The 144,179-nt window shown below is 36.7% G+C and overlaps 5 protein-coding genes and 2 long non-coding RNA genes across 7 annotated transcripts; 5 read left to right on the top strand and 2 right to left on the bottom strand.

Moving 5' to 3' along the window:
• The first annotated feature begins 28,588 nt into the window (after positions 1 to 28,588).
• Positions 28,589 to 31,116, top strand: LOC111898395 (probable L-type lectin-domain containing receptor kinase S.7). Its single transcript, XM_023894318.1, has 3 exons — positions 28,589 to 29,003; positions 29,385 to 30,116; positions 30,266 to 31,116. The coding sequence occupies exons 1-3, from the start codon at positions 28,589 to 28,591 to the stop codon at positions 31,114 to 31,116; spliced, it is 1,998 nt and encodes a 665-aa protein (XP_023750086.1).
• A 2,691-nt stretch (positions 31,117 to 33,807) lies between these two features.
• On the top strand, positions 33,808 to 35,066 carry LOC111898396 (ras-related protein RABH1e). Its single transcript, XM_023894319.1, has 6 exons — positions 33,808 to 33,831; positions 34,113 to 34,183; positions 34,316 to 34,404; positions 34,528 to 34,639; positions 34,719 to 34,809; positions 34,926 to 35,066. The coding sequence occupies exons 1-6, from the start codon at positions 33,808 to 33,810 to the stop codon at positions 35,064 to 35,066; spliced, it is 528 nt and encodes a 175-aa protein (XP_023750087.1).
• Positions 35,067 to 54,232: 19,166 nt separating this feature from the next.
• On the top strand, positions 54,233 to 56,012 carry LOC128126206 (uncharacterized). The gene is made up of 3 exons (XR_008223975.1): positions 54,233 to 54,940; positions 55,145 to 55,212; positions 55,851 to 56,012. It is a non-coding gene; the product is annotated as an uncharacterized LOC128126206 (long non-coding RNA).
• Positions 56,013 to 61,777: 5,765 nt separating this feature from the next.
• On the top strand, positions 61,778 to 63,272 carry LOC128126205 (uncharacterized). Its single transcript, XR_008223974.1, has 3 exons — positions 61,778 to 62,200; positions 62,405 to 62,472; positions 63,111 to 63,272. It is a non-coding gene; the product is annotated as an uncharacterized LOC128126205 (long non-coding RNA).
• An 8,026-nt stretch (positions 63,273 to 71,298) lies between these two features.
• LOC111898380 (tetrahydroberberine oxidase) lies at positions 71,299 to 73,056 on the top strand. The gene has a single exon (XM_023894301.3). It carries the CDS (start codon positions 71,301 to 71,303, stop codon positions 72,969 to 72,971), a length of 1,671 nt encoding a protein of 556 aa, XP_023750069.2. The 5' UTR covers positions 71,299 to 71,300; the 3' UTR covers positions 72,972 to 73,056.
• A 17,431-nt stretch (positions 73,057 to 90,487) lies between these two features.
• On the bottom strand, positions 90,488 to 91,453 carry LOC111898397 (uncharacterized). Its single transcript, XM_023894320.1, has one exon. The coding sequence runs from the start codon at positions 91,451 to 91,453 to the stop codon at positions 90,488 to 90,490; it is 966 nt and encodes a 321-aa protein (XP_023750088.1).
• Positions 91,454 to 97,432: 5,979 nt separating this feature from the next.
• On the bottom strand, positions 97,433 to 99,050 carry LOC111898408 (ankyrin repeat-containing protein At5g02620). The gene is made up of 2 exons (XM_023894326.3): positions 98,361 to 99,050; positions 97,433 to 98,241 (listed from the first exon to the last, which is right to left on the bottom strand). The coding sequence occupies exons 1-2, from the start codon at positions 98,967 to 98,969 to the stop codon at positions 97,492 to 97,494; spliced, it is 1,359 nt and encodes a 452-aa protein (XP_023750094.2). The 5' UTR covers positions 98,970 to 99,050; the 3' UTR covers positions 97,433 to 97,491.
• Positions 99,051 to 144,179: the final 45,129 nt, after the last annotated feature.

The raw sequence follows: 144,179 nt of genomic DNA, 5'->3' as shown, positions 1-144,179 counted from the left end.
TGAAACATGCTAGTTATTATATCAATCACATGTGATTAATGACTAACATGCAAATGGATTTACTATACGTTACTCGTTTTACCAAATGGATTTCTTCAAATGATTTTCATAAACGTTTTATATGTTTAAAACTCTTTATTAAACTATTTATTATACACTGTATGTTTCGTTTCAAACTCTTTTACAATTGTGTTTCAAACAAAGGTTTCTTTATACTTAAACTGTTTTATCAAACAAATACTTTCAAACCGTTTGATAAACTGACATCAAGTCGATCTTTTATTAGATATTAATCTTTTTCAAAGGTTTTACAAAACTTCTTTTATGCTTTTATATTATCAAATGCATGCCTGTATATGTATAGTTATATAAGTAATGTTTAAAGGACTTAGGAAGGCTAACCCGCTCTATTTCCTTTTCCCCGTTGGGATGTGGTCTGGTGGGTATCGGGTATCCGTCCAAAGGTCGTTTAAACATCAGTTATATATCATGTATACATATAGAGACATAAAAGTTTTCCCCAGTCAGTTCAGTACCTTTGGATAGCAAAGGCATACTTCAGGTTATACACGTACATTATTAGTAACTATTATAGGTATAGTTAGGAGATACTACTTACCATTGCAAGTACAAGGAATCACACCAGAGTTAGTTCATTCATGAGTCTATACTACTACATTACATGTTATATGAGTACATTTACATAGATACGCTTACATGAATACATTTACATGAGTACATTTACATAGATACGCTTACATGAATACATTTACATGAGTACATTTACAGAGATAAGCTTACATGAATACATTTACATGAGTACATTTACATAGATACACTTACATGAATAAATTTACATGAGTACATTTACAGAGATACGCTTACATGAATACATTTACATGAGTACATTTATAGAGATACACTTACATGGATACACTTACATGAGTACATTTACATAGATATATGTACAGGAACATGTTCACTTTAATACGTCTAATAGATTCTATGACCTAAAATCTGTTACCGATGTTTCGGGACTTACCATTCCACACCCAAAACTATTAGCTACAGTAGGGAAAAGGAGCATCGACGGGTGTCCGTGGTTGTACTGTTCGGCGAGTTTCCACGCCGTGATTATCCTAGTACAAAAGGATACGTTTTAGTTATTATATTATTTTCTTCCTTTACTTTGTGATATATTCACATAAATGATGAGGTAGGATATATTTGATATAGATAAGCTATTTCCTTATTACCTTTATATTATGACTCTTACACATAAGCGATGAGGTATACTATAGTTTTATACTGATAGTTAAACAGGGAAAAACCGTCACATATACAATGATGCGTACTTACAAAACAGTCGGGTCTTGGTAGAAGACTACTTTTATATTAATAGGAATCATAGGGATTTCTAGGGTTTTCCCAAACATTTACAATGGTTTTACAAATACGTTCTTACTTAGACAAACGTTTCTTCAAATATTTACAAGTCTCTACTTTACACTTTTACAAATCAAAGACACATTAATACTTATGAATTCACTAGCTTTATGCTGATACTAACTTTCAAAATAACTTGTATTCTCAGGTTACAGATAGATAGGTATGATGACCAGATTATATGAAGCCGGAGCAGTCAAGACTCATCTTATGTTTCGATTATTGATTATGCTATTGTATACTATGAAAGAACACACTTGTAAATAAAATTATACTATTAATGCAATGGATGATGTTGTTGCTTGTTTACTACTTTGCATTGTTGTGATACATTTCATGACGTCCTCCGCCCCAGAACGTTTCCGCCGTTCTTGGTTTTGGGGTGTGACAGATTGGTATCAGAGCATTGATTATAGTGAATTAAGTATATCAACCCATAAAAGATATACTAACTATAAATACAACGGGATTAAAAATACTCTGACCAAGAGTTTATACTTTTAAATAATAACATATTTGACTAAGTATACGTGCCTGTATTCATACTAAAATCAGTTTCACAACGACAAGAACAAAAGTATTACGATTGTTGAATATCATAGGTAAGCTCGGGGATGTATGGTCAGTCTTGGGACTTGCATATCCTGATTAACTATGCTGGTCCGAGGAGTGATTAGAATATGCCCAAGAATGGTTGTGATATGGCAAAAAGTCTAAAAACTTACCAACACTACCACAATGAGAACTCCAGAACATAACATAAGCCTAAAATACTATATGAGTATTTTGTGTTACTATAATTTCTTACTTGAGAACTAAAAAGATCTTCATTACTAGGTCAATAGTTGCTAAGTGGATACCTTAAGTTTATATGTAACTAGGATGATATAGACTGAGAATCTGTGAAATTTTGGTTTACCCCTGTTCCTTGTGAATTTGGAGTTAAGGTCACTTATTCAAAGGTCTATCCTGTTTTCATTACATATGATTAGTATGCACTTTACAAATAGTGAAGTAACGAATGAAGATTATCTTATAATTATCTAGATAGTTCGTCTAATAATTAATTCTTTACCCCAAACTCTCGCGTAGATAACATGGCTGGACTCCAACCCCACGACAACCCGTACCTTCCGAACGAAGTCATTGCTGGATGGTTTGGAGAAGAACCAGAGAATGATCATCCGATCCCTTTGAATGATCACCATGGTGAAGACCTTTCAGATGATGCTAACTCCGAGCCCGAAGTTGAGAACCTACCCTCGGTAGCTCCCATTCCAAATCCTAACCCTTGTCCGGCTTTTCATGGCCCGACGCCCCCTTGGGTAGAATGTTTGGAGACATCGAGCGACGATCAAGAGAAACCTATGTCGTTTAATGGAGACCGAAGCTTCTACAACGTAAGTGAAGGGAGCTCAACAGACAGAGTTCTACCAATCCTGGTCCGTAGAGTTGCCCAAAACGAAATTCAAGGCAGGATAGCTCTACGACGTATCACAGAAGTTGATACAAATGGAGGAATGCATACCCTTCGCACCAATCGCCTTGAGCATGCTCGTGAGAGATCTGAGAGAGACCATGAGACCTTGCTGCAAGCATTAGCTGAAACTCGAGCCGAAGTCATAGATCTCTGAGTACGCCAGAGAGTGTACGAGAGATACCTGCTCGATATGGAACGACAACTGGATGAACTGAGAGTTCACCAGAGGGATGATCGACACCAGTAGGAGATGCCTTACTTTCCTCCTGTGTTTTAAAGAATCGTTTTCCTTTCTGTGTCCTATGTGGCAATTTTCTATGTAACTTACTTATACTTTAAGTACTTTTAGTTAGGCCTTTATGCGGCCAAAACTTTTATACTCCGGATATGATGTAAGACCTTCTACAAGGTCAATTTTCCCAAAATTATTACGTCATGAATATCAATGATATTGACAGTCGGCTAATTTCTGTGTCACTCTTTGTTCAAGTACTTTCGTTATACCCTCATAAGAGTCTATCCGAAACCTACTCTAGTCAAGTTATTGGACTAGGGTAATTTAACTCATGAATCATTCCCATTTCTCTTTCAAAGGTTGGATCATGTTATTCACCAACCAATGATACCCCCGGTTTAGACGTCAAACGACTTGAGACCATTCTACGAACATACTTCCATCCCGTACTAGGACTGCATCATAGGGATGTAGGTCAAACCTTTGTAAAAATACTTCCATCCCATACTAGGACTGAATCATAAGGATGTAGGTCAAACCTTCGTAAACATACTTCCATCCCGTACTAGGACAGCATCATAAGGATGTAGGTCAAACCTTCGTAAACATACTTCCATTCCGTACTAGGACTGCATCATAGGGATGTAGGTCAAACCCTCGAGAACATATTCTTACTCTTTAATTGAACGGTCGTTATACATCTAGGTTCAACCATACTCGCTCACGAATTCATTCTCTTTCCGTGTAATAGAATCATGTCGTCACCCGGAAATAATCAGTCGAACAACAAAACCCCTATCCTTTATATCGACGCCACTACATTACAAGCAGCGGTAGCAGCTGCTATGATAGCTTTCCTTACACACATCAACTCTGTCAACGCAATCAAGCCCGAAAAAGGAGTCGACAATTCCGATTGTAGTACCAAACCGGGAAACCAACAAATGACAACAATCACGGACCTACAAAGCCAAAAAACTGAGAGGAATAAACGAAACAGTCGAGCCCAAAAGGAGCGCAAGAGATCCCAAAGACTTACCGTAGAACAACAACAAGTGGCAGCCCCTGCATTCTCAGTACCGACCAGACCATACGAAGGAAAACTTCCGAAATGTAACAAATGCAGCTCTCACCATAATGGAGCTTGCCATGAAATGCAATGTTGCAATTGCCTAGAAATAGGGCACCATGCTCGTAGCTGTGGAGCACCAGCACGACCCGTCGCCCAAGTCCCTGTCATCGGGACTAACCCTACACCCAAAGGTGGTGGTAAAGTCGGACCCTATAAAAGGAAAGTTTCAAAATGTATGAATGAGGAGGGCACTCGGGTGCACATAACTCTGGCTCACACCAAAGCTAGTACTAGCCAGGCTTGTCACCAATGCGGTGAGATAGGGCACTACAAGAAGGATTGTCCTATAACAAAGAACTCCGACGCAGACGGCAGAATACTAAGGATCACTGCCGCAGGAGAGACTACTCCGGACCCACGTTAATGAAATTAAGGCGTTTCGTTGTAACAGACTTATAAACTGTTTACAACTAGTACAATTGAAGTCTTATCTTTTGTGAGATCCCGTCAATATAGGGACCCTCGTGCTGCGTATACTTGCCTTTCGTAGTATACCTTGTTCGCAGCAATATTCTTTTGGTAAATCTGAAGTACTATAACTCGGTTAACAGTTGCACTGCTGTATTTTGTCTGTAACGCCTTATGTTCAAATCTAATGTCTTTAGTTTCCATATGATTCCGACATTATCATACAACTTGAGTCAATTCAATCCGCGCAATACTAGTTCGTGCGTACATCCCGTTCACCGAAATCGTCTTTCTACCGAAGCCGTCATTCTAGAACGCTGAGATACTCATGCATTGAGTACCTTGTGATTCGTAACCTTTCTGAAGAAAACTCAACTAACCTCCCTAGAGTACCACTCGTACAGTACATCAAGTTCAATCCAAGGACCCGTACGGTTGATCTATCGCTGAAGAATGTATACACAAGGGTGGTATATAATCAAGGTTCCACAGGTTTAGAATTGATGATTCCCCTTTAACTCTTTTCCTCGTTGGGATGTGAGGGTAAAGAAGAATCATTTATTCGACTACCTTTTCAATTTTAATTATATACGACTCGTATACACGAGACTATGATTGATGAACCATGTACGACCTCTAATATGAACTTCAGAACGGAGACTACCCAAGACTACGAGTAAGCGCATCATCATGCGAACAACTTAGAAGCCAATACTACCTCCTGTAAACAGATCACCCTACAGTGTAATACCCTTAGAGATACAAGAACCGTCTGGACAACTTAACAAACTACTCAACAATGAAATAGGGAAGACCAAGTTTCTCCCCATGGAGAACTCTAGTCTTAATCTTCAAGGAGATAGACGGAATGTTTCGTAGGAACATCGACTATCGGAGACCTTGACAATATTTCCATTAGAAATCATTACTCTCTGCCTCGCATAGATGAGTTGGTCGACCAACCGCAAGTAACTATTTACCTTTCAGAAATAGACCTGAGATCCAAATATCACCATATACGAGTGTTAGCGAAGGATGTCCCGAGGACAATCTTCCAAAATCGATATGGACACTACGAGTCCGTAGTGATACTCCCCGGATACGACCAATACACCCGTAGTATTCATGGACTTAATGAATTGGGTATACCCTTCTTACATGGATCAGTTCGTCATTTGTCTGTGTAAATAACTTACTTATCTACTCTCGTAGTAAGAAGGAAATCATAAAGAACATCTACCACGAACCATGGAAACAATACGATCAGATAACCATGACGTGAAGTTCTCTAAGATACGAGTTTTGGATTTAAGGAGTCAAATTCCTAACACACTATTAGTGATGTGGAAATTCTTGAGGACCCTTCTAGTAATCAAAACCGTTGAGAATTTGTCAACACCGAAGACACCGACGAAAATTCGCCAAATTCTAGGTCTCACCGACCTACTGTCGTAGTACATTTAGAACTCCTCGCGAATTACGGAACCTCTTAAGGCTTTGACCCGGAAGGGAGTGACCCTTGAATGGGAAGAGAAGCTAGAGTAAGAAACCTTGGTAATTCCAAGTGAGAAACCAAATTTCCTTCGGAAGTCTCACTCTGAAAAGGCTTGATACGCTTCAGAAAGCATGGAAAGCTAAATCCAGGATACTTAGGATCTCCGGGATTCTTGCCAGAATCGGCCCTGTAACTTACGAATTCAACCTACTCGCGATCTCCATAATGTACATTTCTCTCTTCACGTCTCGAACTTGAAAATGTATATTTCTGTCAGGACTCCCGTAATCCCATTCGACGAGATCGAGACCAACGAGAGCCTCGCCTTCGTGAAAGAACCGTAGTGATCATAGACTGGGAGATCAGACGAATGACACAATGCCGCTTCCCATTAGTGAAGGTTCGCTGGAATGCCAACCGAGGACCTGAATTCACTTGGGAGTGCGAGAATCAATCGAATAGGAAGTATCCCCACCTTATTGCTTGAGTATTCATATCTACTTCCTTACCTAAACTCTAATTTCGGGACAAAATTCCTTCTAACGGGGGGATGATGTGACAACCCGAAATTTTCTATCCTGATCAGTCAAACACTTCATAGAAAGTCAAACTCATTTCTGCTAACTTTTAGCACGTTTGGTGTCCATTTGAATATTCAGAGCTTAGTACTTCAAGCGATAACAGGAGAGAGGATGCCCTAGGGTTTATTGTGCAACAATAAGCTCTCAAAACTCCAAGAGTTTGGAGTTTACGGCCGTAAACCCCAAGAGTATATATATGGCACTTAGCCATTTTTCTTCATTTCTTTCGCTTTCAACTTGAGAAAACCCGATTTCTCTCTCAAGGGTCTTCAAGATTTTGTCCCAAATTGTAAGTACTTCTATCCTAGAGTGTTTTAAAGCTTAATACATGTCTAGATATCATTGAAATCTCTCAAGAATCACAAGGAGAAGGAGTTCACGGCCCAAGATCTCCTTGGTACGTAAACCCTAATTTAGGTGCCAAAGTGCCCCTAACTCATTCCTTATGCTTAGAAACTAGTATGGAACCTTTACCTAGATGAGTTTAGCACTTGAAAAACACCAAAATCCCACATGAATATGGGTTTACGGTTTGGGAATCTCCCAAAACCGTAAACTCCCCCAAGGTGTGTTTTGATGCCCTAAACACATGGTTAAGCCTTGGATAATAGCCTAGAACCTTACACCATTGATCTAAGGACCTTAATTCACAAAATGGTACTTCCTACCATGAGTTTACATCCCTAAACTCATGGGGAAGTTGTCCTTAGGCCGCAAACTCCATTTAAGGTCATTCTTGGACCTTAAACCCACTTAACGTCTTGTTTAAGACTTGGAACACTTAACCACTTAAGCCTTTATAATTTTAAGCCTCTTTTGGTGACCAAATGAGATTTTACGGCCAGGAGTTTACTCCCCTGGGCCATAAACTCTAAGAAACATGGTCGTTGGACCATAAACTCCCATATAAGGCCTTGCACTTCTTTGTTGCAGCCTGATAGCCTCCTAGCACTTGAACAAAGTATTTTCCTCACATTAGGATGTTTATACATGTTTAATTAGTGTTATGATCACTAATTTTTTATATACATATGTATTCATATGTAATTAGGAACATTGAGTGTGTACAAGTCTTCACTTGACACCAAGCACTTATCCGTCACTTCCTTCCGATCCGCTCACTGCAGGTGAGTTCATACCCCTTGAATTAACCTTTTAAATGTTTTTAAATGCTTTATGGGGGGGGGGGGGATACAATTTGAAACATGCTAGTTATTATATCAATCACATGTGATTAATGACTAACATGCAAATGGATTTACTATACGTTACCCATTTTACCAAATGGATTTCTTCAAATGATTTTCATAAACGTTTTATATGTTTAAAACTCTTTATTAAACTGTTTATTATACACTGTATGTTTCGTTTCAAACTCTTTTACAATTGTGTTTCAAACAAAGGTTTCTTTATACTTAAACTGTTTTATCAAACAAATACTTTCAAACCGTTTGATAAACTGACATCCAGTCGATCTTTTCTTAGATATTAATCTTTTTCAAAGGTTTTACAAAACTTCTTTTATGATTTTATATTATCAAATGCATACCTGTATATGTATAGTTATATAAGTAATGTTTAAAGGACTTATGAAGGCTAACCCGCTCTATTTCCTTTTCCCCGTTGGGATGTGGTCTGGTGGGTATCGGGTATCCGTCCAAAGGTCGTTTAACCATCAGTTATATATCATGTATACATATAGAGACATAAAAGTTTTCCCCAGTCAGTTCAGTACCTTTGGATAGCAAAGGCATACTTTAGGTTATACACGTACATTATTAGTAACTATTATAGGTATAGTTAGGAGATACTACTTACCATTGCAAGTACAAAGAATCACACCAGAGTTAGTTCATTCACGAGTCTATACTACTACATTACATGTTATATGAGTACATTTACATAGATACGCTTACATGAATACATTTACATGAGTACATTTACATAGATACGCTTACATGAATACATTTACATGAGTACATTTACAGAGATAAGCTTACATGAATACATTTACATGAGTACATTTACATAGATACGCTTACATGAATACATTTACATGAGTACATTTACAGAGATACGCTTACATGAATACATTTACATGAGTACATTTATAGAGATACGCTTACATGGATACACTTACATGAGTACATTTACATAGATATATGTACAGGAACATGTTCACTTTAATACGTCTAATAGATTCTATGACCTAAAATCTGTTACCGATGTTTCGGGACTTACCATTCCACACCCAAAACTATTAGCTACAGTAAGGAAAAGGAGCATCGACGGGTGTCCGAGGTTGTACTGTTCCGCGAGTTTCCACGCCGTGATTATCCTAGTACAAAAGGATACGTTTTAGTTATTATATTATTTTCTTCCTTTACTTTGTGATATATTCACATAAATGATGAGGTAGAATATATTTGATATAGATAAGCTATTTCCTTATTACCTTTATATTATGACTCTTACGCATAAGCGATGAGGTATACTATAGTTTTATACTGATAGTTAAATAGGGAAAACCCGTCACATTTACAGTGATGCGTACTTACAAAACAGTCGGGTCTTGGTAGAAGACTACTTTTATATTAATAGGAATCATAGGGATTTCTAGGGTTTTCCCAAACATTTACAATGGTTTTACAAATACGTTCTTACTTAGACAAACTTTTCTTCAAATATTTACAAGTCTCTACTTTACACTTTTACAAATCAAAGAGACATTAATACTTATGAATTCACTCGCTTTATGTTGATACTCGTTTTCAAAATAACTTTTGTCAAGTTCATGAACTGAGTGACCAATTGCCAAGAGCTGATCACAAATAACTTGAAATTTGTAGCTATATTCAGAGATCGTAGAAGAGCCCTTGCGGAGTTGACGAAGGTAATCTCTCAAGCTTTGCATGCATTCCTGTTAGTCTTAGCAATATGCACATTCCAGATTGCGCCATACATCACAAGTCATTAAAATACATAGGGTTTCCGCCGTAACTTTTAAGACTGAATGATAAGGAAGGCGCGTTGATCGGCTTCAGGCCATGTTAAATAATATAGATTTGAAGAAGAAACACCTTTAGTTACTTTCATTTGAGGAGGAGCTTCAAGAGAGCCATCAACATGAACATATAACTTCTAGTAAACGAGTAAAGGTAGGATCTGATTTTGCTAGATGAAATAATTTGTAGGAGAGAGCTTCATAATAATCATGTGAAGAATAGTTACCAGAAATAGGGAAGAATTGGATGAAGAAGATGAGTTGTTGGCGGTCATGATGAGAAGAGGTGGAAGAATTATCGTGGCCTAGCTGATACCATTTAAGGAATATGAAAATAACCTTGTATATTCACGTACTAATCAAGAGTATTTATAGTACATAGATAACTACAATAACTACAATATATGGATTTATAAATATCTATAATAATACAAGATATAATAAAGTTTTATCTCTAATAGTTTATCAATTTCTAAATTACGTTATTTTATGCATTTGGAGATGATTCATGTATCCCTCTATATTCCGATTTACAAATCTTTGATTCATTTTTCTATGATTGTTCTAGATTTACCGAAACAAAACCCTAAGCCACCGTCACTATCTGGATTTTTGATGCACTTTTCTTGCTTTAGATAATGATTTATAGATTTTTGAAATTCTAATGTACTATTCTAGGTTTGTTGGGATTTTCCTTTGGATTGGGGTGCTGATTTATAATCAAGTTTTTGCTTTCAGATATTGATTTCTAGATATGGATTTTTGGAACCGTTTTTAATTTCTGGTTTCATTTGGATTGTCGGTGTTGACATAGATGGTGTCTCTCAGAGTTGTCAAAGAGGAAAGGGAAGATAGAAAGAAATAGCAGTGATGTAATGGTCCACTCTCTTTTCTAAAATTCTAAATTAAAAAAAAAGAATAAATAAAATATAAATAATGAAAAAAAAAGAAATAGAAAAGGGCTTATGTAGAAGTAAAATTGTAAAAGTCGAATATTGTGTTTGTATAGTTTCGCATCTTTATGTTATTTTACTAAGTCATATTTGTGCGAAGTGTAATGTTTAGACTTAGTATATTTTTTGTATACTCATGTTCCCTATAAATAGGGACTGAGGATAGAAGTAGAGGATAACTTTTTGCAACTCAAATATCCTTCTGCTTATTCTGTGTAATCAGTCTTTATCAATATAAGATCTGATTAATATTTACTCTTCGTGTTCTAACTCTTCAATCACTCAAATCATATTTTGATTTCGTAAATCTTGATAACAATTCTCTTCAATTGGTATTAGAGCAGGATTCAAACTACATCGATCTGATTTTCGTGTTAGAATCATTTGCTTTTTGAGTTGCAACTTTACTCAAAATTTTCCGCGCATTTTGGTTTTGAAAATCAAATTTGATCTTCAGATTTGAATTGATTATGTCTTTGAATTGTTTAGTCGAGTAATGGATCAGTGATTTGTGATCAATTCAATTGATCAATTCTCAATTTCATCAAGTTTTTCAAGCTTTCTGAAAATTTCTGTGTTCATCAATGGCGAACTTCAACATGAATACAATGACTTCCTTCTCTCACTTGCTTGGTTCCTCAACCAAAATTCCGATGTTAATTCCAGAATACTATGATCAGTGGGCTGATAGAATGGAAGATTACTTAAATAGAATTGATGAAGAACTTTGGAATTGTATCGATGGAACAGTGCAAGTTCCTGCTAATGTTCAACCAATTGGTCCATCTGCTGCATCTGCTGAAGTTGCTGATCAAGAAAAACAGTTGAAGAATAATGAAAAGAGGTGCATGAGGGAACTAAGAGGTGCTCTTCCTCCTGTGGTTGATAATCACATTCGTAGTTGTAGAACAACAAAGGACATCTAGAAAACTCTAAAAGAGAAGTATCAAGGTAGCGAAAAGACGAAGATCAACTCTGTGAATTAATATCTAGTTGAACTGAAGGAATTCAGACAAAAGGATGCTGAAAATCTTGAAAATTACTATGATCGTCTGAATGAGCTTATGTTTCGTTGCAATAGGTATGGAATCACTAGGTCTCTCATGGAGTTCAATTTAACTTTCATTATGGGCCTTAGCAAGGAATGGCGAAGTGTGAGCATGATGATTAAGAATCAACAGAGTTTTGATACAACTCATTTGAATGATCTCTACAATCAGCTGAAAACACATGAAATTGAAGTTTCAGAAATGTATGAAGAATCAAAACAGAGTATTGGAGGTCCTTTGGCTCTAGTTTCAAGGTATCTGAAGTTGATGTGAATGAAAAAGATGATTCAGATAATGAAGGATTTTTGATGAATTCAGATGATGAAGCTGTGGCATTCTACTCAAACAATAGAGTTAAGAAATTTTTCAAGAAGCCATTTAATCCAAATGGAAAGGCTACTGATGCGAAGAGTGGAGTCACAAAAACTGGAGGAGAGGAGAGGAAGAAAATGGAGAAAGTTGAGGAAAAACAAAAAGATGCGAAAGAAGTGAAGAAGCTGAAAGGTGACTCAGGAATTTACTGTCACTACTGTAATGGTGCAAATCACTTCGCAGCCGATTGCATGTAGCGAAAGAAAGAAGAGAAGAAGGAGAAAGTTAAAGATGAAGCATACTATTCTGAAAAGATTGAAGAGATACGTGCTAAGACCAAAGGAGTGTCTCTGGTTGCGAAAGGTGAAACTGATGATGAAGAGAGTGGTACGTATCAGATCTGGTCTTCAGGATCCGATGACGAGGAAATGAGGCATCGTACACATGGATCCATGTTCGCAAGTTTTGAAGATTGCGAAGAGGAAATTTCAGGGAGGTGCTTCGTATCCAAATCCACGGACAAATCACCCATGACCACCAAGGTACGTCTTATACTTGAATCTTTTAATATTCCTTTATCTGCTTATGATGCTGAACTCACTTCATTTGATGATACTGTGGCTTATTTTGATTATGTAATTGTGTCTGCTAGTACTAAAGCTCAAAAATTAAATATGCAACTAGGAGAGACACGAAGAGAATTAGAAATAAAAAGAAGCAGAGTAGACAAACTGGAATTACAGCTCAAAAATGTAAATTGTGATAGGGATAATCTTACAAATGATGTTAGGTTATTACTTGCACAAAGGAACATATATTGTAATTCTACCAAACGATTGTATGCAAAATTAACTGCTTTACATCATTCTTCTGACATTAGCAAAGAACAACATAGGAAACTTTTACCTTTTCTTGAGTATGAACGTGAAAAAGTTGATGTTGTTTCTTATGATTGCGAAAGTATAATTGCTCAATTTGACAAAATACCTGATGATAGATATCCATATGGTATTGTCAGAATTGATGAATTTCTGAATGCTGATGAGTTGGTTAACATTGTCAATGAAAGTTTGACAAAGAGTGAACAAGCGAAAATCTTAAAGAAAACAGAAACTTCATCTCTTGCATCTCAATTCAATTATGCTGATATTGATGACAATTCAGATAATGTGAGTGAAATCAGTGAGATAGAAGAGGAAGAAGAGGTTGATTGTTCTCAATTGTCAATCATTAATATCACATCTAAGATCAATGGTAAAGAAATTATTGTTGATTCGATAGTAGAGGATGAAATTGATAAACCTTCAACTTCGCAACATTGTAAGTTTGATAATGTGGGAGTTGAAAGCTGGAAATCTGATGATAATGAAGAAAACAAAGAAGAAGTGAAAGATTCACATGAAATACCTCCACGAGTTGTGGTTGATCAAGTGTTTGAGAATACAAAAGAATTTGACAAAATTTTAAATGACAAAGGCGCACATTATTTGGAAACCAACACTGTGGTATATCCAAATTTTTTATGCACTGATAAAACCATTTTTCCAAATCAAGTTTTTGTCACTATTGGAAATGCTGAGAAAATTCATCCTGAATTCAACAAAATGATTGAAAAAGATAATCTAAGGTCAACCACTGAAGGTTTTTTCGCAAATCAAAACACAGAAGCAAACAATTTAACTAAAAATTCTTATGTGTTTCAAAAACAAAAATCATTACAAAAATGGGTGGTTAAAGGTGAAAAACCAAACAAAGTTTTTGAAAAAGTTGAAAAATCAAAGGCTAAAGTGAAATTAAATTCTCATGAATTCAAATTGATGGTTGGAAATTAATCAACAGAGAATAATGTTTCAAAAAGAAAAGCGAGAAAAGCAATTTTCTGGCAAGTTGTGTCAAATGACAAACCAAGAGCTGAAAAAGAACAAATTTCAAAAACAACATCATTAAAATTTCAAAGCAAAAATAAACAAATAGATTCAAGTCTTCATAAACCAATAAATTCTATTGACAAAATTCCATATGTTCGCAAATATAACAACAATCGAAAATTTGAGAATTTGCAAAAATTTGTAAATAATCAAAAGTTTCAAAATGTTGGCAAATTCACGAATACTTCATCAAGTTTGAAAGATTCAACTCAAGCAAAAGTAAAATTTTCACCAAAACAACCAAATTTTCCAAATCCTTTAGTCTCAAAACCGACCAAAGTTTCATATACAAAAGGAAAATCTGATGTAAGTACAATCAATCGTTGGTTTGAAGGGAAAGGAAGAAAATATCAAAGTGGGAAGTTTTCAGAGCAACAAATCAAGAATGCATTTGACAAGTTCGCAAATAACTCTTCCACTGCTAGTTCATCAACTCATAATTCGCAAGTTCTAGTTCAAAAATGGAAACCAGCTATCAAAAATGTGAATGTTGTGAAGGATAAGATTACAATCAATGGAAATCCAAAACTATTGAACGACTATATTTCAATATCTAGATCTGATGATGTTGATATAATGGATTCTGTCACAAACAAAATAAAAACATGGTTTTTAATTTCAAATAATTTGTTTCATTCTACTAATGATGGACCCAACAAGTCTTGGGTTCCTAAATTTTTCCAATAAATGCAGGTGATGTGTGACGAGCAATATGATACAAAATGGTATATTGATGGTGGTTGCTCTCGTCATATGACTGGAAGAAAGGAAAAGTTGCGAGATTATAGAAGCTTGGAAAATGCAGGAGTAGTCAAATTTGGGAATAATCACAAGTGTCAAGTGAAAGGCTATGGGAAAGTCACAAATGGACAATTCACTGTGAACAGAGTTGCTTATGTTGAAGGACTTCAACATAATTTGATATGTGTGTCATAACTTGTTGTTGGTACTGGAAAACAAGTTGTATTTAATGAAGAAGGAAGTATCATTTGAAATGCGAAGTCAAATGAAGTACTTCTCAAATTCAAAAGATATGGTGATATGTTTACACTGGACATCAAACCAATTGTGGGAAAACATGCTGTGTGTTTACTATCAAAAGCATCTAATGATGTCAGCTGGCTTTGGGATAGAAGATTGTCACACTTGAACTTTCGCAATATTAACAAACTTGTCACTAAAGATTTAGTTCGAGGGTTACCTGTACTAAAATTTGACAATGATTCTCTGTATGCAGCTTGCGAACAAGGAAAACAACATAGAAAAGGTCATCCAATTGTGACAGATTCAAAAATTGTGGAACCATTGGAACTTCTTCACATTGACTTATGTGGACCGTCGACTGTTGCTACAATCAATAAAAAGTGGTACATTTTAGTTATTGTAGATGATTTTTCTCGATTCACATGGATATTTTTTTCTCAGGTTAAAATCTGAAGTTGCTCAGACGATGATTGATTTTATCAAAAAGATTGAGCTTAGTCTGAAAAAGAATGTTCACAAAATTAAAAGTGATAATGGTTCTGAGTTTAAAAATCAAACTCTTGATTCTTTTCTAACAAGCAAAGGCATTTCGCATAATTTCTCATCACCATATACTCCATAACAAAATTGAGTTGTTGAAAGAAGAAATCGATCTCTATGCGAAGCAGCCAGAACCATGTTAACATATGTGAATGTACCTCAATATCTTTGGGCTGAAGCAGTATCCACTGCATGTTTTACTCAGAATCGATCATTCATTCATCGAAGATTCAATGTAACTCCATATGAAATAATCAATAATAGGAAACCTAATGTCAAATTCTTTCATGTTTTTGGTTGCAGGTGTTTTATCATGAATCTCAAAGATAATTTGTCCAAATTCCAAGCTAAAGCTGATGAAGGCATATTCTTAGGATATTCGCAGAATTCAGTTGCATATAGAGTGCTTAATAAAAGAACTAGAAAAGTTGAAGAAACTTTCAATTTAACGTTTGATGATTACTATCTTAAACAAACGGATAGTAAATTTGAAAATAAATCAATACTTATTGATTCAAATACTCAAATTGATAATTCTGAAATAAATGATTTTGATTATGACTTAATTTTCGGAATTCCTGACAGGGCAATTGAAGCGGAAAATAATGCTCCTGATAATCAAACATCAGAATCCTCAAAACATACTAATGATTTGACAATTACTACAAGGTCAATAACTTGTGAAAGTATGCCTGATGCTAGTATGGCGGGGGAGCATACGAGTATCCATGAAGATTGTCAGCAAACTTTCGAGGGGGAGAATGAAATTATGAATCATCAAGTTGAGGGGGAGCATTCGCAAAATCAACAGGAACATCATTTTGAGGGGGAGCATCAAGATGAATATCATGTTGAGGAGGAGAATGATGAAACACAAACAATTAATCTTGATGAAAATGATGAGTTTCATGAACTAAATGATAATTTTTCTGTTGCAGGATCTGAAAATGAAGATATGTATGAAGATGCACCATTGGAATTTGATCCTAATTTTCCACCACTTGAGAAATGGACAAGAAATCATCCAAAAGATCAGGTAATTGGTAATCCACAAGATGGTGTGTTGACAAGAGCTCAAATTCGTGCGAAAAATGAGGTACTGAATGCGAACCAAGAACTATGTATGTTTAATGTCTTTATTTCGAAAATAGAGCCAAAGACAGTAAAGGATGCTATGGAACACTCAGATTGGGTTGTTGCTATTCAATCTGAACTGGCTGAATTTGAACGAAACAAGGTTTGGAGATTAATTTCTAAACCTTCTGATGTTTCAATTGTCGGATTAAAATGGATTTTTAAAAATAAAACCAACAAAGATGGCAATATTATTCGTAATAAAGCTAGACTAGTGGTTAAAGGTTATTCGCAACAAGAAGGAATAGACTATGAAGAAACATTTGCTCATGTTGCAAGACTTGAAGTAGTTCGCATATTTTTAGCTTATGCAGCTCACAAAGACTTTGATGTTTATCAAATGGATGTTAAGTGTGCATTCTTAAATGGATAACTAGAAGAAACTGTGTATGTTGAACAACCACCAGGGTTTATAAATGATGAACATCCTGATCATGTTTACATCCTACATAAGGTTGTATATGGATTAAAACAAGCACCAAGAGTCTGGTACGCAACACTTACAAATTTCTTGAAACAATCTAAATTTAAACAAGGATCAGTAGACCCCACATTATTTCGCAAGAAAGTTGGGAATCATCTAATGCTTGTTCAAAATTATGTTGATGATATTATTTTTGGTTCGACTGACCCGACATTGTCAATTGAATTTGAAAATTTAATGAAAAGTCTGTTTGAAATGAACATGATGGGAAAAATAAAATAATTTTCTTGGTTTGAATATAAGACAGAACAGGGATGGAATCTTAATCAATCAAGAAAAATATACGAAGAACTTGCTTGAAAAGTTTGGAATGACTGATAGCACGAAACTAAGAGTACCAATGGCAGTAGGAACAAGACTAACTCCTTCGCTAGATGCTCCTGCTATTGATTTAACACTTTATCGAAGCATGATAGGGTCTTTATTGTACTTAACTGCAAGTAGACCTGATATAATGTTTTTGGTTTGCAATTGTGCTAGATATCAAGCTAATCCCAGAGAACCTCATTTGACTGCAGTGAAAAATATTTTTCGCTATCTTAAGGGAACAGTTTCGTTAGAACTTTGGTATCCTTCGAAAACGGGGTTTTTCATTCAAGCTTTTTCAGATTCTGATCTAGGAGGATGTACTTTGGATAGGAAAAGTACGAGTGGTGGATGTCAACTATTGGATGCGAAGTTGGTGAGTTGGCAATCGAAGAAACAAACTTGTGTGGCTATATCAACTGCTGAGGCTGAATACATTGCTGCTGCTGCTGCTTGCACATCGCAAATTATTTGGATTCAGAGTCAACTTCGTGACTATGCAACAAACATGAAAAAGATTCCCTTGTATTGTGATTCGCAAAGTGCAATTCGCATTTATCATAATCCAGTACAACATTCAAAGACAAAACACATTGCTCTTCGATATCATTTTATCAAAGATCATGTGGAAGATGGGAATATTGAAATTCATTTTGTTAAAACAACTGAACAACTTGCTGATATTTTTACAAAACCTCTTGATGAAAAATCATTTGTTAGAATTTTAGCAGGTTTGGGGATGATTGATGCGAATTCAATTCCAAAAACTCAAGCATGAAAGTCTCATTCAACAGTTATGAGTCAAACTTGTTCAGATGTTACTGTTCATCCAGAGGCTTCGCATGGCTTCGCATCCACATCTTTTCGCATTTGCGATCATAACATCTAAGGTTAGGTTTACGATTCATTTTGTAGTTTTTAATTTTTGAAAAATAAAAAATCCAAAAGGATTTTATGTTTATTCATTTTTGTTTTTGAAAAATTAAAAATCCAAAAAGATTTTATTTTGTTATGTTTTTAATTTTGAAAAATTCAAAAATCACAAAAATATTTTTGTTTTATTTGTTCTTTAAATATTGTGTGCTGAGAATTTAGTACATGGCTTAATGCGAAGAGGTCATGCTTATGTGTTTCTACGGGAAGGTATCAAATTTTTTTAAAAACTAGTTAGGATGTCCCTAAAAGCATGCTGCTGTATGTAGACCAAAAGCCTCAACAAGACTCTATGTGTGAGAAAAGAAAGCCTTAATGAAATTATCACATGAAAATTTCTTCCAAAAAGGCTTATATTCGCATAAGTCAAAAGAGCTACCTTACTCTTCTCAAATGAGTTAAAAGTTTTCTGTTTTGTCCATTATAACAGAGGTACACTTCGTTTCTTAACCAATCTTTTTTATACCAAACAATTCTTTTAATCCAAATTTTCGAAGAGATTTGTCCTTGAGGTCTTTGATCAAACCAATAAAAACCTAGACAAATCACAAGTCTATGTTTATGATCTAACATCATGAGACCGTGATGGAAGTGAAACCCAAACATCATAAACCTTAAGGAATTGACGGGGAACATCGTTCTATATTTTAACGAAACCTTTGTTTCAGTATCAAAATTTCGGAACTCCAAATCATATTCAATTCGCATGTGTGGTCTTGATCAAACATTTGCAACCCACGATGTTTGTTACCCAACAAGATCCAGTTCAAATTTTTTTTGAATATGATTTCTGTGTGAGTTTTATTCGCAAATCCTAGTCATGATAAATATTTTCAAAAACCAACTTGTCACTGACTACACTGGTCAAACAAGTAATTTCATTTACAATTTCTCACCTTATGTTAAGGTTAATATGTAATGAAATTTAAAACCAATCCAAAATATCTTTTAAAAAAAGCCCTTCGATACTTATCTAAAAGTATTCGATTGTAAATCACGGGAAACTACACAAGCTGTTGATTATCTCTCTTGATGATTAACGAAGCAACATTTGCCTGAGGTTTAACTGCATTCATGTCAAATTGAATTTTTGACATCACAGAATTCCAATTTTTTTTTGTTTTGTTTCTCATCTTATTCTGTTGACACAATGCACACACAAAATCCTTGAGGTTCTGAGTAAAACCAACTCAGGCTGATGATTTCGCAAATCTGGCATATGACTTCACTTTACATCCTAAAAGTGAAAGAGCCTTGACTCCATGCGAAGGGTTTTAATAGTTCAGATTCTATAACGAGAAACTTGACAGGCTGTGTACTCAAGATGGTTGGTATTCTATCCGGTTTTCAAGGAGATGTGACAGTTACTTTTTGAAGCATAGTTATCTTTTGCAGTCATGATTCGATTTTCAAGGTGCCACATCGGATAACATTAAATGCATCCCGCTTTAATTTTAAATCAATTTGGGTAAACTATAAAAGGGGGATCAAGAACACTATATACGGTTACGCGAACAGAACTCTCACAAACCTCCAAACATTCAAACTTGTTCAACTTCATCTCTTTCAAACCCTAACAATGGCTGCCACTCAATCCAACGCTGATGAAGTTCTTTCTCAATCCCTGATGAAAATCCAAAGCACAAATTATCAAGTTGATCCAAATGTCTCTTCTTATCCCGAAGAATTGAAGATGCTCATCGTTGCTCTGAAACGATCACCTCTGTCCACTGCCATGTTTAGTTCATTCTCCGTTCCGATGACATAGTTATCCTTGGCAGCTTCAACAGCATCATACAACCATACTACTGATGTGATAACCTTCAACTTGATAAACAACAAACAAGTAAAACTTTCCAAGAAGATGTTTGTTGAATTCTTGTAGATTCTGAACAATCCTCCATTTTTCAAACCTGTTAACTCTCAAATCATTCATATGTTCAATGAGATGGGCCATCAACCAGAGCTTGAGAAGATAAGTGACTTTCGAAAGTCTGGGTTGCCGTGCATATGGAATTTCTTATTTGGAATTTTTCTCCGATGCCTAACAGGAAGAACAGTTGGACTCGATAGAGGGAGAATGGAAGTATATGCCATGGTTATGGGCTTGTACTACGATATCAGTGTAGATTATGCAACCCAGTTGTGGAAGGAATTTGTCAAGAGTCTAGAAAACACAAACTCTGAAAAAGGAATTTCATGTACGAGGTATTGGAGTTTGATTCTAGAGAAGTTGTATGAAAGAGAAGGGATTGCTGTCCCTGAGGATGTTGAAGTTGCTGAATTCTCTTTATATCAATTTCCGAAGGTAGTGGAAGATGATGAGGCAATTTTTACTCATGTTGCTCGCATTCAAGATGCGATGCTTTGCAAGGTCTCTCAAACTCACAAGGTCTTGGTGAGATATTTGAAAAGAATTGATCAATCGGTGCCAACTGGAGTGTTATTAGATGTTGCTACACCATCAAAGAAGAAGAAGCCAACAAAGAAGGATGCGGAAGGTCCATCTTCGCAAAAGGTTCAGGATGAAGATGTTCATATTGAAGAGACTTCATCTAAATCAAAGAAAGAAATAATACCTTCCAAGTCTGGGGTATTGAAAAAGATTCGTATGACTGAGGTGAGCAGTAAAGGTGTTACCATTCGCAGTATTCCAGCTCTGGTCTCTCCAGGAAAGAAAAGGCAAAGAGCTGAAGATGTTGCGAAAAACATGCAACGTACTCTAACAAAAAGACGGAAGCTGGTGGTTCGCAATGAATCATCTGATGAAGAGATAGTTCCAGAAACTCCACCGGTGATGTCTACGGTAAATGTTTCCTTACCAATAATTTCCATTACCCCTACTTCGCAAATATCTACCACAACACCACTCACAGAACCACTCGAAATAGTCACTACCAAATCAGTTTCTGAGGAGGTACCTATTTCTGATACGGTTGTCAACATATCTGATACGGGGGCACCTATCACGAGTGTTGAAACCACATTACCAATCACCTTACCAATTTCTTTACCACTTATTTCATTTCCATCTACAACTCTATCCACAACCTCATCAATTTTTGATCATCCACTTCAAAACCCATTTACAACCCTTTTTCCCTCACAATCACCAGAAACTCCTCAACCTTCACAACCTTTATCTGATAATGAAACTGAAGGAGGAGCCTTTGGAGGAGTACTTGAAGACATTCATTTTGATTCAGAGGAGGAGGATATTCCTGATCATATGCTTATGACAGGAAAGCAATTTAAAATCCTGAATCATAAATTGAATGCCATTATTAAGTCGCAAGCTGATTCTGGCAGGATGCCTTCTATCTCAGCAATGAAGGTTGATATAATGCTCAAGGGTGCTGAGAAGCGTATAATGGAGAAGGTTGATCAGTCTGATAAAAATAATGAGCTTCACATTAAAGCTCAAGGGAGTAATTTTTCTTTAGTGGTCCAGGACTTGAAAACAGTTGCAAAAGAACGTCATGTTCTTTTTGTACAGGATGTAAAGAAAGTTCGGTAGGATGTCAACTTTAAGCTTCAAGAGTTGAAAACCGAACTTGCGAAGGAGCTCAAGGATATTAATTCTCAAAATGTCGAAGTTCAAAAGAAGATTGATGAGGTTTCTTCAAAAGTGCAAAAGGTTGTTGATGTTCCTATCCTTGAAACTCATAACAAAGAAACCCAAGAGAAGTTTGATCAGCTGATCAAGTTGGTGACTGAGCTCAAAACGGTGGTTTCACAATCTTCATCTACACAAATTCTCACTCCTGAGTTCTTGTCTCTAAAGGTTAATACTTTAGAACAAGCAATTCAGAAAGCTCTTGCACCAATCACCAATTTTACCTCTTTACTACCGAAGAGTGCCCCACCTGCTTTCACAGGGGTGCAAGGGGGAGAGAAGAATTTAAGTAAAGAGGAGGATGCGAAGACAATGCGAAAAGTTATATCTACCCAGATGACATCTACTCTTCCAATACTTACGAAGCCAATTTCCTCAACTACAATAACCACAAGACCGATTGCTAAAGGAATTTCTATTGAGGAAAAAGAAGGAGGTTCGAGATGTAGTGGGAAAAGGAAAAGGGATATTGTACGAAAAATCGAAGGAGGGGAAGAAAGCTGAGGCTGAGGCTGAGTTGGAAAGGATGAGACAAGTACAAAGCATCATGAGGCAAAGGGCAAGTGATCCTCCCATGATGAATAAAGGAGATCCCGCGAAGCTGTACTCCTACGAAACCATAGAGTCAAAAGTTGTGGGGAGGGAAATGTATGAATTCGAGAAGAAGCCAAAGAGAAGTTATGATATTGCGAATTCAGACAATTGTCAGCTAGATTTTCCAATCAATGAAATGCTCTTCATTACTGCTCAGTACAAGATAAGCGAGAAATTTGATAATCCTGATGATTATATACACATGAAAATCAGATTTCATGCTGTATTGGGGAAGAATCCGGATGAAGTTTGGTCTTTAATGAAGATAAAAAAGGTGCTAACAATCAAGAAAGATGCGATGTTTGAAGACATGCTTCAAAATTTTCGTTACTTTGTTACTCGAGCAGACAACAAGCAATATGACTTCATTGTAGCTGATTTTCCTCTGATGAACTGTAACGATTTGATTCAAGTGGCTCTGATTTTGAAGCATATGGAAGAGAATAAGCTCAAAGGCTCTGAGACTGAAGTGTTCAAGATAGGCTTCGCACATGTTAAGACATACATCGACAATTACTTCGACTGTTTGGCTCTTACTGATGAAGAATTGGTGACTGTAGTGGGAAGAGAAGTGAATGTTCCTTGGGATGAAACTTTATCTCAATCAGCATTATCAAAATATGTTGTTGGGGAAATATGCTTGAAACCTTTCGGCATGGTGTTTTCAGGAAGAGATACGAAGGGGAAGCCCAAGAAATTCTTGTTTAAAGTGTCAGAGGTGGAAAGATATACTTCTTCGCAATATACGCACTTTATTGTTCGTATGAACAATTGCAAGAAGAACAATGAAGGAGACAAGAAGGAGCTCAAGAAGGTGATTTCCTGGTATGGAGAAGTGCGAAAGACAATTCACTCTGCTGTTCAAAAGCTTATGGACTGAATAGCTTCGACTGTTTACAAAGGGGGAGATTGTAGAAGTAAAATTGTAAAAGTCGAATATTGTGTTTGTATAGTTTCGCATCTTTATGTTAGTTTACTAAGTCATATTTGTGCGAAGTGTAATGTTTAGACTTAGTATATTTTTTGTACACTCATGTTCCCTGTAAATAGAGACTGAGGATAGAAGTAGAGGATAACTTTTTGCAACTCAAATATCCTTCTGCTTATTCCGTGTAATCAGTCTTTATCAATATAAGATCTGATTAATATTTTACTCTTCGTGTTCTAACTCTTCAATCACTCAAATCATATTTTGATTTCGTAAATCTCGATAACAATTCTCTTCAGCCTACGTTCGATAGAGATGATAGGTGTAAGTTTTAAAGAAGCGAGGAACAATCCGAATTAATTTTTGATAATAGAGATTAAACGTTCAATTTGACATTTAGACGAGAGACGAATCATATAATTTACTCTTAAAAAAAGCAATAAGAACAAATCGGTCTTATTATATTGATTAGGGACTAAACATGAAACATAACTAAATAAGAGGAATGACCAAATTAAAAAAATAAGTTAAGACCAAATATGCATATTTCACCAAACCGTAGGGACTATTAGTGTAATTTACACTAAGGATACACTCTCCGGCGGATATACCAAATTTTGGAGAAACGTTGCAAGAATGTAAGACAATAATATATTCCTAGGCTTGAGCAACGCATCTCTGATGTTATTGGAAAATGTTAATCATTCGGTCTCCATCTTAATTATACCTTTTTTTTTAACAAATTCCATTAGATGCGTTTGTCAAGAACCTGGAACTTATCTCCAACAATCTTAAGAATCTCATTTTTGTCATGAAATAAACTGCAAAAAACACTGAGAAGTATTTGAATAAATATGCGGTATATATATGAACTTGTCATTAACTAAAACAACAGCAAAACTGATACAAAAAATAAAATAAATAGAAGTACATATAAAAGACAATCTTACTATATAGTACATACGATCCAGTCCTTTCCTTAGTTATTATTTATCGTCCGGTGCTCTTGAATCACGATCATGTTACTCCTTGTGCTCATTCTACTTGTTCTCCCGAACCCTGGATCTTGTGATATCAATTTCTCCTTCGCTTCTTTTGATTCAAATAGTTGTGATCCTGATGGTGATTTTATCTGTATGGGTTCAGTTAGTTCAATAAACGGGAGTTTGGTTATTACTCAACCCAAAGACAATCAACATGCGAATGTAAACAAATCATCAGCTAATTTGATCGGACGTGTTTTGTACAAGACTCCTGTGATTGCGTGGCCTGCAAGCTTCTCCACTACTTTCACCATCAAGATTGTTGTTGATCCCGATTCTGCTTTGTCTGGTGACGGAATGGCTTTTGTAATTGCTCAAGACAACCAACCTTCTCCTTCACAAAGCTACGGATCTTATCTCGGGATCCTTGCTCCTTCAACAAAACGTGAGTGTAATTCCAAAGTTTTTGTTAATGTGTCCCACATTAGCTAGACAATGTCCAACCTTTTAAGTGTTATTTTAGAGAGAAAATCTAGATTTAATCTCACCGAGGCTACGTCTCAAACTGTCACATGTCGGGTAGACAAGGAGTTTAACTTATAGATAGAAAATCTAGGACTCAACATCGATAAGTAACACTTCCTTTTTTAATGAATACAAACCATAACATGTACGTTACATATTTTCTATATGACATGTTCAAATTAAAATCATGAACGTATTCTTTCAAATAATTTCCATTACCCCTACTTCGCAAATATCTACCACAACACCACTCACAGAACCACTCGAAATAGTCACTACCAAATCAGTTTCTGAGGAGGTACCTATTTCTGATACGGTTGTCAACATATCTGATACGGGGGCACCTATCACGAGTGTTGAAACCACATTACCAATCACCTTACCAATTTCTTTACCACTTATTTCATTTCCATCTACAACTCTATCCACAACCTCATCAATTTTTGATCATCCACTTCAAAACCCATTTACAACCCTTTTTCCCTCACAATCACCAGAAACTCCTCAACCTTCACAACCTTTATCTGATAATGAAACTGAAGGAGGAGCCTTTGGAGGAGTACTTGAAGACATTCATTTTGATTCAGAGGAGGAGGATATTCCTGATCATATGCTTATGACAGGAAAGCAATTTAAAATCCTGAATCATAAATTGAATGCCATTATTAAGTCGCAAGCTGATTCTGGCAGGATGCCTTCTATCTCAGCAATGAAGGTTGATATAATGCTCAAGGGTGCTGAGAAGCGTATAATGGAGAAGGTTGATCAGTCTGATAAAAATAATGAGCTTCACATTAAAGCTCAAGGGAGTAATTTTTCTTTAGTGGTCCAGGACTTGAAAACAGTTGCAAAAGAACGTCATGTTCTTTTTGTACAGGATGTAAAGAAAGTTCGGTAGGATGTCAACTTTAAGCTTCAAGAGTTGAAAACCGAACTTGCGAAGGAGCTCAAGGATATTAATTCTCAAAATGTCGAAGTTCAAAAGAAGATTGATGAGGTTTCTTCAAAAGTGCAAAAGGTTGTTGATGTTCCTATCCTTGAAACTCATAACAAAGAAACCCAAGAGAAGTTTGATCAGCTGATCAAGTTGGTGACTGAGCTCAAAACGGTGGTTTCACAATCTTCATCTACACAAATTCTCACTCCTGAGTTCTTGTCTCTAAAGGTTAATACTTTAGAACAAGCAATTCAGAAAGCTCTTGCACCAATCACCAATTTTACCTCTTTACTACCGAAGAGTGCCCCACCTGCTTTCACAGGGGTGCAAGGGGGAGAGAAGAATTTAAGTAAAGAGGAGGATGCGAAGACAATGCGAAAAGTTATATCTACCCAGATGACATCTACTCTTCCAATACTTACGAAGCCAATTTCCTCAACTACAATAACCACAAGACCGATTGCTAAAGGAATTTCTATTGAGGAAAAAGAAGGAGGTTCGAGATGTAGTGGGAAAAGGAAAAGGGATATTGTACGAAAAATCGAAGGAGGGGAAGAAAGCTGAGGCTGAGGCTGAGTTGGAAAGGATGAGACAAGTACAAAGCATCATGAGGCAAAGGGCAAGTGATCCTCCCATGATGAATAAAGGAGATCCCGCGAAGCTGTACTCCTACGAAACCATAGAGTCAAAAGTTGTGGGGAGGGAAATGTATGAATTCGAGAAGAAGCCAAAGAGAAGTTATGATATTGCGAATTCAGACAATTGTCAGCTAGATTTTCCAATCAATGAAATGCTCTTCATTACTGCTCAGTACAAGATAAGCGAGAAATTTGATAATCCTGATGATTATATACACATGAAAATCAGATTTCATGCTGTATTGGGGAAGAATCCGGATGAAGTTTGGTCTTTAATGAAGATAAAAAAGGTGCTAACAATCAAGAAAGATGCGATGTTTGAAGACATGCTTCAAAATTTTCGTTACTTTGTTACTCGAGCAGACAACAAGCAATATGACTTCATTGTAGCTGATTTTCCTCTGATGAACTGTAACGATTTGATTCAAGTGGCTCTGATTTTGAAGCATATGGAAGAGAATAAGCTCAAAGGCTCTGAGACTGAAGTGTTCAAGATAGGCTTCGCACATGTTAAGACATACATCGACAATTACTTCGACTGTTTGGCTCTTACTGATGAAGAATTGGTGACTGTAGTGGGAAGAGAAGTGAATGTTCCTTGGGATGAAACTTTATCTCAATCAGCATTATCAAAATATGTTGTTGGGGAAATATGCTTGAAACCTTTCGGCATGGTGTTTTCAGGAAGAGATACGAAGGGGAAGCCCAAGAAATTCTTGTTTAAAGTGTCAGAGGTGGAAAGATATACTTCTTCGCAATATACGCACTTTATTGTTCGTATGAACAATTGCAAGAAGAACAATGAAGGAGACAAGAAGGAGCTCAAGAAGGTGATTTCCTGGTATGGAGAAGTGCGAAAGACAATTCACTCTGCTGTTCAAAAGCTTATGGACTGAATAGCTTCGACTGTTTACAAAGGGGGAGATTGTAGAAGTAAAATTGTAAAAGTCGAATATTGTGTTTGTATAGTTTCGCATCTTTATGTTAGTTTACTAAGTCATATTTGTGCGAAGTGTAATGTTTAGACTTAGTATATTTTTTGTACACTCATGTTCCCTGTAAATAGAGACTGAGGATAGAAGTAGAGGATAACTTTTTGCAACTCAAATATCCTTCTGCTTATTCCGTGTAATCAGTCTTTATCAATATAAGATCTGATTAATATTTTACTCTTCGTGTTCTAACTCTTCAATCACTCAAATCATATTTTGATTTCGTAAATCTCGATAACAATTCTCTTCAGCCTACGTTCGATAGAGATGATAGGTGTAAGTTTTAAAGAAGCGAGGAACAATCCGAATTAATTTTTGATAATAGAGATTAAACGTTCAATTTGACATTTAGACGAGAGACGAATCATATAATTTACTCTTAAAAAAAGCAATAAGAACAAATCGGTCTTATTATATTGATTAGGGACTAAACATGAAACATAACTAAATAAGAGGAATGACCAAATTAAAAAAATAAGTTAAGACCAAATATGCATATTTCACCAAACCGTAGGGACTATTAGTGTAATTTACACTAAGGATACACTCTCCGGCGGATATACCAAATTTTGGAGAAACGTTGCAAGAATGTAAGACAATAATATATTCCTAGGCTTGAGCAACGCATCTCTGATGTTATTGGAAAATGTTAATCATTCGGTCTCCATCTTAATTATACCTTTTTTTTTAACAAATTCCATTAGATGCGTTTGTCAAGAACCTGGAACTTATCTCCAACAATCTTAAGAATCTCATTTTTGTCATGAAATAAACTGCAAAAAACACTGAGAAGTATTTGAATAAATATGCGGTATATATATGAACTTGTCATTAACTAAAACAACAGCAAAACTGATACAAAAAATAAAATAAATAGAAGTACATATAAAAGACAATCTTACTATATAGTACATACGATCCAGTCCTTTCCTTAGTTATTATTTATCGTCCGGTGCTCTTGAATCACGATCATGTTACTCCTTGTGCTCATTCTACTTGTTCTCCCGAACCCTGGATCTTGTGATATCAATTTCTCCTTCGCTTCTTTTGATTCAAATAGTTGTGATCCTGATGGTGATTTTATCTGTATGGGTTCAGTTAGTTCAATAAACGGGAGTTTGGTTATTACTCAACCCAAAGACAATCAACATGCGAATGTAAACAAATCATCAGCTAATTTGATCGGACGTGTTTTGTACAAGACTCCTGTGATTGCGTGGCCTGCAAGCTTCTCCACTACTTTCACCATCAAGATTGTTGTTGATCCCGATTCTGCTTTGTCTGGTGACGGAATGGCTTTTGTAATTGCTCAAGACAACCAACCTTCTCCTTCACAAAGCTACGGATCTTATCTCGGGATCCTTGCTCCTTCAACAAAACGTGAGTGTAATTCCAAAGTTTTTGTTAATGTGTCCCACATTAGCTAGACAATGTCCAACCTTTTAAGTGTTATTTTAGAGAGAAAATCTAGATTTAATCTCACCGAGGCTACGTCTCAAACTGTCACATGTCGGGTAGACAAGGAGTTTAACTTATAGATAGAAAATCTAGGACTCAACATCGATAAGTAACACTTCCTTTTTTAATGAATACAAACCATAACATGTACGTTACATATTTTCTATATGACATGTTCAAATTAAAATCATGAACGTATTCTTTCAAATTATGGAACATATTATTGGTGACGTATGGTATAAATCTTTTCTAATTTTTATCAATGTATCAAACATACGATTAGTGATAACCGAGAGAACAACATTTCAGGTGGAGCACTTCGCCAACTTGCGGTAGAGTTAGACACGTATCAAAACGAATATGTCAGCGACCCAGATGGGAATCACATAGCTATTGACACTGTTAGCATACAGGACCCAGTTGTCGTAAAAAGTCTTGAAAAAACCGGAATTGATCTAAAGAGTGGAAGAGACATCATGGTTCAAATTAAATACGATGGTTGGGAGAAAATATTACAAATTCAAGTAGCATACACCGGAGAGCCCTTTGTTGATTTTATCACCCAACGCATCATTATGAAAAGAACTGTTCCAAAGCAAGTGTATATCGGATTCACAGGTGCAACCGGTGGTGCACAAGAATCACATCGTGTCGTTAACTGGAATTTCACATCATCCGAACTGCCTGAAAAATCACTAAAAACAGCTATGGGACTATGTAAAAGGGAGATCCTGTTGGTGATTGTTCTTCCTGTTCTATTTGGGCTTTTGATTTTGACAGCGGGTATGATTCCGTTTGCTGTCAGAGCTTTTAGGAAGAACAAAGAGAGGAAACAAAGACACATGGAAATTGAAAATCTGTCGCAAAATGCAGCAAATGCTCCCAATGTGTTCAAATATAGAACACTTTCAAAGGCAACAAAAAACTTCAGTAAAAGCAACTTATTAGGGATAGGTGGTTTTGGAAGCGTGTACAAAGGTCAATTATCCGATCCTACTAAAACAATAGCCGTTAAGAAAGTTTCCGCGACATCAACTCAAGGTTAATTTGTTTTGGCAACATAATATTATTTAAATCATTACCATGTTGTCCCAATAGATTATACTTTAAAAAAACTAGGTAAATTAATTACTACTAAACATTACTTATGTAGTTTAATTGATTAAATAACCAAATACATGAATTATTAGGTGAGAAGGAGTATTTGGCCGAGATATGCACAATTGGGCGACTAAAGCATAAGAACTTGCTATCACTAGAAGGATGGTGTCACGATCATGGTCAACTCCTCCTTGTTTACACTTATATGCCCAATGGTAGCCTTGATAAGTACATTGGGAAAACATTCTTGGATTGGGAACAACGATACAAGATTTTGATGGGTCTTGCATCAGTACTAGTCTACCTTCATGAAGAATGTGGAAACCCTGTGGTTCATCGTGATGTAAAACCGAACAATGTGATGTTAGATTCCGAATTTAATGCTTATTTAGGGGATTTTGGGCTTGCTAGATTGGTTCGTAGCGACACATCGGTTATGACAATGGTTGCAGGGACAATTGGGTACCTTGCACCGGAGGTAACATACACTGGTAGGGCTACACCGGAGTCTGATGTCTATAGCTTTGGGATGGTTGTGATTGAAGTTGTGTGTGGGAAAAGATCACAATGGATGATGGATGAGAACAGTCTTGTTGATTATGTATGGGAATTGTATGAAAAGGGTGAGATTTTGAACTGTGTTGATCGGACACTTGCCGGAAAATACAACTCCGATGAAGTGAGGAGGACTTTGATGGTCGGACTTGCTTGTTTGCATCCGGGGTCTAAGTTCCGGCCAACTATGAGGAAAGTTGTTCAAGTGTTTATGAACCCTGAAGAGCCGTTAATGAGCGTGCCACTTTCCAGGCCAATGGTTGTTAGTTTGTCTTTTAGTTCATCGACAACAAATTCTACCGGTGTTGCAGATAGTGGTGGATCAATGCAATCTTTTCCGGAAGAGATGACGATTACTAGAAATGCATCGTGTTCAGATGAATGAATTATGTAAAACGTCATGTAAAGATTAACATTTTAATATTCATTATTAAAGCGTAATTCTTTTAGATGTTACGACTTTTTAAAATCATAATAATTTTGTATATAAGACCAATATATATCATTAATCTAAAAAAGTAGTTTTGGCCCCTACCAAAATAATTGAGGGTTAGATATATAGTGTAATGAAAATGAACCCATAACAAAATAATTGAGGGTTTAAGTGCCATACAAATGTATATATTTGGAAGTCGGATTAACGAGGGAGTCCGGTGGATTTTGATGTCTGTGAGAAAAAATTAAATTGGCCCCTATTAGTATAAGTAAAAAATCGTTAATAATATGATAAGTCGATTAACGTTTTAAAAACGATTAAGAAATTTACATATGTTATAAGAAACTTATTTATATATAAATAAAGTTTAAGAGTTAATTAATATTAAAAAACATGTCTTACATCTAAACTAGATGCATGTCATCCGTGTCATTGTCGTGGGTTTAAATGGTCAGGAGTTTAAAGCAAAAAGTTTTTTTTTTGATACATTGAATCGAAATATAGTACAGTGATGGAGGAAAAAAATTTACACGTTACAAATGAGTTTAACAAATGAGTTTTATGTGAACGTTGGAACTCAGTGTACAATGGAAAGAACACTTTTTTTTTTGGTTTGATGCGATATTTTAGAATTAAAATAGTTTTTTTTAAAACTAAAATAAGTAGAAATTTGAATTTCAAACATTAGATATAAATTTGAGAGAAATATACATCAATAAAATGTATAAACCCTCATGTCATCTACAAAATAATAAATATTGGTTATAGAGTTATTGATTAATAAAACTTAGGAGTGTCAACAAAGATCATGCGCTCTAGGAGCTATAGATACAAGGTTAAATTCGTAAAATCTGCAAAATATAATATGAAATATATACTTTATTTGATACATATTGCAAAAAAAATAAAAATAAGTATACTGCTGTTAAGGGTAAAAAACTGTAAGTATGTTGATGATAAGAGTGTTATTATAGCTAGCACTACAAGAAAAGTCTCTTTTAGTGACCAATTTTTAGTGACGACCTAAAATTTGGTCACTGATAACATCATTTAGTCACCATATATTTAGTCGTCACTAAATTTTGGTAATACTACAAATTTAGTGACCACTATCATGATGGTCGTCACTCACCCGTCACTAAAATGTAGAATAAAGTTTAAATAATTACGTGCGTACGTCATAGCAAGTATTAGTTACCAAACAGAGTGGTCATTATATTGGAGGCTTAGTGACAACAAATAATGGTCCCTGGGTTGGAGGGTTAATGATGAAAAATTGTAGCATTAGAGACTTAGTGACCAAAAATAATGGTCACTGAATTGGAGACGGAGTGACCAAAAATAGTGGTCACCGAATTAAACTTAGTGACCAAACATAGTAGTCACTAGCTATTTATATATTTTATGAGTTGAAAAAAAAAATAACCAATAACTGATTAAAAAATTGCAATAGTGATTTTTACCTATTTGATGTTAGGGTAATTTCATAATTTGGTATAAAGGGGTTTGGAGTAATAACAATCCCAACAAGGGTCTTAGTGGAAAAGATTAAAAGATGAAGGGGTGACAACATAAGTATGATAAGTTGAGGGTTAAATTCTAATAAAATAAACGCAAAATGTGGTTATCATCTCCATTAATTACATATCTACGCTACGCATACATCCTCTCGCTTTCCTTTGTTCATAATCTGCATCAACCACCGCCACCATCGTAACCTCGCATTCCGTCTTCCGTCGGCGCTACTACCACATTGAAGATCACCTCTCTCTCCTTCGTTCACTTCAGTACCGCGCTCTAAAGTTTGAAGCCCTAGTTTTCGCAATTGAAACTTCAATTAGGTAATCACTTCCCCAAAACTTGATTAAGGTGCGATTAGGGCTCAAGAAACCTCAATTGGAGCTTAATTCCTTGCATTTGATGTTGTGTTCATCGTTACTAAAGGTCGAAAGGTAATGTTATCCTTTCCTCAATCTCTCTTCTCTTCTTCATCATTGATTGCTTAGGGACAACATCCTCCTCTACCTACTTTTCAAGCTCTCGACTCCATTCTAATTCCTATTCACAATCACGCACTTACACAAGCACGTATGAACACACCCAATAAAAAACACATAGAAATACGTAATCACTTATGAAAGGAGTCAATTTTTCTTTTAAGTTATTGTACGTTTCCAATTGAGGGATGTTGTGGTGTTTGTTCCCGCTGTTTAGTTTTGAGGTTTTATGATCGATTTTTTGTTGTGTGTCTCTGAGGAATGTTGGAATTTTTTGTGATGTTCTGTTATTTGTCTTCCGAATTCTGGAAATTGTGTTGATTTAATAGACATTTTTTTTTTTGATTTTCTCTATATTTTCGATGTAGGTTATTTTAGGCATTTGACTAATGATGAAAAAAATCTTTTTTCAGAAAACTTATTAGAATAATACGTTCATACATTTCTCATGTCTGATGGGTAAAATTTATTTGAGTATTTGAGTGAAGATAGCAGAATTATGTTACATTTGATGATCACACATTGATGGAAAACAAAAGAAACTTTAAAGCAATCTCTTTAATCCTGATTTTAATGTATATATACACATACATACAAGTCTATGTTGATGTATATTACATACATCTAATATACAAGAACAAAAATGTTTTTATGTCAGTTGCTTTTGGTATATCCTATCTATATTTTTTTTGTGAAAGCCCTAACTAATTGTGTTTCTCATTCTACCATTTATCCTTTTGCATATATGTATATCATATTAATCATCAGTAAAAGGACTAATGATATACAAATTCACAATTGCATACATAAAGAGAAGCTATTTCATAATCTTTTCCAGTCATGCCTGAGTGGTTTTCTATCATGTTTAACTTTATAATCTTTCTGTTTTATAGTGGTATTAAATAAAGTAAAATCACATAGTTTATTGGATATAATTGTAAACTACAGGCTACCATTGGTATTGATTTCTTGTCAAAAACAATGTACCTTGAAGATAGAACAGTTCGATTACAGCTTCGGTAAGTTTTCTTGTTTGTTACTTATGGTTTTCTTTATTAAGTCAAAAAGAATATATAATATTATATAGAAAGAGATTACTGGATTAATAAATACAAAAGTAGTTGATGTGGATTTTGGTGTTAACATTTCAGGGATACTGCTGGACAGGAGAGATTTAGGAGTCTAATTCCAAGTTATATACGAGATTCATCAATTGCAGTCATTGTCTATGACGTTGCTAGTGAGTAATTTCTTTTTAAAAGAAAAAAAATTGTCCATTTTTTGTTTTATGTTTTGCATATATATATATATATATATATATATATATATATATATATATATATATATATATATATATATTCAGATCGACAATCATTCTTGAACACTACAAAATGGATAGAAGAAGTACGTACTGAACGACGCACTGATGTCATCATAATCTTTGTTGGCAACAAAATAGATCTTGTTGACAAAAGGTAAATCAGATTTAATTAATCATCTTATTTTTATTTTGTGTGTCCTGTTTGTTGATTTATTATTATTATTACTATGTAGGCAAGTTTCAATTGAAGAAGGAGATGGCAAAGCTCGTGAATTTGGAGTTATGTTTATAGAAACAAGTGCAAAAGCTGGATTCAACATTATTGTTTAATTAAAATCCCTTTCTCTTTCTCCATCCCTTTCTTTATATGTATGGTGTTTATTTTTTACTTAATGCAGAAAGAGGAAAATGTATGTCTGACTTTTGGTCTTATTGTGTAGCCCTTATTCCGGAAGATTGCTGCTGCTTTACCAGGAATGGATACAATGTCATCCATAAAACAAGAAGATATGGTTGATGTCAATTTGAAGTCTTCTGGTAATGCTTCTCATTCAGACCAAGGTAGAGGGTGTGCATGTTAGAAAGACAATTTTTTTTCACAATTTTCATTTGAGTAATGCTTTATCAATATGCATCTTCTATAGGTATTTAAACAGTATAAAAGCAAGTGATTTTTTCACAAATGCATTTTTTTTTTACAATTTTAGTCTTTGTCTTGGAAATATATTTCAAAATGATTCTAGGTGTGTGATATTTTCTTCATATCACTTATAAAACTTAGCTTCATAATCATACCATGTTTACAAAATATGAATCAATCTTAATCTTTTACACAGTGATGCTGATGGGGTCGCTAGTTTGTGTTGATGGTACCATTTGAAAATGATGTTGTTTCTACACCCGAGGTTAGTTTGTTTTTTACACAGTGAAACATGTTTTTAATGCATTTAGCTCATGAACTTTTAGGTTAAATACAAGGATGTAAGGAGAATCGATCAACTTCCAATTCCTATTATAATATTTAAATAAAGGATGTGTACCTTCCACCATGGGTAATTAGTTTTAATTAAGTTGAATGGAGATATCATATATACAGGTTGTAGCTGCTATGTGCTCAATAGTCCCTTATGTTAGCATAGTAGTCATGAAATACACCAGTTCTAGTAATGTTTTGTAAAAAAAATATGAGCAAGTTTCAAGATCATGGAACCACATTTATTGGAAGCTAATATGAGGTTAGATTGGATTGTATTGGATTCAGTTATTGTAATTTTATTTAAACATTATCACTGAAATAATTAAGTACTTTTTAATTTATAGCAATTACATCAACATACTCAGTATCGACTTTTCTTGTGTTTTCCTGATTAATGACCACCTTTTTTGATCTGTAAACAGTAAATATTTAGTGACCACTTTTTGGTCACTATAGTCATTAATATGGTAAAGAAAACTGGTGACTTTTTTGTGGTCACTATAAGTGGTCACTAATTGAATATAGCAATGACGACTTTCTTTGATTAGTGACAATATTTAGTGACGAAACAGGTCGTCATGGATTTAGTGACAAGTATATTTTGTTCACTATTTAGTGACCATATTCAATTATGGTCAAAAATTCGGTTTTGTGACGGACCTATAGTGACGACTTGAATTTTTGTCACTAAATCATTTTGTGACGAATCGTTCTACTGTTAGTGACCATTTTGTTTTGGTCACTAATTGGTATTTTTTTTTTGTAATGCACTACTAGAAAAACAGCCTTTTACGACGCTCATTGCGCATTGTAAAAGGTTCAGACGACGCGCAAATGCGCGTCAAGGAAGGCCCTGTCATAAAGAGAGACGACGCGCTTTTGCGCGTCATCTATACACGACGCGCATTTACGACGCTCATTTACGACGCGCAATTACGACGCGCGTTTACGACACGCAATGCGTATCAAGGAAGGCCCTGTCATAAAGGAAGACGACATGCATTCGCGTGTCGTAACCTTACGACGCGCGTGTTAATGACATCCAATGCGTATCAAGAAATCCCTTTTCAAGAAAGACCATGTCATAAATGAAGATGACACACATTTTTGCGTGTCATAATTTTAAATGTTTTTAAAATTATATATTTTTGATAGATTTACTAATTTTCAAATTAAATAACACATTAAAAGTCTCATAATAAAAAATAAAATACCATAAACAATAAAGATAATTCATTGTACTAGTATGTAAAATACAAATAATCATTCCAATAGTAAGTAAATGTAACACATTGCTAATATTGCATAATATTTATTATAGAAAACAAAACAAGTACAACATTAAAAGAAACCCATGACTAAATTCTCCTTTGAAAATTTCCTTTCTAAAAGAATAACCTGAATGCAGGAACTTTGAGAGGCTATACGGCATGGAAGGAGGTTGCTAGAGCTGTCAGAACCTGCACATGGGAAATCGGTAACTTAACATGCAATACAATACAACACTAAAATGATTCTTTGGATCATTTTGTAAATAAGATTTATTCATTACTTTGCCTCTGTTAAATTTTATTAGTCATTAAACAAATTATATTATGTACAAAGATAAACATAAATAACACCAAATATAATCAGGACAGACAATCATGCTTCTATACCTATACATATACCAATGACTTTCAACAACGATTAAATGTTTATTGATCAAGGAAAGCAAAAAAAATAAATAAATAATGCACTAGAATTAATAGATAACAAAAGGCAACTTTTGTAACTACCTGTTGGTCAAAGATTTTAGGACTGGCAAGTCAACAAGTAGCAGGTGTGCATCTGAGGAAAATGAAGAAATTTTATTAGTCATCAAAAAAAAAAGTTTAATACCTGTTGTCTTTTTAAGCAGGAGTGTGGATGTGTTTTTCAAAATGATTACCTAAAAAATTTTGTAATATTACGATTCTAGATTAAACCTTTTTTAAACCCATTACTTCCGGATATAAAGATATCTTATATTATTAAAAAGGACCAGCATACTTCCAGTTTTCTCTTCAATCAAAAGCATAAGACAGAGCACAAATCTTTGCTAGTACTTTTTATTAAAGCTTTTACACCCATTTTATCGTTTTTTGTAAGTAGTTTAACTCAGGGCATGACCTTATATTCTATAGGAAATTCAGTAGTACTTGTCATTGTATTTAATTAGATAAAAAAAATGCACCTTATAATTCAAAGAAGCAAACTTTCAAAGAGGCTATTCTGCTCATTAAGTATTTTCCCACACTTGGCTTGGCTTCTAATCACAGAGCTCTATGGACACTGGTATATGTTCCTTGCCTAATCCACATCAAAACAATTAGAATTAGATAACGCCATAAGGGTACAAGTTCATGAATCTTACGATGATGTAAACGAGGTTATTTCGATCAAACAACACATGGTGAGGTAGAGGACTAAGGGTAATTTCGTCTTTTTAGTTATTAACAGAAGGAATGGAAGCATACCAGCTAAGCCAGTATATGTGTGAGTGTTTTGAGGAGTTTGAAGTTGTAATTGTGTTTTCACGAGCCAGATAGGATTCGTAAAAAGATATACCTGAATAAGTATCTATTAAATGATATAATAAACCAGAAAAAGTGAAAGAAAATCACTAAATGAAGAGTAAGTATAGCTGTAACAGAGGCGTAATTATGTTAGCAAATTTAAAATGCAAATATCAAATCAAGGTAACTTTATCAATAATTAAATTATAGAAAAAAGACATGAAAAATGCAGTTAAAGCAACAATGGAAGCTTAAAGGATCTCATCTTCAGTATGTGTGACAACAAAATCTCCAAAAATGTCTCCTAAAATCACTCCAGAACAAGTTTGCACTTACTTAAACTCCAGCACTTTGTCTTATGGTGTAAGGCTATAAGCAAGCGGAAGACAAGTGTATAAAGGGTCATGTGTTCCAAATCTGTCATGACCATGACATAAACAAAACTCAATTTAATAAAATAGATTTCATTAACAAGCTAAACAGCAAATCATTAGTTTCAATTGATAAAAACTTAATTTTAGGAGAAAATAGATTAACCTGATATGATATAAAGGGTCATGCGTTCCAAATCTGCATTTGTACTCTTTAGGAGAAAAAGACCTGTTAGGATCTAACCATTTTTATAAAGGTTTGAGATACTTGCAGCAAACAATAAAAAAATGAAAATAGAATTAAGCCTGCAAGTTGATGGCACAAACTCCAATTTACTAGAATGGTGAGAAATCCTGATTAATACACAAATCAACAAAGAGTCAACAAAGCCAAGACATTTATGCTCAGAAACTATTTTAGGCCATGTAAGTTGCACACTTTCTTCACCTCCATATACAGTACTAACATGTAAATTCCCCTGTAAATCAGATTTATCATTACATTAATCAAATTAAGCCTCAAATCATGGTGAAATTGACATCATGTTACATGATACCCTATTTGTTAAACAAACCGCTTATTCCAAAAGTTAAATATCCAATGGGACATTTACCTAAAGTTTCTGAATTGTTGATGTCAAAGTGTATAATATAATAGAGCAGTTGCACCACATTCACAATAGGTAAGTGATATATTGTCAATCTCTTGATCACATCTAATTAGGCTTACCGGATGACCAATTACTCGAGTCCATCATCTTAAAAATGATGTAAACTACTTGTCATCTGTCCACATTCACAACCTCATAACCAAACATGAATATTCTTTTTTATTTTTTATTTTTTTATTACTTAATGGAATTATGGAACTTACATTACTTGTTTCCTTCCATAAACAATCTCCGAGATGAATAAGCAGCCGTTCAACATCTTTGGTCTTCTTAGCAGTAATCATAGCCAAATTTTCTTCCCAATCATCAATCATAGCATTAGCACCAAATTAAGCCTACATAAAACAAAAAAGTCAACAACTTGGATACTTTTTTTTGTCTTTTTTCTTTTTAAATTTCATAAATAATTGATATAATCATATTAAATTTTACAAAAAAGGACAAAGTTGACTTGCCTGAACTGTTGATGATACCCTAGTAAAAGAAGCAAGTTTTTGCTCACCAGGCTTACCACTATTAAGTCATTCTGTCCAGACCATTTCTATTGATCCCTCACTCAATGATCTCTTTATTGGTACCACCCCTGCCATGATTGGAGAATGTAATCCCACTAAACAGAGCTCCGTTTAGAAAAAGAAAACATTACTAATATCGACACCGGGTACGGGTCTGACCCGTCTTTTTGTATTCACTCGGGCACCTTTATTCATCAAGATTGTACCTAACCATAAATCTACCTGTCTTGAGATTCCCAGGATTACCCCTTTTGCATCATCGAGTTGTGTGATCTTTCTCCTTAGTAGATTGTAAACAAAAACCACACGTTGGACTATAAATGCTTGCGGAAACATTTTTTATAGCATCGATGCTTTCACTTTCACAAGCCAAACATATAGTCTGTAACATGGAAGGTGAACTAAAGTGATGCCAAAGTACCTGCAGGATGTGAAAAGTCGTCTCTACCCCCGACAGAAATATATATATATATATATATATATATATATATATATATATATATATATATATTTCATTGGATGCAATGCAACATACCACATGGGAGCCCATGGAGTAGCAATTTCCAGGAAGGGATAAGGCCACCTGCAATAGCCTCTCAAACTTCAATCCTAAGAAATTTTATAGTAAATAATTGATAAATGACAAAAGAAGTGGGTTCTAGTAAGTGGAAATCACCATGTAAAGCAGCAGGCATGCATAACCCACTAGAAAATTATATAAGCTGAGCTCCACAAGACAAAGTATGTTAATCCGTGCCAAGTAAATTGCTACAAGGGGCACAAGAAAAAGACAAATAGTGAGATAATGGCATCAGCTCGACACTTATTAGGATCATTAATATAATGAATAACCAATTGGTGAATGCGGTCCGATCACTTACTAGGATGTTGAGAGCAGAATCCAGGAGGAGAAAAACAGCATTCAGGGAGTGCATGCAACCAATCAACTACAATCACAACAAAGATTTATTTATAGCCAAACTAACTCAGATTTAGAATGCCAACAACAACAGTTCCGAATGAATCATAATGTACATATATATTTGTTATGAGCTAGCAAACAATAAAAAGAGAATGACAATTATTTCCAGGAAACAAAAGGAAAAAGGAGGAGATTTTAATCTTTTTTGAAGAGTGTGAGAGGTTGGTATTGTATTCCCAAATCCCAATGAAAGAAAAGGGGCAAGGGACAAATGCTAACCAGGGTAAGTTGGAAGCCATCGCCAGACTGAAACGGGAGTAATAGGCACCAAAATACAAGGTCAGTAAGCACAACAACACCTGCACAAGTCTGTTCACATACACCAACAATCAGCTTTAAACACTTTAAAAAAAATCTCATGACTGCATGAATATCAGAAAGCTCAAGGTGATCAATCTCCTTAGCAGAATTGTAACGATTTGAAGATGGACCAGAACCCCCTTGTGATGGGAAAATTGGAACATGAAATGTAATGAAATAGGTCACCAAATGAATCAACACACCTTAAGTTTGTCTTGGCTAGTAAATGAAAGGACACTAGCTGGAAGTGATAAAATGAGAGGAACTAATTCCCTAAACGAAAAATAAAAAACAAAAATGTTAATAGATTCAAGAATAAATGTGTTAAGACTTAAGAGAGAATGTTATTCACTTGCCTTTTTTGATCTAAGCAATCTAAAGCATCAATTTGGTGATATAAATCCTTGCTATTGCCAGGGATTCCAATCCCAAGAAAAAATCTTGCCAAACCCAATATCTTGTCCCTAGTATCTGCAAATATCAAATAAAAAGAATTATAAAATTTAAAATTATGAGCATAGGAAATACAAGTGGTGTCTAGAAACATAATAAGATTGTGTCATATATTAAAACTTCCGGAAGCGGAAGCGAAAGTTGTCAGCCCACGAACAACTGATGAGGTGGCTGAAACAGGACCTTGATATTGATCATCAAAGAAATTGGCCCCACTATCTACAAAATTGTATAAAAACAGGAAGCATGTATAAAAATAATGATATCTCCCATGTTAGAATATAATTCATGCACTAACCATATTTATCTAAATTTTCAAATAGCTTCACAACATCCTCTTTCAGTGCCTTAATCTGCAAAAAGAAAAGCATAATTAGAACAGATAAGACCCTTAATGCAATAATATGTCCAGTAAACAATAAAGTTAAGAAAAAGGCACAAGTAGCTGAAATTTGTCAAATTCTTCAATGTACAACTACAATTGTAAAAGTTTATAAAAATTTATAAATGCCACAACATATAATGTGCACTAAAGCTTAAAATGTATCATGGCTGATGCGATACGTTAAGTGGTCTACTAAAGCTTAAAATTTGGTTTATACATTTTAACAAACAAATAATGTGCACATTATGTTGATCAGAATACATGGCCTTTCAATTCTCACAGAACCAAAAAAATTGAGAAATAAGTACAGGAAAGGAAACCAAATGACATTTTCTAACAAAAACTAATCAATCATGAGGAACACAGCGCAAGATGAAAAAATGAAGTAGTACTGATGGAAGAAGGTGGAGGCATCAATAGAGGGAACAAGGTAAAAAAAAAAGGAGATCGAACCATTTAGTGTGAGGGTCGATTTGGAAGAAATCTCAAACCCTTAACCTTAAACATGATGTGAAGAGATTGATCCATAATCTTCTTCGTCTCCGTCAATTCCTTGGGCTCACATAATCGGACGATGGTGGTAAATGAAGCATTCTTTGAGAAAGAAGGTGCATCGCTGCAGTTTGAGGCTAGAAGAGGCAATGACGATTGGAGGCAGTGGATGTGGGTGAGGGGTGGAGATGAGGAAGAAGAAGGTAGGGGTTTAAAGAATTTGGGATTTCATTTTCCCTCGGAGACACGTGTTTCTTAAAAAAAAAATATAAAGTGACATTCACAGAGGACGCAAAAGTGCCCTCCGTGTTTTTATATTTTTACACGAGACACTAATTTAAGGACACGCAATAATGCGTGACCTAAATCCATAAATTTTTTGAAGATATGACACTTTTTTAACGTCACTTTCTTTTGCGTAACATAAATCAATGAGTGCCGTGGTTTGCGCGTCGTAAAAGGATGTTTTTCTAGTAGTGATGTAGGATTGGTTTGGGGCAGCTGTTGAGAAATGCACAACATAGTGAGAAGATATTTTTGTTGTTAAGAGACTAATAAATATTGTGAGAAAAGTAGTAATTTAATACCTCCTCCACACCACCATATTACTCTTTTAGTGACCATTTAAATATTCTTTCCTAACCGTCTCATTACCAAACTTGAACCATTGATCTAATAAGATTGATAGGGTTGGCCTGATGAATGCATAATAGTGTCCACCATAGACCCCAACACTATGAACCAGTACACTGTAAACAGGAAAGACATGTAAGGAAAGAAGTAAAAATCATACTAACAACACATAAAAAGTGATGTGATTCCTGTGAAGGGTACAAAGGTTGAGAAGACTTTTATCTAAATCAGGAGATAGACACTTGCCACCCTCCCTATCAAGATCGAACTCTAACAGGAATTGATAACGAAATACAAAAAATAGTAATATACATTTGTACATTAAGTCTACTCTACATTTTTTCTCATTAAAGCATTATACTTTAAAAGTACAATGCTATAACTAGGTATGTTTTGAAATCAACCAACAATTGCAACCTTGTGCTTTCAATGTTATGCTTTTATTAGATAAAAATAAAATAAATTTATATAAATAGAAAAGAAGGTAAGAATAAAAAATTACCGATAAAATTATAGTATTGTACATTTAAAATACAATGATTTAAAAAGATATACTCACATCATATTTTACACTGGATGGATGATGTTGTAGTGGATGGTGTTAAAATAATAGTATTAGAAGTTTTTTTATGATCTATTCAATTATGAATGAAATCGTATATAAGAGTTGGTAGTTATTATACTAGAAGTTCTTGGCTATAGTTGTTCAATTGTCTAAATCTCTATAAACATGTAGGCATTATATTAGACTGATATGGATGTCATTTGGACATTCACTACAATTTTTGAGCTGCCAAACAAGGTGACGAGAAAAAAGTGTTTTTTTTTTTTGAAAAAGACGAAAATGCCTTTATCATAAAAAAATCTCCTTACAAAGCTAACCTTAGCAAACTGGAGCAAATGCAAGCTGACCTTGCAGTCTTCACCTTTCTCCAATAATAATGTCATAATATTTCAGACATTAACAGACGAAGATCAAGTGAAACAAAAACAAACAAGCAAAGAGTCAAAAGACAAAAATAATAATAATAATAATAATAAATCGTTGATTTGAATAAATCAAATATGCGACTTGATGAAAGCAAAAACCAGACAACCAAATTAATGAAAATCATGATGAGTCGACCAGATAAATCCTAACCTCCCATAGTAATGATTATAACGATCCAAAGAATAAACTACAATTAACAGAAAAGGCAAATTGTGGGAAATACCTATATCGACAATGTAGTTTTTCATATCACCCATAATAGCAACATACTTGTACTACATTTGATAGGTTTGTAAAATCCATAAAAATCATAACAAATTTGAACTTTGTAAAACAACCCAAATCATAGAATGCTTACAAAATCATTGTTTTCAAAGTATTGTTCTATATCAGAGTATCCCATATATCTAAAGTACATAAAATAGAGGATGTGTAGGGTCACGTCATCATCTTCCCGTAATTGTTAGAAGTACCTAAAACAACAACTAAAAACAATAAACTAAAGCTTAGTGTGTTCCGCTAAAATACCAAACATAAACAAATAACATATACAACAGCATGCCGGGTCCAATCAACCATCGGGTTAGAATACCCCGTGCCCAATCAACCTTCAGGTCCATTCATCCTCGTGATGGAATACCCCAGGTTGGAATGTCAATATATAATGGGTCCACTCAGTCATCAGATTGGAATAACCTAGGCCCTCAATACGAGTCTGGCATGCCAACCGACCCTCAACTCGTATTTGGAATGCACTTGAGCCGTCAGTATGATTCTGACATGCTAACCGGCCCTCATCTCATATATAAAATGCTCCCAAGTTTGTTGGCTACAACACAAAGCAGTACAACCTCAACCCACCACCATATGTTGACATATAACAGATAACAAACATATACAAATAATCATGCAGAGAGAATCTAATGTAGTCCTACAGATCTACTAGACTAAGCATATTGGCAACTAGCATATAATCATGCAGATCTATTCCACACTCAGCATATCAATGTATATTAGGATATCAATCTAACGGGTCGGCCTTGGTGCCTTTGACTCACAAGTACACTAAGGAAAAATCACCTCACAGTCTGAACAATAGATGATAAGGTCCGGACTCTAAATCTCAGCTCTAACCGTCACCTATTCATGCAAATGACCAGTTCTCAAACACCAAAGAAAATACCCAAAATACCCTTTGGTCAAACTTGGTCAAATTCAAAGTCAAAATGGTCAAAATCCATAAGTCAATTGAGTCAACCCACACTACAAATAAAATTGCATTTAGTGACACAAAATCTAAGTGGCATTTTACTTTTGTGCCATTATAGCCTACTATTAGTGACACTTTTATTTGTGCCACTATAAGTTTTAACAAATACAATAAACCTTTTTATATCTGGTGACAATAATAGCCTACTTTTAGTAGGATTTGTTGTTGTGAAACTATAAGTTTTAATACATATAATGATATTTTATATAATATATGACACTAATTGTTAGTCCTAATAAATTACCATGCCACTAATACCATATATTTTATATAGCGGGAAAAACAAAACACTTCGTAAACCCCCCACCAAGTAAAACTTTCATTGTCGCCTCCTCCTTCCTAATTAGCGGGAAAACAAAAAATTGTATCACAATATCCAGCTTTAGGAGTTCATCGATTTAGAAGTGGGAACGACTGAACGAGTATCCTTCGTGGTTCCCTACGCACATGCTCCGGTTCGCCATGCTCAGTCACTCAATTGTTCGACCTGGATCGACTGCCATACTCTGCCTACCGCCGCTTTGCCTTAATCCTCCCCATCCATTCAACACTCTTCGAATTTTCTCTGCTCCGTTCCTCCCAGCTCAAACCTAGATCATATGCCATCCTCCGTGTTACTGTAAGTTGCTTTCGACTTGTCATTTTCCGTGTCCTTGTAATTTTTCTTAGGTAATGTTTACAATCATTAAAAAAACTTTAAATGATTTTATAGTTACATAGGGTTTTTAATAATGTCATATGAAGAAATTTGTTGGTTCCTTTTAGATTGTGGAATTCTATGTTTAACCTGAGGTTGTTTGTGTTGGATTAGTGGCTAAGTCCATAACTATAACTGGTATATACTTGACCCGATTGACATGGTCCATTTGGTTTGCATGGAATCGGAATAATTTGGATAGACTTTTGTGAGAAAAAGGATACTAGTGATTTATATTAATATATTATAAGTTCTAATATATTAATATGAAATCATATTATTTAATTAGTATTGATCAAGAATTAATTTGGAATTAATATTATGATCAAAAGGAGACTAATTAAATATATGGGGATTAATTGTGTAAATCATTCATTCTTATATATGTGGGCTTATGATCCATATTTCTTCATGTTGGGCTAAAACCATGAAGTAACCCATGGATACTCCATGGAGGTTTTAGCCCATGGAGCATGAAGAATATGAAGAGACATGAGTTACATGGTGTAACCCTAATAGCCACCATATATAAGGACCCCATGGCTCAAGAAATCGGCACTAGTGTGGGTACACATGAGGGCTAGCCAATTTGAGCATAAGAACCTTTTCTCTCATGTTATTCCAAGATGTTGGTGATGTTGTGTGAACCATTTGAGGCACTAGGCTCTTAAGCTCCAAGGAATAAAGCTACAACAAAAGAGGTATGTTATTCTACTAGATTTTATATTACTTGTACTTCATAATATGCTTGTTAGGATAATACCTTGGAAAATTGATATTTGTAACAACCCAAAAATCAGGGGTAAAAATTTCATTTTTAATATAACTAAAACATTGATACCATTTAATTCAAACATTCAAATCATAGCCAATCAAATCGTTTATCAGAGTTTATCCCAAAATCATTCATTGCGGAAATCGTAGGTGTGTGCACTGCGATCAATCCGAGCTCTCCTTTTCCAAAACGATGATACCTGAAACCATAAACAAAACCTGTAATCACGAAGCTTATTGAGTTTCCCAGAACATACTAGTCACACAAACCACATATCACATATCTTGTTAGCTATAAAAGCTACACGCGTATCACATATATTGTTAGCTATAAAAGCTACCCATATATCACGTACCCTGTTAGCTATAATAGCTACACACATATCACATAAACCATGCATACAAAAACCTGTAAGGATGTCATGGGCTCCCCCCAGGGTCTTACACCATTGTGTCATGGGCTACCCCACATGGTCTTTACCTAGGAAGGCCATGGGCTACCCCACATGAGTTACATCCAATGCCATGGGCTACCCCACATGGTCTTCACCTAGGAATGCCATGGGCTACCCCACATGGTCTTACATCCAATGCCACGGGCTCCCCCGTGGTCTTCCATGCAATAACACACAGTCACATATCATATCAATTCACATAACAAATAACATAGCATAGCATAAAGCATATAATCGACTAGCATACTACATATCACTATATCAACTAGTGTACCACATAACTCTACAAAATAAGTATACCACACATCTCTACTAAATGGGCCGGCCTTGGTGCCTTAGACCCATTGGTATGGTGAGAAAACTCACTTGACACTACTGAAGCCCCGCAGATAAAACTCCCCTTGCTGGTTGACAGGTTCCCGAACTGTCAACATCAAACAACACCCAATTAATAATTGGTTTTAAGTCCAATGTCTAACTCACACTCCAAAGGCACAAAATGGAAGTAATGGGCCGGAGCCTAACATATGGCCCAATTTTCCAAATTGGGCCCACACCTCTACATGGACTTATTTTAAGGCCCAACCAATTATTCTAGGCCAAACAATTGGCATTCTGATGGCTTAATGGCTAATAATCCTCAAGGCCCAATCATGGCCCACTTATGGCCCAACCTTCCAAATTGGGCCCAAGCCTCTCTAATGGGTCCTAACCTAAGGCCTAATGATTTCTTTAGTCCATAACATGTTCCCAATTGGCCCAATAAAAACCCAAATCCAATTTAGGGTTTCTCACATAAAATATCGATTAGGGTTAAGTGTTCCAACTTAACACATTAAGGACTTAATCCATTAAGTCCATTATTGCCTTAAGTTCATTTACCAATGATTATTATTTAATATCTCCAGTTATTAAATAATTCCCGTGTGTCCCGATTAATTCCCTAAAATTAGGGTTTTGATGGAATTAGGGTTTTCCAAACCCTGATTAGGGTTTCCAACCCAAATGCTAGCCCATTAATTCATTTGTTGGGCTTTTAGATCAATTAGCGCTTTTTTTGGGCCTATTAAGCCCACCTGAATACTATTAAGCCCATTAGGGTTTTATTGGGTCCATTAGAGTCCATTAACCTTCATTGGGCCCATTTGATATTACAAGGCCCATTAGGGTTTCGAGCATCCCAACGAAATCAATACCACAATGCAAAGCACACCGCCACCCGACACGGGGGCCGGTAGCGGCAGGAGGCAGCAGCCACCACCCTATGGTGGTGGTTTTGACTTTCTTTCCACTATCCCATTTGTTACAATTACGATACCATCCAAAAACACACACACATGCTAATAACACACACACACACACACCTCTAAAATACACAAAAACACATGCAACCACCTTAAGGTGGCCGGCAGCGGCAGATGGTGGCAGCCACCACCCTACGGTGGTGGCTGTGGTGGTTTCTACGGATTTCCGGCGGCCTCATCCCATCACAGTACACGGACACACATATCATGCCCAGAAAATAAATCCAACACCCACTGAGGTGGGTGGCAAAGGCAATAGCACAAGAAAGCTAGCAGCGGCGGTGACCATGGCGGCGGATGGCATTGAACGAAACAACCAGCAGCAGCAGCGTAGTCGGCGGCAACGACATCCGCCAGGTCGTCATTCGACGACGACAAGAGGTACCCGACTCGATGGCCCTTCGGTTCGAACATAGATAGCGGCGATGTAACAGTGGAGGATCTAACCATTTACGAACCACATGTTGGTGTTCGGGTTCTCGGCTTCTCCGATGGCGGCTCACAGATTCAGTCTCACCGTGAGACTCTTCATCATTGACCAATGAAGAAGGAGAAGAGGAGGCAGCGGCAGCAAGCTTCGTCGACGGATGCTCAGCAATGGTGGTCGTCGGTCTTGATGATCGGCGGCTAAGGAGGCTCCAATGGTGGCGAGCGGCTACCGGAAATGAAGAGGGAGGTATAAGGGGTTGACGGTTGTAACGGGTTTGCTAGGGTTAAGGTTTGATGACCGGCTGTGTGAACGACTATATACCCCCTCCCTTCAAATTTCCTTCCATAATGGTAGGAATGGTCCCTCTCTCTATTATTCTATCCAAGTAAAGTCCAGAATTTACCATTCCTACCCTAACTTCAGAAATTCCTTTCAACTCCCATCCAAAATTTACCCAACGACCCCCCTTAGCCCCAAAATCTCTTCAATGAAGTCCCATAATTTACCATTTAGTCCCTGCCTTCATAAATTCTGACAAATAAATCTGAAACTTACCTTTTAACCCCGAACTTCTATAATTGTGACTTTTTAACTCCTTGAAACCAACACCTTGCTCAATTATTACTGGTTTTAGGGCTTTTATACATTTATTTATTAAATAAACGGGGTGTTATAATATTTGCATGTATAATAGAGAAAACATAGATCCAAGGTATTTAGGGTTGCATGTACACCTTAAGAGTGTTAGAATGCTCAAAAGTCAACAGTGTTATCAGAGCCTAGACTTGTTTTCTTGTTATACTTCCTTAAATTGCTGAAAAAACAAAGTTTGTTGCTGTCTGAATAGCAGACTCGTCGAGTCCATGAAGGGACTCGACAAGTCCAAGAGTAAAATCATCCAACTCGTCGAGTTGGTTCATGCACTCGACGAGTTGGACCCCCAGACAACATATATTCGACTGTTTTGGCTGGAATTGGACTAGGAACATTACTCTAAGCTATTTTTGAACTTATAAACCTGTTTTTGAGGTGGTAATGTTCATGCTAATCTAATTTCAAAGATAATTGTCAATAGATTCATGTTTTGTATTAGTTTAATGGTTAGGCTAATTTCATGAAAAAGTTAGATTTGAATTATGTTGTTCTGATGAGTTGCTTAGATTAATAGAAAAGTTATATGATAATGGATTTTCAATCCAAATTAATCTAAGAGTTGATTCTAAAATGTTTTTTTTTGTAACATGTCCTCAAGCTATATGAAAAGTCACATTTGATATTCAAAAAATTAATAATATTTCCATAAGTTATTAAAAAATGGAAAGTCTCATTTTAAATGTTTTAAAGTCTTCCGTAACTTGTCTTCAAGTTATGGAACTTGAAGAGTTTTTCATTAAAACTACTTTAAACACATAAGTTATGTAATTGAAATGTTTTTGAATTTTTCAAAACTTGCCCTCAAGTTTTGGAATGTGTAAAGTTTCCCCACATGAATACTTTAATTCCAAGTTAAGCCCTTAGAATTTTAAAAGTTAAATTCAACCCTTATACTTTATAGTATTATAAGTTAATAATATATATGTATAAGAGCAAGTCAGTCTTACCGTTAGTAGGCCTCATTCACGAAGCCGGTCTATAAGGGGGTATAAGGTTACTGCCTATAAAATGGAAGTTTAATGGTGTCCACTCTCACCCACCGCTTCCTTAACTGGTGGAGGGTCGTTAGCCGAATGGGTAGGAAAAGGACTATAATTCTCCATTCATTAAAAGTATTAATGATAAATACTAAGTAACTAAACTCTTATTAATACCCAATCTTAGTTACTTAGGAAAATGTGAATTTGGTGCTAACCCATGAAATTACACTTTACACTTTGCTTAAGTCGGTTAGTGGAGCGTGTGTGGTTAATTGGCACACTAGCTTGATTCAACAAGGTAGGAAAAGGGTAACTTAATGTTTATCATAGTATCGGTGGAGCGCGTGTGGTTAACTGGAACATTGATTGATGGGTAAATATAAAGGGTACCAAGTATATTTGCATGGTTATTCACACCTTGTTTTGTGATCCTCGACATCCCAATCACAAAACTTGAGAGGGCACAATCGAGATTGAAAAATGCCATTGAAAAGTTCAATGAATCTCAAAAGATCTAGGAGTTTCAAATCCAATTAAAACCTAATAAATTATTTCGTTTTTCATGGTGGAAATTAGTGAATCGCCATTCGCCTACCTTCAAATATTCTATAGCTCGGATTACGGCATCCCTCGTCCAAGTTATAAAATATTATGTTGGGTCCTAGCCTTAATATTTCATATTCGGTGTTATATTAAGGACTTTAAATCAACTAACTTGAATATCTCCCATATTATGATCATCCCAAATCCCTTGGAACAAGCTTTCTTAATGAAGATGATGTTCCATGGTTGGATCATGGAAATAATACTTCTCTTCCTCCTCCAATTATTCTCCTTAACCCACAAGTTCTTAAATAGTTCAAGGTCACACAAGCCCTATTTGCAAGCAAGGTCTATGTGTGATCACATCTTGGAGATGAAGTCACATATTGACAATCCGAGAGAGTTTGGTGTCAAAGTCTTGAGAAAGTTGGATGTTCAATCACTTTCTAAGTCACAGAGTGAGTTCATTTTGGACTACTATGGAACAGACAATAACAAGACCCTTAATGGTCTTATCTATTTGCGTGGTGCTTCGGAATCAACAATGATTTGGAGGACTAGTAAAGAAAATTTGATTAGAAGATCAACTTTCCAAACTTCCATGGACATTTGCAATTGGTAACATTGGAAATCCAGAAAAGCTTTCTCCTCCCAGTGGAAAGGGATCAGCCATTGTCAACTCGGTTGACCAAATGCTAATTAAAGAGAAAGGCTAAGTCTGAGATTGTCCCATGTACCATTACCAAAGAGTCCATATGTTTCTATTGTCAAAAGGATAGGGCATTGGTTGCGAAGCTGCCCTAACTAACTGAAAGATCTGAGAAAAGGTCAAGTCAAAAAGTTTGACTCAATTTCAGGTAAGTCCACTATCTAACACTGTTAGGTTCCTAAGTGTTGATTCTTGGTACATGATGTGATAGGATCAAGCAAAGGGAAGGAAGCTTTAAAGAAGAGTATGTTGAATCTGATCGCGAAGATGGATTTTAATCGCGTGGTTCGAAGATCGGATTCTTGAGCTACTACTTAGGAATTATGATAGATTGCTAGGAAATATGTAATAGCATAGTTTTGTTTTAAAGTTGCATTGTAAGGGTAAAGTTTTTCTGCATTTTATAAACACATAAAATTTTAATTTTATTTTAGTTTATATGCTCTTACACAACCACTCTCCTCTCAAAAAAGCCTACGTCCTGACCATTCATCCTCTTTTTCGTCAGTTAAACCCTAGATACCCACCTTCACCATCAATGTCGCCTCCTGCCACCACCTTCAATACCTCCATCAGCCATAATTAAAAGCTGCAAAACCATCTCCTCCATGAGCAACTGCCATCTCCCCCATGAGCAACTGTAGGAAGTTCGGTCATATATCCTCTTCATATGAACATGGTATCTAATGCCACATAATTTCAGATCACTTTTCTCTCTTCAGCTTTACTCTCACTTCCCGGACACCACCATCGCACCAATAATGTGACTCTCAAAAAACCCGACACCAACACAAAATCACACAACTGAGACATCTAAAAACCCCTAGATCTACGACCACCACAACCAATAACCTCTCTCCAACTCTTCCCTCACTGATTTGATTTCCCCTCTCCCGCAGACACACAAACAAAAGATGAAGATATGAGCATGGTTTATCCCTATATTATATTTCTTTATCTCTCATTGATTTTCATGGAGGAACATGGAGTAATAAATACGATCGAAGATTGTACCCTCAAATGAGATCCTTATTTTAGGTATTTTTTGTTGTTTTGTTTGATTTGGTTGTCTTGATCTGCTTTGCATTTAGATATATGATTATTCATGGATTGTTCTCTGCCTCCACGCCCCAGGTATTTTAGGGTCTCCATTAATTTCAGGTGGTTTTTTTTCTTTTTATTCTCATTCTTTCTTTAACGGAAGAAAAATAAGGAAATAGGAAATTTTGCTTCGACCTTTAGGGATTTGGGGCACCGGTACTTTCCAGTGACCCAGCTTCTGCAAAGGTTTAGGTGAAATAGTAGGGGTTAGGGCGTCGATGTAAAACCACTTGGTCTGATAGGTGCCTACTATTAATATGCAGAATCATTCATCAGGTATGTGTCTACTATAAACATTATTCTTGATTTTAGTCATACATTATTTTATTTACAGCCATAACCTCTATCACTCAACTTACCAACGTTTGCTGCTCTCCTCTCTCTTTTCTCCATCTCTCTTTCTCTCATTCTCCTTATTGATCCTAAAACCCAAAAAAAGTTGTTGATTTGGTGAAACCAGATTAGAAAGGTGTTTTTTTGTTTGAAAAGGCCACTTCCATCCTCTGGAAAAAATTTCTATGTTTTTTAGAGAGAAGCTACATCACCCCTGGAAATGCTACTCTATATTTAATTGTCTCATACAGGTTAATGGATCATTATATGATTTTTTTCATTGATAATCAGGTGGGTGGAATTATAATGATTAGTGTTTTCTTATTGCAAGGTGAACAAGGCATTTGAATGTGGTGGAGTTATGGTTACAGGTAGGTGGAATTATGGTCACAAGGTGAATCTAGATTTGATTTGGGTGTACTCAATATCATATCTCAGTTTTTTTTTTTTATAAATTCAACCTATTATTCTTTTTTTTTTTTGCAAATTTAATATCCACTTTATGATTACAATTATGGCATGTTTACTTGTAGCATTTAGGATATTAGAATCGAGATTGTTTGTTTTTGTTCTCTAAAGGAAAAAAATGAAGAGCAACCATTTATATAAGAGAGTCTTTGTGTTATTATATAGCTTGGATTACGACATCCCTCTTCCAAGTTATAAAATATTATGTTGGGTCCTAGCCTTAATATTTTATATTCGGTGTTATATTAAGGACTTTAAACCAACTAACTTAAATATCTCCCATATTATTGTAACGCCCGGGTTTTCAGGGCTAAGCATTTTTGTCAATGTAATAGTCTAGGTCAACTATTGTAACTCTTTTTGAAGTAATAAATATAAAATATTTGAGTATTATGTGAATTATGTGTGTTTATGTGTTTATTATTTAATTATAAATGTATAATTAATAAAGAATAAAAATGAGCGTCAAAATTAAAGTGTGAGATAATCCTGATATCTCTACATAAAGTTGTAGAATACGTCTCAAGGTTTCTGTACATATAAAGAATGCCGAAATCCGAGCTATAACGAAGAAGTTATGGCCCGCCGAAGTTTTACGGCAAAACCGGCACGACACCGGGAGACGTAAATAGTGAATTTACGATAGAAGACTTTTTAGCCTTATCAATCTAAACAAAAGTCGTAGAATATGTTAAACTAAGAACATTGATAAAAAGAACGCCCAAATCTGACTTCGTATGAAGAAGTTATGATTTTTCTAAGATTCGGCTTAGCAGTGCACGGCCTGAAACTCGAATTTTAGTTCGAGCGGTTTTTGGCTTACGCAACGTAAATGAGAGTTGAAGATCTCATTAATAGGAAATCAACGGTAAAAAGACAGACAAAAACAGAGTCCGTATGTAGAAGTTATTAATTTTACGCAGACGTTTAACAGTATAATCTCCTTGTACTGTTAAATTTAAGATCGATCGAGAATTGGCTGACGGTGTCAAAATGAAAGTTGTAGATCTTATTATTACCTACGCGTGGATATAAAGAACGTCAAAAACGGAGGTCGTATGTGAAAGTTACGGATTTTAGAAGTCGGAAGTGTGCTGTGCGAAAATGGGTGATGTGGCACAATCTTGGCCATTGCTTTCTCCCCAAGGCTTGCCACCAGATGGTGACATGTGGCACCAAGTTCAGCCACATTTCACCCTATAAATACCACCTCTCCCACCCTCATTTTCTTCACACCTTTCCCATTCTTTCTTCTCTTTACTCTCTCTCTCTCTCTAGAACCTCTCTCTAGCCCCGAAATCCCCCGAAAAGCCTAGGGAACCTCCCTAGCACGAGGCGGAAGCCCCGGAGTGCTCGAAGGCTCCGAGAAGAAGAGCTTTTCGGCTCGGGAACGCTGCTCCAAGCAAAGCCCGGTTTTCTATAAAACCCGCTGTAAGTGAGCTACGCCTACGCTATTTTTAATATAACTTTTATTTAATTATAGTAACGTTATTAGGAACTTATAATAAATACTTGGGCTATTATTATGAGTTATATAAGTATTTTTTTGACGCTTATATAATAATAATAATAATAGCTAGACTATTAATTAGTCTCGACGAATAATAAACTAAACTCTAGTGGTAATAATACTAGGTTTCGTCGAAGAAAATTCTTTTTAAGAAGCGAAGCGCTGTCTGAGTTCGGAATCACCACCTTTTCAGGTGAGTGCATATTTACTTTCAACTTACACATAGATATGAAGTATTTAATATAAATTACGTGCTATTTGTGCATATTATCTGAATACTTGCTATCTATGCTGGATGAACGTTTTATACATGTTTTCAAAGATTTAAACTGTATATGTATTTTATATCTACAAAATGTGTTGGGTAAAACATGGGTAGATGTAATAGTTGTTGTGTGACAAAATAAAATAATGAGAGGCCTCGTTATAGATGTTATTGATGATCCAGTCATCTAGCGGAGTATAGATGACGACCACGGACTATTCTAGACAGTCCAGTGGAACACTAGCAGGCTCGCAACCTGTAGGTGTTTATTTGAACTGTGTGTTTATTTGAACTGTGTGCTCACCAGATGTACTCCATCCCCCACATGGTTGCCTATTAGGACATTTATTGCTGAGGAATCCCCTTAGTAGTAGTGTCCGTCCCGATGATGATCCTTAGGCTAGGTCCCTTATGATAGGTGTTTAGGGACGTAAAGTGAGGATAACGGGAACGGGTAATCGGGTTATTGTTGATTGATGAAATTAATAAACTATTTATTGTGGGTTGAAAACCCTATGTGCTCACCAGGCTCCCAAGCCTGACCCACTCAGTTTTATGTATTACAGGTAGTGGCGCTTGAGCATATATATGATGTTTGGACGAGGGATTACGGATATAGGCCTGTAGATATGAAATAATGTAGTAAGGCTTGTATTGTACTGTTTATGCTTTTGATCTGTACGAACATGACATCCCGAGTCTTTTAATGAAATACATTTCTATGGAAATGCTTTTGATAAATCTTTATCATATTATTGTTTTGGGACAAATTCCGCAACACTTTTATTTAAAATGTTACTCTGATTTTTAAACAAAGCATAAACAAACCGGTCTTTTCTGGCCGTGATTTTGGGGATGTCACAGTTGGTATCAGAGCATTAGTTTAAGCGAACTAGGAATTTGTAGGATTTCTAGACTTAAACTTAGAATGCTAAGTGATGATTGTGAGGTGTGAGCACTAGCCTATTTTAGGAATTGTGCGTAAAATGCTTTTATGTGCTAAATGCTTTGTGCATAATATGCTGTTAATTGTTCGGATCTATGGTCTGTTGCCGACCGGATCTGGAAACTTTATGTGCTTAGGATTCTAAACGTACGACTACGCTATTAGAACTAGCATGTAAATGTTTCGGAGTGATAAGGACGATTTAAAACGTCTCTCCTAAATAAAGATCTAAATTCACCTTATTCGGTGTATAGATCAAGATGGCAAGGACCCGTAGCGGAAACGTAAACGCAAATGGGAACAGACACCAACCCCCCGTGATCGAGCAAATACCAGTTGTGGAAGCCGCTGCCGGACCAATAACGATGGCCGGAGTGCAAGCGATGATCCAGGCTATGTTGGATCGTCAAATGGAGGAAACTAGACGTTTGCTCCAGCAAAATCGAGAGGAAGGCACTATTCAAATCGAACAGCCCGAGTTGAACGAAGGGCAAACTGAGGAAGGAGACTACAGTGGAACTGTTGGTCAAGTCAACCAACCAATAGTTCAAGAAAATAACCAAGATGACGGATTCGAGAGAAATGGATGCAAGTACAAGGATTTTCAGACTTGCAAGCCATCGACTTTCACGGGAAAGGAAGATCCAATCGGAGTCATGGATTGGATCTCGGAGATGGAGTTAGCTTTCATGACATGCGGTTGCAGAGGAAAGCTACAGACCACATTTGCAGTACGTCAGTTTCGAGGAGGCGCTGTACGTTGGTGGAATACCTTGGGGAAGACTTTAAGCCCCAACAAGCCCCTGCAACTGACATGGGCAGAATTTCTGGTGCAATTCAAACGAAAATACTGCTTGGCTCAAAACCTGTTAGAGTTAGAGAACCAGTTTCTAACCTTGAAGAAGGGAAGCATGTCAATCGATGAATACACGAACAACTTCACAGAAAAGATGGAGTTTGCCTTGCGTCTTGTTCCGGATGAGCTGACGAAAATTGATAAGTACGCAAAGGGACTTCCATGGGAGTACGCGGTGCCAGTACGTCAGGCACCTACTTTGGAGGCAGCTATCTGGGCTGCCAAGTCTGTGGAGGACATGATTAAGGGAAGAGCTGCCAGCAAAATCGAGGTTGGCGAGAAGAGGAAATTTGAAGGGTCTGCTAAACCCAACAAAAAGAAGAGCAAGTTCGGTTCAAAAAAATTCGGGGGAGGAAACGAATTTAAATGGTGCGAGAAGTGCAAGAAGAAGCACTCGGGAAAATGTGGCGATGAAGTAACCTGCTACAAGTGTGGGAAAACAGGGCACTATGCCAATGAGTGCACCACCAACAAGAAGGTGTGCTACGAGTGTCGTGAAGAAGGGCATATTGCTAAGGATTGCCCAAGGAAGAAAGATGCGGGAAGGCCCAACATACCACCAAAGCCACAGGCGAGAGCCTTTCAGATGACGCTCGAGGCTGCGAAGGAGGCAGCAGACGTCGCTTCAGGTACCTTTCTTGTAAATGGTTTGCCTGCAAATATACTATTTGATTCCGGAGCCAATTACTCCTTTGTGTCGCATAAATTTGGTGGAAGATTAGCATTCCCTGTAGAAAAACTAGATAATGCTCTGATTGTAGAAGTTGCCAGTGGCAAACTCGTACCTGTTAGTAATCGTATTAGGAACATCGTCATTGACCTAAACGGAAACGAATTCCATGAGGAACTATTACCCATAGAGTTAAACGGTTTCGACATCGTTTTGGGTATGGATTGGCTTAGCGCCAACGATGACGATATATTATGCCAAAAGAAGATAGTTAGGATAAACCCACCCGGAAAGGAATCATTTATGGTGTACGGGGACAAACGCAGAGTAACTTCTGGAATCATCTCCCTGATGAAAGCCAGGAAATGTTTGTCCAAAGGATGTGCATCATACTTGGCATTCGTAATCGATGCTAAGAAAGAAAAGAAAGAGGTGCAGAATATACCGGTTGTGTGCGATTATCCGGAAGTCTTTCCCGAAGATCTTCCCGGATTACCACCTGATAGACAAGTGGAGTTTCGTATAGACTTGTTACCAGGAACAACACCGATAGCAAAGCCACCTTACCGATTAGCACCGACGGAGATGAAGGAGCTCATGACACAACTTCAGGAGTTGTTGGACAGCGGATTCATTCGACCTAGTTCATCACCCTGGGGAGCACCGGTGTTATTCGTGAAGAAGAAGGACGGAAGCATGAGGATGTGCATAGACTACCGAGAGCTGAATAAGGCAACGGTGAAGAACAAGTATCCATTGCCGAGGATTGATGACCTATTCGATCAGCTGCAAGGTTCGAGCTACTTCTCAAAGATCGATCTTAGGTCAGGATATCATCAGCTGAAGGTGAGAGAGCAGGATATTGAGAAGACTGCATTCAGAACAAGATATGGACACTACGAGTTCTTGGTTATGTCATTCGGACTAACCAATGCTCCCGCAGCATTCATGGATTTGATGAATAGGGTCTGTAAACCATTCCTCGATAAATCTGTGATAGTGTTCATCGACGACATTCTTATTTACTCGAAAAGCCAGGAGGAGCATGGCAAGCATCTACGAGAAGTGTTGGAGGTGTTAAAGAAGGAGAAGCTTTTTGCGAAGTTCTCCAAATGCGACTTCTGGATACGGGAAGTCCAATTCTTGGGTCATGTTGTTAACCAAGAAGGAATAATGGTTGGCCCCGCCAAGATCGAGGCTGTAATGAAGTGGGAACGTCCGAAGAGTCCCACGGAGGTTCGAAGCTTTCTAGGATTAGCCGGATATTACCGACGATTTATCCAAGGCTTTTCTTCGATAGCTGCTCCATTAACAGCTTTGACCCATAAAGGAGCTACGTATACATGGAGTGAGAAACACGATGAGGCGTTCGAGAAGCTAAAGAAGAAGTTATGTGAAGCACCGATACTTTCTCTACCCGATGGAGTTGAAGATTTCGCGGTTTATAGTGATGCATCTGGAGTCGGGTTGGGTTGTGTTCTGACCCAAAGAGAAAAGGTGATAGCATACGCATCTCGACAATTGAAAGAGCACGAAAAGAACTACCCCACTCATGATCTGGAGTTGGCAGCGGTAGTATTTGCCTTAAAGATATGGAGGCATTACCTCTATGGCACGAAGTGTAAGCTCTTCACTGATCATAAGAGTCTCCAGTATCTCTTTAATCAGAAGGAGTTGAACATGAGGCAACGACGCTGGCTAGAGCTTCTCAAGGACTACGACTGTGAGATACTTTACCACCCAGGTAAAGCAAATATTGTTGCTAATGCTCTCAATCGGAAAGTCAATCTTGAAAGAAAAAGGCCAAGAGCGTTAAGAATTGAAGTCGTCTCGACGATTGTGGAAAGTATCAGGAAAGCTCAAGAAGAAGCCTTAGAAAAGAATGACCGAAAGGAAGAACGTTTGGGAAAAACGTTAGTGTTCGGTACAAACAGTCGAGGACTGAAGGTATTCCAAGATCGAATCTGGGTACCTAAGATGGGAGGAATAAGAGATCTTCTAATGGAAGAAGCACACAAGACCATGTACTCGATTCATCCCGGTAGCACTAAAATGTATAGGGACCTAAAACCCTACTACTGGTGGCCGACGATGAAGCTCGATGTTGCGAAGTATGTGGCCGAGTGCGTAACATGCGCGAGGGTTAAGGCACAACATCAGAAACCGTATGGGAGTTTAGAACCTTTACCTGTACCCATGGGTAAATGGGAAGACATCACCATGGATTTTGTGACTAAACTGCCCAGAACGAAGAACGGACACGACATGATTTGGGTAGTCGTGGATCGTTTCACCAAGAGTGCACACTTCATAGCCGCCAACGAGAAGTGGTCTATGGATAAGCTCGCAAACGCTTACGTGAAGGAAATTGTAAGACTTCACGGTGTCCCTCTTACGATTGTGTCAGATCGTGATAGTCGTTTCACGTCAAGGTTTTGGAGGAGTCTACAAGAGGAGTTGGGTACAAAGTTGTGTTTGAGTACTGCTTACCATCCGCAAACTGATGGTCAGAGCGAAAGAACAATTCAGACGCTGGAAGATATGTTGAGAGCATGTACCCTCGAATTCCAAGGGAATTGGGACGAGCACTTACCTCTGGTAGAATTTTCCTACAACAATAGTTTTCACTCGAGCATCAAGATGGCACCTTATCAGGCCTTGTATGGACAGAAGTGTCGTACGCCGTCTTGTTGGCTTGAAGCCGGAGAGAAGCAGTTTATGGGCCCTGAGATAGTCCATGAGACTGCTGAGAAATTGAAGGTGATTAGGGAAAGAATGTTAGCAGCTCAGGATCGTCAGAAGAGCTATGCTGACAAGAAAAGACGACCGATAACCTTCGAAGTTGGGGATTCCGTTTTACTTAAAGTCTCACCGTGGAAGGGACTTATACGATTTGGGAAACGAGGAAAGTTGAGTCCAAGGTTTATTGGACCGTTCAAAGTTCTTCAGAAGATTGGGAACCAAGCTTACAAGCTGGAATTGCCCGAAGAACTCAATGGTATTCATAACACCTTCCATGTGTGTTATTTGAGGAAATTCATGGGAGATGTTCCCGACATAATTCCAATCTCGGAATTAAGGATGGATGAGAATAAAATGCTGATCGAAGAGCCAGAGGCAATTATTGACCGTAAGACTAAGAAGCTACGACGCAAGATGGTCAACTTGGTGCTAGTCCGATGGAAACATTCGAATGGGCCGAATCTCACTTGGGAAACAGAGGATGACATGATGAGTCGCTATCCACATCTGTTTGCTGATGCATGATTCCGGGACGGAATCATCCTAAGGGGGAGAGAATTGTAACGCCCGGGTTTTCAGGGCTAAGCATTTTTGTCAATGTAATAGTCTAGGTCAACTATTGTAACTCTTTTTGAAGTAATAAATATAAAATATTTGAGTATTATGTGAATTATGTGTGTTTATGTGTTTATTATTTAATTATAAATGTATAATTAATAAAGAATAAAAATGAGCGTCAAAATTAAAGTGTGAGATAATCCTGATATCTCTACATAAAGTTGTAGAATACGTCTCAAGGTTTCTGTACATATAAAGAATGCCGAAATCCGAGCTATAACGAAGAAGTTATGGCCCGCCGAAGTTTTACGGCAAAACCGGCACGACACCGGGAGACGTAAATAGTGAATTTACGATAGAAGACTTTTTAGCCTTATCAATCTAAACAAAAGTCGTAGAATATGTTAAACTAAGAACATTGATAAAAAGAACGCCCAAATCTGACTTCGTATGAAGAAGTTATGATTTTTCTAAGATTCGGCTTAGCAGTGCACGGCCTGAAACTCGAATTTTAGTTCGAGCGGTTTTTGGCTTACGCAACGTAAATGAGAGTTGAAGATCTCATTAATAGGAAATCAACGGTAAAAAGACAGACAAAAACAGAGTCCGTATGTAGAAGTTATTAATTTTACGCAGACGTTTAACGGTATAATCTCCTTGTACTGTTAAATTTAAGATCGATCGAGAATTGGCTGACGGTGTCAAAATGAAAGTTGTAGATCTTATTATTACCTACGCGTGGATATAAAGAACGTCAAAAACGGAGGTCGTATGTGAAAGTTACGGATTTTAGAAGTCGGAAGTGTGCTGTGCGAAAATGGGTGATGTGGCACAATCTTGGCCATTGCTTTCTCCCCAAGGCTTGCCACCAGATGGTGACATGTGGCACCAAGTTCAGCCACATTTCACCCTATAAATACCACCTCTCCCACCCTCATTTTCTTCACACCTTTCCCATTCTTTCTTCTCTTTACTCTCTCTCTCTCTCTAGAACCTCTCTCTAGCCCCGAAATCCCCCGAAAAGCCTAGGGAACCTCCCTAGCACGAGGCGGAAGCCCCGGAGTGCTCGAAGGCTCCGAGAAGAAGAGCTTTTCGGCTCGGGAACGCTGCTCCAAGCAAAGCCCGGTTTTCTATAAAACCCGCTGTAAGTGAGCTACGTCTACGCTATTTTTAATATAACTTTTATTTAATTATAGTAACGTTATTAGGAACTTATAATAAATACTTGGGCTATTATTATGAGTTATATAAGTATTTTTTTGACGCTTATATAATAATAATAATAATAGCTAGACTATTAATTAGTCTCGACGAATAATAAACTAAACTCTAGTGGTAATAATACTAGGTTTCGTCGAAGAAAATTCTTTTTAAGAAGCGAAGCGCTGTCTGAGTTCGGAATCACCACCTTTTCAGGTGAGTGCATATTTACTTTCAACTTACACATAGATATGAAGTATTTAATATAAATTACGTGCTATTTGTGCATATTATCTGAATACTTGCTATCTATGCTGGATGAACGTTTTATACATGTTTTCAAAGATTTAAACTGTATATGTATTTTATATCTACAAAATGTGTTGGGTAAAACATGGGTAGATGTAATAGTTGCTGTGTGACAAAATAAAATAATGAGAGGCCTCGTTATAGATGTTATTGATGATCCAGTCATCTAGCGGAGTATAGATGACGACCACGGACTATTCTAGACAGTCCAGTGGAACACTAGCAGGCTCGCAACCTGTAGGTGTTTATTTGAACTGTGTGTTTATTTGAACTGTGTGCTCACCAGATGTACTCCATCCCCCACATGGTTGCCTATTAGGACATTTATTGCTGAGGAATCCCCTTAGTAGTAGTGTCCGTCCCGATGATGATCCTTAGGCTAGGTCCCTTATGATAGGTGTTTAGGGACGTAAAGTGAGGATAACGGGAACGGGTAATCGGGTTATTGTTGATTGATGAAATTAATAAACTATTTATTGTGGGTTGAAAACCCTATGTGCTCACCAGGCTCCCAAGCCTGACCCACTCAGTTTTATGTATTACAGGTAGTGGCGCTTGAGCATATATATGATGTTTGGACGAGGGATTACGGATATAGGCCTGTAGATATGAAATAATGTAGTAAGGCTTGTATTGTACTGTTTATGCTTTTGATCTGTACGAACATGACATCCCGAGTCTTTTAATGAAATACATTTCTATGGAAATGCTTTTGATAAATCTTTATCATATTATTGTTTTGGGACAAATTCCGCAACACTTTTATTTAAAATGTTACTCTGATTTTTAAACAAAGCATAAACAAACCGGTCTTTTCTGGCCGTGATTTTGGGGATGTCACAATTATGATCATCCCAAATCCCTTGGAACAAGCGTTCTTAATGAAGATGATGTTCCATGGTTGGATCATGGAAATCATACTTCTCTTCCTCCTCCAATTATTCTCCTTAACCCACAAGTTCTTAAATAGTTCAAGGTCACTCAAGCCCTATTGGCAAGCAAGGTCTATGTGTGATCACATCTTGGAGATGAAGTCACATATTGACAAGTCGGGAGAGTTTGGTGTCAAAGTCTTGAGAAAGTTGGATGTTCAATCACTTTCTAAGTCATATAGTGAGTTCATTTTGGACTACTATGGAACAGACAATAACATGACCCTTAATGGTCTTATTTATTTGAATGGTGCTTCAGAATCAACAATGATTTGGAGGACTAGTAAAGCAAATTTGATTAGAAGATCAACTTTCTAAACTTCCATGGACATTTGCAATGGTAACATTGGAAATCCAGAAAAGCTTTCTCTTCCTAATGGAAAGGGATCCACCATTGTCAACTCGTTTGACCAAATGCTCAAGAGAAAGGCTATGTATGAGATTGTCCCGTGTACCATTACCAAAGAGTCCATATGTTTCTATTGTCAAAAGGATGGGGAATTGGTTGTGAAGCTGCCCTAACTAACTGAAAGATCTGAGAAAAGGTCTAGTCAAAAAGTTTGACTCGATTTCAGGTAAGTCCACTATCTAACTCTGTTAATTTCCTAAGTGTTGATTCTTGGTACATGATGTGATAGGATCAAGCAAAGGGAAGGAAGCTTAAAAGAAGAGTATGTTGAATCTGATCGTGAAGATGGATTTTAATCGCATGGTTCGAAGATCGGATTCTTGAGCTACTACTTAGGAATTACGATAGATTGCTAGGAAATATGTAATAGCGTAGTTTTGTTTTAAAGTTGCATTGTAAGGGTAGAGTTTTTCTGCATTTTATAAACACATAAAATTTTGATTTTATTTTAGTTTATATGCTCTTACACAACCACTCTCCTCTCACAAAAGCCTACGTCCTGACCATTCATCCTCTTTTTCTTCAATTAAACCCTAGATACCCACCTTCACCATCAATGTCGCCTCCTGCCACCACCTTCAATACCTCCATCAGCCATAGTTAAAAGCTGCAAAACCATCTCCTCCATGAGCAACTGCCATCTCCCTCATGAGCAACTGTAGGAAGTTCGTTCATATATTCTCTTCATATGAACATGGTATCTAAGGCCACATAATTTCAGATCACTTTTCTCTCTTTAGCTTTACTCTCACTTCCCTGACACCACCATCGCACCAATAATGTGACTCTCTAAAAACCCAATGCCAACACAAAATCACACAATTGATACATCTAAAAACCCCTAATCTACGACCACCAGAACCAACAACCTCTCTCCAACTCTTCCCTCACTGATTTTATTTCCCCTCTACCGCAGATACACAAACAAAAGATGAAGATATGAGCATGGTTTATCCCTATATTATATTTCTTTATCTCTCATTGATCTTCATGGAGGAGCATGGAGTAATAAATAAGATCAAAGATTGTACCCTCAAATGAGATCCTTATTTTAGGTATTTTTTGTTGTTTTGTTTGATTTGGTTGTCTTGATCTGCTTTGCATTTCAGATATATGATTATTCATGGATTGTTCTCTGCCTCCAAGCCCCAGGCATTTTAGGGTCTCCATTAATTTTAGGTGGTTTTTTTTCTTTTTATTCTCATTCTTTCTTTAACGGAAGAAAAATAAGGTAATAGGAAATTTTGCTTCGTCCTTTAGGGAATTGGGGCACCGGTACTTTCCAGTGACCCAGCTTCTGCAAAGGTTTAGGTGAAATAGTAGGGGTTAGGGTGTCGATGTAAAACCACTTTGTCTGATTGGTGCCTACTATTAATATGCAAAATCATTCATCAGGTATGTGTCTACTATAAACATTATTCTTGATTTTAGTCATACATTATTTTATTTACAGCCATAACCTCTATCACTCAACTTACCAACGTTTGCTGCTCTCCTCTCTCCCTTTCTCCATCTCTCTTTCTCTCTTTCTCCTTCTTGATCCTAAAACCCAAAACAATTTTGTTGATTTGGTGAAACCAGATTAGAAAGGTGTTTTTTTTGTTTGAAAAGGCCACTTCCATCCTCTGGCAAAAATTTCTTTGTTTTTTAGAGAGAAGGTACATCACCCCTGGAAATGCTACTCTATATTTAATTGTCTCATACAGGTTAATGGATCCTTATATGATTTTTTCATTGATAATCAGGTGGGTGGAATTATGATGATTAGTGTTTTCTTAATGCATGGTGAACAAGGCATTTGAATGTGGTGGAGTTATGGTTACAGGTAGGTGGAGTTATGGTTAAAGGTGAATCTAGATTTGATTTGGGTGTACTCAATATCATATCTCAGTTTTTTTTTTATAAATTCAACCTATTATTCTTTTTTTTTTTTGCAAATTTAATATCCACTTTATGATTACAATTATGGCATGTTTACTTGTAGCATTTAGGATATAAGAATCGAGATTGTTTGTTTTTGCTCTATAAATGAAAAAAATGAAGAGCAACCATTTATATAAGAGAGTCTTTGTGTAATTATACAACACATCTGCATAAGAGGTGTCCGGTCAAAGTTTAGGTCAATAGGAATTGCAAAAAAGGGTATATATTTGGTTCTATATTTACTTGATCAAAAAGAATTGTTATGTTGTAATGTTTCATTTTCTTTTACACTTGAGTACTCGATTACTAAATACTAAATATTTTTAAATAAATTAAAACCATTTAAAGAGTTAAAATCGGATGTTCATGGCCTCTTACGACTCTTCATGATGCTTACTATAAGTTTCTTTTGTATGCGTCCATACAATACAATAAATAATTTCCCACATACTTACAAGTACCATCATTAACTTTACAATACTAGATTCATCTATTTTATGATATTACACATGAAGTTCCCTAATAGATATTCAAACTAGTATGAGGTGACTTTAAGCAGTTTGATCACTTGGTGTTTTGCATGATTGTATCAGCACCATTGACTAGTTGTTTTGTTTGGTTTATAAGGTAAGGGAAAGTGATTTTAATATAAAGTATATTGGGTCTCAAAAAGAGTTATGTATACCATGTTTTAGGTTAATTTAGACATTTGACAAATAATTCTTTATTAGAACCTTCAAATTGAGATGTGTAGTTTTAAATAGTTCTATGGTTTCTTAATCTTTACACCATTATGTGCTCCTGCAAGCGACCATGCATATATTAATTTTTTTTCAAGTTTCAATGCTTTAATAAATTTAATCCATTTAAAAGCACCAACACCACACTAGGAGCAACAAAGTGGGGGTAAAATGGTCAACATATTTGAAACTTGCCAAAACAGCAGCCATGCATCCATAAACCCGAAGGATGGTCCAGATTAGATCTTACATCACCCATGATAGCTTAATGCATACATCTTTATACAATGTTGGTCATATTTTGAGGCTTCATGGGTTTATTTTCAGTTTAATTAAATTTATGATATTTTTAGTTATTATTTTAATGTTTTGTCACTTTTTTGACTTATAGTTTATTTCAGGATATGGGTTTTTTTCATTTGTTGACATATACTTAACCAATCTGCTTTAAATCTCTATTAAAACATTGTACATTCACCATCTATATATAAACTAAAGATGATACAAGATTGAGATGGAGCAAGTGGGAAATTGGATTTGTTTTATATTTAGCCTAATTAGGTGATAATTACAAGAATTATCAATGTATTTTGATTGCTTTTCCTTTTTAAGCATTTTGTCGGTGAAAAACAAATAATATAATTAGCATCATTTTCCTTACTTTCATTCTACTTTTTAATATTGTATTCTGCTTGTAATCGACTATTTATAAATGTTATTTTTTGAATAGTCGTAATGGTAGGCTTTATCTCACATGATAATATTAAATTTTAATTAAATAAACAATGAAAAATCATAAAAAAAATAAACAAATAAAGGGTTAAAAAACAATTGAACAATGATAAAAAACGTTTTCAAAATCTCTAATAAAGATGAAAAGTGCAAAGCAATTCTTTTTTGGTACCAAAAGTTGAGTTTTGGTGGAGTTTTTAGTCATTGTCGGTATATGTTCTCAAGAATTGTTGGCGTTTGAACTTATCTCTCTCGGATACTAGTTTTATAATTTGTTTCCACCAAGTGCCAAAGTATGTCTCACTGTAATTAGATTGATCTTGATTTACCTGGTGGTGTTTTTGATATTGCTTTACTTATACTTCTTTCATTGCCATGGTGCTCTTTGGTGTTCTTTTTTGTGCTCTTCCATCACTTGGTGTTGTTTTGTCTATCATATTTTATAATTGGTAGACACCAAATTTGTTCCGGTTCAAGATAATGGGTTCTGAGTGCTCAAGATAATTTTTTCCATCCTCAATTATCATTTGTCAAAAAACAAACACATGAGAAAAGATATGGTTCTTTTATTTTTTTGTATATATATAATGTTTATTAATATAAAATGAATATCTTTAATAAAGAGGAAATATTTATTTGTCACTAAATATATACATGATACATATGATAATAACTAAAGATCCATTTCTATATTAATTTAATTCTTTAAATTCGTCGTATTTTTTATAAAACATCCAAAGTTTTTGACATCAAATAACCCTTAGACATTCCATCTTCATCCCAAAATTGGACATTCCAAATTAATTATACAATTTGCATATTAGAAGAAAAGAAAATAAATATTACGCCTTTTAGGAATCTAAAAATATATGTTGATTTTTAGATGTAGTAAACTATTTATGCAACAAATATAATCGTCTTTAGAAACTAATTCTGAGAAATGATTCATAGTCATCGCTTAGTGCGGGTAAACGGCTAGTATATATATATATATATATATATATATATATATATATATATATATATATATATATATATATCCTCTAATAAACTAAACCGTTAAATGTCACATATCCCATTTTTAAACAGACTAATCGACATGTGACAATTTTTAAGAAATTTCTAATTTTTGATTTTCTTTTTGGTATTTCCTTATTTTCCGGAAAGTATTTATAAGGAATTTAAAAAATCAAAATTCAAGTTTCCAATTTTTTTGATAATTGTAAAAATCTTTCATTTAAAATTTTAAAAAACATCATATCCTAATAACATGAATATTCTAAAAATTAACAAGTTTTTATAAAAAAATTTCAATTTTTCCTTTTCTTTGGTAAACTATCTTTAATTTAAAAATTCTATACCTCATGTAATCCAATTTCATGTTTTTTATTTAAAGTTTAAATTTAGTACCTATACTTTATTAGTGTGTCAGCATAAGTTCGTTTAATTTTTTTCCAATAACTTTTTTACCTATGTAATTACTTTTTTATATTTAAATAATTATCAAAAATTATATTAGTTTTCTTTCAATCACAAATACATTTACAACTTTTTTTTAACACAATAAATTATTATTGTTAAATTTTAGTTTATAAAATTAATGTTTCATCATTAACATTTAATTTTTTTAAAAATTATACATACAAAATGCTTAATGCTTAGTAATAATATACAATAACAATGATTTTATCATATATTTATCTATACACTATTATATAGTACATATTAGTTTTAAAAATTGTTTTTAACACCTTTAAACGTCAAAATTTCATTCAAATTGAAAATAGACAATTTTCGTTGGTGTTTGTTTTGCTATGATCATAAATAAAAGTCAACGTCAATCAATGTCAAATGTTGATTTTTTTACAATAACCAATTTTCTCACATGGTCAATTATATGTTGCTTTATCCAGAAAAATGAACATATAATGATTAAAGTTATTGATTTTATATAAAAATTGTAATTTAACCAATAAAACGTCAAATGATATATACTAAGAAGTGTTTCAAAATATAATTTAAAATATTTTCTTTTTTACTTATCAAATTCATCCGACTTTACTTAGAATCTTAAATACATTGCTTTTTACTACGTTGATATTTAATCTTATATTTGTCTATATAATAAAAAATTTACACTTACCTATCGTGGTTTCCACAGTTATATATATATATATATATATATATATATATATATATATATATATATATATATATATATATATATATATATATATATTAGTTGCCAGCTTGGTTTAGAACCAATCCGATTTCTATCCAGCCAATACAGGGCCGACCCGTGGGCAAGGGCAAGCTGGGCGACCGCCCCGGGCCCCCAAATGCTACAAGGCCCTAATTTTTAACTTGTTATTTTGTTTATATATTAACAGCCCATTACTTTTTAGCCTATTGAACTATTTCAAACCCCAATACTCTGATGAAGAACTAATCCAAAAGGTGGAGTGTGGGAGAGAACGAGACTTACCTGACATGCGTCCTAATTCCAAGGCGTCGTAATTCTTCAACAGTCAGATTTCTATAGAAAATCCAAACATTACCATGGAAAATCCAAACGACGTATTCTCCAAAAGCAAGAGTTAACGATCATTCTTCTAATTCTTATTCAAGATTTCAAGTTAATCGTTTTCTTTCATTCTTTTCTGATTTTATGAATTCGTCCACAACAACTGTTAGTGAATCGAATGTTATTTTAGAATTAAGAGACTGATTGTGTCTTGTTCCTTTCACGATTTCAGAAAAACGGGAAACTCTATTGTTTCCCTTCTTGTTGTTGATTTCCTTTTTCTAATATAGCACCAATGAGAAGTTAATAAGGTTATTTGATTTATTTTAGGAATCTGGCCTAGAGGTTTTAATCGAGAGTTCCAGTCACTGCCTCAAATTGGATTTCTTTCTCAGTTTCTAGAAATTTGAAGGTTCAGTTTTCAGAATCGACTGTTAGAGGTGAAATTGATTTCTGATAATATGACTATGAATCTCTGTATGTTCTATCGCTCTTGAAATTTCTTATTCTTTTTTGAAATTCGATTTTTATGAGGTTGTTCAAGTTAGAGACATAATCAAATATTAATATTTTTGAATTAGAGACAGTTCTTGAACTTTATTGCTTAATTTCGATTTGTAATGTTAATATTCTTATTTTTGATTTATGAATGGTACTCTTTTTTTATTTCTATTTCTATGTTTTTGATATGTATAGAATTTTCTGTTGTTGAATAGTTTTTTCAACTACTTCCAGGTTATTAACAAGTATTCTGGATTTACGTAATTCACCTAACAACTTTTTGTCGATGATAAATCTACTTCAGTTGGAGGTCAACAACTTATGTACAGAAATAGAACCGAACAAGTTAATGAAGAAACAAAGGGGATGGGACTTTAGTATTTTTGTATTTCTAATAGCATTGTATTTTTAGTTTTCCTCATTCTATTGTGTACGAAGTTAAATGTATTGCTATGTATGTATAAAGTAGTGTAATATATGAATACATAAAATTTTCGAACGGACCCCATTCTTTATTTTGCCTCGGGCCTCCAATCGTCTTGGCCCGGCCCTGAGCCAATATCTCCATCGTATATTACAGCATCCTAAACACGATTCAAGATACAAAACTTATTCTTTTTTAACCTCTAACTTCTTGACATGCCAAAGCGCGAAGGCCCACTCCATATTTCCTTATTTACAAGTTACAATAGTAGTCAACGTACGTTTTTCTATTAAAATAATGTATTACAGAGGATGCATTCATATCACACCACTTGTTTCCAGGTATTTCTTTTGAATTTGTTATTTGAACTACCATAAAAGTTAAAAAATTACCCAAAATGAGCTAACAAGGGAACATATGTTGATGTATCTAATACTATTTTAGTATTGTTTAGCTCATTGACTGACGTGCTGTTATTATTTTTTATTAGTTGTTGAGACGCGAAAAAGTCTACATCGGTCTTATTCAATCATTTTTGCGTTGATTAGACATGTTATATACAAAGGAGGAGGATATGAGAAATCGAAAACCACAAGAAAAAATGGAGTTGATGTTCTTTACCTGTAAACTCAAACTCATATCAATTTTCCTATGTCTTTCCCTTGGTTTTTTCTCATCAATAACCTCGGCTAGCTTTCTTGATTGCATCTCTCGTCAAATTTCACCAAATTTCACATTATCCGACATTCTTTTGACCCCTAACGACACTTCATACTCCATTGTTCTTGATTCTACCCTCCAAAACCTTAGATTCTCCACCCCAACATCCCCAAAACCGTTAGCAATAATCACACCCTCTTCATATTCCCATGTCCAATCCACAGTCATCTGCTGCGTGGATTACGGACTCCAAATCCGAATCCGAAGTGGGGGTCACGACTACGAAGGCCTTTCCTACACCTCGCATGATCAGACCCCTTTCATCCTTCTCGATATCAACAAACTCCGGTCAGTCACTGTCAATTTGGATGATAAAACTGCGTGGGTCGAATCTGGTGCGACTCTTGGCGAACTATCTTATTGGGTGTCTCAAAAAAGTAATCTTCTTGGATTCCCAACTGGGGAGTGCACATCCGTAGGCGTTGGTGGGCAAATAAGTGGGGGAGGATTCGGCACCATGGCAAGAAAATATGGGTTATCTGCTGATAATGTAATAGATGCACGTATTGTTGATGTGAATGGGCGGATCCTTGATAGATATTCAATGGGTGAAGATTTGTTTTGGGCAATTAGAGGTGGTGGGGGAGGTAGTTTTGGTGTTGTATTATCTTGGAAGATCAATCTTGTTTATGTTCCACCGGTAGTTACAGTTTTCAGTCTTTCTAAACTACTAGACGAAGGTGCTACTCGGGTTGTTAACAAATGGCAGTATATTGCGCACAATATCACCGAAGATTTGTTCATTAACCTTGTAGTACGTCCGGTTCCTGTGCCCGATCAAGAAGGAAATACAACAATGCAAGTAACATTCAACTCGCTATTTCTGGGAACGGCTGATGAGCTCATGGCAATAGTAAATGAAACATTTCCTGAACTTGGATTACAGGAAACGGATTGCATTGAGATGACATGGATAGAATCGGTAGTTTACTTTTCGGTTTATCTAAGAGGTGAAAGCATACATGCTCTCATAGAAAGGAGACCGTGGCCTAAAAGTTATAACAAGTTTAAGTCAGACTATGTGAAGAAACCCATCCCAGAAGACGCACTTGAAGAGATTTGGAAATGGTGTTTGAAAGAGAATCTGATTCTAGCGATAGAACCACATGGCGGAAGGATGAGTCAGATAGAAGAAACTGAGACGCCATACCCGCATAGGAAAGGGAATTTGTACATCATACAATACGTCATGCAATGGACAGATGCAGGGTTCAATGAATCTGAAAATCGTGTTGCTTCGATAAGGAAAGTTTATGAGAACATGACACCATTTGTGTCCAAGAACCCTAGGGAGGCTTACGTGAACTTTAGGGACTTGGATCTTGGTTCAAATGGTTGTGGATGTCGTACAAGTTATTTGCAAGCATCTAAATGGGGAAGAAAGTATTTTAAGGGAAATTTCAGGAGGTTGTCAATGGTGAAAGGTGAAGTTGATCCAACTAATTTCTTCTGTAATGAACAAAGCATCCCACCTCTCGTCTTAGTTCATTCATCATCTTAGTTGACTAGATTAAGATGGATGAATATAATACAACTATATATGCTTGTTGAAATAAAAATATAATGATAACTTTATTATTAGTTCATATGTTTATTTGTAATTTTGATAACTTTCATGCTAATTATTTTACATATATAAACATCATTTTAGATGACCTACCAACTACTTGAATTTCGTCAAAGAAAGCACCTACTTCAATAAATTTCCCTATGTAAGCATCAATTTGTATGACTTACCACCATCATCCATAAATACCACTATAAATGAACGTACACGGATATTTGTGCATACGTTTTTTTTTTTGGTCGTAGCTACTTCATTGTATTTCATGATAACGACTTATCTGACTAAAGAAATTTTTTTTTTCATTCATTTTAAGTCTTTTTTTATATTTAGAAAATATCATTGATGATTTAGGAGTCTTTTCTTAAATACCCAAAATATAAATATAAATACAATTTTGTTACCTCCTATTATCTATTTTTAATATTTCATTTAATTGTATTAAAAAATCTATTCAAATATATTTTAAAAATTTTTTTTAAATTTTTTTTAAATATCTTTCTTTTATATATATATATATATATATATATATATATATATATATATATATATATATATATATATATATATATATATATATATATATATATATATAAAAGCATTAAAACATAACTTACCAACCACCATAACTAATACAAGTGAAAATTATTATGATGATAATTCAAACAGTATCATCACCGCACTTAAATCCCTTTTAAGTTTTCGCATACAAGAATGTCAAGGTGACAGAATCATCAGACGTTTACACAAATATTTAAAAGATACACAAAAATCTTTTTATAAAAATAAATATGTATAAACATTTACACAAATATTTAAAAGATACATACATTTAGGGCTAGTGACGCAACTTGTTGTCCGTTTGTCTTCAATCGATATGTATTGAACTGACAATTGATTATTATTATTATTATTATTAATTAATAAGAATTTTAAAAGGATTTAAATTTATAAATATATTTTTTTTTCTCTTAGAACTTTCTGATATTAAAAATTTATTTTGTAAGTCCATTCTTAATAATCCGCTTTTTATACTGATCAAAAGCAGTTAAACTATTAAGCGTGATCTTTAGTTTTCTTAGAAAGTTCAATCATCTTCATGTGTTCATAACAAAGAATGTCAAGTGAATACAAATATAAGCACTTGCACCACCATTTTTGTAAGGTGCAAAGTTCAAAAAGGGAAAAAAAAATTCTCTTAAACTTTTGAGATTTTAACAAAGGGCTTGTGTTTTATGTTCTTAGAGACAAATTATTGTTTTAAACTTTTACGCATCATTGAAATGTTTTTGTAATATTCCTATTAAATTGAAATTATGGTTTATGAAAACTTGAAAATGATTGAAGGTGCAAGTGAAAATAATGTTTAAATGATAGTCATGTAATTTCCGCTTATTATAATTACAGTGGTTAGTAAGTCCTATTTTAATTGTTAATTATTTTTTTTTATCGATATAAGAAATAGATTTATAAAATAAGATTTTATAAAAATGAAAATTTTACAAATTAGTAGATTTTTTTAATAAAGTTAAAACGAAAGATTAAGAAGAAGTAACGAATTATCATATTACAAAATTATACTTTTCATCACCTATAGTCACATTCCTTTTTATGTTTACATAATTTACCAGTGAACTTATTTTTTTTTTTGTTGAAAAATACTTGTATGATTTACAATATCCAATCATAATGATATTTCTTGCAATAAAAAAATGAGTTTCTGGTAATTAAGGGATATAGAAAAAGAGAAAAGTGATTAAATGTTAACCAAACTGAAAGTTAGTTACCTTTATAAGTCATTTTTCCTAAAAGTATATAAATGTTGGTTTTGTAGTTTTTGGCAACCCGAATAGTATTTAATGAACTTTTGTAAATAATAGTTTTCACTTAACTATTGATTATATTAGCTATTTTGTAGAATGGCGGACATGCATTAAAATAAAAAGCATGAAGCAGGAAGCTAGCAAATACATAGTTAAAAGAAATAGATAGGATGTCACAAACATCAAAAACAAAGAAAATATACATACTACAACAATCATCATAGAAATAGCTACATGAACACAAGTATTATCCCTTCCATATAGACAATACCAAAACACCGAACTTTATAGAGGCATATTGGCAACCACAAATAAAGACGAATTATAACAACAAAGTTTATGATGATTTTCATTTGAGCAACATCTGTTATGGAAATGAAGAAATAAATATAATGACTAAAGTGAAAAGCAACCACCTTTACAACTATCCAACCAAAAATGGTCGCATAAATTCACCATGACATCAACTATAGTAGGTATACAACCGTACTTTAAAGGAAACGACATCACAACTTGACTCAGCAACAAAATTATTCAAAGTTTATAGTATCAGGTTTTTTAAATCTCAACTTTCATATTAATCATTTAAAATTTGAATGTAAACTACATTTTATATGTTGTAGGTAAAATTGTATGTGTAATATTTTACTATTAGGCTAAGGGTCTGTTTAAAAGCCTTTTAATTTCTCGTCTTACTTTCATTTCTATCCTCTTAAAAGAATGGATCTTAAAAATTTAGACATATTAATAAGATCTTTAAAGTTCAGATCCTGCCAAACAACTCTGAAGTTAAGTTTATAAGTTACATGTTATAGGCTAAGGAGTCGACTAGATCGAAGTTGGAAGAAGTTGACATGAGGCCATAATTTGTAAAAGTCAAAAGTCAAATAATGGGCCAATGCCCAACATATAGCCCAACATAGTCGACGAGTTTGTTGAAGATTACCTTGGAACTCGGTGAGTCTGTTCTTAGACTCGGCGAGTCTGGTCCCAGAACCTAATCTCTTTTGGGTTAAAGCTTTGGATTAGTGAGCCGGTTGGCGACACGGTGAGTTGGTCAGGATGGGACTCAAAGATCGTTGGACTCTACGAGTCTTGGGGCAACTCGGCGAGTTAAGTTGTGATATGAGAGTTTTCTGGGTGTGGGAACTCGGCGAGTCGACGGGGTGACTCGGTGAGTAGAAGTCAACCAGGAAGGTTAGCTTTGTCTGAGGACTTTCACTTTGACCAAGAATTGACCAGTTTGACTTCCAAGGGTATTTTGGTAATTCTGGTATTTATGGAATTGTTTCTTTGGTAGTGTTCTGAGGTGAAGTTCGTGTCGGTGGTCAGAGCAGCTTGGTCTTATCTCTTCAGTCGGCAATTGCATGTGAGGTATCCTCACTATATCGACAGGGTCTACGACACCAAGGTCGGCCCTTTATCGGATGGAAATCTGGGTACTGCTTGTTATGTTATTGCTTTGCTAGACCTGCACCCTGGTATTTAGGGTAATGCTATGTTAGTGACCTGGTTAAGGTCGGTACCCGGTATATAGGGTAATGTTATCCTAGTGACCGGTTAGGTCGGAGTCCTGGTTAGGATGTTGATATGTTATATGATCTGTTAGACCGTTTGTCTGGTTAAGGATTTGTTATGTGATTAATTGTTTTATGTGCACATGGTTGTTTGACGGGGGTTTGGGTTAAGGCGGGTCCTGCTTTGTGCTATAGGCTAACATACCCAGGGCGGACCAGATATTACGAAGGCCCAGTGAGCGATCCGGATAGGCTGAAGGCCCCAAGAGGGCGGACCAGACGTGCCGAGGCTCGGAGAGTGGACTAGACTGGCTGAAGGCCCGGTGCGGGCGGACCAGTCATAGTGTAGACTCAAAGTGTGAACCAGGTGGATTGAAGGCCCGGTGTGGACGGACCAATCACACTGTAGACTCGATATACGTGGCTGGACTTGGAGGGTGGACCAGGTGGACTGAAGGCTCGGTGCGGCGGACCAGTCCCACAGTAGACCCGATGTGCCTGGCTGTTCTATTTGTGATATGTTATGAGTATGTTTATGTGTGTTTGGTATTTTCGGGGTAACTCACTAAGCTTTTGGGCTTACAGTTTAGTGTTTTGTTTCAGGTACTTGAGGAGATCGTGGCAAGGCGAAGGCGTGATCGTACCGCTCCTCATGTTTTATGATTTATGTGATATGGTTTTGGGGGATACTATGATGTTTAAACTATTTTGAAAATAAGATGTATGAATTTAATGGTTTTTGAATGAATTAAAATGTTTTAATTTGGCTTAAATTTTACAGTCATTACAAGATGGTATCAGAGCCTTGGTTTGAGTTAATTGGTGGAACATTCATGTGAATCCAGTCTCAAATCAAGGAGGGATTTTCAAAATGGTTTTCAAAAAGGTTTTTTCGAAATAAGTAAAGGAGGACGCAGAGGGAACGATCAACCGGAGCCAGTAAGTAGACCCCAAAATACCATACAAGTTGTTTGATTATGTGATATGTTAGAACAGCATGCTAGTACTAGGTTAGGGACTTTCAGGAATTGCATGATAGAATTGCCTGATTATATGATGCCTACTAGCCTAGGGTTTCCTTGTATGAAATTGACATCATTACTCTAGTTGCTTAGTGTATGCATCACGGTTACATATAACCAAGATCTTATAGCCTGAGAATGTTTGATTTGGCCTTATGTTCGGTTCTTGTTTGATTAGGAACTTAAGGTAGGATCAGATATTCGAAAGTCTCTAGGGTCCAGCATTGTGTATGACTAGCATGCACTAGTGCTACAGGGTTGGTGGAAGTTTCATGAATGGGAGTGTTGCGTGAGAATGGTAGGTCGGTTATGGGATGATGGTGCTCCTCTAGGAGTCGAGTGTTCGTTATGTATATGCTATTGTTAGGGTGTTGTGGTGATACTTGATAAAAATATGGGTAGGTGTAGAAGGTAGTATGGGCCCGTACTACTAAAAGCACGGGACCCATACGCGTGTCAAGGAAGTCACAACCCCTAGGGTTTTGTTTGGAGCTGGTTCTCGGGGTTATTATGAGGAATGCCTAATATCTTGTGATGTATTTGCAGTATGGAGATTACGAGATGTCTCGAGGCAGGATCCGGTTTGGGATCGGGATCAGGAGAGGGTGATCAGGGTGGATCGGTACCACCTGAGGTCATTGGTCAGATGGGTACGAACGAGTTGGATGCCAGGATTCGTGAGATACTACATGATGAATTTCCTGCTATGTCCCGACTGAGTTTCCGAAGATGTTTGGGTCGATCAAGACCGCCATGGTTGAGTACTTTGATGAGTGCTATGCAGCTCTTGCAGAGGCGGCTGCCGCGGCAGCTATAGCAGCTGTAACAGTGGCAGGAGGAGGATCTGGTCGAGGTTTTCAGTATCGGGACTTCGATAATACGAAGCCCCTACTTTCGATGGAGTTCAGGATCCGATCATTGCTATGAGGTGGTTGTCAGACGTGGAGGGTTGTTTCTTCACGTGTTCATGCCCTGCGGATCAAAGGGTGAGATGTGCTCTGAACCTTTTGAGGCTCGGGGCGAAGGATTGGTGGAGGTTGACTACGGGATCTTATTCGGATGCGCAGCGGGCTGCGGTTACTTAGGATCAATTTCGAGAGATGTTCAGCACTCGTTATGTTCCACAGGTTGAGAAAGAGAGGTTGGCTCAGGAATTACTGGAGATGAAGCAGGATTCAGAGTCAGTGACGGAGATCACCAGGATGTTCACTAAGAAGGCAATGTTTTGCCCGGATTTCGCTTCGGAGCAGGCTCAGATGTACCGATATCTAAGTATGATCAAAAGGGACATCAGGCAGTTTGTATCCACGCAGAGGTGTGATACATTGTTAGAACTGCAGGAGGTTGCCAGGCGGCGGGAGTTAGAGATGGAGTTGCAGTTGTGAGAGCAGAGGCAGGCCCCGGTGCAGTCGCAGCCGGCGCCGAAACGGTCCAAGATCGTTGACTCTAGGGCTGGAGGTCAGAGCAGCCGCACTTGTGAGAAGTGTGGGAAGGGTCATGCCGGGGTTTGTAGGTCCAGTGGTGAGTGTTGCAAGTGTGAGAAAGAGGGGCATTATGCGAGGGATTGTCGTCAGTCGGTTGCAGCTCAAGATATGAGGATCTGTTATCATTGTCATCAGGTTGGACACTTGAAGGTCAACTGTCCACAACTTGTTGCAAGACCGGTGCAGGCTCCAGCACCGGCCACATTGAGGATTATGGGTGGAGGTCAGGGTGGAGCGGAGCCTACGAGGGCTCAGGGATGCGCTTTCCAGCTTATAGCAGAGGAGGTCAGGGCAGAGCCAAATGCAGCTGCGGGTATATATCCATTTTGATGGCTTGTTATCTTGTTGATTATGTGGTATTGTAAATATGTTTGCCTTTTGCACATGATTCATAGTATGTTTGGGGATCTTAGTAGTTAGGAGTTGTAGTTGGTTATCATTTAGAAGGATTCTTGGTCGAAAGGTAAGGTATATGATCTCGTTGCTTGGAATAGCAACAGCGTTGCGAGAAGTGTTCAGTTGAGATTCAAATTTCCTTGGAGTTCGGGATATACGGTGTCGGGAGAGTGACCTGTGGAGGTTGCTCACTCCGGAGGGATTTGGTTCCTGGAGTTGAAGGGGAAACTTTATCAAGTTATGCCGGTTTGTTAGCGGAAGTTAGTAGTGGGTACACTAAGTGGGGAGAATTGGAAAATTCTCTGGTGAAACAGCAAGCATCCAGGGTTGGTTAGTTGTTTGGATTTATTAATGTTGTTAGGCGAGAGTGTGGCATGATTGGAGCAAGTGATAGTCAAGTGGGCAGGGAATAGACCATGGTTTCAGGAAACGTAGTTGGTTGATGTAAGGCCTGGGTTAGGCCTTGGAAAGGATTTCGGGAACGGAACTGGAGTTCGGAACCCCAAGAGGGCTAGAACAGATTTCATGGGAGAGATTCCCGGGAAGGATAGTTCAGGGTGGCGTACGACAGTTTTGAGCGGTCCAGATAGGCTAAAGGCCGGAAGGCGTACCAGTTAGGCCGAAGCCTCAGGAAATGGTCCAGACAGGCTGAAGGCCCAGGAGGGCGGTCCAGACATGCTGAAGGTTCCGAGAGTGGTCCAGATTGGCTGAAGGCCTGGAAAGGCGGTCAAGTCATGCTGAAGACTCTGTATGTGTTAGTGGATCGGTATGAGGAGAATAAGTGAATATATCGCCATAAATGGTAATCAATATGGTCTGGCCCCAAGTATTGATCATGATGATGGAGTTGGCTAGAGGCCATGCGTGGGCCTAGTTAGTATGTGATCGGATTCGGAGTATATGGGAGTTAAAGATTAACAGTTGCTTTACATGGATAATGTAGAGTGGAGTTTAGCACAGTGGCACTTGCAGGTGTGGCAAGGTTTGTTGAGTAGATTTCCTGGAAGGGAAAGGTATATAGCTCCAGAAGGAGTGCGGGTCCTCTAAAAGGAAAATAATAGTGTGAATTGATGATCGAAAGTACTTCAGTTATTGATAGTAAGCACTGGGGTTGTACCAAATATATGGAAGCACTTACGGGTTGGATGCCCGTTAAGGTTGTATCAATGTTGGATGATGTATAGGCATGTTTTCAGTCAACTTGGAAGAGGAGGAGGATAGTGGTTCCTGATTGGAGGTTTGGACAAAGGAAGGTGAGACAGCAGGTTAGCAGACTCGGGAGTAGTCTGGACTGGTGTTGAGGACTGTATGAGGATATTACAGTCGGAGGTCAAGGACCTAGAGGTTGTGATAGGGAGGTGTGAGTGGGTTGCACTCCATTGTGTCGAACCAAAGGGTTCGAGGGTGATGGAAGGACAAGATCCTTATTTTTGAGTATGGTTGTGGTCAGGAGATATGGACGTAGTGGTGTTCCATCCTAGGGATGGCTGGACCATCGTAGGCGTGCCTGGTTTTTCAACCCGAGGCTGTTTGGGGCAGGTACGATGTGTATGAACATTATAGCTGGGTGTTCAGGAGGGTTGCTCGGAGGCTGTGAATTCTTTCATCATGTCAGCAAGGTAGGGGATTTGATCCAAGGAGGAAGCGAGATGATTTTCCATTGTTGCAAATTGATAAGGGTGGCGCCAGTTGGGCGAAAGATAGTGAGCTAATACTGGGACAAGACCCGATGGTTTAAAATGGTATCTAGTTTTCGCAGGTGGCGAATGAATGTGTAAGTCGGAAGTAAGGTAATGTCTTCTGGTGGCATTTGGTCGATGAGTGTTGTTATCAGGAAGGAGAAGTCGGTGGTCGACTTGAAGCGATTATCAGGACCCTGCAAGGGAAGGGATGAATTTTAAGGATTCGATAGTAGTGTTTGAAGGAATCTGGGTCGGTTGAGACCAGTGGATGCATTGTGGGAGTATCATCCGGAAGTTTGTGTTTCCGTAGGCTTCGAGGACGAAGCCTAATTTAAGCAGGGGAGAATTGTAACATCCCAAGTTCAGAACAATAAATGAAGGGTTCTAAGTGTAAATAAAGGAAAGGACTTGACGAGTAGGTATGCTTACTCGTCGAGTCGGAGCGGGTTTGGATCACAAATCAAGTGACCAACTTGCCGAGTCAGAAGCTGGACTCTACGAGTTGGTGCTGGAATGAGAAAAACCCTAATCTTAGGGTTTGCACCCTATTTAAAGGACTTTATGTCCTTCTCCCAACCTCCTAATCCCCTGAGAATTCCAGAAACCCTAACCTTAGTGTGAGACTTCATTATTGAGGAGATTGGAGCTTGGAAGAGGAAATTGGTGAGAAAGAGCTTGAGGAATTAAAAGCTTGCTGCAAAGGAGTGGTGTAGATCCCGGATCTACTTCAGTGGAGCATATATTGGAGGTAATAATCTGTTGCTTGGGCTCTTTGGTATCGAGATCTATTATCATTTGAAATTTGGGGCATTTTTGGTATGATTAAGAGCTATTTCGAGTTAGAGGCTTAGATCTGAGGCTGCTACTTCAGATCCAGGCTTGTGATGGTCCATAATGTCATAAAGTTTCAATCATTGAGTTGTTGGCGAATCCCCTTTGTCCAAAACCCAATCCCTAGTATGTTTTGGGCCTAAATCTCCATGGTTTCACGTAAAGTTTGCAACTTTATGTGAGGGTTAGATTGTAGGAGGGTGGATCTATGGATTTGAGCCTCTGCATGACTCGAATAGCTTCTGAATGGGTTGAGAACTGGAGAGACTCGGCGAGTCACATGGGTGTACCCAACGAGTTATATGAACATGTGCATGGACTCGGTGAGTTGGAAGAACAACTCGACGAGTTTGTTTAAGATTGCCTTGGAATTCGCCAAGTCTGTTCTTAGACTCGGCGAGTTTGGTCCCAGAACCCAATCTCTTTTGGGTTAAAGCTTTGGATTAGTGAGTCGGTTGCCGACTCGGTGAGTTGGTCAGGATGGGACTCAGCAATCGTTTGACTCGGCGAGTCTTGGGGCGACTCGGCAAGTTAAGTTGTGATATGAGAGTTTTCTGGGTGTGGGAACTCGGCGAGTCGACGGGCTGACTCGGCGAGTAGAAGTCAAACAGGAAGGTTGACTTTGTCTGAGGACTTTGACTTTGACCAAGAATTGACCAGTTTGACTTCCAAGGGTAATTTGGTAATTCTGGTGTTTATGGAATTTGTTTTTTGGTACTATTCTGAGGTAAAGTTCGTGTCGGTGGTCGGAGCAGCTTGGTCTTATCTCTTTAGTCGGAAATTGTAGGTGTGTTATCCTCACTATATCGACAGGGTCTACGGCACCAAGGTCGGCCCTTTATCGGATGAAAACTCGGGTATTGCTTGTTATGTTATTGCTTTGCTAGATCTGCATCCTGGTATTTAGGGTAATGCTATGTTAGTGACTTGGTTAATATCGGTACCTGGTATGTAGGGTAATATTATGCTAGTGACCGGTTAGGTCGGAAAGCCTGGTTAGGATGTTGTTATGTTATATGATCTGTTAGATCGTTTGTCTGGTTAAGGATTTGTTATGTGATTAATTGTTTTATGTGGACATGGTTGTTTGACGGGGGTTTGGGTTGAGGCGGGTCCTGCTTTGTGTTGTAGGCCAACATACCTAGGGCGGACCGGATATTCCGAAGGCCCAGCAAGTGGTCCGGATAGGCTGAAGGCCCCAAGAGGGCGGACCAAACATGCCGAGGCTCGGAGAGTGGACCAGACTGACTGAAGGCTCGGTGCGGGCAAACCAGTCATACTGTAGACTCAAAGTGTGGACCAGGTGGATTGAAGGCCCGGTGCGGGCGGACCAATCACACTGTAGACTCGATATACATGGCTAGACTCGGAGGGTGGACCAGCTGGACTGAAGGCCCGATGCGGCGGACCAGTCCCACAGTATAACCGATGTGTATGACTGTTCTATTTGCGATATGTTATGAGTATGTTTATGTGTGGTTGGTATTTTGGGGGTAACTCACTAAGCTTTTGGGCTTACAGTTCAGTGTTTTGTTTTAGGTACTTCAAGAGATCATGGCAAGGAAAAGGCGTGATCGTACCGCTCCTAATGTTTTATGATTTATGTGATATGGTTCTGGGGGATGCTCTTATGTTTAAACTATTTTGAAAATAAGATGTATGAATTTAATGGTTTTTGAATGAATTAAAATGTTTAATTTGGCTTAAATTTTATGGTCGTTACAGGTATTTTGGTCATTTTAATTGACCTTTACTTATATTCAATAGGTAGTACTTAAGGGGGGTGTTACTTGTGGAAAGAAGCTTGAAAGAGAGTAGCAACCTAGATTGGAGAACTAGGTGAGTATGTGTGGACTTTTTCCCTACTTTGGGGTGCATGGCTAAATGTTAAACTATCTTCTGGAAAAATGTTTCGAAAATTTAAGTGTTTCTTTTGAATATGTTTAATGATTATATGCTAATGAAAAAGGAAAGAATGTAATGATGCAATGAAAACCGTCCGGACCATGATACCTCATAAGAGGCACTAGAGGAATTTACTGGGGTGGTACCTCCCCGTCGCGAAGTAGATGTCCTATTATGATACCTTGGTGGATTGATTTGTTCTTTCCACCTTGGCCTTGGGAATGACAAAGGAAGTAAATGTTATGATATCAAAGACAATTTATGTTATGTAAGAAATGAATTTCTTTGAAAATACTTGAAATGTTTTAATGTCTAAAACCCACGTAACTCAGAAGACATTTTGTCTTACGTATCTCTTTTTAAATGCCATGTATCTCACGTGATAGCTAAAGGTGTGAAGTGATCTAGAAGTAATGAAGTCCATGGGAGACTTAGTGGAGCATAAGTTACACTTTTGTAAATCTTGGTTTGCTTACTATGGTTTATTTGATACAATGTTAGTAACACCCAAGAATTTTTTTTGAAACTGTTTAAACTCTGATGATTTGTTAAATGTTTTTTTTTCTTTTGTTAAACCTTACCTTTGGGTTAAAACAGAGCATTAAATTTTGTTTGAAAAAATATGGGGTGTTACATTTTTTGTCCACTACATGAGCTCCAAATCTTAGATTTAACTCATCGTAAGGCTTTGATGGATAAAGTTTCCAACTTTTTCCATTAAGACATTTCGCTAAGCCAAGATCTCAATTCCTAGGTCCTAAATTGCAACTTAATGCGTGGAACCAACCATTAAGAACTTAATTCTTAAAGTCTTCAATATGAAACTTCCAAAAGGGTTTTAAGGACCTTAACAATCCTTAAAAATGCAAACTTTATGGACATGCATACCCCATCCATGGCATTTCCTAAATCTAGGGCAAAAGATGCAATATAACCTAAATACCATTCAAAGTCCCCAAATCACAACCACATTGCAGATCTATGATATATAATGGTCTGGGGACCCAGAGAGATCATAATGTTGCAAACTTTATCTCTTTTATACTCATTTCGTCTTCACAAATAGGGTAAAATATGGCATAACATCTAGATCTAAGAAGTATGCAAAAAAAATGAGATTTTGAGGACTTACAAGAAGTCTAGAAGCTGCATACAAGGATGATGAAGGTATTCTTGGAAGAACTAAACACCAAAACTTCTTCTTCTTCCATCAAAACCACCAAAAAAATTACAAAAGTGAGCTCAAAAGTTTCAAGAGAACTAGGTTTTAGCCAAATGGGCATGTGGAGGCAATGTAGGCTGAGCGTAAAGGAAACCCTAGCCCCTCACTTTCTTTAAATAGGGATTAAGTCCGAAATTAGGGTTTTTCATATGATTAGGTTTCACGTCGTGACACTCAAATGATCCATACTGATTGACGCAACCATGTTATGACCTGACAGTGCTTCCCTCACGCCATGACTCTCCTAAAACTCATATTATACTTCACATTTTCATACCTCAAGGATCCGGATGTTACAAATCTCCCCCACTTGAATCGGATTTTGTCCTTGAAGTACGTTGTCGCAAACAAATCGGGATAATGCTCCCTCATCTCTTCCTTAGGTTTTCAAGTCTACTTATAACCTTTCCAATACCGCCATTGAAACTTCACCAAACCTACTACCTTCTTTCATGAGGTCTTCATCTTATTGTCAAGAATCATAATTGGTCTCTCAACATAATTTAGGTGCTCATCAACTTGAATGTCGTCCATAGGAACCACTGCAGAATCATCAGCCAAACACTTTCGTAGGTAAGAGACATGGAAAGTGTTGTGAATCTGATTAAGCTCATCAGGAAGGTCTAATCAATACGTAACCTTGCCCACCCAGGTGATAATCCTGAAGGGGCCAATGTATCTTGGGCCCAACTTTCCATGTTTTGGAAACCGGATGACACATTCAGAAGCATAATATCTCCGACATGGAACTAGACGTCTGGATGTCGCCAGTCAGCATAGCTCTTCTTGCGACTCTGCATGGTCTGCAGCCAATTGCACACATATTGTATCAACTCCGTGGCGACTCAGTGCTGCTAAAATGATGACTGAGTGATAACCTTTGCCAATTTAAACTTGGAGAACACATGATAAGACAAGGTTCAGTAACACAAAGAATATGTCCTAGCGGTGAAAATCCTTAACAAATGGAAACCTTATAGTTACAAAAATACTTCCATTTTTTGAAGAAACTAGACATTTAATATGGAGAATTGTGACAAAAGAGACCTAAAAACTATCCTAGAAAAGAGAGATCAACATCAGAGCGAGATCTGAAGCAATCAAGTGAAGCAACACATTGATTTAGGTTTTCTATTATAATCATGTCTAGCATAGTGTTTATCATTTCTAGTTGTTAGGAATTTCGTTACAAAAATAAATTTCGTTGAAATTTTGCTATGGAGTTCAAATTTATAGCTATTCAGCTATGGAAATTTGCAACGAAAATAAAACTCGTGGAAGTTTGACTATGCATATATTGCACGTTTTGTTACGAATAGGAATAGATATTGGCTACACAAATCAATTATGTAGATGATTTCCTATGGAGTAAATGCACATTGCTATTTTGTAACGAATTTCGTTATTAAATAGATTATGTAGCAATGTTGGTAAGGAATTATAATTCATAGTCATGTTGTTATGGAAATTTGCTATTGAAATCAATTCGGTAGTTGTTTTGTTGTGGAGTAAATTAATCGTTGATCTGTTATTATGAATATTGGTAAGGAATGAAATGACATTTAATTTTATCCAAGACACTAATACATAACATCAGATTTACCAATTCACATGTAAACACTAAAAGTTAGACAATGTAACCATCAACAAAAAAAACCATCAGATCTAATGCCCTAGCTACAAATCAATGCAAAAATAAACAAAATGAACATGTAAGAGACCATTCACTTAATAAAGAAACTTGCAAACAAATATACTCAAAGAAAAATCAAAACGGGGTACGTTTACCTTCATTCAATGGCTACTCAATATTTTTTTCTTCCTCTTTTTCTTCGATGCTCGATGTACTATACTCATAACTACCATCGCTGTCAGGAATACCATCTTTTTTAACTTCTAATTTCAACCCACTTCCAAGAACTTGCTTTTCAATACACATTCTATGAATAGGAACTGTCTTCATAACAATATATGGTACCCAATTTAATCCTTGATATTCCAATCATACACATTCAAAACCCATCGTTCTTATCTAGCTTAGAGTCTACAAATGACAATTTATAAATTTCAAAGTTCATAGTTCTTCAACTGGTCTTATAAGAACTTTCACTCTTCTTGTAACCTATTAACATATAACACAATGATATAATGCAAAAAAAAAAAACAACTAGCAATAATAATAACAAATACAAAATAAAATAAAATGAATCATTTTCAAATGCTAAAGGTACCTCTTCTTCAAGTACGCATGACAATCACTGCTTGTTTTCATGGATTTACTAGCTTTTGGCTTTCCACTAAAAAGAAAGAACTTCTATTGTTTTTCACACCATTCCTAAAGCAAAAAGTAACATACAATACTACAAAATCAAAAATAAAATACGGTTGAAAAAGCAATTAAAATACGGACATTGAAACGTATTCTAATAGAACGTGTTTTATTTAAAGAAGCAATAAAATACGGTTATAGAACCGTCTTTTATTTAGAAGATATAATACGGTAAACTATGCATAGAATACGGTTGTAGAACCGTAATCTATAAGAATATAGAGTACGGTAATCTAAGTAGTAGAATACGATTGCGGAACCGTAATATATGAGAAGATTTAGTACGCTAATCTAGGAAATAGAATACAGTTGTAGAACCGTAATGTATATGTCTATTAATAAAAAAAAAAATCAAAAATTAGATAGTTTTGAAACAAATTATACCGGTCTTCCGTTTGATATATGGATATGCGTATTTATAAAGTTCTCAAATTTAGTCTTGAGAAATTATAAAATTGACAACTACAATGAAAAATAAAAATAAATGCATTAGCTTTTACGAACAATAATAATTGGTCATTCCAAATAATAAAAAGTAACTATAACAAAATAATAGTTAAAAATAAAGTATTAAGACCCAATCATACTAGACTCAAACGACAAAGGAGAAAGACCATTGTTTTCATTACAAACCTATGACACCTAAAAAAAATAAAAAACAAAGAAACTTCTTCTGTCTTTTTGCACCTTTCCGATTACTATGGCTCCATTATTCAAAGTGGACTCGAACCAACCATAATCAAGAACCAAAAGTAAAGATGAGTCAAGATATTATATTTTTATATGTAAAAAAAAGCATATGATACATGACTTTGTTTAAACCATAGAAGTTATTCAAAATAAATCAATAATAACAAGTGTAGAAAATAGAATTAACCATTAAATACAGGCTTCATTTCATATATTTACTTTGAAAAGTAGTCATCCACGCATTGACCACATCGTCCAACAACTTTTCTGGAATGGGGTTTATATCATTCCAAAGGTTCTATATGCACAATAAAACAAAAACCCTTATTGAACAAAAGAGACGCTTTGGTGCAATAGACAAAATGAAAAAACAATATTACAAAACTTACTTACATTCGGGAATGCATATTGCCGATACATGACAAATTCACGCATCCATTTCAACACATAATAGCCACATTCCTAATTAGACAATTGTTGGTTGCACTAAAAAAATTAACATCACATGTTTACTTATGTTAAATATATATATATATATATAGAGAGAGAGAGAGAGAGAGAGAGAGAGGTCAATTACATCAGCAATTGCCCATGTCATTGGATGTGATGTTTCAAAATCTTCATTAAACATTTCAACAGCCTGAAAACAAAAACAAGTAATATTGTTACGATTTATAGAAAGAAATGTCATCCCAAAATATATAAAAAAATATCTTACTTTTCAACATGCTTTATGACTTTGTAGCAATCAGTCGAATTTCCTGACTTCTTAATGGAATCCAAAATGTAACCAGTGCGTTGATAAGGGCAAATCACAAGCAACAACCAATGTCGACTAGAATGTTTAAAGTGCTTAGGATAAAAATCAATAAACAAAAAAACATACAAAAATTATTATAGTAGACTATAGTACCTTTGCCAATATGGGGCAAGAAAAAAGTCTTTTTCTTGATGGAAATTCATTGTTTCAGCGATCTCAGTTGCAACACGATTGTTGTGTTGGTTTGTCTTGTCCTGCTCATCATGGACACATAATGTTTCAGTGATCGACTGTGGGTTTATAAATGCACATCTGTTAACCCCATTTGTTGCAAGAATGGAATGTAGCACTCTGAAACAAAATAGTATGTATTATAAAAATAAAATATTTGAAAAGTTTAATATAATGAAAATTAATACACTTACGTTTGATACCAAAGTATACAAGTGATGTCAATCACTTCACTATTCAACATCTCCAAAATCACATCATGCCTAATGTATGTTTCAATCCTCCCCGGCCCAAACATACCAGGTTCTGACTCAACATGAAAATCTTCAACAAATTTGTTGCTTGTAAAAGTATTATACCATGATTGAATGACCGTTCTGCCTTGTAGTTTCTTTGGTGTCACAATTTTTTGTGTTGCCCTCTTTGCAATTGTTGGCAACTTCTTGACTGCTTGCTTTTTTTTGGTATCGTTGGACCTGCATTAACAGACCATTTGATTGTTACATATGCTTCAAGAATTTCAAGGGAGTAATACTAGTTTTGAGCAATTACCTGGTTGTCCACAATAGAGGCAACTTTTTTAGTGGGAGGACTTGCATTTTTTTCCACAGATGGAGACGAGTGGGAGGTCTAGTAGATAGTCAAAGTAAGTGATTAATATAATTATGGATGTACTACTACAATATTAGATAAAAATAAAGGATATGCATGTATACCTTAGTAAGAAGAATCGCATGGTATAACAAGCTGGTGGTAGATACGCGTGTTTTTCGTCTTTCGGAATAGGAGCAAGCTCGGGTCGAATTCCCATTTTAATCATGTCCCTTCGAACCTTAATTCCATCCTTTGATCTTCCACTAATGTTCAACAACAATCCTATCATGCTTTCACCATAATTTTTCACTATATGCATAGGATCTATACAATGTCGAACATCTAACTTTTCCCAATATGGTAATTCCCAAAAAATTGACCTCTTTTTCCAGTTATCTGGACAATTGTTTTTAACGCCTTTTCCAAACACAATGTTTAGATTTTCAACCCGAGAAAACGTAGTTCTTCCGTTCATTGGTTGGGGCGCTTTACCATTCTCTGTTTTACCATCAAACAAATTTCCTTTCTTACGATATTCGTGATCCATTCGAAGCGACCTTTGATGTCCCATGTATACATTTTTTTTACAATTTTCCAACCATAACCGGTGTGTATTATTTTCACAAATTGGACATGCCTTTTTTCCTTTCGTACTATACCCTGACAAATTTGCATAAGTTGGAAAATCACTTATAGTGCAAAAAATCATAGCTCGTAGTTGGAAATACTCCTTCTTATACGCATCATACACTTCAACGCCCAAATTCCATAATTTTTTCATGTCTTCAACTAACGGAGACAAATAGACATCAATATTGTTTCCGAGTTGTTTCGGGCCTTGAATTAGCAATGACATCATGATGTATTTTCGCTTCATGCATAGCCAAGATGGAAGATTGTATATACATAGTAGCATTGGCCATACGCTACGTTGACTACCCATGTTTCCGAATGGATTAATTCCATCTTAACTAAGTCCGAATCGGATATTTCTAATCTCGGCAGCAAATTCCTTAAATTCGTAATCAATATTTCTCCATTGTGGAGAATCAACCACATGCCTCATTATTCCGTCTGTGCTACGCTTCTCGAAATGCCAACGCAACAACTTTGCATCTTTGGCGTTTACAAATAATCGTTTTAGTCTTGGTATGATGGGTAAATACCACAATACTTTAGTAGGGGGTGCATTCCTTTTCACATTGTCTTCTTCTTCTGTATTCTTCTGTATATAGCGCGATTTACCACATGTAATGCATTTATCTTGACCATCATATTGATCTCTATAAATCATGCAATCATTTGGACATGCATGAATTCTCTCGATTTCCAAACCCATTGGACACACCAACTTTTTCGCTTGATATAATGAAACAGGTAGCTCATTATCTTCAGGAAGCATTTCATGCAAAATCTCTAGCAAGTTTGTAAAACTTTTATCACTCCAACCATTATTCGCTTTTAAGTTAAATAATTTCAGCATAGCAGAAAGTTTGGTAAATTTTGTGCACCCAACATATAACGGTTTTTCTGCATCAACAAACAGTTGTTGAAAATTTTCAAAATATTTATTAGGAACGTCATCTTGAATATCATGTAAAATGTCATCTATTTGATCATAGTTGTCATTGTCAAAATCGTCAATGTCATCGTCGTTAGTTTCGGTATCAACCGTATTACTATCAATTAATAACTCACCATGTCGTGACCAACGAGTATACCCATTCATAAACCCATGGCATATAAGGTGTTCTTCTATTGACTTTGAATCGGTAAAATTTTTACAATTTTGACACTTTTTACAAGGACACCAAATTTGTCTTTCTCCTTTTTTTACTCGATGTCCCTCAGCAACTTTAAGAAAATCCTTCAACCTAGTTAAGTATTCTTTGTCATGACGTTGTAATCCATACATCCAAGTATCACGATTCATATATAACTCAAGAAATTTAGTTAGTACTAAGATACATACACAATAAATATATAAAAAATATGGTTGTAAGTTAACACTCCTAGTCTATTTTTTAAATAACTTGTTTCATATTTGAACATTTATTAACAAATTAAGTATTTAAAATAAACCAACAATATTTTTTTTTAACTATGGGGAAGTAACTATACCATGCAGCTAGAGAAAAGAACTTGAAGAAGCTCGCTATAAAGTTTGTTGAAGGCTAACTACCTGTAAGATAAAAACAAAAACAAAAATAATTTATAACCAAATTCAAATAACAAAAGTAAAAACGAATATGCAATTTAATTTATAATAAAATAATAATAATAGTTTAAAAAATTGACACGATATTAGGTATATTTTGTAGGATTTTTAACATAACTTATAGCACCCGGTTTTTACATTATATTAATAAGTTATTATTTATATAACTAAATTTACAATTTTAACAAAATAAATAAATAATGATTTTATATATGAAAACTATTCTCAAGAATGCTTAATACTAGGGGTGAGCATGGTGCGGTTTGATGCGGTTTTTGGCCAAAACCGAACCGAAAACCGCAACTTCGGTTTTTTCAAATTTAGAAACCGCACCGTTCGGTTTTATGCGGTTCGGCTTTTGCGGTTTCGGTTTTTTTTTACGGTTTTTTTTTTTTTTTTTTTTTTTTTTTTTTTTTTTTTCCTGTTTTGCCTTTTTACTAAAACTCAAGTAACTAAGCGAGTTACTTTGACTCAAATGAGGAGTGGTAATCATTTATTGGAGATAAATCCATACCACAACCTATTGGTTTGAAATCAAATTACTTAACCATTCATTCAACATGTTTCTAATGCTTCAATATAATGCAAATTTAATATAATATTTGTTTCACAAGTACATACGATAATATCAATTAATGTATTTATAAAAATGATACTAGTACTCTTCATATTTAAATGTTAAAAAAATGTCATAAACATTATTTGTTATTGTAAATACCATTTAATGTATGCTTAAAAATATACAATCATCCTCCGATAGATAAGATAGATATTTACATTTATAGAAATTTTAATTGTCATACGTTTTTGGTTCTTACAAATATCAACACTTAATATATATATATATATATATATATATATATATATATATATATATGCGGTGCGGTTCGGTTTTTTGCGGTTTTTAAGAGACTAGAAACCGCACCGCACCGAGTATTTTCGGTTTTTGCAAAACTAAAAACCGCACCATCGGTTTCAATTTCGGTTTCGGTTTATGCGGTTTTTTCGGTTTTTTTGGTTTGCGGTTCGGTTTTTGCTCACCCCTACTTAATACGCTATCTAATAACCAAATAAGCTTTTTAAGTATTAATTAATTATCAAATAGTATATGAGTTTTATTAGGAAAATATTAAAAACGTATTGGGAGAATATTAAAACAAGTAAATGAATTTTATCAGAGATAACAAACATAACTATAAGATACAATTGGTAATGGTCCAATTTTTACTTTTCTTTTGTGCCTAGTTTATCAACAACATAGAGTTAGGTCCGATCCGGCGGAGAAAGGCACTATGATGGATCGAGACGATTAGAGAACGTAATGAAGACGTCGCTCCAGCAGAGAATATCCAGAACACAACGTCAAAGCTTACATCCTGTGAGATTTGGCGTTGTGATCTTTTACAAGAAACCCTAAATTAAATCTTACCAGACGATTGGGATTGAAGAACATATTGGTAACACTTGGATGTAGAAGATAGACAACAACCACGATTCAGCGTCCATGATTGACAGTGAAAGATGTTGAATCCAAATTGAGGGCAAATTGAAATCGCAGATGAAGCTTAGGAATTGGCGATGCGGGGAATGGATGGGGACGAGAGCGATTGGGGGTGATTTTATGTGTATTGTAATAACCGAAGGCGGCAAGTGCTATGTCAATTGTTTTTTTTTGTTTCAGTTTTTCTAAGAATGGCATGCCCCTAAAAAGATTCAGCCACTGGTGTTTCTCTATTAGCTTGTAATCAAGAGATTGAAGGTGGAGGATGAAGGATGTAACTGTTGAAATTGGTACTACTAGACAAACAGGTACCCTAATTTACTGATCAAAAATAGTCTTTGATACTTTATTGAAAGCTAGTTGGTATATGTATTGAGCTGAACAAAAGCTAAAAATCACGTACCAGTAAAAGCTAATCCTACTCCTCCCTTTCCGGAAGATTTATTCAATAACTAGTAATGAAACGTGAATCAGTCAAAGTTGATATATCTGTAACAGTAACAGGGGGATTAAAGACGATGCTACATGAAGGGTTGATCGTTGGGTACCTGAACGCAAGAACAAGGAAGCTGAAAGAAAACAGAGTTGATGGAATTGTGATTTGGGGGTTTGTTTTTTTTTTCACGGATGGAAGAAAGCAAGATGCAGAATCAGAGTATAGTTGCTTAAAACATACCTTGGAAGAAACCGAGAACACCTCAACGCAGAGATATGAAAAACTGAGGTCGATTTTTCTTACGTTTTTTTTTTGTTTAATGAAAGATGGATTGGCAGGTGGATACGTATATATATACAAGAATCTGTATAGAATAAGGTTATGGACCTACTATAAGGGTGCCTAATTTTTAGGTATTATGGTTTAAATCATTTATAAAATACGACTGTAAATGGATAAGCATATTCCAGCGTATTTTATTCCCTTTTTCCTGAACTACACCAAATAGAGCACAATTGTTTTTTAATAAAACCATACTTAACATTATATAACACGAATTACTCTATAACCCGTATTATATGTGTCGTAATCTATTTGTGATTTTGTAGTAGTGATAAAATTGTCGAATTCCATAGGAAAAAGCGTGTAATGCTGAAATTAACATAAAATCTACCAAATTTTGGTACAATATCACACAAAAATACATAAAGAATCGTCTATTCGTGTCTAATTAATTTCAGATTATGGTTTCAATACATGAGAAAAACATGAGCCTTTCTTTTGCTTTCCTTAAGTAACATATTCAAAATCAAGAGAAAATGACAAAAATAGTCATTTACACTAACTGCATTACAAAAATAGCCAAAAAAAATCGAAATTACAAAATTAGCCTACGATTTCGCAGATGGAGATGCCCCATCTGCGAAATGAGCATCTCATCTGCGAATGTACAAGCACCTAAAGCACAGCTGTGCTTTAGGTGCTTGTACATTCGCGGGTGCTTTTATTTTATTTTTTTTTATTTTTTTTCTGTATATATAGGGGTAATTTCGCAGATGGAATAGGTCCATCTGCGATTTACTCTCATTCTATCTGTGAAATTGTGGTTTTTTTTGTATTTTTTTTAGTTTGACTATGAAATGAATTGGTTTGACTACGAAATCATGTTGCTATATAAAAAGTTTTGTAGAAAAATATCATTTTGGTTGTTATATAAATCATGTTCCATTAACTTGCCATCTTCCACCGGTTACGAGACAAACCAAATATTCAATCATTTTTTGAGCAAATTGTAGAGAAAGTTCCTAAACAAATAACAACCAAAATGATATTTTTCTACAAAACTTTTTATATAGCAACATGATTTCGTAGTCAAACCAATTCATTTCATAGTCAAACTAAAAAAAATACAAAAGAAAACCACAATTTCGCAGATAGAATGAGAGTAAATCGCAGATGGACCTATTCCATCTGCGAAATTACCCCTATATATACAGAAAAAAAATTAAAAAAAAAAAAATTAAAAGCACCTGCGAATGTACAAGCACCTAAAGCACAGCTGTGCTTTAGGTGCTTGTACATTCGCAGATGAGATGCTGATTTCGCAGATGGGGCATCTCCATCTGCGAAATTGTGGGCTAATTTTGTAATTTTGATTTTTTTGGCTATTTTTGTAATCTCATTAATGTAAATGGCTATTTTTGTCATTTTCTCCAAAATCAAATCAACATCATCAATAAATAAATAAATATCAGCATCATATACACGAGTTATAAAAAACAACAAATAATATCATAAAAAATGATGTCATTTAAAAATCAGCAACAACATCAGAAACATCAAAAAATAACTAAATATTAGCATTATACATAGAAGTTTGACATTTTGGGTCGTTAACTAAATCATTGTAAAATGTTATTGAGTTATTATACTTTTTTTTGTAATTGTGCATAATATTATTGATTTGTTACAGCTGCATGTGTATGGTGTTGGCTATTGATGATAAGAATGAGCCTAAACTCTTCAAATATGATATAGCATGTTTCTTTTCGGACAAAAAGAATGAATTAGTAGAATTGATGGAGCTTATGAGGAAACAAAAAAAGCAAAACGAAGAACTGAAAGAAGTAATGAAGGCCAGAGATGAACAACACAAAACAAAATGCGAGCAACTTGAACGACAACTACAATCGATAATGACGGTTATTAATGTTTATAAGGAACTCCAAAAGTAGTTATAGATCATAAAGTGTTGGTTTGCTTTTGACAAAGTAATTATTTTAAATTAGGTTTATATTTTATTTCCTTGTAAAAGATATTTGTTGTTTTGTTAAGTGTATAAATCTTATTTGATTATTTGATTATTTTTGTTTTTATGTCCGTATCTAGCTTTGCAACCAAAATATTTCAAAAAAAAAATTCTATGGATCTTGCTACGTAAACATGGCATAGAACTTTGTTACGAAATCATGTTTATGTAATTTGCTATGGAATATACTATAGAATCTAGACCACAAATGTAGTTATGGAACCAAGACCACGGATTTAGCTAGGGAGGCATTACCATAGATGTTGCTAACAAAATGCCTACTAAATTTGTTATGTATGCACTACAACAGAATTTGTGATAGAATAAACGCAATGGATTTAGCTACAGAAAGTGGACTACGGAATTCGCAACGGACAAACTACAACAGAATCCGTAACGGAATCCTACTACGGAATAGACGACAGAATACTATCTACAAAATATTTCATTCTATTGTCGCATTTGCAATGGAATTATAGTTTCCGTTGCAAACCGTTGCTACAGGGTTTTTAAGCACAAGAATGGGCCGTTGCAATAGCGATTTGTCTTTTATAACGGAATTTCAACTTTCTGGAACAGATTCCATCCTAGCGTTATCGACTTTTTCTTGTAGTACATATTCCGAATTGAGCACCATTTTTAAGGTAATTAATACAATTGATCACTGTACTTAAGAATCTTTTAGAATTGAAGGATTCTTAATCTAATTAGGAGAACCAATCAACTTAAGAATCGGTAAATAAGAAAGTTAAATCCATTGCAGTATTTGATAAATCAATCATAGAAAAGGGGAGAATTGAACCTAAACGGAACGAAAATGCTTTTAAAAATCTTATTCACAATCTATATCTACTCCTATCAATTTTGTTTTGAAAGTTTTAATTGTTAGCAATTGAGTTTAGAAGTTTCTGAATTTTAATTGTTACCAAAACAAATGTCGGAAAAAGGTATGTTTCCAAAAATACGCTTTAAGCCTAAAACGCCTAACTTTCTTAATTAAGCCATTTTCTTAAGGTTTCGTACATCTTATCCAAGAACGTCGTATATACAAAACCCAATATTTTCTTAATTAAGGGAACGTTTTCTTCGGGTATCGTACCTCTCATCTAAGAACGTCGTATATGTTAGAGCCAATATTCAATGGTTAAAAGTAGTAGAATATAAAAGATGAAAACGAGAATTATGAACATAAAATTTAATACTAATTGCTTTAGGTACCCCATGTGTGAGTATGTGAGTGTCTATGTGTGTTTAACTTTTCATTGAGGGGAAAGAATCAAGGAACACCCCAAAAGGCGTATCTGTATGTGTGTCGAAATCCATTATTAGATAGCTTATCACAAAAGGTCACATGTGTATCATTCTAATAACAAACCGAAACTTTTGTAAAATACTTAATAGATATAAACGGATAAAAAAAATACTTAACAATCACTACACAAGGCACAATAAAAGATTAAAGTCATTAAACACATTTGATCAAAATGCAACCAATGTATTACAGATTATCATACAAAAATAGAGTCGTTTCTCCTGGTCTTTGATCTAGCTGTCAAGAGTTTCGTTATCACCCATATTACGAAGAAAAAAGTGTGGATGAAGCCAAACAACAAGCACAACGACATCCATGCCAAACACATTAAAAGAGTTGTAGGATTCACCCAGGTATCAGGAGACATCGACGCTATCTCCGTAAAATACGTAACTGTGGTAAGAAACACGATGCAAAGAGTTGCTAGGTTGAGCAGCCATAAGCAGAACCTGTTCCCGAGAGGGATTCCACTTAGCAACAGGAGAGAAATCATTAGAGAAAAAACCATAATTATCGTATTTTGCATCAAGAACGAGTTGAAATGACCCATTTCTTCTTTCGTTTGAACTGCGTTTCCGAAAGGTCCATCATTAGAACCAGTAAACGTTCCTCCTCGAGGGTGTAGCCCCAAATTGAATGATGTTGCTGCCATTACTATTGCTGCCAGCATCAGAATCCCACGTTGTTTCTCGAACCAGTCTCCCTTGTTCTTAAGATTGGTAACAGTGTGTGAGTATTTTGATTCTGTTGTGCTTTGAAATGGTCCGAAGTGATCGCTATTGTCTTTAGCTCTTTGAAAGTTCGCTTCCATAAGTAAACTACGGATTTGTAGTGCCCCGATATCTTGTGGACAATGATCAAGAACATCCAGTGCTGTGAACCCATGTCCATTAACAATGATTCCAGTTGCTCTAATGCTTGATTTCTCAAGAAGATATTTAACGGTCTACGCATACAACAAACCACCAATGTTTAGCTCTTAAATATTCAGAAACATGAGCAATGTAACAGTAGAGAGGAAAAAGATTAGGCATGATTAAGTCAAAGGGAAAGTAAAAGTTAAACCTGAATCTGATTTTGAATCACAGCTAGGTGAAGGAGGGTGTTTCCGTTGCAATCTGTTTGTGTTGCCAGCTCTTCATCATTCCATAATTGAGACAAAAACTTCATGGGTTCAAAACGATTACAGGAGATACAGGTATGTAAAATGGTGTCCCCATTTTCTTGTAGCTCTCTACCAAGATCAGGGTTTGTTTGAATGAGTACTTTTATCACCTCTAATTGTTCTTTCATGGCAGCCAAGTGCAGCGGTGTTCTTCCATATTCATCTTGGAGACGCCATCCTTCAGGACTTATGACGTTCAAGAGTTCACGAACAATCTCCACGTGGCCCTCAGCAGATGCCAAGTGGAGAGCCGTTCTTCTTTGCGAATCAAGAGACATAGCGAGTATCGGCTTTTTATGCACAAGAATCTTCACGAAATCGAGGTGGCCTCTCAAGGCTGCAATGTGCAATGGTGTTTCGTTGAAGCAGCTAAGTGGAATTCTGTCAAGAACGAGCTCGTCTTCCTGAAGCAATGCATTAAGGAGTTGTACATTTCCTGTTAAGGATGCTTCAAACAGGTTTTTGTCCATTGTTTGCTGGTCTATATGTTTGGGAAAGTCGCACGACATTTATATACAAATATCAATATGTGATAACCAAACATTGAACAAAAGTTTTAAAGTCAACTCCCCAATTGCTTAGTGCCATGGTTATCGATGTTTGGTATATACGAATTCTTTTGCGTGTTTGTTTAAAAGATAGTATTATAAAGATTTGTGAGGGGAGAAATTGATCATTAAAAATGAGTATCCCCTCTATCCTATAATTAACTATACGTACGACTTTGTACAAATTATATTAAAATGCGAAGTTGAATTTTGCATTTGATTGATTCTTGATATAAGTTTCTCCGAAGCTTAAAAATGTATAAAATAAATTATTATAATTTGATTAATCACTTAAACTAATAATCGTATTACTAGGTCTTCGTGGATTTTTTTATATCATACTTCGATTAGACTCATATATATTAACATCTGAAACGGAACACAATAATCATTCAAGATGCAAAATAAGAGGGATACAAAGAGATAGATATATTTAGTGGTGGATCAAACCCTAAAGTTAAGTGGGTGTATATTTGACCGTTGACTATTTAAATTAATAATAATAATAATAATAATAATAATAATAAACTAAAAAGTGAAATAACATTTAAAACCTTGAGCTAATTGTCATTTTAGAGTTGAAATTTACGATGAGACATAGCTAATAAACGTTAGATAATGTTTTCATTGACAGCCTTAGAAAATTTCTCTTTCAAGCACGCAAATTACACAGCCATTTAAAAGTTCATCCGAAATCCGACTTTACAAGCTTCATTGTGGAAAAACATATCTCCATTCTTGCGGTTGCAACCGGCAAGAGCAATTATAAATTTAAAAATAGGTAAACCAAAGGAAAGGAAATATGCATATTGGTTTCCACCATCACTTTAGCAAGATCGGATATACTCTTCAAAATAACAAATCTTGCATCTTGTTGCATAAGAGTGGGGCAAACTGAAAGTTCATGTAGAATATTCAACCTATCTTTAAAGCTAAAATCATATGGATTGAAATCGATCAACTTTCATAACTTTGATGGGTCAAAGTCACAAAATGCATCATGTGGATTCGAACCCGTCATACAAATAAGCAATTCGGAACTTACTTCATTAAAACGATCACCGAACTCTTGGATTTGCATATCCAAAACCATGTAAAAAAACCTTGTAATAATCGCGATTAGAGATATTTGGTTACTGTCTTGGCTTCTTGGATTTACATGAAATCCCTCTCTGTTAAGCTTAGTTCGTTTCCCTGTCCCAGATAACCATCAAAAGCAAACCAAGCCAAACTAACAAATCGGCCCATAACACAAATTAATCTTTTGATAGTATTAAATCAAAATAAAATCAGTTTACAAATAAGAATTCAGAAATCATTCAAATCAGTTCATCATATCAAACTCATTTCTGAAAATTGAACACATGATCAAACAAAATTAGGGGAATAAAATTACAACGATGTTGGTGAGTAAATTCAGATGATGGTGGTCCGTATGTGTGTCGCGGCAGATGGTGTTGGTTAGCTGGTAGTGAGCAAAGTTTGTCACTGCGTTCTCAACATTGCAACGACGTTGTGCAGTTGTGATAAGTTCCGATGATGGTAGACGGCGTCGGCAACTGTGGAGTACTAAATTCCGGTGGCTATTGCGTGTTAAATTTTGTTATTGTGTTTGGCATGTTGGGTCAAAACTCAAAAGAAAGAAGAGGAGTGAAAAGTCGAGAGAGAAAGTCAAAACAAAGTGAGAAGTGAGGATGAGTGGGTAGTAGGGACCAATCTATTTTGAGTAAGGACAATAAGCTGGATTATTTTTAATATGTATTCCTCGTAGGACCCACTTTTAAATGGGTCATGCACCCCACTTCCCATCACATTGAATCTGCCATATATTATAACATATTTTTGAGTTTACACAATTTTTATTAGTGTAAATAAGTTTATGTGTCCTTAGCCCATTGTATGTAGAATGTTTAATTTTGTATGTGCATGTAGTATTCCTTAGCCCATTGAATGTAGCCTATCTAGTCTTACATTCAGCCCTTTTTGGTTTGGTCCACTTCTACATACATTTATTGCTTTGTAATACATGGTAAGGCTCCATGGTATACCATGAACCTATGTAGTTGTTTGTTGATCGAGAAAAGAACACACTAAGGAATTAGGAAGGGCAACAGGGAGGGTCCGAGGGGGGGGGCATGCGTAACACCCATAAAAATATGCCAATTTTAAACTTTAACAACCAACAATTATTAAACAACTTGTTTTCGAAATAGTTTAGTGTCAGAGTATACCAGAATCAAATCGTGAAAACATAAGGAAGTGTACGATCATGCCTTCGCCTTCCCACGATCATCAGAAGTACCTGAAACAAAATCAACAAATGTAAGCCCGAAGCATAGTGAGTTCCCCCAAGACACCAACGCCATGCAATCATAATCATATCATATAAACAAACAGTGTGCATAATGAGCCTTCAACCTGACTAGACCGCCTCGCAGGGCCTTCAGCCTATTTGGTCTGCTCTTCGAGCCTTCGGTACGTTTGCACCGCCTAGCAGCGCCTGCAGCCTATTTGGACCGCTCGCCGAGGCTTTAGACTGACTAGTACGCCCTCCCAGACTTGTAGTCTATCCGGACTTGTAGACATAGCAAAAGTTTGCTACAACATTCATAAGTGCTCCTGAAATAAGATTTGAGTATTGGATTAAACCCATGCTCACATGAATCACGTCATGGAATTTATCACGAGTGATTGTGAGACGATAATATCGTATACTATTCAAACCAAGATATATGAGTTGTTGATTACGAGTTGGGTGTGCATTGATGGAATTAGTAACTTGATGTTATAAAACATGTTGTTGTGCATAATTTAACAAGTATTAGTACAAGCATATAAGTCGAAGTTTATATGTTCCTTTTATCCTAAGAGGATTAAATGCGATATCATGGGCCCCTCGATAATTTTTTCTGACTTTTGTGCCGGGACCGGTTAGGACTCAATTGATGTGTTTAATTAAGTTATATGTCAAACAAATCAGAAATCAGGAAACAAACTGTTGGTTAATGAGTATGACTTTATTCCATGTCTTTGTCCACATGATATCTTGTAGAACAGATGATTATATGATCCCTTATCTAAGGGACTCATTATTGACTAGGTCAGAGTTCGACAATGGCTTTTGGTAGCTATGAATGCTAATCGGATTTTGAAGTTACATTGGCAGTTATAGTTATTAGACTTATCCAAGTGGGAGACTGTTAGATTAGGTATCTAAGCTCATAACTATAATTAGTATGTACTTGACCCAATAGTAGCATGGTCCTTTTGGGTTGCCTTTACCAGAGCAATTTGATAGGATGGATATTTGAGAAAGAGGTCATTTGTGATTTATTAATATATTATATGAATAATATATTAATTGAGAAATTATATTAATATTTAATTGGTATTGATCAAGAATTAATTTGGAATTAATTTAATGATCAAAAGAGACTGATTAAATTTACAACGACTGATTAGGTAAATCAGTAATACTTATAGTTTGGGATAATGATCCATGTTGATTAGTGATGGACTAAATCTATGTGAGAGTCCATGAAGCGTTAGTCCAAATGGCCTATCATATGGATTATTGGAATACTTAAAGGCTTAAGCAAATTAGGGTTTTATGTACGAAACCCTAAGGATTCCACACTATAAATTGAACACCTAGCCTTCACGAAATCTATAACACCCAAAATTTTCAAACAATTTTTTCATTTTAAAAAAAAACATACTTTCATTCATAAATGTTATAAAAATGTCATTGTATCACATATCAACCATAGAAACACAACCCAAGATCATAATGCATAAAAACTCCTCATGTGTGTACTGATCATGTCGGCGCCTTCCCGCGATCCTCACTGGTACCTGAAACACATAACACAACACTGTAAGCATAAATGCTTAGTGAGTTCCCCAAAATACCACATATAACACATAATAGCCACTTGAGGCTATAACTCTGTGGACCCTCTGGTCCTAACTCTGTGAACCTTCCGGTTCTAACTCTGTAAACTCTGGAACATACACATCATAAATCATATAGAAAAATTGTAGTGCATCACAATCACATAAATAGCATACAAGATACTCTGTCATATAACTCTAATTACCAATCTAGGTAAAGTATAGTGAGAAGACTCACCTCGGGTGACTCGGTAATCTCGAACTCTGTAAAAATCTGATCTAGCCTCCGCTTAATCATACGAAATAAACACTCTTAATCAATACATCACTCAAGGCTAGACTATTCTCTCTCTTAGTATTCTCAGAAGGGTAAAAGACCATTTTACCCCTCTCGTGGCTCAAAGACCATAAACTTGACCAAACCCTAAAAGTCAACAAAAGTCAACTCTTCGGGTTACGCTGCGCGTACCAAACATGTACACTGGGCCTACCCGGCGTCCTCACAGAAACGGGGTACGCGACCCCTTACGCCGCGCGTACTGGGATTACGCCCCGCGTAACTCCCAGTTTCCGACTCCTTAGCTTTTGGGGCCTTAAACAGTGAAGACACACGTCCAACTTTTAGATCTGACCATCCCTAAGCCTCTTAATCCATAAAGTTGGTGACTTTAAGCCTTTGCATGGTGGGATAAGTCACTAACACCTATAAAATTCCATTTCCAACCCTAGAAAGCTCATAACTCAAGCATGACCCCATAACAACGACCAACTTGGGATTTTTATGGATCTATAACACAAATATCACTGAAATGGAACAGATCTAGGTCCATGGAGTCCATTACAATCATAAACTCTCCACCTTTGGGACTTTTAACCCTAGAAATGGTCCATGCAACATCACACCAAATAAAGAGGAAAATTTTGAACTGTATACCTCTAAATGAAGCTCCTTCCTCTGAAGATCTCAAATCCAAACTTACACTTCAAGCCCTAGCCTCCACAAGCTCTTCTACTTCTTCTTCACTAAAACACCAAGACACTTTTAGCTCCAAAACACTCACACTCAAGCTAAGGACGATGGAAGGCTCTCTTAGGGTTTCACTCTCTGATATGGAGGCTGAGAAATAAGCCTTAGCATCCCTTATATAGTGCACAAGCCAAATATTAGAGTTTGCATCTGGGCCCGCTATGCCCAACGTAACCCTGGGTACGCCCAGCGTACCCAAGCGAGTTCGCGTCCAACTTAAGCGCATGAGTACGTGCAACGTACGCCCCAATACGCTCAGTGTGCTCATTTTCTACAAGAATTCACTCGAGGGACTAATCTTGACAACTTGACAAAAGGGAAGGGTTAAATAGTTTTTCCTGAATTTTGGGATGTTACAATTCTCCCCCATTAGAATCAGACTTTGCGCTCGAAGTCTGATGCTGAAAACAACTCCGGATGCTGCTCCCGCATCTCTGACTCCGGCTCCCAAGTCAGATCGGACCCCTTCCGATGCTACCACTGGACTTGAACCATAGGCACCTCCTTATTTATCAGAACCTTGACCTTACGGTCCAAAATCACGATCGGTCTCTCAACATAGTTCAGACCCGCGTCTACCTGGATAGCCTCCAACAGTACCACTACCGACTCGTCGGCTATACACTTCCTCATCTGAGACACGTGGAAGGTATAATGGATCTGGCTCAGCTCTACTGGTAGCTCCAAACGATATGCTACCCTACCCACCCTTGCGATCACCCTAAACGGTCCAATGTACCGGGGCCCAAACATGCCCCTCTTCCTGAATCGGACCACTCCCTTCCAAGGAGACACTTTTAGGAGTACAAGATCTCCAACGTGAAACTCGAGCTCAAATCGTCGTCTATCCGCGTAACTCTTCTGACAACTCTGAGCCATCAGCAACCTCTGTCTAACCTACTGAATCTGCTCGGTTGTCTGAAGCACTATCTTGGTGCTGCCTATCACTCGCTGCCCTATCTCTCCCCAATAGATGGCAGTCCGACACCTCCTCCCATACAACAACTCGAAGAGAGGCATACCAATGCTTGAATGGTGGCTGTTGTTATAAGAAAACTCAGCCAAAGGCAGATACGTGTCCCAACTCCCTCCGAATTCCAATACGCATGCCCGAAGCATGTCCTCGAGCGTCTGAATCGTCTACTCACTCTGTCCGTCCGTCCGTCTGTGGGTTGTAAGCGGTACTGAAATGCAGCCTAGTACCGAACTCCTCATGGAACTTCTTCCAGAACCTGGAAGTGAGACGCACATCTCGATCTGACACAATCGAGATCGGTACACCATGCCGCGATACCACCTTCCTCACATATACCTCTGCCAGCCTCTCTGCGGAAGAGCTCTCACTGATAGCAAGAAAATGAGCGCTCTTTGTCAGCCGGTTGACGATCACCCAAATTACATCAACGCCTCTCGCAGTTCTTGGCAATTTGGTGATAAAATCCATGAAAATTTGTTCCCACTTCCACTGGGGAACCTCAAGTGGCTGCAACTTTCCATGAGGACATTGGTGCTTGGCCTTAACCCAACGATAGGTCAAGCACCTCTCTACAGACCACGCCACGTCCCTATTCATACAGGGCCACCAATAGTCTCTTTTCAGGTCCAAATACATCTTAGTGGCCCCAGGATGGATCGAAAACCTCGACATGTTCGCCTCCTCCATCAAAATGGCACGTGCCCCGCCCTCAAATGGCACCCAAATCCAACCCTGGAAGGTCATAAGCCCCCGACTATCGGCAACAAACTCAGATATATGACCGATCACCCAGTCTCTTTTGCAGTTCTCAGGTCTCATTGACTCTATCTGGGCGTCCCGAATGGTGTCCAACACCGGATTCATCACTGTCAACCTCAAACAAACATCTGGTAATGGGGTACTCTCTACCCTATGACTCAAGGCATCAGCTACCACGTTAGCCTTGTCCAGGTGGTATAGGATCTCACACTCATAATCCTTTACCGCGTCCAACCATATCCTCTGATGCATGTTCAGGTTGGGCTGATCCATCAGAAACTTCAAGCTCTTGTGGTCCGTATATATAGTACATCGAACCCCATACAAATAGTGACGCCAAATCTTGAGGGCGAACACCACAGCCCCCAACTCCATATTGTGGGTAGGATACCTCGTCTCATGAGGCTTCAGCTACCTCGATGCGTATGCTATCACATGCCCTCTCTGCATCAGCACCACACCCAGTCCTGATATCGACGTGTCACAATATACCACAAAGTACTCCATTCCCTCCTGAAGGGCCAATACTGGGGCTTCGCATAATCTCTGGCGAAGTGTCTCGAACGAGGCCTGCTGCTCTGGGCCCCAACTAAATGCTACGCCCTTCCGGGTTAACCTGGTGAGAGGAATCGCAATCTTGGAGAAACCTTTGATAAATCTCCGATAATAGCCGGCCAACCCTAGAAAACTCCTGATCTCTGAGGGGGATCTCAGCACCTCCCAACTCATCACCACCTCAATCTCGGCCGGGTCGACCAATATCCCGTTCTGTTTAACGACATGCCCCAGGAACTGGACCTCTTGTAACTAGAAATTACACTTGGAGAATTTGACATAAAGCCTCTCCGATCTTAGAACTCTGAGGATCTCCCTCAAATGCTCTTCATGCTGCTCTCTAGATCTCGAATATACCAATATATCATCAATGAACATAATCACCGAACGATCCAACATCGGCCTTCACACCCTGTTCATGAGGTCCATGAATGCCGCCGGTGCATTGGTGAGCCCGAAAGGCATCACCATGAACTCGTAATGCCCATAACGAGTCCTAAACGCCGTCTTCTGGATATCCTCATCACGCACACTCATATGATGATATCCAGACCTCAAATCAATCCTGGAGAAGCTAGACGCTCCCTGCAACTGATCGAACAAATCGTCGATCCTCGGTAAGGGGTAACGGTTCTTGACTGTCAGCTTGTTCAACTCCCGGAAATCAATGCACATCCGGTGTGAACCATCCTTTTTCTTGAAAAAAGGATTGACACTCCCCACGGTGAGCTACTCGGCCGTATAAACCCCTTTCCCAGCAGCTCCTGAAGCTGCGAGGATAACTCCTGCATCTCTGGAGGTGCAAGGCGATAGGGCACCTTGGCGATAGGCGCTGCCCCCGGAACCAAATCGATACGGAACTCCACCTGCCTCTTGGGAGGCACACCCGGCAACTCCTCGGGGAAAACATCCGGGAACTCACGCACTATTGGGACCTCATCGACCGACCTCGAGCTCTCTGCACCTACTCTCGTATCCACTAAATAAGCCATAAACCTATTACATCCCTGCTGTAGACTCTGCCTCGCTCTTGCGGCCGAACAAAATGCCGACTCAGGACAGGTACCCTCACCATAAACCGTAAGAAATCCCCCACTAAGGTCACGTATGGTCACCAGTTGTCGGTCGCAGTCAATAACCGCTCCAAATCTACTCAACCAGTCCATGCCCACAATGACAAAGACATTTCCCATAGCAATCGGGACCAAATCAATCGGAAACTCAACGCTGAAGATCTCGAGTACACATCCTCGAATCACATCTGTGGCATACACTTCTCTCTCTTCAGTTATGGAAACTTGCAAAGGTCGACTCAATGCCTCCCGAAGAATACTGATATGCCGACTAAAGGCTAACGACACAAAAGACCAACTCGCACCCGAGTCAAATAACACCAAAGCAGGCACAGAACACACAAGGAAAGTACCAATGCATAACATAATATAAACACCAAATCTCAAACATCATAGTAAATACGTGAAAGAATGCATACCAGCCACAACATCGGGCGCCACGCGGACCTCCTCTGCGGTCAACTGAAAATATCTCCCTCGTGCCTTCAGTGCCTCGGCCTTCACCGGCCGGCTCTTGGTAGCTCGAACAGCAGCAGGGGCAGATCCCTGCAGCTGCGGACACTCGGCCTTCTGGTGTCCGGTCTGGTTGTAGTGAAAATAGACTGGAAATCCCTTAGGGCAATCCTTGGCCATATGCCCCTCCTTGCCATACGTGTAGCAAGACCCTGCTCTACACACTCCCTTATGACCCTTTCCGCACTTTCCACAAGTGTGGCCCTTCTGGTTCCCTGATCTCGAATCGGCGGGCTTGGCCCGCTTGGCTGCTGACTGGGACTGAGCCAGTTAGCGATCCTTCCCCTGAGACTCTGCCTGCTCCTTAAACCGAGTCTCCAGCTCTATCTCCCTCTTCCGAGCATTTTCTTGAAGCTCGGAAAATGTTCGGTATGACGAGTTCGCTACGAACTCTCGTATGTCCCTCCTCAGAATACTCAAATGCCAACTCATACGTGCCTACTCGGTAGGCACGTGCTCAGGTCGGAACATCGCCCTCTCATGGAACATCCTGGTGATCATAGTGACAGATTCAGTACCCTGCTTGAGGGTCAGAAACTCCTGGGCCAAATGTTCCCTCTCCACTGGGGGAACGTACTCATCACGAAACATAGCGGTGAACCTCTCCCAGGTCACCGCGACAAGCTCAGCAGACGAAAAGTGCACCGTCACAAACTTCCACCAGTCCTTCGCTCCCAAGCGAAGCTGGTTCAGCGTGAACCGGACCCTCAGATGCTCTGTACATGAACACATACAGAAGCATCACTCAATATAAGAAACCCATCTAATCGCAGCAATCGGATCCTGCGTCCCATCAAACTCTGGTGGCTTCGTGTTGCTGAACTCCCAGAACAGCATCGAATCGCCACCCTGAGGTATCGCAGTAGCAACAGCTGCGGTAGCTGCAACGGCTACAGCCTCAGTAATAGCTGCGTATCTCTCATCGAAGGTCTCAATCAGAGTTGTCTTGATAGACCCAAACATCTCTGGAATCTCTGCACGGATAGCCGCAACCACCTCCTCATGGATCATCTGGCGGAGCTCCTCATCGCTCGCGCCGCTGGTCCCTGGTCTGTGGCGTGTCCCTACCATGATGTATCTGAAATACAACATAAAACATATCAGAGACTCGCTCGAACATACTCGCACTCGATAACTTGACCCTACTCGTTCCCTGGTACCCCAAGGATTCTTACTTCGGCTGCGCACTGCTCCGGTGTCTTCAGTAGTACGGTCCCAATACTACCGTCCACACCGCATCAATATTCATCCCAAGTCCTCCTCCTAGGATCCCAAGACCCAAGTACTCTACTCTCACTATGCATAGTCTACTCTCTAACAGATCTCCCATAGCTCCTCGTTGCTATCTACTCGCTCTCAAGCATCTACTAGCATAACCCCTAGGCTAAGGCATCACAAATCAGGCCACTCTAGTCCTAATAAGAATACCTAGCCTATTCTAGCATGCATATCATATCATAACATATCTTATAACTCATAATGTAAAGAGTATTTTGGGAAATCACTGTTCGAGTACTGGCTGATCATACATTCTGCTCTGCTCTTTCAAAAACTTTTTACTCTTTCAGAAAATTTTGTAAATTTTTATTTGGAAAATCTCTCAAATCCTCTGTTTGAGTTCGGATACGCCCGAAGGTGCACCCGAATCCCTTAAACCAAGGCTTTGATACCAACTTGTAACACCCAAAATTTTCAAACAATTTTTACATTTAAAAAAAAACATACTTTCATTCATAAATGTTATAAAAATGTCATTGTATCACATATAAACCATATAAACACAACCCAAGATCATAATGCATAAAAACTCCTCATGTGTGTACTGATCATGCCGGCGCCTTCCCGCGATCCTCACTGGTACCTGAAACACATAACACAACACTGTAAGCATAAATGCTTAGTGAGTTCCCCAAAATACCACATATAACACATAATAGCCACTTGAGGCTATAACTCTGTGGACCCTCTGGTCCTAACTCTGTGAACCTTCCGGTTCTAACTCTGTAAACTCTAGAACATACACATCATAAATCATATAGAAAAATTACAGTGCATCACAATCACATAAATAGCATATTGTATACTCTGTCATATAACTCTAATTACCAATCTAGGTAAAGTATAGTGAGAAGACTCACCTCGGGTGACTCGGTAATCTTGAACTCTGTAAAAATCTGATCTAGCCTCCGCCTAATCATACGAAATAAACACTCTTAATCAATACATCACTCAGGGCTAGACTATTCTCTCTATTAGTATTCTCAGAAGGGTAAAAGACCATTTTACCCCTCTCGTGGCTCAAAGACCATAAACTTGACCAAACCCTAAAAGTCAACAAAAGTCAACTCTTCGGGTTACACTGTGCGTACCAAACATGTACACTGGGCGTACCCGGCGTCCTCACAGAAACGGGGTAGGCGACCCCTTACGCCGCATGTACTGGGATTACGCCCCGCATAACTCCCGGTTCATACACCTTCGCTTTTGGGGTCTTAAACAGTTAAGACACACATCTAACTTTTAGATCTGACCATCCCTAAGCCTCTTAATCCATAAAGATGGTGACTTTAAGCCTTTGCATGGTTGGACAAGTCACTAACACCCATAACATTTCATTTCCAACCCTAGAAAGCTCATAACTCAAGCATGACCCCATAACAACAACCAAGTTGGGATTTTTAGGGATCTATAACACAAATATCACTAAAATGGAACAGATCTAGGTCCATGGAGTCCATTACACTCATAAAGTCTCCACCTTTGGGACTTTTAACCCTAGAAATGGTCCATGCAACATCAAACCAAAAAAAGAGGAAAGTCTTGAACTTTATACCTCTAGATGAATCTCCTTCCTCTGAAGATCTCAGATCCAAACTTACATTTCAAGCCCTAGCCTACATAAGCTCTTCTCCTTCTTCTTCACTAACACACCAAGGCACTTTTAGCTCCAAAACACTCACACTCAAGCTAAGGACGATGGAAGGCTCTCTTAGGGTTTCACTCTCTGATATGCAGGCTGAGAAATGAGCCTTAGCATCCCTTATATAGTGCACAAGCCAAATATTAGGGTTCGCATCTTGGCCCGCTATGCCCAGCGTAACCCTGGGTACGCCTAGCGTACCCAAGCGAGTCCGCGTCCAACTTAAGCGCATGAGTACGTGCAACGTACGCCCCAGTACGCTCAACGTACTCATTTGCTACAAGAATTCACTCAAGGTACTAATCTTGACAACTTGACAAAAGGGAAGAGTTAAGTAGCTTTACCTGAATTTCTGGATGTTACAAAATCGTCCAAGATTTCCAAGGTGAAACCCTAGCTGATTTTGGTGCTTCCTGAACTCTCTCTTATAAGCCACCTCTTGCTTTTGGTGTTTGTGACTTATTTGAGGTATCACATTAGAGGTACTAAGCTCTTGAAAGGCCAAGTTCTACAAGCTACAACAAAGAGGTATTCATCTAACTTGCTTTACGTTGTAAATCTCAAAACTGTATGCTAGTTACGGTTCATGCTTTAGACAAATGGAAATTTCATGTATAACTTGAGAAAACTTAGATCCAAAGCATTAGGGTTGTATGTGCACCATATGATTGTTATAGTGCTCAAAACCCATCACATGTAACACACATAAAAATATTGGCAAATTTAAACTTTTTAAAACATTCAAAAACCAACAATTATTGCAAAACTTGTTTTCAAAATAGTTTAGTGCCAGAGTATCCTAGAATCAAATAATGAAAACATAAGGAGGTGTACGATCACGTCTTCACCTTCCCGTGATCATCAAAAGTACCTGAAACAAAATCAACAACTGTAAGCCCGAAGCATAGTAAGTTTCCCCAAGATACCAATGCCATACAATCATAATCATATCATATTAACAAACAACATGCTTAATGAGCCTTCAGCTTGACTGGACCGCCTCCCAGGGCCTTCAGACTATTTGGAATGCTCTCTGAGCCTTCGGCACGTCTCGACCGCCTCGTAGGGCCTTCAGCCTATCTAGACCGCTTGTCGGGCCTTTGGCCTAACTAGTATGCCCTCCCAGACCTGTAGTCTATTCGGTCTATCTTAGGTATGTTGTCCTTCAGCACAAAGCAGGACCGCCTCAACCCAACCCCAAATCAAACAAACATGTGCACATAAATATCATATGCTAGCAACATCCTATAACCAGGATAACGACCTGACCAGTCACTAACATAACATTATCCTATATACCAGGATACTAACCTACTAGGTCACTAAGCATATCACCATCCTTACTACCAGGATGCAAATCAATAAGCATATCATGCAATAAATCCGGATATGAATCCGAAAGGGCCGACATTGGTGCCTTAGACCCTGCTGATATAGTAAGAAGACTCACCTCACAAGTAATTTATAATGATAATGTCAAACTCCTCCAAATACAGCTCCAATTCCAACACCCACATCCACCAATGATCCAGTTCTATAAATTCCCAAATTACTAAAATACCCCAGAAGTAAAACTGGTCAACCCTTGGTCAAAGTCAAAGTCAACGGTCAAGGTCAACAGTCCTCGTTAACCCAACTCTTCGAGTGCAGTTCACTCACTCATCGAGTCTTTCCAGAACTCTTCGAGTGTCGCTCACCAACTTTTCGAGTCTATGCGATGTCTAAATGTCGGGAAAACCCTAACTAACTCATCGAGTCTTCTTACTGACTTGCCGAGTCCATGCAGAACTAATACCTGCAATCTTCATCCGACTTGTCAAGTTGGCCATGCAAGTCTTCAAGTCCCTTCAGTCCATTACTCATTCAGATGTTTTTAAGCTACTTTGAAGCTCCAAATTGCAGATCTAACCTCCTAGGGCATGGTTTCCATGTAAAGTTGCAAACTTTACGTACATGCAAGGTCCTAAATGCCAAAACCATGCTAAAGGAGGTGTTTTAGCCAAAGAGAAGGGTGAACGCTTGATAAGTTCAATGACTTTATAACTTTAAGGATTTATAGGAGTCCATATCTGAGGTATGTACCTGACCCGATTTAGCATGGTCCATTTTGGTTGCACTTCACCGGAACAACTTATATGGATAGTCTTTTGAGAATAGTATGTTTATGATTTATATTAATATATTATAAGTTCTAATATATTAATATGGAGTCATATTATTTAATTAGTACTGATCAAGAATTAATTTAGAATTAATTTAGTGATCAAAAGGAATTAATTAAATATGGACTCTTATATATATATATATATATATATATATATATATATATATATATATATATATATATATATATATATATATATCAGTGTTGCAAATATCGGCCTAGGCGGCCGATTAATCGGCGCCTAGGCGCTTGGCGGTCCTCCACCGTCGACGTTTATAGCTAATCGGACCCTATAATCGGACGTGGTCAAAATCGGTCAAAGACAGAGATTATTGGGTCTAGACGGGCCTAGGCGCCCTAATCGGTAAAAAAAAAAAAACCTTTAAGGGAAAAAGTTTCAAATTGTTAGCTTTGATGTTAGGGTTCTTCTCACTCCATCGCATTCATTTCTTTTCTTTTTTGAAATTCTCTCTGTAGTCTGAAGGAACGAAAGAAAGCATGAACTGATGCTTCTAAAACGATGACATATTCTTCTTCGATACCATCTGTCCCTCCTCCGAAGCCGTCTTTTTCTTCCATTCACGTCGTCCCAGTCTGTCAGTCATCATCCTCGAAGCTAAACCAGTCTTCGCCTTCTGAAGCTTCAACAACAGTCGCCGCCTCTTGTGTCTTATATAGCAATAATCAGGATCGAATCATCGATCATGGAATTCCCACATATCCACAGCCTCCTGCTATTGAATTCCCTTAAAATTCACAAAGTTCCAAATGCAGTAGACAACAGCTTGCAGGTCTACATCTCTTCCCGATGCTATTGGAACCCATTGTTCATAACACTTTTTTCTCCCCATTTTATGCAGACTTGGATCCAAATGCAATTGTTGGTTATTTAGATATCATGTATTAGGGATTAAAAGGGTTTTTGTAATCATAGTATCATGTTATAATGGTATATTTATTAATTTTTAGTAACTTTTTAATAGATATAATGTTATATTCTTATGATTAATGTTTTATTTATTAATTTTTTAATAATTAATGGTCCCCGATTAATCCTCCGATTAATCCCCGCCTAGCCGATTAATCCCTTGACCCCAGTCCACCGTCGAGCTACCATCGAGCGATTTCTGCAACCTTGATATATATATATATATATATATATATATATATATATATATATATATATATATATATATATAGGCCAAGTTCATTTAGGTTGGGCTAAGCTTGCATAGATATCCATGGAGTTTTTAACCCATGGATCCTATGGAAATGAAAGGTCATCGGCATTAGGGTTTACATGAATGTAACCCTAATCCTCCATACTATATAGAGAGGTCCTTGGCACATGAAATGGCACTAGTGTGTGAGGATACAAGGGTGGGCCGATTTCTAGTGTGCATTTTATTCTATCAAGTTTTCCAAGGTTTTTTTGGTGATTTGTGATTCCACTTGAGGCTTCCACACTATTGGGGCTAAGCTCTTAAAGTTCAAGACTTCAAGCCACATCAAAAGTTATGTTATCTAACTAGGCTTTTGTAGTGTAGTTGCTTCATATTATGCTAGTTAGGATAAAACCTTGGAATATTGAATATTTGCATGTATAATAGAGAAAACATAGATCCAAGGTCTATAGGGTTGCATGTACACCATAAGAGTTTTAGAATGCTCAAAACCCATAAGTTAACCTCAGGTGGTGTGCTAGTGATAACTAAAAGGTTCATTCTTGTTAGTTCTTGTAACTATTCAAGACCACTAAGACTCTTACTGACCTCTTAACACATAAGATTCTCTATCAAAGAACGTTTCTCAACAAGCAAATATTCAAGAGTTAGTTTGGGTTCTTATCAAGAAACATTTCATATAATTGGTCTTAGTTGGTCTTTGTTTTAGCCAAAACATCACAACTACCAATTTCAAATGTGCAAGAGTAAGAAACATTTCTACTCCACATTTCATGAGGTGTTATAAACCTACTTAGAACATGTCACCCAAGGTACAACTTGGAGTAACTAGAGTATGACTCTAACACTCGATTTTGGAATGGAGTATGACTCATATTCTTGATTTAACGATTTCAACAATTCCTGATTCCTTTTCTTAGTCATATAAATGAACCAAGGTGTCCTCAAAGTATCAATTGTGACATGGTTCCGAAATCATTAAGATAATCATATAACATGATACTTAAGTACTCTTCTTTCTTTTCAGATTGGAGAAACTTTTATCTTTCTGCCCAATTTGATTCTTCTTATTTGTTTTGTTGTACATTGAAACTTTTTAATGTATCAGAATTACATTTAAACTTGTAAACATAACCATATTTACTGAAACATCAGTAAATCATAATGAATAGACTTATCATCCTTTGAGGTGGATCTGAACAGTCCACATCAAAGTGCACCAAATCCTCCAGTCTTTCACTTGACTGACATACATATGTGAGCAAGGAATCAGTCCCAATTTAACAAGGATCAAGATTATCATACATCATGCAATTCAAATCGTATGATTCCAAGTTTGTGCCTAATTGAAAACTAGGGTGATGCGAATCCATCCTCACTTAGAAAATTACAACACTACCACAAATGATATAACCAAGAATCAAATCCATTTTCAACATTACTAATAATAGAAATATATAAACACCAGTTAACTATAAATACCATTACAAAGAAACATAAAGTAAATAAAACAATTGTATTAATAGTGTGCGGAAAACTTTTCCGTACAATGCAAATACATATGAAAACTATGTTTCTAGATATTCCTAAGCAATCTATCATAACTCCTAAGTAGCAACTGAAAAATATGATCATCGAACCATGTGAACGAAAATCACTTCATCATGATCAGACTCAACTTACTTTTCCGTTAAGTTTCCTTCATTCTCTTAGATTCTGCAAAATATCAAAATGTAACTTTACATCATGTAATAGGAATCTATAAATATGAACTTAATAGTGTTTGATAGTGAGTGTACCTAAAGTAGAACCATACAATTTGACTTTACTATCTCTTAGATCTCTCAGGTATACAGGACAGCTTCGCTTCCAAGGCCCCTTTAATTGGCAGTAGAAACAAATGGAATCTATAGGAGTGACACATGGAACTATCTCAGAATCATTCTTTCTTTTACGGTCAAACTTTTTGACTTTGGTTTATTCCTCTCCCTAGGGAGAAGAAATCATTTATGGACTATCAACGTTATCATTACCTATGTCCATGGAAATTTGGGAGGTAGATCTTCCAATCAACTTTGCTTTACCAGTGCGCCAAATCATTGTTGATTCAGTAGCAATTAGCTAATATGTCATATCGATAAGGGTCACGTCGTGGTTTTTCATATAGTAGTCCTTAACGAACTGACCATATGACTTAGGAAGTGACTAAAGAACCAAGTTAACAACCAGCTTCCTTGGGAAAACAACACCCAACATTTCCAGTCTGTCAGTCTGTAGTTTCATCTTCAAAATGAGTGCACACACAGACCTTCCATCTCGGTGATTGCATGCCAATAGGGCTTCATTGACCTTGAACTTTTCAAGTCGACGAAAACGTGGGGCCGGGAGGATCGCTAGAGGAGATGGAGGAAAAGAAGTATGATTTCCAATTCCACCAATGCATGAAGAAGGGAATGACCTTTCACCTTGATTGACATGTGGAAGATCATCTTCAGATGGAAAGCCTTTTTCCAAAACGATGAGGAAGACCATAGTTCTCAAAACTAGACATCTACAAAATGGAGAAATTCAAGTTAGTTGATCAATCCTTAATATAACACCCAAATGAAATATTAAGGTTAGGACCTAACACAATAATTCAAAATTCAGAAGAGGGATGACATAATCCAATTGCAAATTATTTGAAGGTAAGTAAATGACCATTTACCAATTCCACCATAAAAAAAATGAAATTTTAAACGAATTAGGTTTTAAATGAAATTCCTAGATCTTTTGAGATGTTTTGAACTTTTCAATGGCATGTTTAATCTCGATTATGCCCTTCAAGTTTGTGACTGGGATACCAAGGATCACACAAAAGGTGTGAATAACCATGCAAATTAGCTTGGTTCTCTCTTTGACATCCTCAAATTTCTCGGCCAGAAAAGACCGATGAATTTGGGGATGTCACAGTTGGTATCTGAGCATTACTTTAAGCGAACTAGGAATTTGTAGGATTTCTAGACTTAAACTTAGAATGCTAAGTGATGATCGTGAGATGAGTGTCTACCATATTTTAGACACGAACACTGGTATATTTTAGGAAAGATTCCTAAAATACATTTATGAAATGCTATATGTTTGCCCTATATGCCATTATTTGTTCCGATTAATGGTCTGTTACCAACGAGATCTGGAATCCTTATGTGTTTAGGATTCTAAGCATATGACTATGATATTAGAACTATCATGTAAACGTTTCAAACTGATAAGAAGAATTTAATATCTATCGTGAATAAAGATCTAAATTCACCTTATTTGGTGTATAGGTTATAATGGAAAGAACTCGAAGTGGAGCTAGAAATGCAAATAGAAACCTGCAACCTCAACCCGAAGTGATGGAATAGGTGTCTATAGCAGGAGCTGTACTAGAACCCATCACCATGGATGGAGTATAAGCCATCATTTAGGCAATGATGGTTGAACAAAGGGAGGAAATGAGGCAACTATTTCTTAACAACAAGAATGAATCTTCGATGTCTATTGAACTAACTAAACTAAACGATGGTCAGTCGGAGGAAGGAAATTATAGTAGATCTGTTGGTTAAACTGAACCACTTATGGATAGAAGGAATAACCAAGAGAAAGGAGTTGAGAAAAATGGATGCAAGTATAAATATTTTATGACTTGCAAGTCGCCCACTTTTACCGGAAAAGAAGATCCCGTTGGGCATGTGGTTGCAAAGGCAAGTTACAAACTATATTTACAGTACGTCAGTTCAGAGGTGGTGTTGTTCGCTGGTGGAACACTTGGGAAAACCCTAAGCCGTAATGAGCCACTGCAACTGACTTGGGCAAAGTTCTTGGTGCAATTCAAGCGCAAGTACTCCTCGGCCTAAAATCTGCTTGAGTTAGAAAACCAATTTCTAAAATTAAAGAAGGGAAGTATTACCATTGATGAATACACCAATAACTTGACAGACAAAATGGAGTTTGCTTTGCGTATTGTCCCAGATGAGCTGACCAAAATTGACAAGTATGCAAAGGGACTTCCATAGGAGTATGTGGTGCCAGTGCGCCAGGCACTTACTTTAGAGGCTGCTTTCTGCGATGCCAAGTCTGTTGAAGATATGATTAAGGGAAGAGCCGCTTGCAAGGTTGAATTTGGCGAAAAGAGAAAGTTTGAAGGAAATTAAAGTTCCAACAAGAAGAATAACTTCTCGAATTCTGGTTCGAGAAAATTCGGAGGAGGAGCCGAAGCAAAAAGGTGTTACAAGTCTAAGAAGAAACATTTTGGGAAATGTAGCGAGGATGTCACTTGTTACAAATGTGGATAGCCTGGACATTATGCCAATGACTGTACCTTTGTTAAGAAAGTCTGTTATGGGTGCAACGAAGAAGGGCACATTTTTTAGGATTGCCCGAAGAAGAGAGTGGCAGTGAAGCCCAATCTACCACCAAAGCCAAAAGCCAGAGCTTTCCAAATGACATTGGAAGTTACAAAGGATGCAACAGATGTCGCTTTAGGTACCTTTTTTGTGAATGGATTGCCTACCAATTTATTGTTTGATTCCGGAGTGAATTACTCCTTTATCTCACATAAATTTGGTGAAAGACTAGCATTGTCTATAGAAAAGCTAGATGATGCCCTAATTGTAGAAGTTGCTAGTGGCAAGTTCATACCTGTTAGCGATTATATTAAGAATATTGTCATCGACTTAAAAGGAAATGAATTCCAAGAGAAGCTGTTACCCATCGAGTTAAATGGTTTCGACATTGTTCTGGGGATGGATTGACTGAGAGCCAACGATGCTGAAATAATGTGCAAGAAAAAGATAGTAAGGCTAAACCCACCTGGAAAGGAATCGTTTATGGTATACAGAGATAAGCGTAGAGTAAATTCTGGAATCAATTCCCTAATGAAAGCCAGAAAGTGTTTATCTAAAGGATGCACCTCATACTTGGCATTCGTGATCGATGCTAAGAAGGAGAAAAAAGATATGCAAAGTATACGAGTGGTGTGTGACTATCTGGAAGTTTTTCCCAAAAATCTTCCTAGATTGCCCCCTAATAAACAAGCGGAGTTTAGAATAGACATGTTACCAGGAACAACACCAATAGCAAAAGCCCCATATCGATTAGCACCGACAGAGATGAAGGAGCTTATGACGCAACTTCAGGAATTGTTAGACAATGGTTTTATTAGACCTAGTTCATCACCCTAGGGACATGGTTGTAGAACTCGCTACTCGGTACCTGTTCGGACGAATGGGGAGTAGCGAGTAGTCGGGAGTACTCGGATTCGGTAATTCATGTAGAAATATTTTTTGGAAAATTATATATGTCAAAATCATAAGTTAAAATCATAATTTGATTGAAATATATAACCAAAATTAGATACATGTGAATACATAAAAACTGAAATACACATAATTGTCTCACTACGTGGATAATTACTGAAAATTTAAGATATACATGTAGTAATAATCACATGTTTGTGTTAAATAATAAATCATTAAGTGCATTATACATATTAATCTTGAAATTCTTGATTTTTTTCTCTTTTTATGACAATTTTGACCCTTTGACCGAGTTTGACCAAGTTGGCCAAGTTTGACCGAATAGGCCCGAGTAAGACCGAGTAGGCCCGAGTTTGACTGAGTTTGTCTGATTTTTGGCCGAGTTTGACTAATTTTAGGTCGATTTTGACTAAATCCGAGTTATTTGGCCGAGTTGACATTACTCGCCTCGGTGGAGGGCCGATTCCGAGTAATCCGCTGAATACTAGGCCGAGTAGGCCGAGTTTTGCAACACTGCCTAGGAATCTCCGGTGTTATTTGTAAAGAAGAAAAATGGGAGCATGTGAATGTGTATATATTATAAGGAGCTGAACAAGGCAACAATAAAGAACAAGTACCCGTTGCCAAGAATTGATGACCAGTTTAATCAGTTGCAAGGTTCGAGCTATTTCTCAAAGATTGATCATAGGTCAAGATATCATCAGCTAAAGGTAAGAGAGCAGGATATTGAGAAGACTGCATTCAGAACAAGATATAGACGCTATGAGATTTTGGTTATGTCATTTGGACTAACCAATGCTCCAGTAGCCTTCATGGATTTAATGAACAGGGTTTATAAACCATTCCTAGATAAATCTATGATAATGTTCATAGATGACATTCTGATTTACTCAAAAAGCCAGGAGGAGCATGGCATACACTTATGAGAAGTGTTAGAAGTGTTAAAAGGAGATGTTGTATGCAATGTTCTCCAAATGTAATTTTTGGATTCAAGAAGTCCAATTTTTGGGTCATGTGGTTAACCAAGAAGGGATTATGGTTCACCTAGCTATGATTGAAGCTATAACAAAGTGGGGACAACCAAAGAGTATTACGGAGATCCAAAGCTTTCTAGGATTAGATGGATATTATCGAAGATTTATCCAAGGCTTTTCTTCGATAGCTGCTCCATTTAGAGCTTTGACCCAGAAGGGAGCTACTTATACTTGGAGTGAGAAGCATATGGAAGAATTCGAGAAGCTAAAGAAGAAATTATGTGATGAACCGATTCTTTCTCTACCCGATGGAGTTGAAGACTTCGCAGTGTATAACGATGCGTTGGTAGTCGGGTTGGGATGTGTCCTAACTCAAATAGAAAATGTGATAGCATATGCATCTCGACAATTTAAAGAGCATCAAAAGAACTACCCCACTCATGATCTGGAGTTAGCAGCAGTAGTATTTGCCCTAAAGATATGGAGGCATTACCTCTATGACACAAAGTGCAAACTTTTCACTGATCATAAGAGTCTTTAGTACCTCTTTAATCAGAAGGAATTAAAGATGAGGCAACAACGTTGGCTAGAGTTACTCAAGGACTACGACTATGAGATACTTTATCACCCTGGTAAAGAAAATGTTGTCGTTGATGCTCTCAGTCGGAAGGTGAACCTTGAAAACAAAAGGCCAAGAAAAATGAGAATTGAAGTTGTCTTGACAATTGTTGAAAGCATAAAGAAAGCTCAGGAGGAAGCTTCACAGAAAAAGGACCGAAAGGAAGAACATTTGGGCAAAACGTTAGAGTTCGGTACAAACAACCGAAGGTTGAAGGTATTCCAAGATAGGATTTGGGTACCTAAGACGGGAGGATTAAGAGATCTTCTGATGGAAGAAGCTCACAAGACCATGTACTCGATTCATCCCGGCAGCACGAAAATGTATAGGGATTTGAAACCCTACTATTGGTTGCCGACGATGAAGCTTGATATTGCAAAAGTATGTGGCTGAGTGTGTGACATGTGCGAGGGTTAAGGCACAACATCAGAGACCGTATGGGTGTTTAGAACCTTTACCTGTACCCATGGGTAACTGGGAAGACATCACTATCGATTTTGTAACTAAATTGCCCAGAATAAAGAACAGTCACGACATGATTTGGGTGGTTCTTGATCGGTTCACAAAAATTACAGATTTCATAGCCGCTAATGAGAAGTGGTCTATGGAAAAGCTTGCAACGTTTTACGTGAAAGAGATAGTGAAAGCTCATGGTGTTCCCCTGACGATTGTGTCAGATCGCGATAGTCGTTTCACGTCGAGGTTTTGGAGATGTCTACAAGAGGAATTGGGTACGAAATTGTGTCACAGTACAACCAACCATATACAAACCGATGGTCAGAGCGAACCAACGATTCAAATGTTAGAGGATATGCTAAGAGCATCTACCCTGTAATTCTAATGTAACTGGGATGAACATTTACCTCTGGTATAATTTTCCTATAATAATAGTTTCCATACACTCAAGCATCAAGATGGCACCTTATCAAGCTTTGTATGGACAAAAGTGTCGAACGTCGTCGTGTTGGCTTGAAGCTAAGGAAAAGAAGTTTATGGGACCTGAGATAGTCCATCAAACTGCTGAAATGTTGAAAATGATTAAGGAAAGGATCTTAGCAGCTCAAGATCGTTAAAAGAGCTATGCTGACAAGAAAAGACAATCGATATCATTCGAAGTTGGTGATTCGGTTTTACTTAAAGTCTCGCCGTGGAAGGGACTTATAATATTTGGTAAAAGGGGAAAATTGAGTCCAATGTTTATTGAACCGTTTAAAGTTCTTCAAAGGATTGGGAACCAAGCTTAGAAACTAGAACTACGAGAAGAACTAGAAGGTATTCATAACACCTTCCACGTGTATTATTTGAGGAAGTTCCCGGGATAAGTTCCCAACATCATTCCAATTTCTGAATTAAGGTTGGATGAAAGCAAGAGGTTAATTGAAGAACCGGAGGCAATGGTTGACCGTAAGACTAAGAAGTTGCGACGCAAGGTGGTCGATTTAATGTTTGTGCGACGGAAACATATGAATGGGCCAACTCTCACATGGGAAACGGAGAGTGACATGATGTGTCACTATTCGAATTTGTTTGCTGATGTATGATTCCGAGGACGTAATCATCCTAAGGGGGAGAGAATTATAACATCCGTGTTTTTAGGCTAGGCATTAATGATGATGTAATAGTCTAGGTCATTCTTTGTAATTTGTTTTGAAATAATAAGATGTATTATTTGAGTATTATGTGTTTATACTTAATTATTATAATTTAATGAATTACGGATAAAAATAAGCGTCAAAAATAAATATTAGATAAACCCGATATCTACGGAGAAAGTTGTAGTGGTTGAAACTAGGATTCTGGAGATATAAAGAATATCGAAATCCGAGTTATAACGAGGAAGTTATGACTTGTTGAAATTTCGCGACAGAACCAGCACAACGTTGTGGGACGTAAAAAGTGAGTTTTCGATAAATTGCTTTTTAGCCTTAGTAATCCAAACGAAAGTCGTAGTATTCTTTAAACCGAGAGCGTGCATAAAAAGAACGCCCAAATCTGACTTCGTTTGAGGAAGTTATGATTTCTCTAAGTTTTAGCTTAGCTGTATGCAACCCAAAACTCGAATTTTAGAACAAGTGATTTTTAGCTGAAACAACCTAAACAGGAATAGAATACCTTGTTGATAGTAGTTCAACGGTAAAAAGAAAGACGAAAACGGATGTCAGATGAAGAAGTTATGAAAATTTAACGGACTTTTCCTGTCCCGACCTGTTAAAAATATAATCTTAAAAATAAATTCAAAATTAGCCAACGGATTCTAAACAAAAGTTTTAGAGCATAGTCTCACCTATGCGTGGATATAAAGAATGTCAAAAACGGAGCTCGTATGAGAAAGTTATAAATTTTTGAAATTTAGAGTACGCCCAGCATAAAGGAGTACGCTTAGCGTACTCATGTTCATGGTCTGACATTGGCCACGTAGCCCTACTCTTTCGCATGATGGACACGGTTCGTAGCCTTGACATGTGTGGGCTAATCTCTTTGTACGCCCATCGTACTGTTGGAAGAGGCAGTACGCCCAGCGTACTCTAAAGTTACGCCCAATGTAAGTCGAGTATTCAGCCCCTATAAATAGTGAACGAAGCCAGCCGTATTTTTGTTTACAAAATTCACTCCTCTCACCCTATACTTTCCTTTTTGCTACACTAAATACCCCCAAGCCTATTATATCATCCGAGCATTATAAGCAAGTCCCGGAGAGCCCGAAGATCTGGAGAAAAAGAGTTTTCGAGCCGAAACTCTGCCCGCGTGAAGCCCTACTTTTGAAAAAATATCTCGGTTTTATCGTAAACAATCGATTTAAGAAACGAAGTGTTGCCGATTATCATTAAATCAAGTGAGTGTATAGTTACTTTCTTCTTACACATAGGTATGAAGTATTTTTTATAAAATACGTGCTATGTGTATATATATTGTTGGCTTATTTGAGATGGGTGTTGAATGGATGTTTTATACAAGTTTTAAACTATATATGTATTTTTATCTACAAATATGTTGGGTAAAACATGGGTAGATGAAAAAGTTGATATGTGATAAAATGATGAGAGGCCTCGATGTTGTTGTTGTTGTCGTAGTTATCTAGCGGAGTATAGATGACGATAAAATGATGAGAGGCCTCGATGTTGTTGTTGTTATCGTAGTCATCTAGCGGAGTATAGATGACGAACACGTACCTTTCTAGACAGTCCAGTGGTACGCTAGCAGGCTCGCAACCTGTAGGTGTTGGTGAACTAAATGTTTGTTGGTGTACTCCATCCCCCTCATGGTTGCCTTAAGGACATGTATGGCTGAGGAATCCCCTTAGCAGTAGTGTCCATCCCGATGATGATCCTTAGGCTAGGTCCAATGTGATAGGTTTTAGGGACGTAAAGTGAGGATAACGGGAACGAGTAATCAGGGTTATTGTTGCTTGATGAAATTAATAAATTTATTGTTGGTTGCTGAAAATTAATAAATTTATTATTTGTGGGTTGAAAACCCTATATGCTCACCAGACTCCCAAGCCTGACCCACTCAGCCTTTTATATTACTGGTAGTGAACCCCGAGCATAGTTGGATGATAACGATGAATTTTTGGATTATAGGCCAATAGTTGTAAATAACTGTTGTAAGACTTATAATATACTGTTTATACTTTTGGTCTGTATCAGAACATGACATCCCAAGGTTTTGATATATAATGAAAATATATTTCTCTAAGAAATGATTTGATAAAATTTTATCATATTTTGTTTTGGGGACAAATTCCTCAAGATCTTTTGGAAGATTACTCCGATTTTATTTTAAAAATATAAACTAAATCGGTCTTTTCTTGCCGAGAAATTTGGGGATGTCACACTCTCAATGTCATTTATCACCTAATCAATGTGTCGGTTAACCACACATGCTCCGTTGATCAATGATAATTCACGAGCTACCCATTTCCATCCTTCAATAGTCCCATATTATTGTGCCAGTTAACCACACACGCTCCACTAACGACCAATAAGGTGCAATGTGCAATTTCATGGGTTAGCACCAAATTCACATTTTTCCTAAAGTAACTAAGATCTGAGAATTTATAAAACATTTAGTTAATTTGTATTTTCATTATACTTTTAATGAGGTTTAATGTCTTATCCTACCCGTTTGGCTAACGACCCTTCACTAGTCAAGAATGTGGTGGGAAAGAGTGGATACTCAATGGCAATTATTTTACAGGCTACTTCCTTAAATACCACTTATTGATCAACTTCATGGATGAGGCCTACTAACGGTAAAACTGACATTTTCTTATATATATATATATATATATATATATATATATATATATATATATATATATATAATTTTAAATTTTTCATCTTATATACCATAAGGGTGTATTTTAAAGTTTTAAAATACCAAGTGGTTTAATCTTTTAATAAATTAATCTTTTAGTTTAGTTAAATTTAAACCTACCTATGGATTTATTAATAGTCTTTTAATTAAAACACTTAATGAATTAATTAATAATGTCCATGTGAGTGTATTTTTAAACTATTAAAAATATTAAGGTTTTACCATCTAAATTTCCAAAAACTAAAAATCTTAATTTCAAATTCAATCTACTAATCCAAAAGGGTGTAATTTGAAACTTTTCAAAATCTAGGTTAAATCTTTGAATCAAAATAATCTTATATTATCCAAATTTAACCAAATTCTTTAATTATGATAATAGATATCAAGTTACCAATCAGAAAAATTTATTTTAGGCAATAAAAAACGAGTTTCTGTAATTATCCAAATCAAAATCAGATCTGAAAACCGAAAATTCTGGGGACAGACGATTCAACTCGTTGAGTTGGGCATTAAACTCGTCGAGTTCACCCAACTCGTTGAGTTCATACATGAACTCGTCGAGCTCCCTGTCCAAAAAGCAAAAATCAATTTTCTTCTACTTTAGCCTGATCACTATTGCATCAAATTCAATTGAAAAATGACCTAGTCTCTAATACCATTGATGGGCTTTGAGCATATCTACATTCCTATGTGATCATGCAACCCTAATTATTTTGGATCTAAGATTTGTTGGATTTTGAGCATTCTAACACTCCTATGGTGTACATGCAACCCTAAATACCTTGGATCTATGTTTTCTCTATTATACATGCAAATATCAATTTTCCAAGGTATTGCTCTAACCAGCATAATATAAACTACAAATAATATAAAATCTAGTAGAATGACATACCTCTTTGTTGGTGCTTGATTCCATGTAGCTTGAGAGCCTAGTTCCCCAAGTGTGACACCTCAAAGGGTTCACACAACATCAAATGCACTTGGAATAACCATGAGAGAAATCATCACTTCATGAAATCGGCTTGCCCTCCATACATAGACCTAGTCGCCGATTTTGAGAAGAATGATATGCTTATATAGTGTGACACAATTAGGGTAAAACCTAATTGTCATGGCTTTCCATTTCCTTGGATCCATGGGTTCAAATAAACCATGGAGCATCCTATAGGTTTTAGCCCAACTTGATAATCCGTGGAGCATTAGCCCACTATACAAGTATGGATGATATACACAATCAACACATATATTTAATTAGTCTTCTTTTGATCACTTAATTAATTCTATATTAATTCTTGATCAATACTAATTAAATAATCTTATTAATATATTAGAACTTATAATATATTAATAAACCTTAAGTGTTATTTCTCTCATTTTAGTCTATCCAAATGCATGATGCCATGCAACCCAAATGAACCATGCCGGGTCGGGTCAAGTATATACCAATTATAGTTATGGACTTAGACATTAATCCAACAGTCTCCCACTTGGATAAGTCTAAAACTATTATTGCAAGTACAACTTCATAACCCGACTAGTAATCGTAGCTCTCAAAAGCCTCTGTTGAACTTTGAACAAATCAATGACGCGTCATTAGATAAGTGATAATATCTTCCTCCATTCTTGGTATCATATGGACTGAGACATGGATTATAATCATTTTCTCTGTCCATTTGTTTATTCCCGATTTCTTATTCATGACGACCGACTAATTGAACAAATCAAATCAGTCCAGGCCCGACCAAGCACTTACGTTTTGTCATCACTAAATCATCAAGGGGCCCACATATATCGCTTTTCTCCCTTTGAGGGTAAAAGGAATGGATAAACTTCGACTCATATGCTTGTACTGACTACTTTTTGAATCACACACAAAGGCATGTTTTATAACATCGAGTTACCGATGCATTTTCGTGTAATCAATGTATAACCAACTCATAGTCAACAACTCATATCTCTAGGTTTCAAGAGTATAAGATATTATTGTTTGATGATTCACTCGTAATAAAATCCATGAAGTGAATCCAAATGAGTGTGGGTTGAGTCGAATACTCAGGCCTTATGAGTACTAATGAATGTTGCAACAACCATTTCTATGTCTAATGCACATTAGACAAATCATACAAGCCAAAATCATGACAATCTTGATTCATATCTACTTCCAACATATGACCGACTGTGGACGATTTGAATAACTTAGTCATTCGGGAAGAATGACCTAGTTATTCTGGAAATCAAAACATGCAAAGTGAAACACAAGAAAATTACTTAATCCTATATGGCCCCAAACTCTTGAGTGTAAATAAAACCCTTTTATCTAAGCACCATATTGATTACTCATTATTCATATTTCGATTAATCAACTTAATACTTCAATTAAAACAATAGTCATGCCATGCTCTAAGCATGCACACTATGTTTTTTTCCAAACAATAGTTATGCCATACTCCATGTATGCACATTATGTTTACATATGGTCCTCTATTTGTGAAATAGATCGATTGACAACATTTCAATGATGCTTATTTCACAATTCCAATCCTTATTGTAAATGTAAGAATACCAAAGTCTTGCTATTTACTATAATTTGTTAGATTCTAAACTTATATGCAACGATCCTCTTGTAATGAATATGCACACAAATCACAAAGATTTGGAAACTGACACTACAAAGTATTTCCAATGGAAAGCAATTTCATGGAAACGAAGTCTCAAATTCAAAGTACATTCCTTTGAACATCCTTCTTGCATTAAATTCACAGATTCAAAGAATAACTTCCACCTACGGAAACAGTTCCATATTCCCATTTTGACCATAACTTTTGAACAAGAGTTGCCTCTTTTCAAAATATGTCAATATGGTCCTTACTCGATAATTCCAGTTGTCCATGAGTAATCACCCTTTGGAAAACCTTAAATTGTTCTCAACAATTGCTTAATCATTTTAGTGATATCCAGTTCTAATTCCTTTTCCCTTCTTAATTCCCTAAGCATTAGGAAAATTTAGAATGGATGAATATTATAGCACATGCAGTCGATCCTATATTCGAAGCATATGGGACACAATTCATGGTATAAAATTTTTTATTTGCCATGTTCTCATAATTCGAACTATGAATAGGTATGCCGTAATCATAATCGAATTTTTAGAATGCAACATATATATAATTTCCTTATGTTGAACCATTCCAACATAACATTCATATATATCCTTGACTAAAATTGATTAAAATCTCAATCTAAGCTTGTAGAATTGGAATGAAGTATAGAATCCTCTCCCTTAATTATAGCAAAACAACCTTTTCAAGGCGAACTGAAACTTTTGTTTTCTATAATTAATATTGCTAACTTGCAACACTTAACATAATAATCATGCTCCGACTAGCATAATGATTATTATATTACTAGCATAACACTTATGCTCCCACTAGCTTTGACATGTATCCAGAGATCAACTGGACTTCTAGAAATCAATACTTTATTGACTTTCTTACCGAAGTTCTGATTTGTGATACAAGATTGCTTTGATAAGACTTTATCAAAATCATACACCTTTCCTTATATAGCTCACTTGTGTCATTATCACGATTGCTATCTACTTAAAATCTACTTAGTGAAAGAGTTTCCTCACCATCATTTTCATGAATCGAAGAGAAACCTTATGACACTCAGATTTTATGTTGTAAGTGTTCCTATCCATGTGAATTTGTCATAACCATAATCACAAGACAAGGTTAGTGGCAAATCTAAACACATATGGACTGAACTTGTTCAATCTTAATTTCTTGCCACCCAGCAGCACAAGGGCCTACCATTGCTTCCAGGTTGTTATGCGAACAATTGAGAACTCATAGAACTCATAAGCATAGTCAACTTTTAACTGGAATAGACACAAAAATAAGAATATGTCAACACGATAGGTTACAGACATCAAGTCGTGGGCTAGTGATTAACAAAACTCTTGATTAGTTCTTGAAACTATCTCAATACTCCCACTGTCCTCTTGACATATAAGATTCTCTTTGTCAAGAACCATTCCTTGACAAAACAAATATTCAAGAGTTAGTGCGGATTCTTATCAAGTTAAACACTTCTCACAATTGGTCTTAGTTGGTCTTTGTCTTATCCAAAACATCACAACTTACCAATCTCAAGTGTACAAGAATAGGAAACATCTTACTCTACATTTGACAAGTGTTAAGAACTTTCTATAGATTATGTCACTCAAGGCTCAATCTTGTAGTATGACTCTAAGATTTGATTTTGGAACGAAGTATGATTTCTCTTTTGATTTAACCATTTCCACAATTCACGATTCCTCCCCTTAGCCAACAAATACACTGCGGTGTCCTTAGAGGATCAATTTTGACATGTTTTTATAATCACTAAGATAATCGTAAAACATGATACACAAGTACTCTCCGATCTCTTCTGCATTATTTGATTCTTCTTATTCATTTTGCCATACATTAAAACTTTTCCAATGTTTCAGAATTACACTTAAACTTGTAAGCATAATCATATTTACTAAACTTTAGTAAATCATAACGAATAATCTTTTCAACCTTTCTGGTGGACCTGACTACTGCACAACCTAATGTACCCGATCCTTTAGTCCTTCGCTTGACTCACATGCACATGTGAACAAGGAATTAGTCTTAATTTACCAAAGATGAAAATTGTCATTCATCACACAATACAACTTGCATGATTCCAAGTTTCTATCCAACTGAAACTTGGGTGATGAGAATATTACCTTATTTGATAAATTATGACACTACCACAAACGAAAGAATCAAATTCATTTTCCAATATTGCTTAATAATGGAATCATATAGGCAACAATTTTTCACAAAAGCCATTGTAAGGATACTTAAAATAAATAAAATCAAAACTTTTCTTTTTATTTTAAAACTTGCGGAAAAACTTATCCTTACAATGCAAATTCATATGAAAACTTTGTTGTTATCAACTCCTAAGCAATATCTCATAACTCTTATGTAGTGGCTCAAAATTCTGGTCATCGAACCATGTGATCAGAATCAACACACATTTTCTTTAAGCTTCCTTTGATTCTTCAAAAACATCAAAATGTAATTACATTACATCATGTATTAAGAATATCCAAAAGAGACTTAATAGAGTTAGATAACGGACTTTACCTGAAGTAGAGTCAAACTTTTGACTTTACCATCCTTATGAGGCTTCAGGTAAATTCGGCAGCTTCGCAACCAATGCCCCTCTTAATGGAAAAAGGAAACATATGGACTCTTTGGAAATGGTACACATGAGTATCACAGACTTAGCCTTTCTCTTTACCATTGGGTAAAAATTACTTGACCATGGCCAATCCCTTTCAATTGGGAAGAGAAAGGTTTTTCTAGACTTCCAATGTCACAAATGTCAATGTCCAAATAGGTTTGGGAAGTAGATCTTCTAATCTAATTTGATTTACCAATGCTCCAAATCATTGTTGGTTCAACATCCTCAAGAAAATAGGTAAGATCATTAAGGGTCATGTCGTGATCTATCATCAGGGAGTGACTGAAGAACCAAGTCAACAGCCAACTACCTTGAGACTTCGACATCCGACTCTCCTGGCTTGTCAACATGTGGCTTAACCTCTAAGATGTAAGCAAATATAGACTTTGATTGCAAATAGGGATTGAGTGACTTAGAACTATTCAATTTTTGAAACTTATGGAATAGGGAGAATTATTGAAGGAGGTGGAGGAAATGAAATATCATTTCCAGTCCCATTAGTGCTCAATAAAGGGATTAGTCTTTCACCTTGATTGCCTTTTGGAATATCATCTTCTTTAGGAAGCTTGTTCCTAAAGATTCAGGAAGACCATAGTTGTCTACACTAGACATCTATAAGGGAGAAATTCAAGTTAGTTGATTTAAAGTCCTTAATATAACACCCAATATGAAATATTAAGGCTAGGATCCAACAACCTATTTATAACTGGAAGAGGGATGCCGTAATCCAAGTTACAAAATAGTTGAAGGTAAGTAACTGACGATTTACCAATTTCCACCATGAAAAACGAAATATAATTAAGTTTTAATTAGACTTGAAACTCCTAGATCTTTTGAGATACATTGAACTTTCAATGGCATGTTTGAATCTCGATTGTGCCCTCTCAAGTTTGTGATTGGGATGTCGAGGATCACAAACAAGGTGTGAATAACCATGCAAATTAACTTGGTACCCTTAACTTTATCACCTAATCGATGTGCCGGTTAACCACACAGCTCCACCGATCTATAATAAAGCCAAGATACCCTTTGCCACTCTTACTAGTCCTTGTTAGCATGCCGATTAAGCACACACGCTCTACTAGTGACTTGGTAAGGCACAAAGTGTAATTTCATGGGTTAGCACCTATTTCACATTTTCCTAAGTGACTAAGATTGGGAATTTTTAAGTGTTTAGTTACTTAGTATTTATCATTATGCTTTTAATGAAGGGAGAATTTTAGTCCTTTCCTACCCGTTCGGCTAACAACCCTCCACCAGTCAAGGAAGCAGTGGGTGAGAGTGGACACCCATTAAACTGCCATTTTATAGGCAGTAACCTTATACCCCCCTTATATATCGGCTTTGTGAATGGGGCCTACTAATGGTAAGATTGACTTTATCTTATACATATCTATATAATTAAAATTATAATAATAGTATAAGGGTGTATGTTAAACACTTAAAATACTTGGTGATTTAATCTATTAATTAAACTATACTATTAATTTAATTAAACTCAAACCAAGTCTTTATGGAAGTATTAACTATTTTAATTAAACACTTTAATTAATTTAATGAAGTCCATAAAGTTTGAATTTTAACCTTTTAAAATTCTAGGGTTTGGAATTAAAGTGTACATGGGGTGACTTTACAAATTCCAAAACTTGAGGGCAAGTTTTGAAACTATTCAAGACTTTTCATTTCATAACTTATGAGTTTAATGTACATTAAAATGAAGACTCTTCATTTTTATGTAACTCCTTATCTTTTAATAAAAATTTTAAGGAAGAGACTTTTCAACATCCATAACTTGAGGACAATTTATGGAGTCATAAAACCATTTAATGAATAAGACTCTTCATCTTTTATGTAACCTATGACACATTTATGAGTTTTAAGATTCATAAATATGACTTTTCATATAACTTGAAGACAAGTTACAAAAACATAAATCAATGAAACACAAAACTCTTGGTAATCCATAATTTGACGACAAGTTATGGACTCCATACAATTTCATTGAGATCAAGAATTATACTAACAAACAATTTGCACATAATTCCTATGATCTGCCAAAACGCATAAGCATGAACATTCATAATCAACATTTTTCAAGAATTACATAAACACATATAAAACTTGAAACTTTGATTATAGCATTGAAATTGGTTTAGCATAATCATTACCACTTAAAAAACAGGTATTATAAGTCCAAAATAGCCAAAGGTAATGATTCTAGACCAATTCCAGCACCAAAACTCGAAGATATGATGTTGGGGTTCCAACTCGGCGAGTTGGATGAGTTTACACTTGGACTTGTCGAGTCCCATCATGGACACGACGAGTCTGCTATGCAGACGGCACCACAATTCGATTTTTAGCCAATTTGCATCAAGTATAAGTGAAAACAAGCCTAGGTTCTGATACCACTATTGGGTTTTGAGCATTCTAACACTCCTATGGTGTACATGCAACCCTAAATACCTTGGATCTATGTTTTCTCTATTATACGTGCAAATATCAATTTTCCAAGGTATTGCTGTAACTAGCATAATTAAAGTACAAATAATATAAAATCTAGTAGAATGGCATACCTCTTTGTTGGTGCTCGATTCCATGTAGCTTGAGAGCATAGTGCCCCAAGTGTGACACCTCAAATGGTTCACACAACATCAAATGAAATTGGAATAACCATGAGAGAAATCATCACTTCATGAAATCGGCTTGCCCTCCATACATAGACCTAGACGCCGATTTTGACAAGAATGATATGCTTATATAGTGTGACACAATTAGGGTAAACCCTAATTGTCATGGCTTTACATTTCCTTGGATCCATGGGTTCAAATAAACCATGGAGCATCCTATGGGTTTTATCCCAACTTGATAATCCATGGAGCATTAGCCCACTATACAAGTATGGATGATTTACACAATCAACCCATATATTTAATTAGTCTTCTTTTGATCACTTAATTAATTCTAGATTAATTCATGATCGATACTAATTAAATAATCTTCTTAATATATTAGAACTTATAATATATTAATGAACCTTAAGTGTTATTTCTCTCATTTTAGTCTATCCAAATACATGATGCCATGCAACCCAAATGGACCATGCCGGGTCGGGTCAAGTATATACAAATTATAGTTATGGACTTAGACATTAATCAAACAAGTTTTTATCGATTTAACATACAAATATGAATACCAAAGCAACAACCCTAGATCTAGTATATACAATTTGTGAAATTCACACACACACATACACACACACACATATATATATATATATATATATATATATATATATATATATATATATATATTAGGGTTAAATGATTACCTCACTTGTTATATTTTAATAACAAGAACAATCCTTGCTTGATCTTGACTTCTGAAATCCTAGTGCCCCAAGTGTTGCAACTCTAATTGAGTCACGAACACTCAAATGTAAAGCATGAGTAGGAGAGATGCTAGAAATCAGCCAGGGTTCTTCCAAAGACAAGAGTGGCCGAAAATCCATGCATGAGCGTCTTTAAATAGTTGTGGCTACTAGGGTTTTCAAGTGGAAACCCTAATTTCCTTGCTTATTCCTTAAGCAGTCCATGGACCTCCTCAATTAGAAGCCTTGGACGAATTCTATGGGGCCTCCTATAGATTTCTTCTAGTCCTCCCAAAGGAGTCCATCAGCCCATCTTTGTAACTATCAGTGATTTGCCAAACTAGCCTCCCCCCCCCCCCCAATTATTAATTAGTTCATTTAATCCTAAAATTAATATCAAATTAATTTCTGATTAATCACCAATTAATAATATGATTTTCAAATAATATATTAATCTTATAATATATTAATAAAATAATTCTGAGTATCAATTTATTATTCATATAATAAATCGTACTCTCTCTCTCTCTCTCTCCATTAGTCATCCTATCAAGTTGCATGAGTGAAGGTAATCTAAAAGGACCATACTACAAATCAAATCAAGTACATACCAAATATATTTATAGGCTTAGACACCTAATCCAACACGTTGGGCGTAAGTCTGATTAGACCGGGAATACTTAGCACCTGGACTTTTGTTGACTTTTGTGTTTTGGGCCATATTTGGACTTTTAGGATTTGGGCCTTGTTAAGCGAATAGTCTTTTGACCTTGGGACATTATTAGGCTTTGGTCCTTCTTGGATGTAGGCCCATAATAGGTTTTGGACCTCATGTAGAAAATTTGGTCCATATTGGGTTTTGGTGCCATTAGGTTGGGCCTTGGTTGTTGGGACAAGTGAGGAAAGGGTAACACAGTCTTTTACCCTGGGAGTTAGACAATGAATGGAATTCGTAAGTTATAGTTTAAGTCCCAATTGTTAATTGGAGGTTTATTGATTACTTATTGTGGGGACTTTCCGGATTAGCAGTCCGAGCAGTTATCTGATTTCCAACAGTTTGAGGTGAGTCTCCTCCCAACGTTTGGCGGGTCGAAGGGACCAATGTATGCCCATGATTTATTGCGGTTAGTATGCTAGTTGTCTGTGTTACTCTTGCATGCATTGTATGTCATATGTATACTGGGCGGGGACCGATGCGAGGCGAGCCCTGTGGAGTGTACTCTACGCTGGGCAGGGCTTGATGAATGTGATGAGGCAAGGCCCATCTCAAATCATTGACAGATCTGTTCGGAGCGGGGCTCGATGCCGGTCGGGGCCCGATAGTTGTTGGTCATGGCCCATTGTATGTTTGATACGTATGGTATGAGGTATTTTGGGGGACTTACTAAGCTTCCTGCTTATAGTTTCAGTTTATGCTTCAGGTACTTCCGAATCGAAGGGGAAGAGCTCAGTATAATCGCATCGCACACACGATATTATTCCGCATTTTATTTGACTCTGATGTAACTGGATGATTATTGACATACTCTGACTTCATTATGGTTTTTATGAAAAGATTTTGGATGATGGTTTTATTAATATAAAAAATGAAATTTTTGTCTTAAATTTTCAGACGTTACATGTGGGTATCAGAGCCTTGGTTTGAAGGATTCGGGCATACTCTTTGGTGTGTCTGAACTAAAACTGAGGGTTTGGTAGATTTATATAAAATAAAAGTTTTATTAAAGGATTTTATAATAAAAGAAAAGGGGTGTGGTACATGCAATCAGTCGAGCTCAAGTAACTTATTCCAAGAATACCCATACATGTTTCTTATGTTATATGTTATGAGAATTGCATGCTAGATAAGGGCTAAGGATCAGCTCAGGATATCATGACTAGGAGAGATGCCTTTATATGCCTTATTATTTGAGCTTTTACAATTACATGCTAGTATGAATTTGGGATGATTAGATGGATGGGATTGATATGTGATACCTTGTAGCCTATGTGGAATTGGATGTTATACTAGATTTGGAATCTTCCTTGGAAGTGAGCTTGAGATGTCCTCTATATGACTATAGCTTGGATTGTTACTGCACGAATGATGCTTGCTTTGTGCTTTGTGGGACTCTCCGTGATGTGAGTTAATTATTAAGTGAATATGTTAAGTCACATGTTGCATAGGTTAAATAATCTCATATTGACAGATTTGGCCCTATTACACAACTCTCATCTAAGTCTAACCATTGTAGGGATGAACCCTTTACTCAAAGGATTATCTAATATTTTTTACATATGATTGTATTCATGAAGTAGTTAACTAAAATTATTCAAACTTCTTCAGCAGTTGATGGCAGGGTGAGGTCAGGAACCTAGGAGAGCCTCAAATGTGCTGTAGTGAGTTGGTTACGTTGTTTAGCAGATATTTGGAGTATTAGTTTTAGAAGGTGATTCAGAGGATTCAGGATAGTTATTGAGGAAAGTATGGATAGGTGTGGAAGGTAGTATTGGCCCCATACTACTGAAGGCACAGGATCCTTACTCGACTCAAGGAGAGTCACGACAATCTAAAAAACTGGTAGAGGGGTGATGCTCGAAAGTTTTAAGAAGTGTTTAAAGTGTGATGGATTGATGATATCAATTTGGTTATGCAATGAAAATTTGGTGTTATTGTATAGGATGTCAATATCTGGACAAAAGGCATAGTCTTATGTGATGTGTATGGACGATGCCACATTTCGTGACTGGATTGCCACAGGGGTTTCACATATTTTACTGGAGGAGTTTCCCGATATAATTGGTCGAATCACTGAGAGGCTGATTGTAAAATTCAAGGAGCGAACTAAAATCTTGTGTGCTACAAAGTGAAATTGTTGAGGCTACTAGAGAATGAAATATTTATGTGGAGGCATGGTCAAGAAAGACAAGGCGGACGCATGATTTAGAAGAATTGGAGGGAGATGGAGGTTTCGATGTAGTTGACCAGGGTATTGGATGTCAGGGGAACTATGAGATATGTGGAAAGTGTGGGGGAACTCACGGGCTTGCTTGTCACAAGTTCAGGTGTTTAAAATGTGGAGAAAGAGTACATGTGCACATAGATTGCAAGAAGGATCAGATATGTTTTCATTGTCGCCAGTCTGGTCATTTCAAGTCTAGTTGTCCTACATGGGTAGTAGAGGGGGTGCAAGCCCCAACACCCATTGCCCTACAAGAGTTCAAGATCGAGCCATAATAAACACTGGTATGTATGTTGATCCCCAGTCTGTAATGATATTACATCAAGAATAAGTATGTTCCTGTGTAGTGTTGTATCGTTAGACCATAAATCTTTTGTATGATATAATTGTTAGAACCATATTGGAATTTCTACAATTTCTACAAGATGGGCTTTGGTGTGTGGTGCTTCATATTTTAGAGGGTATGGATCACTCTTGATAGGTTTGAAGTTGTGACATTGGAAAGCTTCCAATAACCGCATCTAAAGTTCATTGACCCTCTATGATTGACTAGGTTATCATTCAAAGAATTTTCATATGCCATTTTGCATACCATGGCTATGTTCAAAAGAGGTGTGAGTATTCCGCATGGGAGACCATCAGCCATTTAGATATTTAGTGGTATAAGTTAGAATTCAAGGAATCCGCAAGGTAGGCTTGTCGGGTTTGAATGTAGGATGTGTAGGGGTGTTCATGGTTTCAAGGTGGTTAGGACTTGGTTCGACCAGGGGTGTAAGATCTATAGTTTTCAAGTTCACACCTTCAGAGCGAGGTCAATTACATGTTACATGGGAATTGATCTAAGCGCAAATAAGTGGTTAAATGGATTGGGTACTTGTTGTATGTTGAGATATTGTTCCTCATCAATCGATCAGTTTCCAAGGAATTGTAGTAGATATAGCAAGATGTGCCTTAGGATCTTGAAATTCATTGAGGTATTCAGAATGATCATCCGGTCTTGGAATGTAGAATTTCTAGGTTTGGCTGGTCAAGGAAAGCTAGTCGTTATAATGCTCAGGTTGTCGACTACCACCATCAGTAGGGATTGAAGAGTTGTAACATATTACTTTTAACTATTGTAAAAATGTTGTTCACATGGTTATTTTAGTCATTTGGACTATCAATAGAAATCGAATGGTATCTTTTGACGAACTTTGAGTACATTGATTATTCGGGAAATGAGTTGATGAATTGATGATCTGTCCATTCCGATTAAGGGTTATATTTGTATACCATGAGCTGAGGTGGATTAACGATTTGGAGTTTTATCACGGGATGTTCTTGGGATTATTAAGCTCACTGAGAATTTAGGAAGTGTTCATCTGGTTTTGTAATGTGTATGGTCATTAAGGATGGCTAGTAACGGAAATGGTAGTTCTTGTATGCCATGGTTGTTAACAGTTGGAATTGTTAGGTTATGGGACAGATTAGGAATCCATCAAATTCTTTTTGGATTGGAAGAACACAGTCAAATCCAATTGGGGGAGAATCATTTGGTCTAAGGGAGCAGAAGAATGGATATTCAGGCTTATTTGCCCATCATTAGTGACACATGGTGGGTATGTGGATGGACCCAGGTTGAGGGTTATGTTAGAGCCTCTCTCCATGTTCACGTCATATTAAGGCTTCGGGATTCAAAGTATAATCTGAACACCTAATTGGGTTATAATCGGATGCAGGTTCGACTTGCGATGGTCATGGTCGGTATGGTAGATGGATTGTAAAACCCTAGGTTGGGTCCATATAGTATGGAAGTGTTCTAAAACTACGGGAAAACCGTAGCATTCACAAGTTTGGTAGGATGATGTGGGAATGTTGTAACACTACGGGGTAGCCGTAGCATACCTGAGAATGATATACTGCCAGGGAATTTTTGTAATTTGGTGATGGGAACGTAGAATTCACTAGAATGAGGTAGGCCAATATGGGAGTGGTCGTGGAACTGAGGAATGATCAGTGCATGTTCGGGCCTAGGCGGACAATATGATTGGAAGATTACCTTTAACTAGTATGAGGATCGTGGGAACCAAGGCGAGGTTACACCTATACAACACTCAATTGGGTGAGACCCTTGGGCTAGGCCCATTCAATTGTGCAATCTTGGTGAGACCCGTGGGCGAGAACCGTATGGTTATGATAGTACGGGTGAGACTTTATGGGGATTGGTTAGGGCAAGGTATTGGATTGCGTTTGGAGTGGGAAGACTCTGTGGTCAATGTTTGGTATTTGTATGTGACAACCCAAATTCTATTCCGCTATATATGTTCCGTTTCCGCTAACGGAATACGTCATTTTATAAAAGTTCCGTAATTTGGAGTCATCAAATAAATAAATATTTATTTATTTATTTATATTTCATGTGATTATTATCTTAGTAAAATAGATATAACTCGTTAATGTTATTTCCAATTAACGAAATAAAGTTATATTCTTTTTCAACCATTTAACCCGGGTAAAAAGTTTAAACCCCGTTGAACTTTAGCATCGGGTAGTCATATACCGGGAGCACACCCAAGACCTATATAAAGGAAGTGTAACACCACTTAGAAGCTTTTTACCACTCAAACTCCTCTATCTCACCACTTTCTCTCTCTAGCTCGTATTCTACTCCAAAACTGCAATTTCCAGCTCCTAAACGTAAGATCTTTAACACTAACTTATTCTAAACATTCATTATTGTTACAATAGCTCAAAAATCACATGAAAAGGACATGAAAAAGGAGTTTACGGCCTAAGAATCTCCTTAGGCCGTAAACACCTAAAAAGGTGCCAAAAGTCCCGACTTTCCTTACTTTGAGCTTAGATACTAGTTGGGGAATTTTTCTAGGAGTGTTTAAGCATTAAAACCATAATTTTGAGGGCATAAAAGAGGGTTTACAGCCCAAGCACATGCTTAGGCCGTAAACACCCCTTATCCATGCAAAAATGCCCCCAAAACCCTTCCAAAGCATGTTTAGACTTGAGATACGATTTAGGGAAATTCCATTTCGAGTTTGGGACAATTAAACATCATGTTTTGAGGGGTAAATTAGAGTTTACGACCCAATCATAAGCTTAGACCATAAACTTACCCAAACCTTGCCAAAATGAGGGTTTATGCCCCTAAATTGCCTTATACCTTCACTAGAAATTAATGGGATTGAAATAAGGACCTTAACATCAAAGTTTGGAGAGTAAACAAGAGTTCACGGCCAAGCCATGAGGCTTACGGCCGTAAACTCCCAAGGAGTGGCCTTTGGGCTGTAAACTCCAAGGGAGTAAGCTCTTGGACCCCTTAGTTACCCCCTTTGGGTCTTGTACAACCCCCGAGAACCACTTCAAATCCGTAAGACCTCGAATCAATTTAGGATATTTAATGTTTTTAATAAAATAATAAGTGACTAATTACTTGTAAAACATATATCTCGTATGTTATTAGGAACTTAAAAGGTGTACAAGTCCTTAATTGACACCAAACGCTCAACCGAGACTTTCACCCGATTTACCCTATTTACTCGATTTCAGGTGAGTTCATACCCCTTAATGAACCTTTTTCATTGTTTTTACATGTTTTAGGGGGGAGGGGGGTACAAGTCAAATGTACATTTTATGGAAATCAATTACATGTGATTCGCTATCCGTAGTTCAAATCACATGTGATTTATCACTATGCTTTTTAAAAGGATTTTACGTTTTTAAAACTACTTTGGAAAAATAAACTATTTCTAAATGCATTCTTTGTTAAGATTCTTATTAAATTGCTTTGCTTATAAAATGTATCTATACTAATATATTTATATAAGTAAGACTTGAAGGACTTCGGACCGATAACTCGCCTTACTTCCTGTTCTTGTTTGATGTGGACTTAGGGTATTTGTTATCTGTCCGACTGTCGTTGATTTCTTAGTTATATATCATGTATATTGGTGTTAGATATGAACATTTTTCATCTCATTCGATACCTCTGCTATATAATCGCTAAGAACCATACACATTAAGTTAACTATTATAGGTATAGTTAAGGTTGCTACTACTCGTTACTGCTACTACTATACACTCTATAGTCCTTACTATTACAGGATGCCACACTAATAAGAGAACACTCTATGAACTATACAAAAGACTACTACACTATAATACAAGAGAAAGCACTAATCCAGATTATAATACACTAATCCTTTACAAGACACTCTACGCGCTATATACTGTGACCAGGGCTTTCCGGAAGGAAGGTGACGCTACATGTATAGATCTATACGGGGCAGACACTATTATATCCCGACTGTTAACCTCAGTCCGAGCTGAGTAGGCCCAGGGATGGCACTATTTCACTACGCTACGTATGACCGGGATGGTAATCGGAACCTCTACTTCTCACACTATTGGTCACATAAAAAAGGAATACACTTATACCCTCACTAAATCGCTAATACTAAAGTCTAAGTTAACATCCCAAAGTAACTAAGTATCTATTACGAAAGGAAGTTCGTACCACTACTACTGACAGTAGGCGTAACTTCTTTTTTATTTACACTACATACTGGATTGTAACTTCTTTTTTATCCACCACACTAAATTCTTATGAACTCACCAGCTTTATGCTGATACTCGTTTTCAAAATAACTTGTATCCTCAGGTCAAAGATAGACAGGTACAGGTGCAGCCTTTTGGAGAAGATGGAGCATACAAGATCCATCTCTTATTTTTGTTATATTTTTGGTGTATTGAAACTTTACAGAACACGCATGTGTTTAAACTCACTATGTAAATGAAATGGTTGTATGTTTCTTGTTTTTACAATTATGAAATTGTGATGATACTGTACATGACGTCCTCCACCCCGAAACGTATTCCGCCGTTATCGGTTTTGGGGTGTGACATTGTATGATGTGTGGGCTAGGGTAGCCTTTATCGATTAGACTCTCAGTAGGAGCCTGGTGATTTGACCAGGTGTAAGGCTATCAGTTTCAACAATAGATTTGGGAAATTTATATTTCAGTTTAGTGAAAGGTCGTCGTGGAATAAGAATATGTTGGATGAAATGCAAGTGTAAATCTTTGGATTTCGGAATATAGGTCATGTATCGAGTTTTCAAGTGGGTGGAACTCGCATTGAGAGTCGAAAGATCATTTTATCATCAATTTATGGTTAAATAATTTGTCTGCCACAGGTACCCGTTGGATAGTATAGGACTAAAAGGATTATTTCCACTCAGATTTCAGTGTGGGGATCTAGTGGTTATGTTTCGGGATGGTCCTACCTGTATGGATGTCAATCAATGTTTTGGGGATTTCAGAAATATAACAGTAAGGTGTGGGTTCGATAGTTAAAGAATCAATGATTTGTTCCTCATTAGGTGTATGAGTTCTGACATGGTTGGGGTTCGATGGTAGCCTTAGAGGGTTGCTAAGGGTAAGATACAACCTTCATCTGATTCGGGGAAATCAAGAGGTACTGGTCAGAGTATTTTGGGTTCCAGGAGGATGGTAATGATGTGATTTTAAGGACGGAATCTAATTTAAGTAGGGGAGAGTTGTACCACTCTGTTTCGAATCGTTTCCTAATTTGGGGTTGTGACCCGAGGGTCAATTATCATAAGGCTATGGGATTTGGGGAAGGAGGGATTCAAACCCCTTGGATTAGGTGATCTGAGAGTTCAGTTTGTGTTTTGGAGCCTATGGGTACAACTGTAAAGTGATAATTTGGGCATTTCATGAAGTTTAGGTTTAGCCTCAGGAAGTTTCAAGGAAAAGGAGATTTTATAGAATTATAGAGCTTATCACTACCTTTCCATGGATATAAAGAACGTCAAAATCAGACTTTGAACGAAGAAGTTATGGCTTTCGGAAGATTGGTAGTTTTAGCCCCTACCCAAGTACATTGGGCATACTCGAGGAGTACGCTGCACATACTGTATCGATGCATAATCGTGAAGGCACCTACGTATCCTGGACGTACATAGGAGTACATGGGGAGTACGGTCAGCTGGGACAAACCCTAATGTTTAGGGTTTTTTCCCTATTTAAACACCTTAAGTTGCCTTTAGGGTTTCTTATAACCAACCTCCATCTCTCAAAACCCTAAGAACGAACCCCTTGCTTTTATTTGAGTGTTTATGAGCCATTGGTGTAACCATGAGGCGTTTTTGGATCCTTTGAAGGAGGTAAAGCTTAGTGTTGAAGCCTTGATGAACTTGGAGCTTGAAGATCTAAAATCTTCATCAGGTATAAAGCTTTTAACTTGATGAATCATTTGGTTAGACCTAGTTACGGCTTGTTTTTATGCTCTTTATGGTCCTTTAAGCAATGCTTGAGAGTATGAGCTACTCTAAAAGCTAGGGATGGTAGATCTTCACATTTTTGAGGCCCTTTTTTCATAAAAGTGCAATCTTAATATGTCATGTTGACCCATGCATGCGTTAGAGTTACCCTTATGGTTCTTTTTGTGTTTTGGGCCCCATTAATTCATGAAAAAGTGTAAAGTTATCAACTTTATGTGTTAAGTCACCATTTGTGATCAGATCTGAGGGTTTGGCTTAGTGGCTAAACCAATTAAGTGCTTAATTGAAGGGTTGGTTGTCTGTAGAGTACGTTAGACGTACCCAACTCATACCTTGCGCGTACTAGCCCCGGATGGAGAATGTTGGGCATAAGTCTGAGTACGCCGGGCATACTCAACAACTTGAATTTTGTTGACTTTCGTGTTTTAGGCCATATTTGGACTTTTAAGGTTTTGGGCCTTGTTGGGCTAATAGTGTTTTGACATTGTGACATTATTAGGCTTTGGGACTTATTAGATTAGTCCCATAATGAGTTTTGGGCCTCATATAGGAAATTTGGGCCATCTTTGGCTTTTAGGGCCATTGGGTTGGGATTTGGTTGTTGGGACAAGTGAGGAAAGGGTAAAATGATCTTTTACACTAGGAGTTGGACAATGAATAATATTCATAAGTTGTAGTTTAAGACACAATTGTTAACTGGAGTTTTATTGATTATTTACTGTGAGGACTTTCTGGATCAGTAGTCCGAGCAGTTATCTGATTTCCAGCAGTTTGAGGTCAGTCTCCTCCCAATATTTAGTAGTTCAAAGACGCCAATGTCGACCCATGATTTAATATGGTTAGGATTCTAGTTGTCTATATGACTCTTGCATGAGACATATGTGATATGTATACCGGGTAGGGCCCGATGCCACACGGGGCCTGATAAGTGTATTATATGCTATTTGTCTTAGTGATTATTGCATTTATTTATGTGTCCATATGTATATCAGGCGGAGCCTAATGAATGTGCCGAGACGCGGCCCATCTCATGTCATTGAAATAT

The sequence above is a fragment of the Lactuca sativa genome, chromosome 5 (genome assembly GCF_002870075.4).
Source record: "Lactuca sativa cultivar Salinas chromosome 5, Lsat_Salinas_v11, whole genome shotgun sequence".
Classification (NCBI taxonomy): Eukaryota; Viridiplantae; Streptophyta; class Magnoliopsida; order Asterales; family Asteraceae; genus Lactuca; species Lactuca sativa.
Note: the sequence above shows the minus strand (reverse complement) of the source record. Positions and strands in the feature narration are given on the sequence as shown.

What these genes read in the sequence shown, in the direction of transcription:
- LOC111898395 (XM_023894318.1), top strand. Translation starts at nt 28,589, where the DNA reads ATGTTACTCCTTGTGCTCATTCTACTTGTTCTCCCGAACCCTGGATCT. An exon ending in TCCTTCAACAAAACGTGAGT is followed by an intron (nt 29,004 to 29,384) that starts GTAATTCCAAAG and finishes ACAACATTTCAG; the next exon opens with GTGGAGCACTTCGCCAACTT. An exon ending in TTCCGCGACATCAACTCAAG is followed by an intron (nt 30,117 to 30,265) that starts GTTAATTTGTTT and finishes ATGAATTATTAG; the next exon opens with GTGAGAAGGAGTATTTGGCC.
- LOC111898396 (XM_023894319.1), top strand. Translation starts at nt 33,808, where the DNA reads ATGTTTTTATGTCAGTTGCTTTTG. An exon ending in TTTTATGTCAGTTGCTTTTG is followed by an intron (nt 33,832 to 34,112) that starts GTATATCCTATC and finishes TGTAAACTACAG; the next exon opens with GCTACCATTGGTATTGATTT. An exon ending in ACAGTTCGATTACAGCTTCG is followed by an intron (nt 34,184 to 34,315) that starts GTAAGTTTTCTT and finishes TTAACATTTCAG; the next exon opens with GGATACTGCTGGACAGGAGA.
- LOC111898380 (XM_023894301.3), top strand. Translation starts at nt 71,301, where the DNA reads ATGTTATATACAAAGGAGGAGGATATGAGAAATCGAAAACCACAAGAA.
- LOC111898397 (XM_023894320.1), bottom strand. Translation starts at nt 91,453, where the DNA reads ATGAATCGTGATACTTGGATGTATGGATTACAACGTCATGACAAAGAA.
- LOC111898408 (XM_023894326.3), bottom strand. Translation starts at nt 98,969, where the DNA reads ATGTCGTGCGACTTTCCCAAACATATAGACCAGCAAACAATGGACAAA. An exon ending in TGATTCAAAATCAGATTCAG is followed by an intron (nt 98,242 to 98,360) that starts GTTTAACTTTTA and finishes TTGTATGCGTAG; the next exon opens with ACCGTTAAATATCTTCTTGA.